The sequence below is a fragment of the Cheilinus undulatus genome, linkage group 21, assembly GCF_018320785.1.
Source record: "Cheilinus undulatus linkage group 21, ASM1832078v1, whole genome shotgun sequence".
Taxonomy (NCBI): domain Eukaryota; kingdom Metazoa; phylum Chordata; class Actinopteri; order Labriformes; family Labridae; genus Cheilinus; species Cheilinus undulatus.
The window spans coordinates 12998626-13127176 of NC_054885.1; the positions used below are offsets into that span (position 1 = coordinate 12998626).

The 128551-nt window shown below is 39.9% G+C and overlaps 2 protein-coding genes and 1 long non-coding RNA gene across 4 annotated transcripts; 1 reads left to right on the forward strand and 2 right to left on the reverse strand.

Annotated features, from left to right (window-relative positions):
* Positions 1 to 14822: 14822 nt before the first annotated feature.
* On the reverse strand, positions 14823 to 40050 carry LOC121503461. Its single transcript, XM_041777885.1, has 5 exons — positions 39598 to 40050; positions 35945 to 36112; positions 23873 to 23997; positions 18830 to 22067; positions 14823 to 16028 (listed from the first exon to the last, which is right to left on the reverse strand). Exons 1-5 carry the CDS (start codon positions 40048 to 40050, stop codon positions 15483 to 15485), a joined length of 4530 nt encoding a protein of 1509 aa, XP_041633819.1. The 3' UTR covers positions 14823 to 15482.
* On the forward strand, positions 40011 to 71819 carry LOC121503464. The gene is made up of 5 exons (XR_005991371.1): positions 40011 to 40147; positions 40318 to 40415; positions 45509 to 45542; positions 49867 to 50083; positions 71610 to 71819. It is a non-coding gene; the product is annotated as an uncharacterized LOC121503464 (long non-coding RNA).
* On the reverse strand, positions 50077 to 110966 carry grapa (GRB2 related adaptor protein a). 2 transcript variants are annotated; one of them, XM_041777886.1, is made up of 5 exons: positions 110603 to 110966; positions 96641 to 96738; positions 92746 to 92865; positions 68810 to 68978; positions 50077 to 50672 (listed from the first exon to the last, which is right to left on the reverse strand). In XM_041777886.1, exons 1-5 carry the CDS (start codon positions 110678 to 110680, stop codon positions 50487 to 50489), a joined length of 651 nt encoding a protein of 216 aa, XP_041633820.1. In that variant the 5' UTR covers positions 110681 to 110966; the 3' UTR covers positions 50077 to 50486. The 2 variants fall into 2 exon arrangements, with proteins under 2 accessions (XP_041633820.1, XP_041633821.1); XM_041777887.1 differs by lacking the exon at positions 92746 to 92865 and having other exon boundaries at positions 50469 to 50672.
* Positions 110967 to 128551: the final 17585 nt, after the last annotated feature.

Below are 128551 nucleotides of genomic sequence, written 5' to 3' on the forward strand. Positions count from 1 at the left end.
ATTACTGGGTTAATATATAAATATTGTTACCACTGTTCAACTTTACAATGGACTATAATTTCACTGACTCCATGGGCCCCTCATATTGCCAGGCCCCAGAAAGCTCTCCCCTTTACCCCTGCTTATGGATGGCCTTGAGTCTGAGGATAATAATGTAAAAATCAGTTAAAACTGTCCTTATGTCTGTGATTTCCCATAGGTTTGCTTTAAAATAAATTGCTTCAGATTTGGAAACCATCCCTTGTTGATACAGCGTGATGTTTTTGATCACCCTGTGTGACACCTAAGCCCATGCAGTCAAAGCAGGCATTAAAAATAATCAGACTGAAACAGTCATGTCAATAATGGTCGTTAGCCTCTGTAGGCCATGAAGATGCATCAGTGTGTTTCATATCCAGCTAAAAAGGCCTCACTGGAGCCCTAAAATTCAGCAGTACAAGCTTTTAAAATGTTTTTTTCTTAAGTTGTGTTTTTAAATAAACCAGAAATGCGTGAAGACAAAGCCGAACATCATCCACTTCCATCATCGCCCCATGCCATATAATAAATAGATAAATAAATAAGTCAGTCTTTAATCAAGTCCTTACAGGCTAATCGGACACTTCACACTACCCGGAGGACCAAGTGAGCTCAAATTACAACATGACTAACATTATGTGTTTCAGACAGAGCTGGAATTATTGGCCAAAAATCCACATCCACCACTAACTAACTAACGCTAAAACACCTTCAATCTGTTCATCTTCCTCCTTATTTTCATGTTCAGTCTGTGCAAGTGCAAATCATCTGCTCATCAGTTGACCCAAAGGGCCGACCACAAAGCAGAGTGACCTTAAAGAGGGCTGACTCATCGCTGTATGACTGTGTCCATTGTGTCATCCCAGTCTATACTGTGACCCCCCCGAGACTGACTGGAAGTCTGGCATTATCATTTATGATGAGCTTGGAGAGCTCAGCTAAATGGGGGATGTTATGATTAGCGGATTGCACTCTTCTGAGAGTGTGTGTGAGAGTGTGTGTGCTTCTGGTTTCCAAAAGTCTCTCATCTCCATATAAATGACCTGTGGGAAAAGGGATGCTTTCTATTTAAATGTGAATGTTTATGGATGTGCATTGTTCTATTCTTGGACTGAGCCAACACCATCACTCCCAATTATCCACAAAAACCAAACTCTCATCAAAGACTTCCATGTATGCCTCTTCCTTCTCTTTTTCTGCAACCATGTGGGGTCAAATATTTTAGTAGTAAGGACCATACCACCACCAGAATGCAATTTGACACTTTGACCCAACTATATATAATTTTTTTAAAGGTTTATTTTTGGGCTTTTCATGCCTTTATTACATAGAGGAGGACAGTGGATAGAGTCGGAAATGGGAGAGAGAATGGGGAGAGACATGACGTAAAGGGCCACAGGCTGGATCTGAACCCAGGCCACCCACATACATGGGTAGCACCTTAGACCACGAGGCCATCGGTGCGCCCTTAGTAATGATACTTTAATGATGATTCTGAATTAGTCAATGTTTAGTGCCAGCTGCACGTTTTGAGGCTCAAGCTCCCACTTCATATGCAAAACTGTGGCCCCAGTAGACATTTCTTAACCTTGCAAAAGACATGGATGGCCAGATTCCATGTCCGTCATCAGGCAAATCCATCCCGCAAAGCCCCTGTCTGAAACAGACCAGACCAATCAGTGCCATCTGGAGAGAAAGAGGCAGTAGCTACATGTTGGTTTTTGTTGGCTGCTGTCGGTGTAGCATTTCGCTCTGATGTAGCTATGGTATAGTGGCAGTTTTATCGAACTAGGGGACATTTCTTCATTAAAACAAGAGTAATGAGCCAGACTGAGCTTCAGAGAAGATGGTTTTGCACTTCTCCTAACTGGCCTCAGCATGAGTTTGATCCACCAACAAGCTCCATTGTTCATAAACTAAGGCAGCGCCAGCCTGTAGAGCTCAGGTAACTACCAGACTACCTGTACATGCCCGCTACCTCATTTTGTCCTGTTAATGATTGGCCCGTAATACATGTCATGACAGGACGTTCCTCCAATCGCCTTCTGAGAATTTTTTCAAAGGTTCTGCTCTTCCCAAGCACTTATTATGGGAGATTTATCAGATGAATGTGAAATATATCCACACAATGAATATAAAAGACAGTCTATCTGGTGTGTCAGGTTACACATTTCTTGTGCCAGAGAGCCATGCTGCTCACTTCCATCCAACCACCCAACTTACTCTTTTTTTATATGTATAAATTAAGGATTCTTTTTAACAGAAAAGTATTTTGTGGTGTAAATATTCAAGGTCACCATCAACAGCTTTTCTGACTCATTTTGTTAAATTCTATAATGAAACAAACTGACTTCTCAACTAAAGCTCTAAAATGCAGAACTTTTGCAATAAAATATCATTGTTTAAAAATCAGTACTCATATATTACATCCATTAAGCTGAGTTTTTGTAATATGTGGTTCAGCATTGTCTTGCTAAAATATGCAAGGGTTTCCCTTAAAGAGACATTGTCTAGATAGGAGCATATGTTCCTCTTCATCCTCTCTATACTTTTCAGCATTTATAGTACCTTTCCAGATGTGTAAGCAGCCCATGCCATAGGCACTAATATAGCCCCATACCATCAGAGATGCAGGCTGAATGGTCCTCTTCTCTTTGGTCTGCAGGACACAGTGCCCATGGTTTCCAAAAAAAGAAATCAAATTTTGATTCATCTGACCACAGAACAGTTTTCCAGGCCAAGACAAGATAATGTTGTTTCTGGATTGTGTTCACATATGCATCCTCTTCCATAAGAAAGCATTACATGCTGCTGGAAGCTGCCAATTGCTGTTTGGAGTGCTATTTTTGTCCTAAATTCATAACATGGACTAAGCAGCAGAGACAGGCGTGTAACTGGTCCTTTGTTTTTATTTTGACATATAGAGCCCCCTGGTGGTGTAGTTGACATATACTTTGTGTCTTGAAGGGGAAAATCTCTCCATCTCTACACATGATCTTTTGTCACTGTTTCAACTGAGAGCTACATGGTGGTTGAGAACCTTACATTCAATCCAACTAAGTTTAACAGATTTTTAAAACTTTTGATTTTAATGTTATTAGATTCAGTAGAATTGTGATTCTAGGACAAATTGAAAAAAACTACAAAAATACAGTTAAAATGCATGTGCTTGTCCTAATTTCAGTAAGGAAAAAGCATAATATTTTAACAGTCCCCACACCTGGGGCCAAATATGTTTTCATTTTTAGCTCCCGTGTAAATCATTTTGCATATTTTTCTGAAAGGTGCTATACAAATAAAGTTGAGCTGAGTCAACAAAGCCTGCTGACTACAAGTTTGACAGAACAGGTTACTGATGTCTGGCGCAGATTTGCTCTGCAGATGTCTTCGTTTTTTTCCCCCTTTGGGTTGCTACTTGTCTATCCAACCTACATACCAACCAGGCCTCCACCCTCCTTGATTTTACTGACAAGGAAAAAGCAGAAGAGAGAACTTTAGAAAAAAAGCACGGCAAGGCGATAAACCAGATATAGAAAGAATCTTTCTTAAAACTAAAGCATGAGATTTTTGCTGAAATCTGAAAGAGAAGTAAAAGATGATTGCAGAAGTCATGCCTTTAGAATTACGGTCAAATCTGCTTTAAAGCCATTATAAAGTAACCTGACATGCCAGATGGATGTGTTTCACACATCTGGGAAAGCTTCAATAGGAAACAGTTGGGAAAAGGCAGAGGCTTTGAAAAAAACTCAGAGTATGATTGGATGAACATTCTGTCTGTCACGTGACATAGCCGCTATTGAGCTGCAAGTGCGCAGCTACTGAGGAATAACATAAAACATGGCGACTGTAGAAATGTGAGTACTTCACTTTTGTCGTTTTTGAAAAGAAAACAACTCACTGCTGTTCTTTGTCCTTTATCAAAGAAATGTCATCAAGTTCTGATAAAACTGGCACTTTAGCAGCATCCATGCTAAGCTCTTCCACCATAATTGCACCGGCCTCTTGTTGCTGCTTGTTTAGGTCACGACTCTGCCGCACCTGAAAGCACTGCCCCTCGTCACCGATTGGTCCTGTCACTTTCTAACTGGGCCCACACGGTTTAGATGGGAGCTTTGCAAGATGGATTCGCCAGTGAAAAACAAGGAAGTGGGCGTATCCATCTGCTTTGCAAGGTTAATTGTATAGGTGTTTTTAATTGATTTCTACACCAGCTTTAAATATTTACAAGAGGTCTGGTTGCAGGCCCCAGCTCTCAGATGTCCTGCCTTGCTGGTTCAACGTATTTGCTCTTTTAGTTTTTTTTGTTTTTAATTTAGCTTTATTCATAAACAAAGTTTGGTTGAATCCATGAAATAACCACATTGCAAACATTACTAATGTTTGCTAATGCTAACATAGCTACATAGCTAACATAGCTTCGTTGACTTCAGCAGACAAAGCATAAGCTAACAACACTAAAGTTGCTTTTCTAGCTTTTACTTCAGCTGGGTTAGCTACATAGCTATTTTACTTGAATAAAAAATGGTTTATAAGATTTGCAAAACAGTAAAATTTTATTGTCTCTTAGCTACATAACTTCTGTAGCTTACATAGCTTTTTTTAAGCTATGTTAGCTTTAGCCTTAGCTACATTAGCTTTATCCTTAGCTACGTTAGCTGCATTGGCATTTTCATGGAGAACAAGCTTTTTCCTGTGAGCAGACTGTTAAGTCGGCATTATTAAATGTTTTGTAATAATGTTTTGCAGGTCAGCTTTTTAATTTTGAACTTTTGTATCCTAACTCTTACCTTGCTTTACCTTACCTCAACCAGAAGTTTATCAGATTACATCTTGAAAGTTCAGGGTGTACTTCCTTGCTGACAGAGGCGGCGTCTCACAGCAGTGGTATGCAAGAAGGGTGGTCTGCAGCAAGACTGTCTTTTTGAAATATATATAGACCCTTCTGAACGACCAACCAAAGGTAGGAAACACATCAGCAATGAGACTTGAAAAATTATATACAGTTGTTTAGAATTCTTTTAACCAAAACAATGTTTTTGTTGTCAAAAAAGTACACAAGCATAGTACAACATCAACAAAATGAGGTACCACTTTGTCCACAGGAGGCGCTGACATTAACAAACCTAAAATTTCTCCCAAACATTTTATAAATCCATGCTGGCGATAGCTGAGGCCAGAGGCATATCATACATGTCAGGTACATCCATCCGTCTCAGCAATTCTTGTGATACCAACATCTCAAAGATACTTTAAGTGATTTACGTCAAACTTCACAAATGTTCAGCCTGACTCAAGAATGAACAGATTACATTTTGGAAGTTGTAGGTAAAAACGTCAAGTCCCTGGGAGTCAAGTCATGTTTATACTTTGCTTTCCAGGCCATTCTGGTAAATAAGATACATTAAGACTGCTTTGAAGGATTTACTGGCATCAGTGTCCACTATGACTCAAAGATGAACTGGTTAGATTTTGGAGGTTGTGGGTCAAAGTCCCTTGGCCTCATGTTCATCCTATGTTTGTGAGCTGAATGTCTGAAGCGTGTTTTTTAAACCTTACAAAAATATCCACTCCGACTTCTGGATGAACTTGTTAGATTTTAAGGTCAAAGGTCAGGGTCAGTGGGCCTCATGTTCACGCGACATCTCATGATTGGTTCTAGGGATTTTTGTCAAACTAGTTAATCATTTAATCTGCATGTTTTTCTTCTTAGCAATGCTGTTTTCTCCTGTGACAAATTGTTACTGACTGTCACTTTGACAATATTATTTTCATCCCCACAAACAGTTAGTGGCCTTTCAAACCTTTGTTTCTTTTTAAGGTTGAATTTTGATGTAGGAGCAGCTGTGCAGAAACAGACAGGTTAGGTCAGTATTTTTAGTGTTTTACTTCAGAGATTTTACTCTCCCGTGTCTCTCACTGTATATCTGTCTCTCAATCTCTCCCTGCCTCTGGCTTTGTTCACAGTTTTTCTCTCCCTCCACATTTTCTCTCCGTCACTCCAGATAAGCGGGGATTTTCAGTTCCTCTCGCCATCTCTATCTCTCCACTTTCTGCATCTCAATCACTGCTTCTCTCTCCCTGAATACTCCTTGTGTGATTTGAGCGTGTGATATGAGCGTGTATGCGAGTTTGACAAGTGTCTGACTGATTCTAAATCGGGACGTGTGACCCAGAAAACTTTGCATATGGCATATTTCATCTCCTGTCGATATATGAATATATGAATAATGCTTCGTTCAGCTCTCACTCGGGTCTTACTGGGGAGATAATCACAATCAAATTAACACTGCTTATTTTTTCCCATGCTTATACAATATTGTAATTATTGGCACATCTATAAACAGCTTCTGCTGGATCTTATGTCTGTGCTCGTTTCCTCCTCAAATTAAAAATCTTACTGCAAATGCTGCTATGGTTTTAAAGAAGTATTGGAACATTTTTTAAAAAGTTACTAGCTCTTTCTGAGGGCAAAATTGACAAAAAAGATCAACTGTTTCATATATCCATTGCATATGAGATACTTCACATTCATCTAGGAAACCTCCCATACAAAGTGTGTGAGAAGGGCACAAAATTATTAAAGGGTGACTGGACGAACATTCTGTCTGTCACACTCATAAAGAGCCAATCAGAGTGACAAGACAAAATGAGGTTGAAGACAAGCGAATCTCTGGTAGTAACCTGAGCTGGACAGACAGAGGCTGCCATAGTTTGTGAATGGTGGAGCTTGTAGGTGGATAAAACTCACGTTGAGGTCAGTCAGAAGACACGCAAAAAAAATATTTCAAGAGAAGCTTTCAGTTCTCTTTGCTCTTGTTTTGATAAAGAAATGTGTTCCAGTTCTAATACAACTGCTGCTGTATTATAGCCTAATCCGAGCTAATTGCTACACTTGCAGCCGATATTATATATACCAGCTTCCAGCTTATCACAAACATGCTGAAGCCAATTGGGAGAAGAGCAAAGATGGATTTCCTTGATGACAGGCATGGAGTCTGGCCAATCCATTTGCTTTACAAGGTTAGACAATCACATCCTTAACACCAACAAGTTTGCAATGAACTCTCTGAGTCCAAACAGAAAGTCTGCACTAGTAGACTCACAGAAATTGCGTGATTTGCAGTCAAGAAGTCCGCACCAGAGACCTCACACACTTAATGATTCCACAACTGCTGGGCACACAGAACCCAAACATTTACAGGGAACATGCCTCAAAGCCTGTGAATGTGGAGTTTGGGACTCTACCATAGGGCACCGTATAACAATGTTCACTCAGAATTTGGACATCACTACAAAAAGGGAGTGAAATACCAGTATCTCTAAATTCATTTTACCCAATACCAGTATTGATATTGATATATAAATCTAGTTTAGACCTAAAACTATGGTCCTTAAAACCCACTTGAAGTTTAAGGAATGAGGATTAACAAAGTTAAAGACCACAGGTAATGTATAGCTGTTGGTTTTGGCTAAAACTTCACAAACTTATTTGAGCATATAGACTGTAATTACAGACTATACATTGAGAAGGATCTGGCTGCTGACCACAGCTCTCAGATGCCTCCTCTTGCAGACCACTATGGTGAGACACTACCTCTGTCTGGACAGAAATGGTGTAATTTGCCACTACATTTTTTTTGCCATTTTAGATAAAAAAAAATACAATAAAATAGAAAAAAGTTCAGAGGTCTGATTCAGTATTGAATCATGCAAAGACCCATTTTTAAAGTAGGTGCCCGTACAGCGGCGTCCTTTAGCTTCCTTAACTTCAGCTTAAGCTGATGAGGCTAAACCAGCAGACATAGTTGAATGTTACTACATAAGCCAATGTAGCTACATTAGCTTTAACTTTACGTGAACTTTTGCCAGCGTAGTTAATGCTAACATGGCTACATTAGCTAACATGAGCTAAGTTAGCTTTATCAAAACTAGTATAATCTGACATCTGACATCGCTAAGAGATCTTAGATCAATCATGTTAGCTACATAACTTTAACTTGAGTAAATTTGGATTTATGAGATTTGCAAAACAGTAAAAGGTATTCAGTTTTAGTTTAAGCTACATTAGCTATGTAACTTTAACTTGAATAAAATTTTGGTTTATGAGAGTTGAGAAACATTAAAATATGTTCAGTCTTAGTTTTAGCTACGTTGTCTACGTAACTTTAACTTGAGTGAAATTTTGGTTTATGAGATTTAAGAAACATTAAAAGGTGTACCGTCTTAGTTTTAGCTACGTTAGCTACGTAACTTTAACTTGAGTGAAATTTTGGTTTATGAGAGTTGAGAAACATTAAAAGATGTTCAGTCTTAGTTTTAGCTATGTTAGCTACGTAACTTTAACTTGAGTGAAATTTTGGTTTATGAGATTTGAGAAACATTAAAAGGTGTACAATCTTCAGCTTCATTCCCTTCTTAGCTTGTGTAGCTTTTGCCTTAGCTAGGTTAGCTGTGTTAGCATGTTTTCATGCAGGACAAGCTTTTCAAAACGTTTTAAAATCAGGTTTTGCAGGTAAGGTTTTTGACTTTTAACATTTGGTGTCTTAACCCCAAACCCTCATTGGAAGTTCAATCAGATTTTGTGTTGAACCTTTTAGTGAGTATTGCCATCCTGACAGGGAAGACGTCTCACAGAAGTGGTCTGCTACGGGGGCATCTAAGAGCTGAGGTTTGCAGCCAGTCTTAGGATATACTGGTTGTTAGTTTTGGCAGAAATTATGCCCATATCCCTAGTTAACATTTTAAGCCAAAATCTATTGTGCATCCCTTGTGTATTAACTATGTAGTTAACAGGGTGTGATTTCAGACACATTTTTAAAACAAAAAGTCTTGTTATTTTGAGATATTCACACAAATTGAAAAAGAGAAAATCTGATAAAGAAAACAGGGGAAAAGAATCTCATGGGACTCAGCACATTTCTGTTGGAATCAAAACATGGATTTAAAATTATGGATGCATGCCCTACATTCTCAAAAAGTTGGGTTTCAGATTTTATTGTTTATTTTAATTGTAAAAGGTTAAAACAGTAACTAGTTCTAAAGTAAAGTAAATAGTAAAAAGTTATCCTGAAACACCCGGATGCTCTAACAGCTGATAAAACAGGATATGAAGTGTTAGGTGTGCCTTTGTGGAGTGTTTAAACAGCACACCGTACCTGCTATAAAAAGATCTCTACTTCCTTTCTCTCCCTTTTGTTATCTAAAAATGCAAATTCAGCTGAGTCAGTCATCAGTCACTGGATGTGTTGCTCGTCTCTGCTGGAACTACATCAGCTTTTATGGCATGCTGTCACAACTCTGAGCGAACGAGTGAAAGCGACATGTAAGGAAACTGGAAACACCTCAGCCGCAGATTATCAGGAAACTTACACCGTGTCTTTTTTCAGGGTGAATCTGTGCTGAATATGAAAATATTCAGCAGCATCCCTGACAAACAAAAAGTCTCCCTGGATCATCTAGATTGTAATATTTACAATTGGAAATTTGTCCACAACTCATATTCAGGTCTGATATGGATTATAGCTGATATTTGCAGAGCTGCAACGTGCAGCGACTGAAGCCTCCAAACCCACAGAGGCATTGTGGGAGTGTGGAGTACCTCTGCTCGTTTCTCTGTAACTGTTCTGACAGACCTGGAGCTGAAGACATGCACTGAGATAAATTCTGTTTAGCACATCGTTGTAGATGTCATTTTAAAGTGTCTCAGTCAGCACGCAGGGGGGCCTTTCACAGCTCCAAAGAGCAGCCATCCATGATTCCTGATATATATTTTATAAAGAAAAAATTTAACTCGATCCGGGTTTCCTTTTTTATCTGAATAGCTCCATTAGGACGAGATTTGGAAACTCATCCGAACAAAATGAGCACTCACAGAGCCGAAGGGTAATGTGTGGATTCACTCCAGTGATACAAAGTAGGTTTAGAAGCAGAGACAGACACTTGGCAAGAGCATAAACTCCTGTTTTTTCAAACAATATGGGAACTATTTGTACTAAAGCATTTCTTTGATGTCAGCAATCACATTATTTGTCCTTAAAACAGCAACTCTGCACATATTTCTCCTTCCTTCAGACAGACTCAAGGGCATCGCTTCGTATACGGTTGTTATGAACTCCAGGGCTCATGCATCCGTCGTCGGAATAATAAGTCTGTCCCATGTGGTGTTTATTGTGTTCGTCTCTGCAGATAACGCATGTTTGGTGTGAGCACAGTCGCTCTGACTTTGTCTTCCAGGCAAAAAGCATTTTGAATGTAAATGGGGTTTGGTGTAAACAAACAATAAATCAATAAACTGTCTGCTTTCAATGTAAATCACACTAAAGGAAAACACAAAACAACCAAAAATAAAGGTTATAAAAACTCGACAAAAGTTTCAAGAGCACTTTTTGAGCACACAAAATAGAAAATGTGTTATAATAAATGGGGATACAAGTCTTTCCTGTTCCATAGAAACACAATATATAAAGTCATGTATCTGTCATTTGTATTGCGAGTTATATATTGGATCACATTTAGCTATAGAAAATTAAATCTCTGCAACACAAAAATGTAGCAAACTGTAAACCTTTTTGTTTTTGGATAGATGTTTATAAATCCTGAAGGATATTCAAAAAATCTGTTTCTTCCTCGCTTGTGGGACTTACCAGTTGCTTAACTGACTGAGCCAATTGAACGTTTTTAGAATCATGTGGTGTCTGATAAAATGCAGTACAGCTTTAAATGGATCCATTTTCTTCCCCTTGTCTGGGATGGCTTCATAGTGACAGCAGAGTAAGGCTGGCCATGCACTGGCTGATCTTCAGTGTGTAGCCAGCCAATGATTTTAAAAACGTGGGAGACCACAGACATGGATTGCTCCAAATGATTTTTTTAAAATATTACAATCTCGAGGTGTTCCCAGACTAGAAAGTCATCTCAGTCATCCTGATCAGATGACTTTCTAGCCTCAAATGGCTCAAACTCTGTCAGGTTGCACTGGGATTGGGCATGAACAGTCCTTTTAAAGTCCAGCCTCAAACACACTATTGGCTTTGACTTGGCCACTCCAGAATTCAACTTGCCTTTAAATCATTTCTGTGCAGCTTTTGCTGTATGCTGGGAAGCAAATTTTCTCCCAAGCCGCAGTTCTGTTGCAGACTGAATAAGATTGTCCTCCAGGATTTTCCTTTATTTTGCTGTTGCCATTGTACCCTCTACCTTTACAGGCCTTCCAGGGCCAACTGCTGAGAAGCATCCCCACAGCATGATGCTGCCACCAGCATACTTCACAGTGGAGATGCTGTGTTTGTGGTGATGTGCAGTGCTTGGTGTCCGCCAAACAAAGCGTCTTGTCTAATGTCTAAAAAGAATCAATTTGGTCTCATCAGACAAAATCAATTTCTTCTGCTTGACCACGGAGACTTCCACATGCCTTTTGGCAAACTTTACTGTAGTCAAGATTTAGCTGGTTTTCTTCAACAGTGGCTTTCTCTTTGCCACCCTGACCTGAAGCTTGGACTGGTGAAGAACCCAGCAGTTGTTGTATGCAGAGTCTCTGAAGCTTGTAACTCTTTCAGAACAGTCATAGGCTTCTTGGTGGCTTCTCACGCTAGTTTGAAAGGACGGCCTGATCTGGGCAGATTTACACATGTGCCATATTCCTTCCATTTCTTGATGACTGATTTAACTGTACTGAACTGACTTATACTTTTCATTAACCTTTTCTCTAAATTGCTCGGAGTGTTCTTTTGTCTTCATGGTGTAATGGTAGCCAGGAATACTGATTGACCAATGACTGGACCTTCCACACACAGGTGTCTCTATACTACAATCCCTTGAGACACACTCACTGCACTCATTTAATCCCTATTTCACTAACTATGAGACTAGTCGCACCAACTGGCTGGACCTCTGTTGAATTAAGTAAGTCACTTTAAAGAGGGTGAATAATTATGCAGTCACTTATTTGACCTTAAATATTTTGTTTAATTGACATTACTTTGTAGAAATCTGTTTTCACTTTGACACTGAAAAGGTATTTAAAAAAAATAAAAATAAAAATAAAAACGAAGTCTCACGTTTGAGCCTCATGATCAGCTGGTTAAAATTGAGCTCAGTTTGTCCTTGAATCTTTTGACCTGAGTAAAAACCCATCAGAGGCCCTTGTGGTTTACATTTCCTGAAGAAGTAATGAACAGGATGTAGACCTAAGACAGATGCACAGAGACCTTTAGTGACATACACGAGTACAAAACCTCAAACTTCTTTCTCTAGCAATGGCACAATGGTTTAGGGAGTTGTGGGAGTTGGGTTGTAGGAGTGAGAGCAAAATGGAAGGAGAGGGTTAGAATTGCTTTGGGTTGAATTAGGGGATTTTTTTTTTTTCATAGTGTTTACGTGTCCTTCCGGATGAAAAGTGAAAACTCGGTGAAAGTCAAACAGCAACATCAGGTGTAGAAAAATGGAGTCAAAGTAAAAGCGCCACTTGAAGTTGGCTGTAAAAGCAAAAAGATCCACATTGGGCCTTATATTTAAGTGTCCAGTAGAAATAAACATGTTTGTAGTGTGGTACATAAACATGTTAAACACTGTTATTAAGCCTAGGAGTAATTTACAAATTTAGAAAATTGGATGAATAACAAGTTGGTGCACTGTAGTTGTCAACCAGAAGGCTTAAGGCCTGCCTCAACCTTCCCACCTAGGTTAATTATGGCCTAAGATGAGATAGCATTTCCATTACAGTGATTGACATTGTTAAATTCATTAAAATGGCTTTTTAAAAGCACAATTGTGATGTCACTGAGACGACATTCACGTGCAATACAGTCTCCACCATTTACCTGGTCGGCTTTAGTGGTTCTAGATGAAATGCTAATTAGATTAACTAACTCTTGGTGCCCTTGGTGGCCCTCTTTTACATTTTAACACATATTGTTTAAAATTTCCAGTATCCTTACAAACAATAAGGCTGTATGGTAGTATCAGCATATAGATTACCATGCAATTAGGATACATCACATAAGAAATGCTACCAATTTGATCAAAGTTACATATTTTTGTCCATTAATTCATTTCACCCAAGAAAGAAGAACATGAGAACAATCATGCTTGAGTTACCTTAAATTATTTTTATTACATAATTAACTTTAAATCTAATATTACAAAGAAAACATTATTTACAAACCTTTCATAAGTTACAAAAACTGAAGATATACCCAGAAATATTTTGTTTTCCTTAACCAAACCAAAAGTTTTATGACTTAACATTCCCAAACTGCAAACACAAACAGTATGTACAGTGCCCTTTATATCGTCTTGAGATTCATTGATAATCCATCTTCTGTTGTGCAGAATGTAATAAAAAGTTCAATACACGAGGCCAAGTTGATCAAAAAACACTGTAGACAAACCATTTCTTTAAGGCCATGTAATTATTTAGGAGAGAAACCTACAAAATAAAAATGTCCCGGGGTCTCATTCTTAAACCAGTATAGAAATCTGTACTAGAGACTTCCTTATAGAAGTGTCCCTTCAGTGTTTACCACAGGCATACGTACTTACTATTACTGCTAATTCTTCACGTACTGTTACCGTCATCACTGACATTAAAGCCATATCCAAGAAAATAAGTTTAAGATGGATTTATGGCCAGAACAGACATACTTTTATCGGATCTGTTGTTCTTCTGCTCCTCTCTTCTCTCTCTTTCTGCACATCCCCCTCTTTCCTATTTCTGCTCATCACCTACTTATTCTCTCTTTCTATATCAACAACTTTCCTATTTCTGCATTTTCCTTTTCAACCTCAACAGCTGATGGCTGTTCAACTTGAGTCTGGTTCTCTTCAAGATTGGGACACTTTCCTTGCCACTGAAACTATGCTAAATTTACTTAGTGCTGTGTCCATGGTGGATTCATGTTTGGTCTTCATATCAAAGGGTACAGTCTAGACCTGCCCTCTTTGTAAAGTGTCTTGAGATAACTTTGGTTATGAATTGGCGCAACGCAAATAAAGATTGCTGGATAGATAACTCGTTATATTGCAAGACTACTACCATTTAAAGCACAGGTTTGAAACTCAAGGCCCAGGGGCCAAATCCGACACATGGAACAGTTAAATCGGCCGCAAGATGATCTCATATTTCTGTTATAACTGGCTCATCAGTATGAGGTCTGCAGATTTCCTAACGCATAAAAATGTGAACTTATCCTTGATGATTTAAGATATCCTTGTTAAGTCACAAAATCTAAAAAATTAAGGAGTAAAAATATTTAGATAAGAAGTCAAGAATGTGGGAAAGAAATTAATTTGTGTTTTAATTTCATAATTTTCAATTTAGCATCTCAAAATAAGGACTCAAACTAGGGATTTTGACTTTTAATTTCATACTTTGAGCATTTCAAACACAGTTTTGACATCTCATATAATATTTTGATCTTTAAGATTCATAATTCTAATTTTTAAGTGATATTTTGACCTTTTTAACCAATTTTTTTGTATTTTACGTCATATTTTCAGCTCCAGACTTTGACTTCATAATCCCATAGTTTGACCTTTTAGACTAACAATTGAAAATTTTGAATCACATTTTGTATTAAATTTCATGATTACAAATTTTATTTCATATTTTGACCTTTTAAACTAATGATTTTGACTTTTTTTTTTTTTTACATATTTGCCATTAAAAAACATTATTATTCAATTTCACTTTCATTTTTTGAGCTTTTTGAACTAAAAAATTTACTTTTCTCAGATTGTGAGACTTTAAACTTATCTTTTTAACTTTACAAATGTCAAAATCATTTATCATCAGTGCTAATTTTTTTTTTCCCACATTTTATTATCTGTGAAACAAGGTTGACAGTTCATGGTTAAAAAGGTGACCCTGTTAGGCCCACAGGTTAGTCAAGTCATTCCCCTTGCTCTCATCCCTGTATCTATCGACTGTCCTAGCTCTGCAGTAAAGGCAAAAAAGCCCCCCCTCCCCCAAAAAAAGGAAAGTGGCGTACACCAAATTCAGACCCTCTTCTGTGTGCAATGTTTATAAATGAGACCCCAGGCCACTGATAGCACCAGACAGCATGAACTGTTGAAGGCAGCAACATTTTGAATAAAATGTAGATTTAAAAAGATGATACACGTGTCTAATCCCACTTACTTTGGCCCAGTAATGAGCAACACTATATGCAAGAGCAGTTTCATACTTAAAAAAACACACACAAACTTTCATGTAGGAATACAGTCCAACTAATGAGACAGGCAAGACATGGGTCAATTCACAAGTCAAAGTTAAGCTTCTTTCTGAAACTCAGCCGGAGCTAAATGCAGGGTTTCATGTGATTGGATCAGAGGCTATAAAAAGGGCCTTTTTCAGTATTTGTTCTTGTTACATTTACCATGCCAGAGCTATTTTTTCTGTTCTTTCTTGCTTAACCATCTATTCTTTTGCTTTGTTTAGATGTAACCCAATTGTTTTGCAGAGATGACTAACTTGTGCTCTTGCGTCCCTGTGATGGAGAATCAGTGCTGCTTCTTTTGCTCTGCACTGGCAGCTTGCTCATCTTGTCCTTCAGGTCCTTGAGGCTGTACAGCCTGCTGAAAGTGAAGCTAAACGGGGACATTCCTTCCACTTTTCGGTTTGTCAAAAGCGCCTGATTGTGGGAATGAGAGCTGAGATGTGTCTGTGAGTTTGTCAGGAAAATGGAAGCCTTTGGTTTACGTCCATCCGCTGAAGACTGTTGAGAAAGGAGGCTCTGCTGGCTGCGGGAGACTTCTGTGTGCCTTCGCCCAGTTGACCCAAGGGCACCTGCTGTACCTGGAGGAGGTGGTCTCATTGGTTTGTTAGCGTTATCCAGAACTTGAAAACTACCATGGTACACCAAGCCTTCTGTCTTGTTCAGCAGAGAGCCTCCCCAGGGACGAGGCCCCACATACTGGCCTGAAAGGGGTCGAGCAGGTCTGGTGGGACGGAAAGCGGAGGAAGCTACATTGTCTTGCTGCTTGTCTTCGGGTTTGGAGGACATATTCAAAAGCTAAGGAAAAGAAAAGAAGAGATGAAATGTATAATAAGGTATTAATACATGAGGAGAGGATCTATTATTCACACTAAAGCAGATACCACTCTCTCATATCACATTCTGTTAGTGTGCTTGCAACTTATCTGCAATGCAGTGTAAAATGTTAACACTCTGAGGGCCGGTGCCAGTGCCATAAAAGCTTTGTGTGGTACTTTTGTGTAAAATCTGCTCTTTTGTCTCTTTTATTAATAATACATGAAAGAACTGGATTAAAACATGAGAACAACACCTCACCAACTTCATCAGACTGCTGTTAGATAAAAAGCGAAGACTCGGGTTGACGGTGAGCGAGTTAAACTACGCCAATAGATGTGACGCTATCAATCTTTTACTGATTCATTAATATTCAATCGGTTTGGACGGGAGGGGGGCGCTTCATTAAAAGAATGTCACTTTAATTCGCCAACAGTCTCCTTGTTCAATAATGAACGTATGTCGTGTGTTTCGACTTAGTGATGCTCAGCTGGTGCACACTCCACACACACATAAGGAGGGAAATGGAGACTCGAATTGCAGACTGAATACACAATAAATTATGCACAATAAAAATGAATAAAACACATAGAAAGACAGACAGACAGATATAAATTGTAGTTGATTAAATGCTTGATACATTGATCAACTGATTGATTTGATCACTGATTGATTGATTGTTAGGATACACTCCTTAAAAAATAAAGGAACATAATTTTAAAATGGCACAGTCTGACTGATTAGAAAAAAACTGAGTGCAATGAAAAATTGAGACTTAAATCAAATAACTATGCAGTACATTTAATAATGCCAAAGTGCTAAATAATAAATATTTGTCCCATCTCTGTTCCTTTATTTTTTTGGAGAAGTAGAATTTACAACGACAAACACACCCTGACCTTGTTAAATACAGTGCCAATGAAAAGTGTACACATGATCAAAATAATTTGGCTTTTATGACAAAAAAGACAAAAACCTATTTTAATGTCAAAGTGAAACAGATTTCTACAAAGTAATGTCAACTACACGAAAATATATAAGATAAAATAAGTGCAAATATTCACCCACTTTACGGTGACTTAGCTAATTAAACAGAGGCCCAGCCAATTGGTGCTAGTAGTCTCACCATGAACAAATTGGGTCTCACCTGAGTGCACTGATTGTGTCTTAAGTGCATGTAGTACAAAGACACCTGTGTGTGGAGGGTCCAGTCACTGGTTAATCAGTATTCCTGGCTACCATTACACCATAAAGCAAAAAGAACACTCCAAGCAACTCAGAGAAAAGGTTAATTAAAAGTATAAGTCAGCGGATGGATTAAAAAAAACAACCTTCCAAGGCACTGAACATCCCCTGGAGTTCAGTTAAATCAGTAATTATAAATGGAAGAAATATGGCACATGTGTAAATCTGCCCAGATCAGACCAGTCTCCTAAATGAGTCACAGAGTAAGAAGGATTCTAGTGAGAGAGCCCCCGCAAGACATCTATGACCACTCTGAAGGAGTTACAAGCTTCAGCAGCTGATATAGGAGACTCTGCATATAACAACTCTTGCCTGGGGTCAACACAAATCAAGCGTTATGGAAGCTTGGCAAAGAGAAAGCTGCTGTTGAAGAAAACTCTTATCAAATGACCAGAATTGAAGGAGGTGAGTATTACCTCCTTATCACCTATTTTACATTACATATGTTTATGTAATTGACATTCCTTTGTTGAAATCTGTTTTCACTGTGACATTAAAGAGGTTTTTTGCTAATTTGTGAAATGAGACAAATTACATTGACCTTGATTGATTAATAAAATCAATGAAAGGGTAAAACATCCAAGGGGGTGAATCCTTTTATAAGCACTGTACTGACATGGCACAAGAGGATCACCACTTGACATGATAACATGGTTGTAAAAGTGCCCTAAAGAGACTGTGAAAAAACTAGTGCAAAAAAGCTGAGCCACTGTGAAGCTCTAAAACCCTTACTATAATTATAAAATTTCACTCTGAGAAATTTTAAGCTTTATTCTCTGTCTCAACTCTTTGAAAAAAAATCAGCTTCCTAGATTTTTATCCAAAATACTGTCAACATAGTGCTTTTTATTGCTAGGCAGTCTCCGTAGTTCAGACAATGAATTCCGCTGAAAAAAGCAAGGAAAAAACAAGAGCAAAACTTGAAAGAAAGACCTGATAATCAGCAAGATGCCAATGTGCACTTACATTACAGGAAGTCTGACAATTTGCTCTGGATGTCAACTTTTCAAAGAAAATGCGAATAAACTGGCACAGAAGAATTAAAACAAAATATCAGAGGTTCACATGTAAAATGAGCAGTATTAGTACTATTAAAGTAATTAGTCAAATATTACATACAGAAGTGAAAGACAATTGAAAAACCACAAAAAATACCCACTCCTCGGTGCCCTGATTTTTGCTCTGTATTTTTGTATGTTAGCATTGTAATTAGATTACAATACTACATCTGTATATCAAAGAAACACCAACAGCAGGGGAGAACCCGTTCTCTTCATTGAACTCAGTTTAACCTCTTTAACTTCCACATTTTAGTTGTTAAAATGAGCCTCGTGCCCTCAGAAAGTGCATAAACTTTGCTTACCCTTCATTTCACTTGTGTACGCTGAACAGAAAACTGTGAAGTGGTTTAAAATTAAACAATAAAAAGGATTTTGGTTAGGTTCACCTGCATTGTCACATTAATGAAATGCTTGGGGATGAGAACTTACTGTACACATACAGTAGATGTAAACACGGGCTGCTTTTATTTATCATACCTTCTGCCCTTCAGTCTCTCGAGTCGTCTGCGGCTTTTCTCGCCTCATCACAACGCTGGAACCTAATGGCGCCTTCTCCTTGTTTGATCCCTCTTTCTCCTTGCAGACCGGCTTTGTTTTAATGTCACTTGTGGACAACCGCCTCGTCTCCACTTTATCTTTCGTTCCTAGAGTCCCTCCTCCTTCGACCTGTTTCTCTGCTGCTGACTGGTTCACCACCTTTTTCTTCTTAGGAGCCTCCTTGTTATTTTCTACCACCTCTTTTGACTCTTTAACTTTCTTGTCTGTCCTCATCGCTCCCTGAGAATTCCCTTCAGCTTGCTTGGACACTTTATTTTCATCTCTTTCCCTCCCATTGTCCTTGTTCACACATTCCTCCTCTTTGTTCTCTTCTTTTTCAAGTTTAGAAGACGATGTGGCTTTCGCTGGTAAATTCTGAATTTCGCTGCTAGAGGTCTTTGTGGTACAATTTTTGTCTTTGTTGGCAGCATTTGGAGAATTCGTGTTTGTGAGGCTAACATGATCCTCAGTTGTCCCACCATTGGGATTAACTTCCTGGTAAAAATTAGGTTCAACAAGAGGAGAGCCGACACAGTCGTAAAACTCCTCTGAGGTGGTGGAGAGATTGGAGTCCTCTATTGCAGAAACATACCCGTCACTAACGTCTGGGGTTGGGGTACGAAAGTCTGGAGTGTACGACCGTGGATCTGGGGTGTGTGTTCGGGACTCTGAAGAAGGTGAAGGTAATCCGTCTGGAGTTGGGGTGCGCGCGAGAGCCGTTAGCCATCGTGATTCTCTTTCAGGTGAAAGCAAGTCTGGCGTGTTTGTCTCGCAAAGCGGTAAGCGCAGGGTTTTTTCTGGCGTGTGCTTGCCTTCACGGGATTTTGGATTTATTTCTTGTGAGGTGCTGTGCGTGTTATTGGTTGGCTTTCTTGAGTCTAATCTTTCTGTATCCTTTGGCTTTGCCTCCTTGTTTGAAGTGTCCTCTACTGCAGGTAATTTTTCACTGCTTCTTTTGAAATTTGGTGCATTTTTACTGGTTTGATTCGGTGCTTTGGCTATCTCTTTGCATGTTGCTACTTTCCCTGAAGCATTCGTCTCTGTCAATTTTACATCTGTCATAGGGTTTCTTTTGCTATTAGTTGATGTTAAACCACTGGGTTCAAGGACAGTATCTGGGACTGCTTCCTTAGTGTCCTTCAAAGTCCTGTCCTCTTTTTGCTTTTGACTGTCTTCAGTATTAACTGCACTTTGGACATCATTCTGTGTTCCTGATGTGCTTCCACTGTTTTGTGACTCTGTGACAATGTTGGGCTGTTTTTCTTGCGTTACTTTTAAGATGTTTCCTGAGACTGCTACCTTATCGTTCTGCGAAGCCCTGGCATCATTGTTCTGAGAATTTACTGTGTTTTGTGCAACTTTCTGTGTTCCTTTTATATTATCAGGCTGTATTTCTGGTTTTACTGCTGAGATATTACCTGAGATCGCTACCTTATTGTCTCGTGAAGCCCTGGCCTCTTTTTCCTGAGGATCATTTTCAGCATTTACAGTGTTTTGAGCATTTGTCTGTGTTCCCGTTGTGCTCCCGGGGAGTTTTTCTGGCATTACTTCTAGGGTAGTTCCCAAGACTGCTTTCTCAAACCCTTGTGAAGTCCTGGCCTCTTTTTCTTGAGGAGCTCCTGAAATATTTACCATGTTTTCCAGATCTTTTCCTGTTTCTGTTGTGTCCCCACTGTTTTGCAGTCGTGGGACAATCTCAGCTTGTTTTTCTGGGGCCATTTCAGCATTGGACTCATTTTGGATCACTACCGGCTTTGTAATGGTCTCAGACTTCTTGGAAACGCTGAACTGCTGCAGCCTCTTGCCATCACTAGTGACGCTATCTTTTATGAGTAGTTGGAAAGTCCGAGGTTTTGGGATGGGAGGTGTTGGAGGCGAAGAAGAGGAAGAAGGGAGGGGCAGATTCGGAGTTGCAGAAGAGGAAGAGGTAAGAGGAGGAACAGAGGATGAGAGAGAAACATTGGTGTTATTTTCAGAGGCAGAGGAGGTGGAAACATGGTTGTTGGTGGTGGGAGTCTTGATGGGAGTTATTTCGGAGGAGTTTTGTGACTGTGTGTGAACAGCCTGTGTTTGTGACACTGGTTGTGGCAGCACAGTCTGTTTTTGTGAGTACTGTTCTTTGTTTGAGTCTGTGTGTGCGCTGTTCGCCTTGGAGCTTTGTGTACTAGTTTCTTTTGTAGTGTTTGATCCTTGGAGGAAGTCAGGCTCAGGACTTTTATCGGCAACAGTCTGAAGGGCGTGTGCAGGCCTCCGAGGGATGAGAGTGGATTTTTTAGCACTGGATTGGAGGGGTGTGTGTGCACTGAGGTTAGGTGCAGGGTTGTGGGATGCTTCTTGGTTGGTTGTTGTGTTTGAACTGAGGTTTTTCTCAGTTTTGAGATGCTCTGTTGTGTCTTTGTTTGCTTGACACTTTGCTGATGTTGTAGATGAGTTCTTCTCTGCTGTCTCTACTTTACTTCTGAGTTCACCAGGCCTTGTGTTAAGGGCAGCTTTATCCACATGTGACTCCTTAACCTTGGCTTTATCATTTGTTGGTTGGAGTGTATTCATCTCAAGTTTTTCAGAAATTTGGCGAGGCATGGCGACATCTGGAAGGGTTTCCTTTGGCATGCTGAAAGGACTACTGAACCTAATGGCTTGGCTAGTTTCAAACAACTCAGATCGCTGTAGATGGACTTGACTTGATTTTTTGGCATCTACAATGTTTATGAACCCAATCACATCTTTTGGGGGGTCCGGCTCAGGCCAGGTGGGCAGGTATGATATCAAGCATACTTTCTCTAGATTGACAAGTCCAGGGTGGATCTGAGGATCTTGTATATCTTCTTTACTTGCCCCTCTTCTCTTTTTTTTGTCAGTTTCCTCTAGGTTTTTAGAGTTCTCTGAATTTTGGGTCTCTTTAGGGTTGTTTTCAGCAGGCGGGTTGGGGTTGCCAAGGTTAACCAGGGCATATTTCGGGTTGTGCAGTTTCCTTGCAATAGCTGCGCTAGGAAGGGGTGCTGGGACTGGCTGTGAGATGGGTTCTGGCTGAGGTTCTGGTTCTGTAGCAACCTGTCGGAGGTCAACAGCGCTGGAGGTTGAGTAAAGGGTACGAAACAGCCTATCAAAGGTGTCTGCTGCCTGGCCTGTAACCACAGTGATGAGGTTTTTGTTCAGCCGTGCTGACATCCAAGTGAAACTGCAAAAGACACAAAAAAATTTATAACTTTGAAGTACATCAAGGCATAACATAACAAACACCTCTACTATAATAAACAGTATGTTCCAGCTGCAATTTAATCCTTTGGGGTAATTACAAGAAGGTGAGTTGAATCAACTTTTAAATCTTTTTGGCATCTGACCGGCTTAGGTTATTTTTCTCAGTATCTGACTACATTACAGAAAGGCTCTCTAACGTATTTGACCAGAAAGTGAACTCTCACTCCAGGGGAAGTCTCTCTCTGAAATATGTTGTGAGAAGACTAGGCTAAGGAAGTGGACAGCACAAAGGTAGAGAGCTGGAGAACAAAGTTTTGAGACTGCATGGAAAAGCTGCTATCACTTTTACTTGAACAGTCATGGCTGCATATTTAGTCGTCTGAAAATGTATCTGATGAAAGTGGATGATTAAAACCTCTTGAATGGTTGTGTAGTATCTTATTGATGCAGTTTAACGATGCACAAATAAAATGGAGACCAACAGGCAACTCGATCTGTGCAACAACACAGAACTCTTCCTGCTGTTTGAGCAAAGCTTGGGCCGAATAATGATATGGCAGTATTGTATATGTTTTGCCGTTGAAACAATTATCAAATCATTGACCCTGAATAACAATATTTTCAATGTATTATATAGTTCAAATCAGTTCCAAAAGAGGTCTGAAGATACAGTATATATGGTGACCACTTAACAGTCACAGAGTCAATCTGAAGAACACTAAATGGTCATAGAGTCACTCTGTTGAGTATTTGACTCACAGCATCCATACTTTGTGACTCCTCATGTCAAAGTTTAAAAGGAGGGTAACCTGATGGGTAATCAACCAAAGAAGACAGTTCAACGGTGCCTTGAAAAGAAGTTTAAGATGAAGCATACTGAGAGCTGACACTGACACCAACTTAAGTGAAAGAATACATTAACACTTAACTTAACCTTTGTAAGAACATCTTTTATACTTCAGTCAATCAGATACCATCATGGGTGAGACCATAATTGTCTGACAATGTGTCATTAGTTTTGGAATCACTGTAACATGAGATCACTGGTATCATGAGTCAATCATCAAGTATCACATTGGTATCGTATTGTGCATCTTATAACTTATTGTATTCCATATCGTATTGCGCATCGTATCATTGTTTTTTAAACTTCTGTAAAGTTCTATCCCATGTTCTCCACCCCTGTTTCTGACTCATATCAGAACCATGCTCTTCCTGCAACACGCCATCTCAATGAGATTACTGGGCGCAATTTAATGTTCAGTTAAAAACAGGGTATTTTCAACCAAATATTGAGATTGTTTTGTGTGGTTTAGTGAGACAGTTTCAATATCTACTTGAGCCTGTCTATGGCATTAACAAGCACTTATAGTCTACTTAAGATGTTCCCCTGTAATTGCTGCAAAGGGTTACACTGCCTCAGCTGAGGCCCTGTCACAGCTGAGGATATCTACTGATTTACAACTGTTAGAACAGACTAGTCATTTACACACCTAAAATGGCCCCAGGTTAAAAAACTGGTATTCCCCTTGAATCACAGAGTCAAAAGTAAAAGTAATTGCACAGACACCTGGGGACTGTACTGTTCCTGTTTCTATCTCTTGTCAATGGATACATTTGTGATAACCTGTTAGTCTAGTACGTAGCTACCAACACGAAGAGACACCGTGCATTCTTTATTTGCATCAAAGACAGGTGGAGCACCCAAAGATTATCCGTTTCTTTCTTTACTACTTTCTTACACTCACAACAAAACAAAAAATAAGAAAAGGTTTGTTCTCTGACCTGTACGACCCAGACACGGCTTTGTCTCCATCAATGAACATGAATCTGTGTCCCATTTGCCCTTGGACCTTTCTGCATGACCGAGAATAGAACTCTGCTCCATTTGTGCAGCGTACACGCAGGTGCTGAAACACACAAAAAACACAGATTCTAGAAATCAAATGTTTCACAGACATCATTTTTTATTTGTAAACTGCTTTAAACTTTTGTTGATTTTCATATTGTACTTTAAATCAAGAAAAATGGTGCATAACCCACAAATTACTGCCCTAAAGATAAAGCATACAAAGACCTAAATATATTTTCAGCAAATAATAAAAATGATCCTCTCTTTCTCTTTTAATTTTTAGCTGTTTGATAGTCAGCTACAAAAATGTGAGAATGGGAAATACAGGCAGTAGTGTTGCACAGTACACCAAAATCTCTGTACTTTTGGGACTTTTTTGGCACAGTATGGTACAGTACTAGAATTTCTGGACATTTGGCACACTCTGTAGGTCAAATACGGCTAACTGGTGCAAGTGAGGGAAACAGAATGAACTTGAACTTGTGTAGGGTCAGGAAACAGGCAGGTAACATTGCTGCAGGAACCACACACTCCAGACACAAACTGTTTAAACTCCTCCCTTCTGGTAGGTATTACAAGGAATTGCATACCGAAAACAACCAGATGCAGAAACAGTTTCTTCCCCACTCTGATGGCCACTTAACATAGGTAGGGTTTAACAGTATCAGTGTTGTAATTATCTCGAACAAGCATGTATGGAACCTGGTTTAAAAGTTAAAAATTCTGACTTTGTGACCTCCCTACAACTTACTAACAAGATTTGACAAAAAAGATCTTTAAATTTAACCGCAAATTGCTTCTGGCTACAAAAGCATATTAATTTGAAACTCCTCGGCCACAAATAGGCAGCTGTTCCCACTTTAATTTCTACACATTGCTTCATATTTTAATTCTACAGAGCTATTACTCACACCACAGCTAATTTAAGCCAAATGATTACATCTTGCCAAACAAACATATTGACTGCTGGATTCTGATTAAATCCCTGTCTTGCCTTTACTTGACTTAAGTACCTTAGCCAACTTTGTTGGGACATGCCTGTTTTCCTCCTCTCTGCTTAACCTGTTAGCCTGAGCCTCTTTTATTAGGCTACTGCTTGAAATTTCCAGCCCATCTTTAAATGAGTATAACTCTGTAACTACAAGGCCAGTTTGAATGAACTAGACAATACCTCTTTCAAATTTCATGCCACTAGAGGGTTATCAGGACAAAATAAGAGAGATTTTAGTAAAACATATCCCGACGAAATCCCTTCTTGTGCCATTTGGGCACAATTTGGTACAATCTCTGCCACTTGAAAAATCTCAGGTATCAAACTTTTGTTTACTCATATTCCATTATAGATGGTCACTGTATCATGGGATTCTGTTTTCCCCCCTCAAATCACCCAGACCTCCATACAGTTCACTTTCAAAGAAAGTCTTACAAAGGAACTAAAGTTTGTCACCAAGAGGAGCAGATTTATTTTCAATGGCACAAAAAACAACACAAAATAAAGTGCATGACTAGAATTTTCAGTAGAGGCTGGGCTTTCAATGGAGTCCATGTTTGTGTCTATAGTACCAGGCACCATCCCATGTGGGGTCTGGGTACATAGCTCTACGGCCACTTTAATATGTGGTCATTGATTTGAGTCCTTTTCGAGTTGGATAGGTAAAAAATGTTTATTTTGGCTTGTAGCTGAGCTTCTTCTGTTTAATTTGATGTGTAACATGACTATTTTTGTGCAAAACTAGAGTGCACAGAGCAAGTTTGTTTGGATAAAGGCGAACAGGACCAAATTTGGTCCTGCTAGGGCTTAACACAGCTTGAACACTATCAAAGGTTATGCTTTCCATGGATTAAAATCTGGTGTGCCACAGGGATCTATTCTCTTTCTACTAGAGATGTTTATTTTGATTGAGTGAAGAAAGGCATTGATTTGTTTTCTTTTCTTTTTTTGTTTTTTTGCAGCAAGAAAAGGAGGCTTTGTAAAAATGTTGACCTTGACAGCATTACAATTCCAGTAAGACTCTTTTTATTGCATCATGCTTGTGTAACCACTGTCACTGTAATAGGCAAATAGGTGTGACTTTACAGTGGTGGAGCAATTTATTTAATGATAAATGGTGCAGACTTTAATTTACGGTTATACAGGGAGGTACAGTTTATGGTGGTATAGTAATAAAAGACTAACCACATTTCTGATATGAGATAAAACACACAAGGACCCTCAGGCTAAAGTTTTCCCTGTCAAGACACATATATGACAATTTGTACTTAATAAAAACACCAAAATGAGAGATTAAGAAGTAAACTTTCACATAGGCTTTTATTATCTTACTTTTTTAAAATTTTGATGGCTATGTAGGTCAAATAACAGTCAATATATCAGGGCAAATAAAAGCCATAAATATTACTGTAACTTTCCCAACAAACCACTAAATCAGACATCTCATGAGCTGATAAACCAACAACAGCTTGTGCAAGGTGCTTGGCTATTTTATTAGCAGTCCAATAGGGGGAAAACTTCCTACTGAATATTTGAATAGATGAATTTGGAGGATGTCAGGTCATCAGGCCATGAATTTTTCTGGACATTTTAAGGATTGCATTTGTGAAAACAGCCCTAAATTGCTGGGGAATCTTTACCATTTTGATAAAAGCACTTCTACAGAGTATATACACTCACCGGCCACCTCATTAGGTACACCCTGCTAGTACTGAGCCCCTTTGCCTTTAGAACTGCCTTAACTCTTTGTGGCATAGTTTCAAGAAAGTGTTGGAAACATTCCTCAGAGATTTTGGTCCATATTGACATGATAGCATCACGCAGTTCCTGCAGACCTGTCAGCTGCACATCCATGATGCAAATCTCTCATTCCACCACATCCCAAAGGTGCTCTGTTGGATTGAGATCTGGTGACTGTGGAGGCCACTTGAGTAAAGTCATGGTCACGTTCAAGAATCTAGTTTGAGAAAATCTGAGCTTTGTGACATGGTGCATTATCCTGCTGGAAGTAGCCATCAGAGGATGGGTACACTCTGGTCATAAAGACAGGACATGATCAGCAGCGACACTCAGTCTGTGGCATTTTAAAAATGTTCAGTTGGTACTAAGGGGCCCAAAGCGTGCCAGAAAAAATACCCCAAACCATTACGCTGCCACCAGCCTGAACCGTTGATACCAGGCAGGAGGGGTCCATGCTTTCATGTCGTTTACACCAAATTCTGACCCTTCCATCTGAATGTCGCTGCTGAAACAGAGACTCATCAGATTAGGCGACATTTTCCAATCTTCTATTGTCTAATTATAGCGAGACCATGCGAATAGCCTCAGTTTCATGTTCTAAGCTGACAGGAGTAGCCCCTGGTGTGGTCTTTTGCAGCTGTAGCCCATCTGCTCAAGGTTTGACATGTTGTGGACAGAGATGGTACTCTGCATATGTTAACAAGAGGTTGTTAAAGTTACTGTACCCTTTCTATCATCTCCAACCAGTCCGTCCATTCTTCTCTGACATCAACAAGGCATTTTTTTGTTACACAACTGCCACTCACTGGATATTTTCCTTTTCTCTGTAAACCCTAGAGATGGTTATGTATGAAAATCCCAGTAGATCAGCAGTTTCTGAAAGACTCTGGGCAGCCCGTCTGGCACCAACAACTATGCCACATTGATGGTCGCTTAAACCTACTTTCTTCTCCATTTTGAGCCTTGGTTTGAACTTTAGCAAGCTGTCTTGACCACGCCTACATGGCTAAATGCGTTTTCTGCCATGTAATTGGCTGATTAGCTATTTGTGTTAACAAGCAATTCAACAGGTGTACCCAATAAAGTGGCTGATGAGTGTAACTATGTTATAGGTAGTTTCCACCAAGCGGTCTGGCTCAGTTCGGTGTGGTACAGCACGCATTTTTTTGCGTTTCCATAGAGCAAAAGTTGGAAAGGGTCCCAAAAACCGACCCGTACCATCCTACTTTTCGGCACCCTTCCGTAGGGGTTCAAATCTTACCTAACCGTACCAAAAAGGAGGAGCTACACACACAACAATAGGGGCTGCACTGACGTCACGTCAGCGCGCGACTCAGCTGCTCGCCTCCGGGCTTCAAACACGGACGTCTGCGCTGTGAGAAGTGGGCAAAAACAGGAGAAAAATGGACTGATATCTGCCTAAATGGGAAATATTTGGATTCGACGGAGATCCAAACTGTTTCTTAGTCTATGGATATTGGTATCCACACAAAGCAGAGCCCAAAGGCTCACATCAGCCTGATCCATCCGCGATGAATGAGAAACAAAATTAATGCTTAAGTTTTGTGAATATGAGGCCTTAGAACAGTTCATTCTCTTCTGTAACTAGTTATTAATCTACTTCTTACGTTAGGTAACCTGTGAAAACATCGCTCTGTGGTTGTTGAAGGGGCTTGTAAAACTTCAGGCTGCAGACTATTTTAAAACAAGATCAGCACTCCCTGGATTTCTGACTTAATCTAGCTTGATTTTAACACCAGCTGAACTTTTACTTTTTTTGCGGCGAATTCTCACAGTACAGCTCTAAACTTTCATATTTTGTCATATAAACTGTTCTAGACTAGATATATTCATATATAAATGTAGCATTACGACTCAAACCGTCTCTGTACACGTATTCCATCAGCTGAGAATCTGTACTGACAGTAGTTAACATCATTAAAATTTAGTTATTTTTTAAAAAAGCACTTTCAGCTGAAATAAAGCTGTTTACTGCTTATTCCCTACTGACTTCTGTCACTCATCCTTTCTATAACTCTGCGGCTGGACCAGCAGACTTGCGCTGTCTGTGACTTCACATGCATGCTTTTACAGTCCCGCCCACCCAAGTGTGAGCACGGGTGTCTGTGGAAACGCAAACTATTTTGGGGTTTAGCGTACCAGACCATACCAAACCGAACTGAATCAAACTGGACCCCTGATGGAAACACGGCTTTAGGCACAGGTAAAACTTGTTCTTGGAAGGTCCTCAGGGTGCAATCACACTAGGCACTCCATTCCAAGTCCAGTTTGTTTGACCAGTATGAGTGTGCCATACTGGCTCAGGCACTGTACACTTCCTGGCCTTGGCATGAAGGGAAGAGAAAGGCTTTGTTCAATTGCTCATGCATGTGTATAAGTACAGGTGTGCAAAGATTATTCTTCTCACAATCATTTCAAACAAGGGCCAAGTGTTATTGAGCTTATCAGACCAAAAAACTCAAAATAAGCCACAAAGTGAGTAAAGTAAATGTGTTGTTGCCTGTGGATTTCTCCATTGTGCTGACTCTGTAAATCTGTAAATCTTACCCATGACCCAGCCCGGTTGGGCATGGTACAGGGACAACTGGACCTAGTGTGAGTGCACTCTTCCCATCACCACACCCTAAAACAGCTTTGTTTACTTCATTCAAAACATGTGAAGTGTCTGTCTTTCAATGCTTTCAAAAACTCTAATTCTTTTTGACACATGGCTTAAAGCTTGTTTTAACAGGAACTATGAATACAAAACAAGACAAAAGTTCCTCAAAGCTGCCTTGATAGAAAGGGGGAGGCTTGGATAGAGGCAGAAAATGGTTTAACCAGTTGTGTTGATTCAGATGATTGTTCCTGGTGTGGCTAGTTTCACAGTAGAAACACTTGTTTTCCTTCCTGCGTCGGTCCCACCCTTAACTTTCTCTGTCTCTACATTCCTTTGGTTAACTGATTAGATAAAATCAGCAAATTGCATTTCTGTGGACGCTGCATACTTCAGCAGTCCTACAAAGAAATTTATGAGAGATTTCAACCCTCCAACATGCAGAGGCACTGTGGAGAAATCCCCCAAGAGAACTGTAGTGAGGGAGAAATCTGTCATCTTTATGCCCACGCACTTATCACACAGCTCATCTGCAACTCCTCCTCCTATCTTTTCTTACCTCCACCTACCTCTTCCCTTTTGTCACTTACAGTAAAAATTCAAACTGTCACACCTATCTTACAGCCTGTCATCCCCATTTTCAGCAACCTGAACTACTCATCACTTTGGAAGAATTTGCGTTCGCCGCTCGTTGCATTTCCTGGTTGTAGATGCCACTTTTACAGCTGTTCCCCCCAGGCTGTTGGATTTTCTGGGGTAGTATGTGACAACCACTCTGATGGGCTGCTGTTAAAATTTGTGTTCAGCGATTTAAAACCATATAAAGGCTGGTTTTACAACTTCCCTTGGTAGAATATGTGACATTTGGGTTTAAATAACAATGCTTTCAGGTGTATTTTGGTAGTTTCTCCATGCTGATAGAACCACACGGAGCATCACTACAAATCTAACACACAAAAATGGAAAACCCTGCAAGGAATGCATGAAACAGACTCAGTTTCCTTGATGCATTGCCATTCTCCTATCAAATATTTGATGAATTTAAAGGACAACTTGAGGCTAAGTCTGCACTGTTTAGTTGTAATACTGTTGGCAGATTTGCACTGGGATTTAGGGCCAGAAAACTGGATTGAGACATCCACAAAAACAACAAAAATGCCAGATATTCAAAGAGCAAGCAGTTGTCTTGTGAATACACCAGGTCGGAACAGAAACAGCCATTCAGCTGAGCTCAGACATCCCCCTCAGTCATCCCTTATGTGTAACAGTCATATGTCTTTGTTTATAAAGCATAAACTGCCACATAAGACTGTGACATTTTCTGCTATTTTGCATATAATCCAGATACAGATGGTACTGGAAGTCTGTCAAGCTGCTGCCGCCTTTCAGTGTCACTTTAGACCCTCCAAGGCAGAAAATCTAGCAGAGAGGAGATTGGCATGCGTGTTTATTTGCCTGTTTTCTGTAGCTGCATGCTCTGTGTTATTATGCCTACCCATCTCTTAAAAACAGCTTAAAATCTCTATCTGACCCATTGTATATGTTAACATTGTATATGGTACGTTTAAGTGACCTGTCTAATTCAACAGAGGTTTAGCCAATTGGTGCCAGTAGTCTCAAAATTAGTGAAATGGGGATCACCTGAGTGCAGTGAATGTGCCTCAAGTGATTGTAGTATAAAGACACCTGTGTGTGGAAGGTCCAGTCACTGGTTAATCAGTATTCATGTCTACCATTACACCATGAAGACAAAAGAACACTCCATGCAACTCAGGTAAAAGGTTATTGAAAAGTAGGAGTCAGGGATGGATACAAAAACATAACCAAGGTACTGAAAATCCCCTGCAGTTCAGTTAAATCCATCATCAAGAAATGGAAGGAATATGTGTAAATCTGCCCAAGTCAAGCCATCCTAACAAACTGAGTGGTCTTATGATACTAAAACGATTCTTTTTTAGCCATCAGGCAAGATGCTTGAGGGACAGCAACACTGCACATCACCAAAAACACACTATCCCCACTGTGAAGCATGGTGGTGTCAGCATCATGCTGTGGGGATGCTTCTCGGCAGCCAGCCCTGGAAGGTTTGTAAAGGTAGTTGGTAAAATGAATGCAGAAAAATATATGAAAATCCTTGAGGACATATCCTCTCTGCAAGCCACTGTTTCTCAAGTGATTGTAGTATAAAGACACCTGTGTGTGGAAGGTCCAGTCACTGGTTAATCAGTATTCCTGGCTACCATTACACTATGAAGACAAAAGAACACTCCAAGCAACTCAGGTAAAATGTTATTGAAAAGTAGGAGTCAGGGGATAGGTACAACAATAATTCCAAGGCACTGAACATCCCCCAGAGTTCAGTTAAATCCATCATCAAGAAATGGAAGGAATATGACACATGTAAATCTGCCAAGATCAGGTTCTCCTATCAAACTGAGTGATGGTGCAAGGAGGAGACTAGTGAGAAAGTCCATCAAGACACCTATGACTACTCTAAACAAGTTACAAGCGTCAGCAGCTGAGATGGGAGAGACTTTGCATACGGAACTGTTGCCCGGGTTCTTCTCTAGTCAAAGCTCTATGGGAGAGCGTCAAAGAGAAAGACACTGTTAAAGAAAACTCATCAAATCTCAACTAGAGTTCACCAAAAGGCATGTGAGACTCCAGGGTCAAGTAGAAGAAAGCTATTTGGACTTAAGAGACCAAAGTGGTGCTTTTTGGCCATCAGACAAGATGCTATGTTTAGCAGTCACCAAACACTACACATCACCACACACACACACACCATGCCCACTGTGAAGCACAGTGGTGGCAGCAACATGCTGTGGGGATACTTCTTGCTGCATCTACTAAATACTGACTTGAAAAAGGTGAATATTTATTAAGTCACTTATTTTACATTCCATATTTTTCTTTAATTGACATTACTTTTAGAAATCTGTTTTCACTTTGACAATTCAGTTTTTCTTGTAATTGTTTTGTCAAAAAAAAAAAAAAAAAATTATATTGACCATGATTAATTTTAATGAAATCAATAAAAGGGTAAAACATCCAAGGGGTTAAACATTTTTTAGGCACTGTATGACCCGACACTGCGGCTGTAGGTGGACTGTAAATGGGGAAAGAGGAACAACATTGCAACTTTGACACCCTCAAAACCTGCAGCCTACCGAAGTTCCATATTTTCCAAGGATTTTCGAGTGCTGTTGTCAGGGTTTTTAATCAACCTAAAATGTTTGATTTGCTGCAGTCTGAAAAAACAGCAGCAATATGAGGCTTCTTTTATGCTAGAAATGTCTGGAGCAGTGTGATTTCCAAAAAGCTATTGTGCACAGAGCCCTAAAAAATTCCCTCTTTCCATCTTATTACAATTACTGTAAAGGAGCTAGAAAAATAAATGCAAACATTACATAAAACTACAGTTCATTATCACATGATGTATTATGTGTGTGTTTTTAGCAAGGAATAATCCACATAGTATTTACCTCTGTAATGTTTTACAAGCTGTTTTTGGTGCTGTGCCAAAGTAAAGGGGCTTCTCCGCAACTGCATTATTCCTCTGACATCAAAGCTGGAGTGGCGAAGCGTATGGCTAAAAGTAAGTTAGTACGAACACCTCTGATTGATACTGAATGCATCTAAGGATGGCTGGGCCAACAGCAAACACTTAAAAACATGCGAGTAAATAAATAACCACGAGCAAAAATCAAGTGTTGGGTTTGTTGTTTTGGATTCAGCCTACTTTATATGGAGTTCAAAAGCCTGCTGTGAGTTGAGGTTGGATTAGAAAGCTACTGAAAGAGATGATAGCAGCAGAGATATTAATGAACCGGTGAAACAGTCTGCTGAAAGAAGTTTTTAAAAAGCAAAAAAATGGCCTTGAGATGCTGCATTCAAAAAATAAAAAACTAAGAGGAATTAAATCTAGCATATCAAATAGAAACTTTGATGATGTAAATGACTGAAAGAAGGAAATATGGAAATTTGTCAAATCTGATTGAACAAATTGCAAGGCAGTGCAGTGTGCATTGGGACTGGATGAACATGCATGAGCCTTTGTGGCTGGAATGATAAATCACACATCTACCTGACATTAAAATAAGTTGATTTCTTAAAGGTTTAATTTTGCCCTTTATTTGAGAGGACAGTGGATGGAAACAGGGATATGAGAGTGGGGGAATGATATGCAATGAAAGAGCCACTGGCTGGACATTTAAATGCATGTTATTGTAAGTACGAAGCAGATGGGTTTGACTCTATGATTCTATGTCTGTCATCAGGTAAACCCATCTTAAAAAGCCAAACTGGACCATGTTTCTGTATGAAATAAAGAATTAAAAACAACACAAAACGCTTTTCATGATGTAAAAGATGTTTTCGCTCTTCTCCCGCCCTGCTTTGGCACAAGTTTGTGAGAGTTACAGGGGGAAGGGGTTAGTTGTACTGTGAGTGGGTAGATATAATGGTTGCTCGGACTTAGCCACAGTGGCGGTTTTCTCAGAACTACATATCATTTCTTTATTAAAACAAGAGCAAAGAAAAAAGATGTCAGATGATGGAAAAGCCTGCTTCGGCATGGGTTTGTGATTGTTGCAGCTGGAGTTTGCCGGTGTATCCAATGGCTGCTGCTTGGGTAGCTATTAGCTTGGATGTAGCTGCAGGAAAGTGGCAGTTATAAATCAGAACTGGCTGACATTTCTTTTTAAAACACACCCCAGAACTTGTCTTGGCAGAGAAGATATTTTTGCACGTCTCCTAACTGGCCTTGGCACCAATTTTATTCACAGAGAAGCTTATTGACCATTAGCCTGTCAGCTCAAGAGTAGCTGCTCTGATTGGCCCATCATCAATGTGACAGACAGAACTTTCCTCCAATTACCTTCAGAGAGATTTTTGTAAAGTCCTGCCCTTCCCAAATGCGTACTATGGGAGCTTTCCCAGATGTACGTGAAATATATCCATACAATGGATATATGAAACACTCAATCTGGCATGTTAGGTTATGTTTGAACAACTGTATTTGTACTTAGTCAAAATCAGATTAAGGGTTGTTTCAAATCAGTGATCCAGGCCCCTGATGTGAAACTGCATCTCGATACGCGTATACTTGAGCTCAAAGTGTTCTAGTAGGTGTTTGGGGCACAGAACAATGTTACTAATGTTAAACCAAATCCACAAGGAAGAGGGGGCTCTGGCCTCCTGATGGGCATCATCCAGGGCCATGCCCCATCTCTTCAAGCTGACCCCTCCCTGATAAACGCAGCTGCCCCCGAAGTCTGGTACCTGCCCAATGGGTCCAAGGCACCCAGTATGCGGTGAGCTGGATCAGCCCTGCTATCGAAGCATGCTAGGTGCCCGTAAAAATGCAGCTCCCATATCTAGCAGCTAACCCTTCCCATTCCCACTCTCCACATCAGCATTAGACACAACAAGATGCGCCAAAGAGAAGTCGTCACAAAGGAGTCCAGCCAGCGCCTTAGGCCATCAATCAGTGTCCAGGCCGCACTAGGTTAAAGGAAGACCAGGAGGAGCAAGGATCGAAGGACTCTGACTTTTGGCCCAGCTCAAGCATGTGTAAAAATGCTTTAACACACCTAAATAAGGCACTTGTCGATTGATTTACTCTTGCATGTATACACCTCAATGGACTAGACTATCTGAGCATGCTCTACAGTTCCCATGTTGGGCTTTGACAAGGAAGATGAACACCATAAATGCATAGATGAGACCTGGGAAGAAAATAGACGAAGTCCGTGCTAGAGAGAGAACCAAGCATTTTTGGACAGACAAGAAGATAAGGGAGAGTCAGACATACTTGTGCCAAAAAATCAATTTCCTCCTGGTGCTAGTATACTAGGTCAAGGACAGTAATCAAATTAAATGGCTAAATTTAAGCTGTAGCTCTGGCTCATCTTGTGCATGCAAACATACTGATCCAGTGAGTCATCCTGCAGGGATGGACACATACGATCTACCATAATAATCCTATCTTCTACCATTCACTTGAGATAATTCAATTGGCTTACATTAGCCAAAAATCATCATGTTTGGCAGCTGGGTCCAAACATTTACTTCTCTAGAATTTTATTCACCAAAGCTAGAACATGCATTTCCCTGTAAATCACTTTCACGTGTCCTGACATGACCAAAGGGCGTTTTATAACCCGTGTTTTCTTTGGTAACTGGCCAATTATGGAATAAAACACTGAAGGTAGACACAACGAAGTAAAAGATTCATCTGTGGTACAGGGCCAGCTGGAAGAGTTTTAGAGTGTGGGTGTGTGTGAGAGATAGTGAGATAGCGTGTGCTTTCACTTATCCATGCATAATGAAGGTCTCCTGACTTGAGTTGCATGTTTTTTTTTCATAAGGTAATTTGTACTTTTTTATTACAGCACCCTGCAGATGTTTTCATCACACAAAATGGAAAACTGGTTTTCATCACCTAAAACTGACATAAAAAGCTTGGCGTTTTTATTAATGTTTAAACCTCAGGTCACCCTTTTCCTTGTGCAAGAGAAACATGCAAAGTTATTCTGAAAAATGCTGCATGCATTACTGAGCACAATCCAACTCTCGAGATACATAATGCGAGACCCACCCTTGCTCTTTGATTGATCACGTTGCAAAATAACCTTGTGGGTGACATCTGCTCACCTTGAGATGTCCTGCATGCATGTTGGCCCTCTGACACATAGACAGGAAATGAGGTAGAGATGCGTGCTCCAACAGGATGTACACAGAAACCTTTTTCTTAAAACCCACATCTAGCAGATCTCGGAAGATGTCGACGTCAGTAAACACATCCATCACCACTGCGATAACCTGGACGGAAACACAATGTCACATACAGAAAACGCTCATGCACAAGTGCACACACACAAAGCATGCATATGAATAAGTCAACATACAGAGAGTTTATTTAAATGCAGAGGGAACACGCCTCAGGCTTCGAGCTGCTCTGAGCATACTTGAAAACATGACAATGTTCACCAAAACAAACAAGATTTAAGTTGTTTCACAGGTTTACATGAATTACTATCAAACATGATTTCATGTAAAGAAAACAACAATCAAAGAGGAGTTATGCATGTTCTCCCAGCTTTGTATCACCCATAGTTATTATCATTCTCCTGCTGCAAGCTCTTCAGGAAAAGGCCTGCAGGGCTATTCAGTCAAATAACACATCTCACAGAGAGCTATAAAACCTGCCATAAAATTATACCTTCCGATGAGTAAGCTGCATGAACAGACAGAAACGTCACCCATAATGTACCCAGTAATGCACATACTCATGCAAATGCGCAACAAAGCGGGCATTACTCGTGAGTTGCACGGTTGTATCCCTCTCTTCCTTGATAAAGCAGCTCAACCAAGCTGCACTTTACTCTTGATTGTTTCAGTTAACAGTCTGTACTCTGACCTCTAACTGTGAGAGAACAATGTCAGCATTTGAGTTTATCCTGTCAAGGGTTAAAGCAGGGAAACAGAAAGAGAAACAAGAAGCTGGTTGGTTGACATTAGCAGGGACTCTTCTACAAGAAAAATGTGTTCTTTTTAGTGGTTAAAGATCTAATTTGAAGGCAACTACTGATAAACAAGCAACTACTGGTGGAAAGTATTAGCCTAACTATACCTTTAGACCAAAGGCCTTACCGGTAAACTATGTTGTATTTACTAGGGATGCACAATTTTAGATTTTTGCTGATATTTAATATAATATTTACAAACTAATTTTAGCTGACACAAATACTGACACCATAGGGCTTGGAAATACAACCTTAAAAAATTCTCAGATTTTTCATGTTAAACCTTTACAATTCTAAATAATTTTCTTCCCTGTTTGATATTGCAATATATACACGAGAAACAGAGAGATAAATGGAAACTGACAACTAGTATTTGAATAATGAGTGGCAATATCATGTTAATAAAGACAATAAAAATACTAAAAAGGTCTGTAGATGTGGGGCTCAACAGTGTGATTCCGGACATAAAAACCCCATGCATTTTCTCCATAGCATATTTGATTAATAGCCATATTGTCGGAAGTATCCAAGTTAGGCTTACCACAAGCTACAAGAGTGTGAAACGGTGGTATCCTGTACAGGACTAAAGTTTGCAAGGTATCCCCCTCATTTTATGAAAAAAAAACAACAACTGTTTACTCGTGATTTCAGCCAATAAAACTACAATACCCACAATCCTTGAGTGTGGCAGTGTCGTCTCTGATTGGTGGGGGTTACCACTGAAATGTCAAGCGAGCTTGCGAATGAAGACTGCCACAGCGGTAAATGCTCAAACTACAACATATTAGAACATTATTGTTACAAATGTAAACACTACAATAACATCATTAATGAAAAAAATGAATCAGAGTGGATTGTGGGATATGTAGCTTCTTCCTCCTTGTAAGGAAGTATGTACACAACCTTGTTTACTTGGCTTTTTCTTAATTTTTGACTGCCTTTTTTGCACTGAATTTAATGCCTTATAGTCATGAGCTGTTCAGCTTGGTTTATGCATTTAAAAGGGTTGTAATACAGATTGTGTAAAATGTCTATGGGGGATCTGAATGGAGAATTTACACTGAAAAAGTGGGCAAGTACTGTTGAGCTCCATACAGGGCCAGCCACCCAGTTGTAGTCTTTACAGATGCTGCAAGTGGCAACTGGACTGTTTTCAATCTCACGTTTTGAAGTTTTTCAACACCGCTGACATTTTAAACACAGGAATGCTAATGTTGCTACTGCTGCTATGTTGTGTTACTGGTGCATTTACAGCCTGTCGTAAAATGCGCTCCGTTTAAAACAGCTGACGTAAATAATCGGCTGGGCTGATCTGATACATACGATCGGGATCGGGACATCCCTGATCTTAAACTAAGGGTAATTGAGTTCCTTTTTAGATAAAGACCTGCTTTTGTAGGTAGATTGAGCCTGCTAGATATGAGCTTGTTATGGACTGAAAACGAAATAAGTTAACTGTAAAAAAAGCAACAGTTTGATAACACAACGATCAGATGACTTTGGACTTGTCTGCTGAGTTTCTGTGAGTTTTTTAAAGTGAAATGAGACTTTAAGGAGCAGTGGTGAACTTATTTTGCATTGATGTAGCTGCAGGGAGACTTTAATCAAAGTTTGCTGAAAGGGACAAAGCATGCGATTAATCATTATTGTAAAAAATCATTGCACTAATTGAAGATCATAGTTAATAGCTATTAATTCATCTCAAAAACCCTTGTTTGCAGCCTGTTGTAAATACCAGCAGAAAATGTTATTTTTGCAGATAAAAAAGATGATAATAAGCTTTAGAAAATGTTGATGATGATAATTTGATATTCATTTTTTAAGTTCCTAATCTTATGTGTTTCTTCTTTTTAAAATGATTTTTTTGGGACTTCTAAGCATTTATTCAGAGTGGAGGATAGTAGACAGAGTCAGAGGGAGACACATGTCAGAAAGGAGCTGCAGGCCAGACTTGAACCCATGCCTGCTTCCATGGGGCGCAACCTTACAGCTAAGACATCTGCACCCCGTCTTATGTATTTCTCAACAAACAGGCAATAAATCTAGATATAGTAACAAATACAATATTTGGTAGATTAAACTAAGGGTGAACAATTCAGAAAAAAATATCTATTTGTAATTATTTTGGCTTATTGCAAATGCAATCTAAATTGCTTTACTGAAGGGAATGATGATTTTATATCTCTTTCATATTTAATAGATATACAAACACCAGGGAAGTAGGGTTTTTTTTTTTGCAAATTATTCTAGAAAACATTACTAATACTGTGTAACCCTAGTATTATAATCTATATTTGCATAAAGATGCAGAAATGTCTGAAAAAGGCAGCTAATTTTGATTTTGAATCTATTTTCTAATTGATCCAAACAAAAACTAGCTGTATTGAAATATAATGTTACTATAAAGTTTTTAGATATTCTAGCATGGTATTTTGTAATGTCAATCTGCTCAGATGGTTAATACTCATGAATTATTACATACCTAGTAAGTATATAAAATTTACTGTGTAAAACTTTTAATTTTACTCTGGATGTTAATTTTTGTTGTTGAAAATGTTAAAAAGTAAGCTAGCTCATTTGACACCCCGTATTTACAGACATTAAAAATAATAGCCTATATATTTGAAATATTTAGCATTCTTACTAATGGTGTTTAGGAGTAATATAGAGATATAAAGATTGTTTCAGTTTTTGTCATAATAGAATAAATAAAGTTTTCACAGGAGCTTTAATTCTGTGACAAACGCACACGCACCACCAGTAAAAAAAAAATAAACATACCTTCTGCGCCTGCGCAATCATTTTCCGAACAACTTCTTTGATGTGCGTCTGTCCTTCTAGCGGAGGTTGTGAGTAGACGGTAGTTCGTGTGACCCCCCGGTATGACACATTATCTGGCCAGCCCAGGTCCATTTGCGGGATGGTCGTGTCCGACAGCTCGGGCCAGTAGTGCTGAGACAGAGGGGGGTCATCGTCTTCGGCACTCTCCGAGAAGAGATCCGCGTCCGGGTCAAAGGGCTCCGCCGACCCCACGAGCGTATCCAGCTCTGGGTCTGAGAGAAAACCCCGTAGGCCTCGAGCCTCCAAGCACTTAATAAACGCCTCGCGACCACCTTTGAGAAGAGCTTCCAGCGCAAGCCTCTGGTCTTCACAGTAGAGGAACTCCGGTTTGGACTCGTGGGTCCGTGGGTTCACGTGGTTATCGTCCAGACACTGTATCTGGGACAGCGCCATGCCGCGAGCTCAAAACACGAAATACACAGAAACTTAAAAAAGTCGAAAAGTCTCGCGAGGCAGTTTCTCTCTTCTCCTAAACGCCTCCAGACTTTGGGTAAAGAAAGAAGCTTTTAATTCCTCCTCTGTGGCTTAAACAGCTGAGCAGTTTACTTCCGAGCATTTTACCCTTAATTTTATGCATTCCCAGTTTTCTGTTAGTTGAAATATCATTCCTGTCACCGGCCATGACGCGCTAACTCTCAGCCATTGTCATTCACGTTACAGACTGAAGGTAAATACCTGACCTGACAGAGAGAGAGAGTGAGATAGGGAGTGAGTGACATCCTTCGCGCCGCTGGCACCGCCCGACAGGTGTGACCCTGGTAGGCAAAACACACACCCACATGCATAAAGAAACTACACCTCTGTAACGTGACATGTAGGGCTTACCTTTGTGAGTGTATGTGAATGCTTATGGAGTGGATTTTACAGCAGAAATTAAGGTGTAAATAACCCCTCCCCTTTCTAAACCCCTTGCCAGCTCCACTTAATCATTAGCTTGCAGTTTTACCTGTTCAGTCATGTGTCTGCTGCAAGGAGGGTAGAGCCTCAGTCTGTGTTTATAGAAGATCAAAATTAAGCACATAATAGTTTTAAAGAAAGGCAAAAACAAGATGGAGGGATTTGCATGGGATTAATTGGATTTTAAACTCCATTAACTTCAAAAAACCATGGTTTTCATTTAGTTAAGATAACATTCAGAAGCATGTTTTCTTAGCAAAACTACATTCACACCCAGGCCTGCCCACAGCATTGGCTTGGCTCCTAAAAATCCCAGTGAATTGGCCTTCCCTAGTATTGATTTACTGATGTTACCAATGTATGTGTGTTGGATCAATAGCATTGGTGCTAACATCCTGGCTAACACTCATTTTGCTGCTGAAAAGTAAAGCTTTTGTTATGTTGATGCTGAAGTAATTGTACCTCTTTGAAACACCTTTTCATCACTTTTTCCCACCCAATCTTGTCACTTATAACCTAGTAATACCCATTTGAACCCATTTTCACCAGATAGTTCCACTTTAAACCTAATTTAAAGCATATTTTTGCCATTTAAACCCATTTTTTTGCCACTTACAAGCAACTATTAACCCAATTTCATTTTTTGCCAAACACTTTTAGCCAATCTTTGCAATTCCTGACTCATTTTCACCACTTGTTTAGCCACTTTTAACACCTTTTTGCCCATTTTACCAACTTTTGCCACTTTGAGTCCATGTTTGCCACTTTTCACCACTTTTCTGCCCCTTTTAACCCCTCGTTACCATTAGTAACTCATTTCCACCCGTCTTTCCACTTTAATATATTTTCATCACTTCATCAGCTTTTGCCAATTGCCACCTATTTTTCATCACTCTGCAACTATTGAATCATTTTTTCACTAAAGGTTTCACAGTTTCTTCTATATTTTTCTGGCATTCTGGCATTTGACATTACTTTCCAGGTGGTTCAATTTAAAATGCCCATCCATGTTGTGATCATTACCTTTGAGAAAAGGGGTTTACATCTTGAAAAAGGCTAAATTGTACTACAACATAAATAAAATAAAATAATACATAAAATGTATTTTTGCTCTGATAAGAGTGGTTATTTTTCAGGTCAAAAATAAAATATGATCATCACATCTTTGCTGGGCCCCAGAAAGCTCTCCCCTTTATCTGTACTTATGGGTAGCCATTTTTTACCTACTCTGTTACAACTGACCTTTATTCTCTGAAGTATTAGGCTGATATCCTATCTTATCAAACCAGGCAAGAGCGGAAACTTTAACATCTCATCAGTTAGATGCTTCAAAATGAAAGGCAAGCAAACATGTCTTTACTGGGACAGCATTTAAAATAAACCCATAGCCTTGAGGTTTCTAATATAATTTAATAGAAATGCTTTACTATTCTTTAGTATCATTGAATTATCAGTAGATTACAGTCACATGAAACAGCCCAGTGTAATTCTTGCACTTACGTGTGATGTAGTTATATCATTGGATCTTCTGCAAAACATCAGGAGAAAATAAGAATATATTAAATGTTTAAATGTGTTGCATGAATAATGATTAACAGATGATGATTTGTTTGGCTGAGAAAAGGGGAAATCACAAGTAAAGTGGAGGGTCCTTGTGGTAAATCATGGCACTGATGAAATAAGAATAACCAACTAATGTCAAAGTTTAACATTTCTTTGGCCTCATGGCGTAATTTCCTAAGTCATATTTTAAGGTTTAAAAAAACACACATATTTTGGCAAACACATAGGATTTTTTATTATTACTAAAACTGTAAATTCTACCAGATGTTTCTTAAAAAAGAAAAGCCCGAACATGGATTTGAGGGTATTTGAAGCTGCTGGTGCCTCTGGAGTCCCACAAACCTCAAGGTGGAGCCTCCAGAGGCTTGCAGTCGTGTAGAAACCTACTATTCGGCCGCCCCTCACCAATGCTCAAAGCAGAAATGGTTGCAGTGGGTCCTGAAATGCATGAAGACTCATTTTCAAACAGTCTTGTTTACTGATGAGTGCCGTGCAACCCCGGATGGTCCAGATGGATGGAGTAGTGGATGGTTGGTGGATGGCCACCATGTCCCAACAAGGCTGCGACGTCAGCAAGGAGGTGGTTCAGAAAGCTTGTGTACCATTCACATCCTTGTCATCAGGTAGTCGTGTATGGCCTGAGCTCCATGGTGTACCCTGCAGCGATGTCCTCTAGTACTTAAAAGAAAGTTCACGAAGCAGCTGGGCGCATACTTAAACCCAAGGTGAAACAACAAGTATATCTCCAGTCTTATTCTGGAGGAGAATAGGAGAAAACAGACCTTGAATAACACAGTAAGTGTTGTGCAGTGGCTTCTTTGGTTTGCCTTCATGATAAAATCTTAAAGCTGTGTCTATAAGAGTTCTCCAAGTAGAGAAAATTAAACACAAACCTCAAAGGGGTACCTTAAAAATGGAATAAATACAACACAGTGCCCTCCAGGTGTCCCTACTAGGAAACTTAGTGCACCGTCTGTGATAGTGCTCTAATAAAGCAGGAAACATCAAGAGAGCCATATAAACTGCCATAAAGGTTGAAATATTAGTTGGCACAGCTGTGCCTCGAAATTGCAAAAAGATAACAATACCCTTTGTAGCAGTAGCAGTTAGACCTTTAATTTCTGGGCAAGGCCTTTAAAGAATCAATCACCAGGAACATAAAACTTATGACAGACTAACCGGCCACTAGAAAAGTGGAAGGATTATTTTGGTAACAGAAGTGCATGACCAAGAAGCCTTTAACCAAAAGAAAGAATCCGGTAATGTTCCAACTAAGCCAAAGTAGAAAAAGGCAGGCCTTTGCTTTTCTAGTTTTACCGCTTAAGAGATATCAGATATTTCAAAGCAGTGCAGATTTTTGTCCTTACCCCCTGCTGATGCCGCCTCATCTCATCAGCTCTAAAGAAACCATTTTTATTTTAAAACCAGGGAGCTGTTTCACTATGAATGCATCATGACTTTGCGTGTGCTGGTACCCCTCTATACAGGCCGGCCACCCCTTTAATCTGAGTCCGACTCTGCCTCGGATTCAAAACTCAGCGCTAGAATTTACCATAAAAGGTGTGGACTTGAAAGTTTTCCTGCAAAGCTAAGAGGAGTGTGCTCGGATTGACAACTGCACTGCATCAAAAATGAAGCTGCCTCATTTCTATGGGTCACTGCACTGGCACGGCGGGGGTCCTGGCACCAACCGGTCTCTCTGTGTGTCGTCGCTGATCACACATTTAGTGAATCACTGGGTGAATCACTAGCTGGCACATTTGCTCACTGTCTGTTTCGTCTTCTGATTTACTGCCTTGCTTACCGGCAGAATGTGAATAATTATCTTATGATCTGCTGTTTTACGAGGCATATGCAGACTTATTACTTTTATTTCTCTTTTCACTTTGAGGGCCTGAACAGCCAGAGGCAGACAGTCACACAGCCAAACTGGTTCAGCTGTGTTGTGTTTGTTTTTAATGCGATGAAAATCATTGATGTCACAGCTCAAACACCTTCCCCAGCGACTTGGTCTTTCACTGACACTTGTTCAAACAGTTGCTTCCTCACCCTACCCTTCCCTCTGGCATGAATGCTCTGCTTCTTCTCCATTTTTAATTGTCACATTTTTATTCTCTATTCTATCTTAATGCACATACTATATCCTCAACAATGCATGTAATTTACTTAATTAACTGTATGACCATAAACTACAGTAAATATGTCACATTAGCTTGGTTTGGACTAGGCACAAGAACTGCCAGCTATAATAAATCTTTGACATTTTATGAAAAGGTGTAATGGCCAACTTTCAGAGTAGATGCCCAGTAGTTGTCATGGTATAGCACTCAGCCTCTGAGGCCTTGTCCACATGGAGCCAAAGTTATATTTCTGTTTCGTTTTGAAAAAGTTTTCTGTAAATGCAGGGTAATTTTAGGCAGTGTTCATTTTGTTGACTAAAACTGACTAAAAATGTTCGTTGACAGCCCTTTTTTTTTCCATGTCAAAAACTAGACTAAGACTAAAGCGGGGTACACACAAGGATTTTCTAAATCTTATGAGACTTTTTATCTGTTAGAGACCCCACACATGAAGATAATAAATCAGGCATTTAACAGTTTTGATCGTTCTGTGTGCTCCGATAATCATAATTCTGTTCCACCACCAATCTAGAATCTCGTCCTCCAAGCCAGAAATCTCGAATGATCACACGTGATCTAACAAAAACGAAGAAGACACATAGCAACAACTGGAAAACACAACATGCAACATGGAAGAGGACATACAAGAAGAGGGAATGATGGTGTTCTTGGGACTATTTTTAACAGAAAAGTCCCCAACTAAAAAAAAAAGAAAAGACTGTGGAGAAAATTCTGGAGACAGTGCGAACACGGACTTTATAGTCTACTGAGGGAGCTAGAGCTGTTGGAGGTGAGAGTTGGAGCGCCTTCTGACAGGGGGGAATCCACCAGATGTTCCTAGCAGACCCTCACCATGCGTTTGGGCCTGCCAAGTCTGATTGGCACCGACCCACCAGTGGAGCCAACCCACCACCAGGTGGTGACAGCTCCGCCCCTCTCTTTACCCGAGTGTCCAGGCAGCATTCTCTTCCTTGTGGAACATCACCTCAGAAAGATGCTTAATTTTTAAAAATGGCAGCATTCTCTTCCATTATGTCATCCGTCTGTGACTTTTGACCTCATGACAAATGTTAAGATTCTCACAGTCACATGACACCCACAAATTAAGTCCATGAAATAGCCAAAATGAGTAAAAAACAAAAATCACTGGAAGGCTTATTAGCAAAGGGGAAAAGGCTCAAAGATGAGAGAGCCTATGACTGCTTTAAAAAGAAAGCTGTATTTAAGGCAATAGGAGCCCTACTTAAAAATACGTGTTTTTGTTTTGACAGGTGATTCTCACACGCCCACTGTTTCTGCATTATGGTGAGTTGTATTTTTTTCTGCACTTTATTTTAAAGCTGTTTGCATAATTTAATTTATCCAGCACAAATTGATGGCAAAACCATGAAAATGTTGTCCTACATGAAGCCAGTCTGTGTTCAAATCTCCACTAAACCAACAGGAAAAGTAGTCTCTAGGAACATCTCTAGAGCAGATATTAGTGTATTGCATATTTACACTTTCCTCACTCCTATAGATAGGAAACTGAATGCTATAATTTCCCTGTGGGTTCAGTTTAGTCCTTGAAGTTCTGTCTGACTTTGCTGCTGTCTTACATCTGCACTTCCTGTCTTTTGCTTGTCCGTATCTTATCTTCTACCTCTTATAACAGGAGTCGGTGCTGTTTAGTATTCTTATGTGTCTCACTCCTTGAATACAATACAAATATGTCATATTAAATGGATAAGTCTGTATATTTACACCATCTTTATTTACAGAGCCACACTTCAAAGTGACTCAGCAGTTTTAAAACAGCACAGTGGTAGACAACAGAGTTACTATTTCTGGACCACCTTTAACTCCTTTCTTCTTCTTCCCGTACTGGATGTTTTGGAGGTTTATTGACTAACTGTCATTGGCGGGGCAGAGGTGGCTGTCAGGAGGCATGAAAGAAAGTGGTTTGTTAAGAGAAATAAGAGGAGACAATAGAAAGAAAGAAATGAGAACAAACGTGGTTCAGTCCAGGAGAATTAAAGATTGTAAGTGAGCTTCATAACAGACATCGCATCCCGGTGAGAGAAGCAGAGCTGCATTCCTCTCATAGCACCTGCCAACTGTCATCTATAAAGGCTTATACTGTTTGTCTGAGTGTCTGCCACCTCAGGTAAAAGGCTGCACACACACTAACACACTCGGGTTACATACTTCTTGACAAAAGGAACAACATGACCACGGCAGACAGTTAAAATCACACACTAATTACCGTAATAATATTTTAACAAGTCTGCAAATAATATTTTTGTGCGAGAGGACTGAAGCTCATAAGGCTTATAAATTACTTCAGCGATGGATGACCCAAATGACTGATTGTACATTCCTTGTCAAGTAAAAAGCTAATGAAACACTATTAATCAAGTTATTAAGCATTTTAAGTTATGTGAATGTGAAGTTTAGAGATGGAGATTACAGGAGAACTCACAATAACACACTATACCATGTGTGATATGTGAAAAGTGACCCCAATTGAAAATAGTATCAAGTGTACATTTTCTAACTTTGTAATCATTATCATCCTAAAAAGTACGCCACAATATCTGATTAACTGAATACTATAAAGTCTCATATTATCCCACCATCTTACTCTTTTATCTCACCGTCAACTTTCTCTTGGGCCGATTTACATCTGTCCTCATCACCTTAATGTAAGTGTCACCTCGAGGAGTCCTGAAGTAACCAGGTGTTGAGCCAAATTGCCAATGAAATCTGTTTAGAGGGGGTCTAAATTTGGCTCCAGAGATTCTGTAGCTGTATTACACAAATCATGACGACAGGCCTAAAAAATAACAAATTAAACTTGACTTTTGTGAGTTTGAATAACTTCCATCTATCCATCTATCCATCCATTTCTATCCCGCTTATCCTGCTGGGGGTCGTGGGGGGCTGGAGCCTATTCCAGCTGTCAGTTGGAATAACCTTTTCATTTTAGAGGCACTGTAATTAACCAACCAACTTAATATTTCTGAGTTTTAAATACTGATGCAAACTGTATTATTCAAAGTATTATATTGGTTTTTTGCTGATATCTGATATGCCAATATTTACAGATTCATTTTAGCCGTTATCTAAATCTGTTTTCAGACCTAAAACTTCAGTCCTTTAAACACACTACAGGTTTGAGGTTGAACAAATAAACTTTAATCCTTAAAACACACTTTAAAGTTTAAAGAATATGGGTGGATAAAGAAAAAGACCTCAACTGACATGGGTCTAAAATACCTCTAATATTAATATGGCCAAAAGCTACAATCAGTATATGCTGATATTCACAGCCAAAATATTGGTTGTAAATATTGGCAGAAATTTTGATGTCTGCTCACCAATATTTGCCTTTTTATGCTAATAACTGCTAATGTCGATATCAGGCTGATAGTAGAGTGCATCCCTAGTTTTAAGTGTGCTAAACTAGTTATTTCAAATTAATTATCTTCAGTGTTCAAACTGAGATTCAGATGTTAATTTCAGTTTGCAGTACTTAAGCAGAATCATCTACTTTGAGTGTGCCATATTTCTAAATCAATAAATTGGAGTGCACTGTAAACCCTGATAAGTTTAGAACTCAAAATATTATAGGTAACTGATTACCTTAATTTTTTTTTAGTAGTACTCACTGAAGAATTTTTTTTTTTTTTAAACATTTAAGGTTACCATCCCACCTAAAACAGGCTTACTTAGGCAACCATATACAATAATGGCTGTCTGGTAGCAGTAGCTTGTCCACACGGAGATGGAAATGATAAATTTCTGTTTTGTTTCGAAAAAGTTTTCCGTAAACACGGGATGGTTTTAGGAAATGTCGGTGTAAGCACGGAACCACTGATAACCTTGAAACCTGTAAGTGGCACTGTAACGCTGCCACGGAAATGGCGTAATCATCGGTTTTCCATAAGCATCTTCGTAAGAGAAAAGAGGTTGCCCTTCTGGTTGTTCCCTGCGGTGGATCTAAGAACATCTGGTGTATGTTGTTCTCGGTGGTGCCAAAAAGCCTCAGATTTTGCTGTAAAAGTCATAATAAACTCAGTAGCTTCTGCAGCACGAACACATCCCTGTAATCTGCCATAGTTGTTTTGACCCACAGTCTTTGGCTCTACTGGACCTAGAAGAAAAATGTATCTCAGTTTCCAGAGAAAAAAAATCTATTACATGATTGCCAATGGCTTTTGAGATTGTTTGCTAACTAATCATAGTTTGCCTGCTTTCTAAAGTTATTGCTAAAAAAAATACTAAGTAGCTCTCCTGTTTATTTCACTAGCAAAGCTTCCCATGGTTCCAGCTTATGTATTATGGGATAATTTGAAATTAACAGTTAATGACAGGACAGCAAAGCTCAGGTGCATAAAGAATACAATGCTCGTTAAACCTGCCATTGTCAGTTAGGTGACATCAATGTTTGGCTTTTGCTGAGTTTGCTTTCTTACGCCTACATTGTGCAGGCAACAGGTTACAACCTGCTGTACCTTAATTATCATCGCTGTCATCGGTAATTACAATATTATTGGAATTCCACCTTGTGTCTTGATGACTCGTCTTTGTCCCTTTTGTAAGCCTTCATGTGTTTCACAGTTCACTTTAACAAAGTTTTAGTCATAGATTGTGCACCCTGGATTCTTCTCGAAACATTAAAAAAATGACCTTGTATAACCATTATCAGAATTTCCTTAAAGGGGACATATTTTACCCTTTTAAGACAAGTTTAGATTGGTCTCAGAGGTCCCCAAAACATGCCTGTGAAGTTTGTTGCTGAAAAAAACACTCCACTATAGGATTTTTGTATGTCTTTAAATCCCTCAGAGCTCGCTGTTTCTGTGTCTGTCTCTGAGTTGTCTGACTCCGCCCTTGGCCACGCCCCTCTCAGGAAATGTATGTGGCATAATGGTTGTCGCTCTCCTGATCCTCCTCTCAGATGGCAGCTGAGAGGAAGATCAGGAGAGGAGGGTGGAACTTTCTTCCAAGTGGGAAGGGACAACTGCAACTGGGGGCGGTGCTAACTCCCCACATGACGTCAACGGGAAAATCTGAGAATGGCTTGTTTCAGCGGGAATGGATTTTTCTGGTACTATTCTGGACAGACCAGGGTGACATGATTTGTTACAAAAGCCTGAAAAGTGATTTTTGTATTATATATCCCCTTTAAAAACCAGTGTGCTGTGTCATAGCTGAAAGAGGTAAATGTATGACTTTATTTAAATGATTTGTCATTACAGGTTAAGGAAGACCGGTTAAAGTTCTTACTGGTAATCACATAAAATGTTTTCTGAAACAATCTGTTACAACAGAATCAAAACCTTTTTTCAATACTAAGTCTTTCTTTGATTATACATAGTAAAAGATTACCCATAATTAAGAATAAATACACTGAAACAAACAAATGGCCCATACTATATTGAGTTGAGGGTATTATACTGTATTTTAAGCTGTGTATTATTTTAAAAAAAGCATTTTATTGGGCCGGGCGGTGCTCATAAAACCTTGACTGATCCACACATTATAGGACTGTACAGTCACACTCACACCAACCAACACTACAAACTCGCATGCATCCCCTTCCCAATAAACAGACAAAAAACATAAACATGAATACATTTTGCAGGTTAAGATCCACAAACTGTTCTGCAACATTTCCAAACTCCAGCCCAGCCAGAGATGAGTCTACCGTGTCAGTTTCCACAAAGTGTTTGGCTTACAACATAAAGACTCTCCATCATATCTCCACATTGGAATGGCAGGAATACCCTGAATTCCTTCACTCAACTACAGCGGGGGAAATCTTCCTGCCCTCCACGACCTCCCAGAGTTTTTCCCATCAGGTAGGTTTGTTCTGCTTCTATTTAGTTTAAACCAAAGTTGAAAAGCTGTTAAAAATGATCATTCCCAGGGCGTATTGTGAATGGAGGTTTAGCTGTGCTTGTGTGTGAGTTCTCCACAGTGTCTAGGTCCATTTGTGATTTTTTTTTTTTTTTTAAATCTGGAGAAGTGGAGCAGTAGGATGAGGTTGAAGCGTTTGGTTAGCCTGAAGCAGCTGAGTCGGCAGGGTTTGTAATTGAGAGGTGACATCACAGGAAAATAGGAGGAGCCAGAAACAAACCAAGCCTTTCAGTTGTAGTTTTTTTCAGTTTTTCCGCTCCAAAAAAACAAAGTGTGGGTAAAGTGATAGGCGTGAGGGGGTGGGGTTAATGTTGGCTCATTGGTGAACACTGGGGATCCGTCAGGTCACTGGCATTGGTAAACGGGCTGGACGTACTCCGGAGGAAAGTAGCCCACGTGTCCGTGACATCGGCCCCTCCAGCGCAGCGAGTCGGAGCAGTCCAACAGTTCGATGACATCGCCACGCAGGAAGCGTAGCTGGGAGGGGTGGTGGGGGTTGAAGTCGAAGAGAGCGTGGGCATGATGAGGACGCTGTGAGAGAGGGAGACAGTACAAGAAATGAGCACAACAACTACTATAAAAAGGTTGTCACATCATCAAACTGATCTTTAAATGGTACCATCTGTTTGATCTAAAGTAAAAAGTAATTTCAGCAAACAGGCTTGATGTTGTATACTAAACATGTCGCTACAGCTAGCAGCTAGTAAGTTTGCCACAAAGAACCCAGGACAGTTAAAGAGCTACTGTTTCTCCTGGTGCTAAGCTAACAGTAAAGTTAGTAGCTTCATATTACTGCACGGACATGACAGCTTTATGTAATTTTCTACACAACTCTGGGAAAGAAAGTGCTGAATATGTAGATAACAGTTGTTGCAAAGATGAAACGGGATGCAATATGGTCAAATGTCTTTCTTGCCATTTCCTTTTCTGCTAACCTACGTAGTGCTGACAGCATGGAACAAGCCTGGCAGAAGTAGGAAGAGAAAGATTTCAAACTCTGGAAAGCTTGTGAGAGATGTGTCTGAAGACCCCAGAACAACTGCCAAGACACCAGTGAATGGCTTAGCCAAGTTGGGGATTGTAGTCTCAAAGAAAACAATCACCAGAGCCCTGCACAGAAATGGACTGAGAGGTTGCAGACCCAGAAAAACTTCACTTCTGTAGAAGAGACACCTACAAGTCAAACTGAAGTATGCTTAGGACAACCTGATTATGCATCCTCGAAGCATGTCCTTTGGTCAGATGAAACCAAACTAGAGCTCTTAGAGACATTGCTTATGTTTGGAGAATGCAGGGAGAGGCGTATAACCCAAAGAACATCATCCCCACAGCGAAACACAGCAGTGGGAGTATTGAGATGGGAGTGGGAGTATTGTATGTTCAATATTGTGTTACTGCTCCTATAGTTTCAGGTCTGTAATGCTGAGGTGAGTCAAGCTACAATTTATTACACCTTATTTCCTATTGGGGGCTTTCACAATAAAAGCCCTTAATAAATATCAACAGTTACAGGCTTTTATTGTGAAGGAATTGTCGGAAGTAACGTTTTCATCTTTGTTCAACAAAGTTTCTACAGCGTTACCAGCGACTTTCTGCAAAGTGCCGTGTTTACAGCTGCATCTCTATACATCTCTGTCTTGTTTAACGCCACAGCTCGCTCCCAGGACTGAACATGGACTTATTAATGAGTCAGGAGTTTAAACATATTTCAAACAAGTGGAATCACTGCAGCACTGAGCTAAAAACAAACCGAGGCAACCTAACTTGTGTTAAAGCCCCAGACAGACCGACAGTTTGCTCTGAAAAGTGAACGCAGTCCTTATTATAATAGACATTAAACTAAGAGAGGTAAAACACAGGTTTAACCTGTTTACTGTATTACAGTTTAAATGCAGCGGCACGAGTGAGTGACGTTCAGTCAGTTTCGTGGCTGCTTTTACTGTTAGAGCAAAACTTTCTGCTGACGGGACTCAGAATAAGCTGTTTCCCATCACTTTGCTACCTAGTGGTTGCGTCTTGCCTCACATGGGCTCTACAGCTAAACACACCCATTTAAAAACTGGTAAAGGCGGCGATGCAGAAATTCATTCTATGGCAGAATTTTTTACAATTGACAGTATTGATACTAGTTTACTGCCCAGTGCCCACCACTAGATTTCAGTGCTTTTTAAATGTGTGTTTGATGGATGTAGTGGTCTTGTCAATTCCGTAGTGAGACACACTTTCGCCACTCGGCTGCATGTCTTTGATTGGGATGTTGACACATGTTTGCCGTGCTGCTTCCTTTAGTTGCCACAGCTTTTGAACAAATATTGCAGCAAGCTGTGGTGTGTTCATGATCCAAAGCTGCAAACCTGAACCAGGTCTAAACAGCTGACGAAAACATACAGCTCTTATGGGACGAAACTCAGGATTTGCCCCGGTAGACGTGGTACACGGATTAATCGATAAAACCGATATATTATATTATTGGGCAAAGGCCCAACAAAGCCCTCCACTGAAAATCTGTGGGGTGAACTGATGACCAAGGTCCATGCCAGAAGACCTTGAAATCTGGAGGAGCTTGAGAGATTCATTAAAGAAGACTGGGCTAGGGTTCCTGAGAAGACATGTCTTAGACTTGATGAAAACTACTAGCATCAGGGGGGGCGAATAATTTAGACCCTAGAAGTTTCTGTGAAATAATTTAATTTCTGTGTGAATAATGTAAACATCCAAAATAAAACTAGGATGTTTGGAAAAGCTGTGTTAAAAATTCCTTGCTCTGTTTAACAGCACTTGAGAAAAACTTGAAATAATGAAATATTCATAGGAAGGCTAATAATTTGGTCTTCATCTGTAGCTACTTTATGAAAGCTGTTTAACTTTTCTTGCAATTTCCCAGCAAGTGAGTAAAAAACATTCCTTTGCCAGCTTCATTTCAAAGCTCCAGAGACATCATGTGAGCTTTTTGCCCAGCAGAATCTCAACATGTCCCACAGTGACAGCGGACAAGCTGTGACAGGCAGACGGAGTTATCGATGTGAACAGGTTGACTCAGCAGACAGACTAGACTAACAGGTAGACAGATGAAGATGTGACAGCTGGTTCACATTTTCACATGACACCTTTGAGGCTACAGCTGGTGACATGCCTTCTACCCTCGGTTGACGTAAAAAGCATTAGATGTGACGTCAATGCTCTGCTTGCATTACATTTATTTATACCATCCTGAGAAATGAGACATGACTTTAATGAGTCTTTACTTTCAGTGTGTCTTCATGTTGCATATTGGGTACATTATCATCTATTTTTTAGTATGTGCTTATTGTTTGAGAGGGTTTGTATTTAGAAAAGACTCCATGTGTATTTTTTGATCAAGTTTGCATAGGCTTTGTTCATTATTTGTCCACACCTATCAAAGTAGAGCAGCTTTTTCACTGGTATTGTGCTCGCCAAAGGAGAGAAAAAGCATGACACAGAGAAAGACAGGAGGACAAAAGCAGAGAGGCGTTTTGAGTCCAGAATAATGTGCGAGATAAGAGTGAACATCCCTACAATCCCGCTAAAACAACACTCTGCTAAATCGTGATGTTGACAGCAATTCTTGTCAAGGTGCTTTCAATTCAAGTGTCAGATGCTGCACTTTCTCTGTCTGACTCTTTGAGTACAAAAAGTAGCATTTTTCTTTCCTCCTGATAGCCAGCCCCCTCTGATGTCTGTTGACTTGGGAAAGTGAAGGCAGTTTAGGAGAAGGAGAATAAAAGCAGCTCTTTTTAAGAAAAATGGCTTGAACTTAACTAACCTTTCAGCTGTCAGTTGTTCTTCCAGCAGAGAAAAGTGGATGTGATATGAACTTGGATTGAGGTGAAAGACTGTAAGTGAAGATGTTGCAATTCTGGGTTTCAATGCCATAAGCCGAGCTTTAAATTATAGTATCCAAAAACGCCAAATACTGACCAGGATGAGGATCAAGCCACACAGACACAATTTATCAATCTTAATCTGGTAAATGCCATTGTATTACCCTTTATTGTTCCACTAATCTAGTCTAGACCTTTTGTTTTATAAGTCTTTCTGGTATATTTGGGTGTGCACCTGCATGTACATACAGGCTTCTGATTGCTCAGGATTCTTTGAGGTTTCTTGTGTAATTCTGACTTTTTTGTGCATATGTGTTTGACTGTGCAACGTAGGACCTCTTGGCGGGAAAGCCACTGGCAGTAAGAAGGAATGGGTTCAAATTAGCCATGAGCTAAGAAGCTAGCAGTGCCTCTTAAACAGCTTTTCACCTTTAACTTGTCATAAAAATGCATTCAAAGGACATGGTCTAGCAAAAAGATCTTGTGGTGTACAGGCTACATATGCATGGCAACTCAATTCAAGATGGTTATGAGGGAGTTGTGATGTTGCGATCATGGGCGAGACGGTTCTAAGATCTGGCTCTATGATGCGGAAGACAGGAGCCAGCTCCCATTTGAGAGAGGGTTTCCTTTATTTTCTTGTTGTTGTTTCAAAGACAAAAAAAGGCAAAAGGATAACAAAAGATGCCATGTTTGGGGGCCAAAAGACTAGGGATGTTCCTAAGTAGGGATGCAACAGTACATTGCAGTTGTCGACAATAATCGATGATGACTTCTGTCACTGACAACTTTTATTGTCGATGATTTGTTTGTTGCATCCACACATCTTCTCATCATGCGGCGTGTTGCTATTGTGTTTGCAAAATGCTGTTTACTCAAACCCATCAAGGGATCCCACAGCATGCACCCGAGTAGTCGACTAATTGTTTCAGTGGTCAGCTACTAGTTGACTATAGAAATAGTTGTTAGTTGCATCTCTATTCCTAAATGAATTAGTTAACATCTGATTACATGTATATCATAACCGTGCTTAGTTGACTAGTTTAAAGTCATGAAAACATCCAAAAAACAGTAAAAAAACCACCCACTATTTTCTAAAGACAGGCCACCAAAGCAGTTGGTAAACGTTACAGTGCCACTGTATACTGGCCTTCTGCCGTCGGCCATCTTCTTTGCAGGTTAACTTCATATTGCTGTGCTGAACATCATCACTCTGTGCTTTGGTTATATCTGAGCATAACCTGACACAGCCTTTCCACAACTTTATCCCCATATTCTTGGTGGCAGTAGTGCTAAACTGTGCAAGACTATCAAATAAGTGTCTCCTCACTGCTCTGTTTATTACAGTTATAGACCAGGTACGTGGAAAGTTTGGTGTGAAGTTTGTCGTCTGCTGCATGTAACCTGCTTTTAATTCTCACTCTAAAAAAATCCTGAAAGTCCAAGTTAATGAATTTTTCTTTGTTTGCAGTCTCTGAGTCAAACTTAGTCATCTAATGTGCTGACAGGTTTATTTCTCTGCATGTCTCTGCATGAACAAGTGGAAAAATTGTATTTTTATTTTTATTTTACTGATGTGCCTCCTAGTCTGTGGCAAAAAAACAAACAAACAAAAAAACACTGTGCTGGGGTGGCAATTTTCTAGGCCTTTTAAGGCCTGCAAATTCTTTAGTGGATTCTTTGCAAACTAGGATGTCTTAGCAGGCGCAAATCTCACGCTGAAGTCACAATATAAGGAAAGCGCAAATAACCTTAGTTGACTACTTCTAAATATCACTCTGTTGTGGTGTTGGTGATCTATGCACACAGCCACTAATGTGCCACTTGGTCTGTGGCAAAAGATGTGCTAAGTGCGCTGAGGTGGCAAATTTTCTTGCCATTTTAGTGCCTGCATATATTAAGGGCAAATTCTTTAGTGGATTCTTTGCAAAAGAGCTACTATTAGCTGGAGCAAATCTTACGCCAAAGTCAGCGCTATGCACACATTGCAAAGAAACGTAGTGGATCTACTCCTAAATCTTTCAAATTGTATGTTGAGTTTGGTTATAGCTGGTGTCAGACCAAGACCTTGTATCTCCATTTTTCGTGATTTTAATTTTTTTTCTTACATCATTGGTATTGGGTAACCTTGTAAAGCAGATGGATATGCCCGTTTCCGTGTTTCTCACTGGCGAATCCATCTTGCAAAGCTCCCATCTGAAGTGTTTGGGCCCGGTTAGAAAGCAACAGAACCAATCAGCATCGAGGAGCAGTAGTTTTGGGTGCAGCAAGGTCGTGACATAAGCAAAAAGCGACTAAAGGCCAGTGAAGATATGGCAGAAGAGATTAGCATAGATGCTGCTATGGCGTCAGTTTATCAGAACTTGACATTTCTTTGTTAAAAGAACAAAGAAGAGCATTGAGTTTTTTTTTCTTTTCAAAGACGACAAAAGTCGTGTACTGACATGTCTACAGTTACCATGGTTTGCTTTATGCAGTTCTCTATGGAGGTTACTTCTTGGTAGGGGCACACCTTGGGGCACGCCTACATCATGTGTTTTGTTGCTCTGATTGGCCCGTAAAGATGTGACAGAAAGAACGTTCATCCAATCACCCTCTGAGTTTTTTTTTCATCCCTTTCCAAACACAGTCTATGGGAGGTTTACCAGATGGATGTGTGAAACACATCTATCTGGCGTGTCAGGTTAGGTACGGGGTAGGTTTTGACCCATTTTAAAACAACAAAAAGTGTCAAAAAAAGGCCAACTGACCACTCAGTGTTAAATTAATTGAAAATACAACATCTCTTTTCATTCCCTGAAATGTGGTGGGTTTGGAGATAAGAGGTTTTGGCCTAAAGCCAGTGTTATGTTGGTTATGTTAGCTAGTGTCACTGTGGTTGCTACATGCAGTGAGTAGTGCACAGTGACAATGGTTTTTGAAGAATGCTACCTCTGCACTGAGACACAACTTTAGACTTAATGATAGACACCACTATCAGATGGGACCAGGGTCAGACTTTAAAACTGAAATACATGCCAAATAACTTTCTGACAAACATGGTGTCTGTCTTTAAAGTTACTTCTTATCATGCTGATTTATGTCCAAGCAGTTTTGATTGACAGCTTTGTTGACAGAGGCGGCTCCTGTGTCGCTGTACACTGAATTAGAAGAGTAAGAGAGGGAAAGCTTAAAGAAGGCTGCAAGAGTCTAAAATGTTTTGTAATGTTGAGTTTTTGCTTCAGACTGTCACAAGAATCTTGTCAGCATCTTTGCTGTTTTATCTGGTATTGTTTTGATAAGCTGAAAGGGCAGGATATCAAAATGCGGCTCTATTGACTCTGACTGTAATCGTCACCAGTGCAATATGTCAGCCCCCATCATGGGTGGTATTTTATTCACTTTTGTACAACAGGGGGAGGTGGAAACGCAGTGGTGTGTGACAGCAAAGAGAATTGCTGTTCATTTTTCCATGCCAGCTTGTAAGGAGCAACGGCTCGGATGAGAAATATGCCCGCCTGCATCCACTGCACTCCACTGCCTTGTGATCATCGCCCTCTTCAGCGCCTGCTCCGATCCAGAGCGAGCACTGACAGGAGAACAAATTACTGTGTAACATCAATAGACTACAGCTTTGCACTAGATTTGTCTCAGCACACACACAGACACGGGGCATTTCAAGGCACAAAGTGCCTCTGACACCGCCTCTGTTTGGACTAAAAAAATGACAGGATGTCAGAAAAGAGGTCAAAGTTCTGCACAAACAGGCTTTGTGTTTGATGAGAAAGCTATAAGACAAGAAGACCTTAGGGATTTATTAAGGAGAGAAATACAAAAAAAAGTGACAGAATTATTTCCCATCCTGCCATGGTGTGATAAGAAGTGATCTGAGGCCATGTAATGAGCTGCTGTGGAATTAGTTTAGATTGACTTACTGCACGATATGGGAGGGATAACACACAAAGCACAGCAACAAGATGAACAAATCAGATTTTGCCAGTCCTCGAAAGATTTTAAGTCTGTGAAACTGACCCAAAAACAAAACTATGACGGTGTTGGGAGTCTGAACCAGTGAGGGAGAGATCGACAAATAGCGGAACAGTATGCAATCAGCTTAGGGGGATGTGTTCGTTTCTCTATAAAACTGTTTTCATGCAGTCATTACAAGCCTAAAGGGAGCATTGGAAGAACTAGTTAGGGCAGAGTGCAAAGCTGAGCAAGCACACTCATGTATCTCACAAGTTTAGTACTGGAGCCTTGGCCAAATAAGGGGAGCCTCAAGATTTTAATGAGGCTGTATTGAGGAAAAATATTGTGGTAGTAGTCTAAGTTTTGGTAAATGTCACAAGACATAACGAGACATGATAACCCTGTTTTTTCAAGGGTTAGCTGATGTGAATTAAACAAAAATATGTAAGGTCAATAAGTGACTGCATAAATATTCACCCCCTTTAAAGTTAGTGGCCTAATTCAACACAGGTCCAGCCAATTAGGGCTGGTAGTCTAGAAGGTCCAGTCACTGGTTAATCAGTATTCCTGGCTACCATTACACTGTGAAGACAAAGGAACATTCCAAGCAACTTCGAGCAAAGGTTATTAAAAAGTTTAAATCAGGGGATGGATACAAAAAAAATCCAAGGCACTGAACATCCCCTGGAGTTCAGTTAAAACAACACACTACTGGCAGACACCAGACACTGCACAGCACCACAAACACACCATTGTGGAGCACTGTGGTGGCAGCATCATGCTGTAGGGATGCTTCTTGGTGCCTGGCCCTGGAAGGCTAGTAAAATTAGAGGGTAAGATGAAAAATTCTGGTGATCAATCTTATTCAGTCTGCAAGAGAACTACAGCTTGGGTGAAGAGTTGTTTTCTAGCAAGAGAGTGAAAGCTACACAGCAATAGTTTAAATTCAACAAGGTGAATGTTCTGGAGTGGCCGAGTCAAAGCTCAGACCTCAATCAAACAGGGAGTTAGTGGCTGGACTTGAAAGGGGATGTTCACGCCCGATCCCTGTGCCACCTGACAGAGCTTGAGCAGTTTTGCAAAGAAGAATTGAGTAAGATTGCAGTGTCCAAAAATGCGAGCCTAACTGAGACCTATTCAGACAGACTCAGTGCTGTGATTGCAGCCAAAGGTGCATCTACTAAATACTGACTTGAAGGTTGTGAGTATTTATTCAGTCACTTATTTTACATAACATATTTTCATCTAATTTACATTACTTTGTAGAAATCTGTTTTCAATTGCATCAAAGAGTTTTTCAGGTTTTTTTTTGTAATCAAAAATGCCACATTGCATTGACTGTGACTGACTTATAAAATCGATCAAAGGTTAAAACATCCAAGAAGGTGGCTGTTTTTATTGGCACTGACGCTCAGCTGCTAGAGCGGGCGCTAGTATATTGCACAGGGGCTACAGCCCTTGATGCATTGGTTGCAGATTCAACCATCTATACTTGATGGTACACTTTAATATCTGAATGTTGCTTAAAGTCTATAAACGATGTACATTGCTGAGAAGTGGAACCCTGATAAAGAAGGAACCATGTTTTACTGTAGATTATGTACAGGCGGTGTTCAGTGAGACACAATCACTGGCATATAAGCTTTCTTGAAGCCCTGCGGATATGAGACCAGCTGTCTGTGAATTCATTTAAAATGACAGTTGAAATCAGGCTAAATTTAGCATCCCATGCATTTGAGGCATGGTGGAGTTTTTTATAACCTCCTCTTTATGCTCTTTATTCTGCTGCCTGAGTAATAGTAACACTGAAGAACATTTAGGAGAGAAAAGCGCCCTAGATTTTCCATTTGATCCATTTTTTAGATCTGTTTTGACAAACATAAATCTTTAAATCATGGAAAAAGTGATGTTTAAGAAAACTGATACGGCTTAAATGTTTTTATGAGCTATAATGAGTAGCACAAGTTGTCCATTTTGAGTTGTGTAACAGTTAAAAACAGCTGCTTAAACATGACGAGCAGGTTTCCAGTTTTGGCAGACATTGTGCTTGCTAAATATTTGAGATGCTTGCACGTTCCTGAAGCGTCATCTGTTTGTTTGGTGAAAAGAGACAATAGAATCTTTATAATTCAACCAATTGAAATTATCATTAAAACACCTGCAGATTAAATAGGCTGCAGACATTAAGATATGACTAAGCCACAGTGATCTGATGTGTCATGACAAATGTTATTTTAAGGCTAGATAGTCATGTAGGTAAACACAGCACCTTTGGCATGCATGACTTCCTCGCTGTCGACCATGTTGTGGAGAAAACAGCGGTATTTTAAAAAACGAAAATGTTGTGAAAAAGTTTATTTTTGTCCTCAGATTTTACTTGACATTCTGTTTTTTTGAGATGCACCTGTATCTATGGGACCTAAAGACTATGACAGACTAACATTTTTACCTTAGACATAAGATTACATGTAACAAACAGCAAAAAAGCCACTTCTTCAATCCCAAAAATGTTTGGATGCAGAGTAAAACAAAACAGAAAGGATGGGATGATTTTCAAAATAGCAAAACCCCAAATTCTTATATGGACAAAACATACTATTTAGCGGATCTAAATCTGTTCTTTTTGGAAAATTGAAGGCCCATTTTGAAATTAACCCATTTTTTATTCACATTTTGTATCACCTGACCTTACTGTCTGAAGAACTTGTAAAACATCAACCCTGTGGTCAGCTCTAGACCGCCTTTTTTCAGGACAACCTGCGCTTTTAGAAAATGTGTGCTGCAGTAATAGTACTTGAATTATAAAATAGTTATGGGACTATAAAGACGAAAGAAAAGATTAAACAGAAATTAGAACTCAAATGTCACACACATTAATGACTCTACTATAAAGACTTTTTAAAAATAGACTTTTTCTCTCATCTCCTGGGGACTAAAGAGTGATAAAATAAACACTCTGTTACAAAAATCTGCAAAATATTGACATATTCACAAAAAAAGTCATGCACTTCTTTGTATTGACTCTATTTGTGCCATTATTCAAAGCAGTTCCTGTCTGCAGTGACACAGAGGGTGACATCACGGGCTCTCTGTCTCTCTCTCTATTCTGACTTATTCAGGCCGTCTCTAGCATTATATGCCCAGTTAGACTTGTGTATTTTGACAGCATAATGAGAACAGCCTGATGCTCATTGACAAAGCATTATGGGAAAACAATGTGGCGTTTAGCATTAGCTACTAGCAGCAGAAATGATCAAAAATGGATTAAAAAATGAATAAAAAGACATTTAAAATTAGATTTGCTGGTGTGGATTTAATCTTTAAAGTCCCTGAATAGTCACCCAAGTTCCAGGCTCACTAGAAAAGCTCCCATAAGGAATTCAAAGGCATGGGTAGCCATAGTCATCTGAATGGTGCAACGGCTAGTTCAAGAGGAAGAAAATAAAAATCTTAGAGTTAATGACAGCAAGATGCTTTAAAAATGTGGAGATGGGGTGCAGATGGCCTAGTGGTTAATGGCGCCAGGTTCGAATCCAGCCTGTGCCCCTTTTCCCCACTCTCGTTCCTGTTTCTGACTCTATCCACTGTACTCCACTATCAAATAAAGGCCCCAAAAGCCCCCAATATATCTTTAAAAAATTAATGTGGAGATAGTAGCAACAAAAAAAAAAAAAAAAAAAAAAAAAAAAAAAAAACAATAAAGAAGGGAAAAACTTCAACAGACTGTACATAAAGTAAGTGCTACAGCAGGAACGCCCCTATCTCAAAGAGGGCTTTTTGTTCTGAGCTTGCATGTTCTCCCTGTGCATGCACGGGATCTCTCCGGGTACTCCGCCTTCCTCCCATTGACCAAAAACTTGCTCGTTAGGTTAATTAGGTGACTCTTAATTACTCATAGGTGTGACATGCCACCTCAGCCTTGTGACTGACTGGTGACCAGTCTGGGGTGTACCCCGGCTCTCACTGTGTGACAGCTGGGATTGGCTCCTGCCCTCTTTGAATGGGATTGACAGTGTAGATATTGGATGGATGGACTGAGTGTACAAATGTGGGCATTTCAGTGCAAAATTTAGACTTCAAATCAAACATCTGTATTGACCTAAATTTTAAAGGTTGTATGTAAGCTGTAGTTGACTAATGGATGTCATGACAAAAGCAGAGAGGATGATTGGACAGAGTGACAGTCATGGCTTTATTTTAATGAGGTCATTACAACATAATTACTGTGATTAGGCCACTATTAAGCAGAGCACATGGCAACAGCTCCTCTGTCAAGAATAGAGGATAGACCAGTATATGAGATTCATATTATAAGCTCAAAGAGACCTGCTTTTGTTTCAAATATAAGGTAAAATTTAGATTGTCAGTATTTAGGCCATACCATTCTTCATTCTCCTTTGGGACGCCTGTCGTCATCTCCAGTTTAACTACCATCAGAACACCCTGAAGCTAAATTCCTCACTTACACCTGCTCCTGCTGCACTGGCTCAGATGTCGAATACACGCTGCAACATCCCAAGTGATTTTCAACAAGCACGAAACTGAATTTGTTAGGAGATGCTTTGTGAAACAAAAAAACCTATATTTAGGCCCAAAAGCTGTCATCTTCATCCGAAAGTCTTCTGCTTAACAAGGCGAAAAAACACTGCAGCAGTCAAACGGTCTCTGAATAAATGAAGATCGTGAGATGAATCATCTCTGTTTTACAGCAAGTTTTAGAAATGAAAGTTGGAAAAAATGAATAAATCTCTCTGACTTGAACGCAACTTGAATCCATCATAAATCAGCAATGTAGAAAGTGAGGGGTAATCTAAAGGAGTGGGTATATAGAGGTAAGACTCACGTCATAAAGATCAATAAATGTCAATAATCTTCAAAGAAAAAACGCTTTAGACAGTATTCTGTGCTTAACACATTTTCACCTATTAGTATTCATCAGAAGAAGAAAAAAACCCTCTTCTTGATAGAGTCAAAGGAAAGAATATGTATGTGTAAATTGTGTCACTTTCTCTCTTATTTTAGTTCTTTTAACACCAATGACTCATAGTTGCTAAACCTCAAACAAAACCACACAAAGTACACACTGATTGAATCATATATAGACTACTATGAAGGCTTGATGCCATGTCTTATATGCAAGCAACAGCAAAGACCAGAAGCATTATGTTTGTGGGTTACGTGCCCATACATCTTTCCATCTGACCATCCTGGCTATTCTTGTGAGCAAATCTCAAAAAAGCTTCAAGGGATTTTATCAAACTTTAATCAAACAGTCCAACATTTTTATTCCTCGCTGAGTCATGTAACTGCCAGGCAGAAGTTCTAGTTAGTTATGTTTTTATTGTCTTGCATGCAGTGTAGTGAGTCAATGATAAACTAAGGATTGGTTTACACAAAAAGAACCAGGGCGTTAAAAATCTTGTTGGAAAAAATCATATTTGCAGGAGCAAGGATTGCTCTGGACTGCTGTCCACTTAATTTAGATAAAAGAGGCTTCTATATATATTGTTATGTCTCCACAATTTGCTGATCCGTCAGGTTTTTGCATAATTAGAATTTGTTTAATTCCTATTGCCTGGCTTGCTCTTGTGGGCCATAAAGAGGCCCGAGTTGTATTTTTAGTCTGTGTCATAACCATCTATATATCTCCTGATAGTTAAATGCCACACAGTTTGACAAGACAATATCGACACACAAAAAATGAAGCAAGAGCAGATATGAAAATAGCTGCAGTTCCTCAACAGTCCACTTGAGGGTAGCTCCAAAACTGAGCCAATCCCCATTAAACCCCATGTAATAAAAGTCCAATTTTTCAACAAAAATAAAGATATGTACAGTACAGTTGTAAAGCACTTGCTTCATTATATGATACAATGTTGACATTTTGCACTACGTTAGGATATTTTTTTGATTGACACACTGAGCAGCGGTTTTTCTAGAGGTATAAGGTCTGTCACAGTTCTAACTTTTTGCCTGTAACCCAACAGATTGAAACTTAGACAAGATAGCCCTTCCAATATGGCACCCACCATCTTTGAGCTCTTCAGAAACAAATGGGTGACACCACAGAGACAATGCCCATGTTTTATACAGTCGACACCTGTGTAATTCTTGGTAGATTTAAAATCTAGTGTAATTCATATTGTATCCATGTGCAGCTCTGCTTTCAAAATGTTTTATTTTTCTGCCTTTTCTCCAAGTCTTAAACTGGATAGATCTTCGGTTTTGCATTATTCTAGTCATGACATGATCCAAATGAAATCCAACAGGTAAATAAGGGGACGGTTGAAGCATAAAGGTGATTCACATGTCGAAACATGGATGATGATGTGTCTCTGATGAGTAATGTGACCTTAATGTGACATGTCACATCCTGTTAATTGTGGTTGAAGTACACCTGGGGCTAGAAAATGATCTAAGTGCAATACACTTCCGAGAATAACATGAGAGCAAATATAGAATTCCCCTCCATCATTAGTGGGGAAATTTAAAAAATTCATTGGTCGAAAGAATTGCAGGGAATTCATTTAACTGATGTTGTTACAGCTTGCTAGTGGGAATGTATAAAATGTTAAAAATGTATGACGCAGAGCCTACCAACCCTTTGCCTTTAAAACTTTTTTTTAGCACTTGCACCTTTTCAATAATCAAGAAAACTTTTAAAAGACTGCTATCTAAAGACAAAGCGTCAGTAGTTCACAAAGTGATTTTTCACAGACCAGATTTGTGCAGAAACTGGTGATCTTGCAGGGATAACAAACTGCTGCCTACATTCATTGGAGATTATTTTTTAACAGAAAACGGAAAAATAAATAACGAGTGGGATTCGAGGAGAGCAAGAATGCACCTTTGCAATCCTTTTGTCATCATCTTTTGTACGGCGATAAAGTGGAAATAAGCTGGAGAGAAACTACTGCAGGCCTCAAACCAGAGATTAATGAGTCATTTTATATCTGTGGTGAGAACTAGGGTTTTTCCTCAATGCTGTATCTTTAGACAACTAAGTATAGCATACAATGAGGATCTTGAGTGCCAATGCCCTGGTGGGTTTGATATAGCTAGTTAGTATAAAAGCTATAGCATACTTGCATTATCAGTGTCAATCTCTACGGTTAGTTCCCCCGGAGTATGAAAGGAAAAGGCCTACATATGCAGATTGTGGAGTAGAAGTAAAACAGCCAGGATTGAAAGTTAGGGTTCATCTGGTAGAAGTGGGATGTAAGGGATTCATAGCAAGGTCAGCAGTTTCATTACTTAGAGAACTGGGCGTAACGTGACATTATAGCAATATCCTACAAAATGGAAGATAAGTTTATGGCCACAACAGCCATAAATCTTTCTACCATTAGTTGTTTTGTTGTTTCTCTTTTCCCTCTCTCTGCTTCTCCCCCACCGTCTACCTCACTACTCCTTTCAAACGTCAGCATGCCTTCGGCAGAAGATGTCAACATGAGTCTGGTTCTGCTTGAGGTTCCTGCCTGTTAAAGGGAAGGTTTTCCTTTCTTCTGTAACGATGCTAAATGTTGCTAGTGCTAAGCTCATGGTGATTAATGTTGGGTCTTTAAAATAATAATTTATCAGTGAGATCTGTCTAGACCACCCTCTTTGTAAAGTGTCTTGAGAAAACCAAAGGTATGAATTGGTGCTATACAAACAGTAATAATAATACAAATATTGATTGACACAGATTTTGTGGAAGACGTTTAAGGTGATGTCAGATGAAGCAGTTCATTCCAGGTCAGTACGTAATATCAGAGTGGAAAATTTACATCGTTCAGTTTGTCATTCTGGTTCCTGCTTGGGTAATGTGCATGACTTCTAGCCCCACAGTCGAGGTCACCCCATTGTAGAGGTCTACAGCTGAACACCCCACCAAGAAGTCTGAAGTCAGATCCTTTTGGCGCCTCCGTTTCACTTACTCACTGCCGAAATTAGACTCACGAGAAACAGATGAGTAGGTTTTATCCTAAGGAGTGTAATGGACCAAGTAATTAACGTTGCAGAAAGGAAAACTTTCCATGAAGACTTTGGATGCTTATCAATGTCTTCACCAGAATTACCAAGGAATTGGCATCCGTTCCCAGGGGTGTATTCTGTTATCGGGCAATAGGTTATGTTTGCAGATGGGTTCAGAGATTAAAAGTTCCCTCAGATTCTGAGACATAATGATGTTGGAAGGTGCCATGGAGGGTTTTAATGTTAAAAGAGATGTTCTCAGTATCCCAAACAATGGCTTTCTTATCACTTGAATATGGCATATAAAACATGCTCTCCATGTTGCAGATTTTCTCATCTTACTTTCACTTCAAGTGCTCTCAATGATTGATGCGTGTTAGCTCCCATTAGACTGGTGGTATTTACTGTAAGGTGCTAGGCTGTAGATATAACTATGATGTGGTGGCTATATGCACTCTCCTGGTGTTAACAGTATTGATGTGAACATGCTGTCATGTCAGGATGACTGTAGATCATATCGCTCCGTGGACGACCGCTTTCGCCTGCAGGCTCAGCTTGCCTGCCACTCCCAGGAATAGTTAACATGCTATGTGATCCTGCTGGCATAATGGCTCCACAAAAGCAAGAACAGCAGCTTCTCCCTTGGTGACACCATCATGGGAATAACCTTTTATTCATGACTAAGTTGGGTTGAAGTTTCTGAGAAGACGCTGAAAGTTGAGAAACACCAACTGACAAAAGCTGTCCTGCCATAACATTATCCTTTACCTGCCTTGTTTTTAAAAGATAACTTCTTAACTCAATTGTGCTTTAAGATGCTGATTTAACCATCAAAACAGGAAATTCAATCAGGCGTATTAGGTGATTGAGAAAAATGGACTTGTTACAACAAACAGAAATGTTCTGTTCAAGCTTGACATATAAAACCTAATCATGACTGATGTAAATAATTGCATTTTAAATCAGTTTTCCCTGCCTCTGCGGTGCGCCCTCCCTCTGGCTCCCTGCCTGAGATGACTGATTTGGTTCAGCTCCAAACCAGCAGCGGTCCTCTGATCTTTCATTACAAGCCGCACCTCAACGTCAAACAGTCGCTGCAGTCACAGCGCCGACATTTTCGCCAACATATGGAATGTTCTCAAAGCAGTCAGCTCCATTAACAAACAATGGTTGTACCTCCAAGTCACAGAGGAATGAAATATGAACACCTGGATGGCTGATTACTCTATGAAAAATCACTGCTTCCAGTAAAATCTAATCTGATACTGTACTTATTCTGGCACGGCGTAACAAGAAGACAACAGAGATGCAAAATGACTGATGACAATAAGAACAGATGTGCTGCTTAAACCATTTTGACAATGCTTTGGGTTTTGGTAAGTTCTTGCAAAGTCACACAGAAAAACACAGAGACAAAAGTGTTAATTGAAACTGGAGAACATTAATGTTTTTAAAAGTTAAAGCCCATTTTCTCAGAAGGTTATGAACAATTTTTCAGTCTTCCCGTTGGACCGTTTATGCCCATTCTAGATCTCCAAGAAAGGAGATTATGTCTCAAAGTCTGTGTCAATTTCAATCTTCAGCTCATGGCTCAATTCAAGATTGATTTTTTAATCCATAACACATTTGCTATTTGTCACGAAGGGATGCTTATTTCAGGATTACTTCTCCACACCAGTTTGCTGCTGTGTTTGAGATAATACAGCATTCATACTTGGAACTGCTTTATCACATGAATGCAATAATATAAGTACACAAGGGAAAACCCAGCAGAAATATAAAATTACATTGCGCTTAACTTGTAGAATACTTACATATGAATAAAATTTGTGAGCTTAATGCAAGTGGAAAAATGACCATAAAACTAAAGTCGTCTTTCCAAACGTACATTGGGTCAGACTTCCTCTTATCTGGGGGGTTGAAGAACCCATAATGGGTCCTAAGGCCCAGTTGAAAAAAGGTGGCCATTGTGAGCACTACATATTTTGGTGTATCCATGTCACTCTGCAGTCCTCCTCTTAAATGCTACTCCACAGTACAAATTTTATGCCATTTTCCTGTCCTGGTACCACATCTCCTGCTTTTTTTTGTGTAAAGGAAACCATGGCACCTGAAACAAAGCATATGTTGTTGCTATTGGAGCTGATAAATATTGATCAGATGTATATTATACTGCGGTTATATGGCTTTATACTGCTGAGAGGAAAAAGAGTGGTGACATCGGAGGAGGTGGAAAGTACCGCTGCTGAAAAAGTTGAAGTGTATTTTTTCACTTGTTCAGCCACTAAGAGACATGAATGAGGAAGAGCTTGCTGATATTTTTTAGATGTTGGCAGGTAGATTTGACATGTTTTATCATCATCTGCAGCCATTTATCCTGCACTAGAGTGCTCACAATATGCATTTAGAAATTTAAGCTAGTTTTGAGCAGGTGCATGCTGGCTGTGTCTTTAAGTCTCTGTATATGGTTCAGGATGACATAGACCTGTGGTGTTGGATACAGTGGTGTCGGCTTAAATGCAGACGTATAAATCAGGCAATGAAAACATGACAAGCTAAATGTAGGCTGACACACCCCCTGCTTCACTTTTGTAACAGGAATGTGGAGAAGGAGCACAAAAGAGCGCTGGATTTGCTGCACTCAAACCCTAGCTGTATATTTTTATATGCACATAGATACATACATATATTAGGGTGTCAAGAAGTTAAAATTTTTAATCTCGATTAATCTCACGACTTTCATAGTCAACTTGTGATTAATTCCAAATTAACTGCGTCATTTTTAACTGTTCTAAATATACCATACAAGAATATTTCTCAAGTTTTAATAACAAAAGTTCATGGTTTAGTTAAGTAAGGCGGGGCACACAGAATGCATACAAGAAATAAGGAGAGACATTAATAAATAAGGGGTATCCTCACCCTGGCGAAGTGCTCTGGGTCCCTCAGAAAGACGGTTCTCTCCTTGGCGATGCTGCTGCTGTGGTAAAACTCCACAAGCTCGTTCAGAGAGGAGAAGCGTTCGTCCCACACGTAGTACTGACCGCAGCGATCCTGCAGCACCTTAAAATGCTGAACGTGGTCCCCGTAACTGCAAAAAAAAAAAAAAAAAAAGAGGAAGACCATTAAAAAACTTTTTTCATTTTGGGAAAGACTATCTATTTATTTCTTTAGATGTGATATAAGGCTGCGAATATATACCAAAAGCTTATGCAACACTGAGACAGACAGAATGACATAATTAGGTCCTTCATGAGTCCTGTCATACAGACTTTGTGTCTTCACATCACAAATTGCCTTTTTGTGGAGCAGCTTTGGGTTGAGACCAACAGTCTTGGCCTTTAGTCCTCTGAGCCGCCCCTTTAACTCAACAGCTGTCAGCTGTTGGAGCTGGCATGCAGTCAGTGTCGTTAGGTTCATTTGTCTCCTTAAAGAGTCACCACAATTTATTTCAACATTTATAGGACTTTTATTTTTAAACAAAGGCCATCATGAAAAGGCCAAACACTGGGGATGAGAAGAAACTTAAAAGCAGATAAGAAAGCTGAAAAAAATCTATGATTTATGAAAAGAAAATTGTATTTATATGAAATATAAGTCAATATTATTGATAGGGATTGGAGTAAAAAGATGTGAAAATGATACTGTATGGGCCGCTTTTTGGGTGAAAAAATTAAAATGAAAAGTTTATTATTGGTTCATTCTCAAAGTCCAGTTCGTTTTGGTAGTGTGGATGCAAACGAACCGCATCTGGGCACAGGCCCAGGGCCCACTTGGGGAGGTGGTGGCGCGATTCAAGCGGACTCTGGCTCGGTTCGGATGAGATGTGAATGCAACCGTGCCCGGATATGGGACAGAGCGCCGTATCACCTGTTAAGTCATCGTAAAAGCTAAACTTCTTTCCACAGCGCAGCAGTTTGTTCACATTTTTCCTAAAGAAAGTGCGGAAAAAATCAGAATCCAGTCAATAAATGGCCTGTTATGACTCACTTTACAGATGAACACAAGTTGGAGTCAGTGAGGGGCAAAGGCAATGAAAGTCTCCTGTCACCTCAATAACTGCTGTATCTTCCCATTTAATCCTCTGAGCTGCATGTAGATGTGCAGATATGAAAAGCAAAGTTGCTGGCATCCTAAAAAGTGATTTTAAATCATCCATGGCTGCAGGATGGACTTTTTTCCAGGTCAAAAAAGAAAAAAAAAAAATCTTCGCTCAGGTCATGACCCGAGTGGTAGCTTCTTCTTCTTTCTCCTCCTGGGCGAGGTTGTAAACCAGCTACGTGGATACCGCCACCTGCTGTTTCAAACCAAGTAAATACGCAAGTGGGCCTGAGCACAGTTTGATGTTGCTCGTATGAAAGCAAGCCAGCGGGGGAGGAATTGCGTTCCTGTGAAACTAGCGGGCCTAATGTGAAAGCGCACTAAGGGAGCATGAGAGCGATTAACCAATAGCGTGCTTGCAAAAGAGCAGGCCGTCAACTGAGATCGTGTGAGATCAGCTGATCTCAATTGTGACTCCGGGGCCTGCCTCAACTAACGCTATACGGTTGACTACGTTGAAATTAGCACTGATGGATCTATTTGACCCACAAAGCCTTTTTACTTAACCATGCTGGTGAAACCATCTGTATGCTAGCTCATTGTTAGCACAGGGATGATCTTTTGACATTAGAAAACAAAGGTTAAAGGTCAAGGTAATTAGTCCTTATGTTCAGCACCTGTTTTTTTCCCCTGTGAAATCTTGAGAGACATTTTCATACCCCTCAAGAGTTTTTTTTTTTAGATTATGTTGGTCAAAGGTCAAGGTCATTGGGCCTCAGAATTCCTTGATTGTGGATGTAATTTCTCAATAACACGAAAGGATTTACTTCAAACTTTGCATAAATGTCCACTCTGACTCAAGATTGAATTTATTCGAATATGTCAAAGGTCAAGGTATCTGGGTTTTATGTTTATTCCTTGCCTGTAAGAATAAAATCTCAAAAATATCTTAGGGGATTTTCTTAAAATGTCCAACATGTTTTCAACCTATTCTGAAAAATTCATCTTTTATAACTCATGTTTTGGTTTGTAAATAAGATGTAGCTGTTTGTTAGGAAGCCTAAGATCCTCTCAGTGACATTTGTATTGTCTGTTTTTATGAGTGTGGGTGAATGTACATGTTAAAACAAAACAGAGTTTAACTCGTTAATGTTAGCATCTCCACAGTGTGATTCATTATTGTTACACAACTTTTTGCTATCTGTGACACTTTTAGTCACACATTTTGATGAAAACAAGGCTGACAGAAGCACAAAAATAACCAAGAGTAGCTTGGAAATATTAAATATGGCCAATGGCACAAACGAAAATAGCCCCAGTGTTGGAGAGTGTGCCTTGTTGTGATGATTAAACGAGTTTTGGCCAGAATTTATTGGCAATCATACCTGCTCTTCTTGTCCAGCTCTGTGCTTGTTGCTAAGAAACTTGCCAGCTTTATCTTTAGAAATCTGGACATCTCGCCGTGATTGTAGTGTTATATAACTGCATGTAAAATGCAGGAAAGTCAATGCAGCACCTCCATGCTTTTTAACACACACAAGTCAGTGTTTTTTCAGCTTATTTCAATGACTTATAGCACCAAACTCCTCCTTTATTCTCCTCAGACTGGCACTTCTCCAAACTCTGAAAGTAAATGAGCATCAGCTTGTTTGAGCCACAGTGTTTTTTTTCTTCCTTTCAGACACACGGCTCTCTGAACAAGCCGGGCTGACTCCCTGATGACAGCATGGCATTCAGCTACACCTCCACCCTGCCCTTGTTTCTCTGCTGTTTCACCCCGTGTGTCCTCGTTTCTCCTTTCTCACCCTGAATGTGCTCCCAAATATGATGAAACTGAAGTGTAAAAAAACAGCATGCTTTACGATGAAATATTAAATAAGTGCGATTTCGAGTTTTTGACTTAATTTTTAAGATAATCACTGTTCTGGCCTTTGAAGATCTCAATATTAATGGTTCTGTTATCTGCTGGATTGATCAAACTTCTAAGTAACTTCTCCCAATTGCATCACCTTTTTTTTTTAATCTGCTCCACATTGTTTCTTTTGATTCAACCCTTTACTTTCCCCGTCTAACACTCATATGCATATAAAAGTGATTGTCTGACAGTGATCAGCTCCAGCATCTTCCCAGTTGTCAGATGCCGTCTGCTACTCCCTACTGGAGGGGGAGAGGAACAGCAGCCTATGGTGCAGTTGTTTGAGAAGCAACAAGCATCTTCAGCACAGCCAATAGCACTGACCGGTAAATATTGTTGTTGACAAAGAGTATACTGAAAAAAACAGATTCTCTGAAAAGTAATTTGCCTCTCAAAGAGAAGATATAAAAAGGTTACGACCACATTATCAGTAGAAAAGATTAAGACACTTTTAGTAGTAAAAGTCATTTGTAAATCAGTATTCCTGGCTACCATTACACCATGAAGACAACAGAACACCCCAAGCAACTTAAAGAAAAGCTTTTGAAAAGTATATGTCAGGAGATGGATACTAAAAAAATCCAAGACAGTGAACATCCCTGTTCGGTTAAATCCATTATTAAGAAATGGAAGGAATAAGTCACATAAGTCTGAGTGAACGTGCGAGAACGAGACTAGAGAGAGAGGCCACCAAGACACCTATGACTACTCTGAAGGAGTTACAAGCTTCAGCGGCTGAGAGATGGGTTACAACAACTGTTGCCCAGGCTCTTCACCAGTCAAAGCTTTATGGGAGAGTGGCAAAGAGAAAGGCACAATTGAAGAAAACTCATTAAATTTTGACTGGAGTTCACCAAAAGGTATGTGGGAGAGTCTATGGTCAAGTGGAAGAAAGCTCTTTGGTCTGATGAGACAAAAATGGTGTCTGTTGGCCTGTTTGGCAGACACCAAACACTGCACAACACCACAAACCCGCCATTGCCACTGTGAAGCATGGAGGTAGCAGCATCATGCTGTGGGGATGCTTCTTGGCAGCCAATAATTTGTGGCTGGACACGCCTGATCCCTGTGCAACCTAATTTTATATTCTGTACTCATGCACTTTATACTGATACACTTTTATTCTCATGGACTTTGCCGTGATTTCAGCGTATTTCTGAGTGTGTAGTTCGAGTGTCCATTGTAGTTTTTTGCTGGAAGGGGCATGTGCAATTTTGTTGTATTTATGCAATGTCAATAAAGGCTTCTATCTACCTGACAGAGCTTGAGAAGTTCTGCAAAGAAGAATGGAGTAGAATTGCAGTGTCTAGATGTGCAAGCCTGATTTAGACCTATCCAAAGACTCAGTGCTGTGATTGGCCAAAGGTGTAAAAAATGGTTTACTTGTTATTACTGCAAGCAGTCCCAGAATACTTTGTGTGAAGCTTCTATTTTGTATATGCACCTTTTCGAGTGCAGTGTCTACTGAGAATACCCCTCAGTTGAAATCAAGAAGTCAGCAACTGACGGGTAGAGCTGAATTTCATGTTGTTTAATAAAAGCAACATCAATTTGTCGACTCATATTCAATTTCAGCATATTAAACGCAAAAACTGAGGTCTGGATTGCTTGTAATAAGTGAAAGTATCTGTCAGTGCAGCAAGCAAATATTACTTATAGGGATGACATGTAGATAAAGTTTGATTCTTATCATCCTATTCCTAGAGCATGGTTTGAGACTTGAGGGAAACTGGTGTGAAATAAGACATCTCAAGTTTTGGAGATCACTTCTATGACTTCTATCTGCAGAGGCGCCTCCAGCTGTGGCAGTCAGAACAATCCAAACCAAAAATACTCCTGCTGTGTCTTTGTACAGCTGACCAGAATCCCTTCAAATATTTATACAGCAACACTTAAACCATAACAGCACATCTTCACACTCAGTTTGTTCTCTGGAGCAAAACTGTGCTCCTCATTTGAAGTGGTAGTGCAAAAAAAAAACCACACACACACAGACAAAACACTCAAACTTTGAGACCATATTAAATACAAGCTTCAGGAGTACAAGAAGCTGGTAAAATGAAAGTCGCCTAGAAACTACATTGCTATCTCAGCTGCAACACACTGAAAAATATTACAGGCAAATATAAACAAGGACCCGGCCTCACTGTCTAATATGCATCTCTTTCAATCCTGTGCAAAAGGTGCACACAAAGCTTTATAATAACCACAAACAATCTCATTCACATTCATTTATTCAGACCTGACATTTACCTTAACTTACAAAGCACTAAACCTGCAGAGATAAGCAGACACAAGTACTGCATGAGCTATAGTTTAATACCTCATGGTAAAGCAGATTCATCAAATGCTACTATGGAAATAGCAATTCCCTGCACCAGCTAGTTAGCATCTGCCTGCTGTAGCAAATGTAAGCCTGAGGCACACAGCACGCTAGAAACAACTTAATTTCAGCTAACAAGGCTATTTTAAAATATTAATGCAGCCCCTGTTCAGACACTCTTCTTCTTCTCTGTTCTTCATGCAGTCCTGTATTAGTGGCACCACACTGGCCCTGTTCAGGGTGCCAGTAGATCCTAAAATGAATGTCTACAACTTAAATCAAAAACAGGAAAAAACGGTGGAAGTCCAAAGTAGGACAATGATGTGTAAAAATCAAAGTGTAAACTGTGCCCTGGCCTGAGACTAATGGGGAACTCTGCATCAAATATTTTAAAACACCTGCAAAGACAGCATATTAACACAAAGCTAGAAGCTAGAGACCCCCAGAGCCTGAGTGAGGCTGAAGATGACTGCATGATGCTGACACCTACCAAGCAACTAAACTTGATTTTCAGAAACAAGTAACCATAAAAGCTGAGATAAACAGGCCTGTGGCAATATATGGTGGAGGAAATGTTATCTACTATAGCCTTCTAGTTGGCTGGTTTTTCTGTAATTGTGTAATTATCAGGCAGCAGTGACTATCTTTTGACTTTATTAACACGAACTGACTTAACAAAGCACATGACGGACATACTCGACTGCTGGCTCACTTCTTTACTGGTCTTAGGCTGGTTTTACTGGCAGATGTCTGGCAGATAAAAATATTAACTTCCAAAATGTTGAGCTGAAAAACATGCCAATTACCAAATAAGTAAAGAGCGAGAAACTATACATTATATATTTTTTTACCAAGAATATATTTTGCAAGAATCTTTTAATATAAACTCAAAGTAATATAATCAAAATCAGTGGTATGGAAGGTCATTGAATTTGTAATCGCTGTTAGTAATAAGGAAGCCAGAACAAAGGGAACTGCAGCTGAGCAGCATAAACACCGATCCCACAGCTGAGGGCCTAGAAGAGAGTTCCAGTGTGCTTCGATGAGTGGATAACTCGACCTATGACAAATTCTCAGATGAAGTGGAACTGTAATAAACACAGAATCATACCATGCAGAACGGCACTGACCACTTGGGGCCGATGGCGAGAGCACTGTCTCACTGCTCCATTGCAGGGTGCTCATGCTTGGGGCATCCTGGCTAATCAGCAGCAGCAATGTGGGAGCAGCCATATTAGAGGACTGTACTGAACTATCCTCAGTGAACGCATCTTTGTTTTTGTTTGGGATGTATCCAAATAAACCATGATGGTTGGATTTACTGTTCTAGCAGAGGTTACAATTGAGATCATCAGTTTATGAGGACTTAAATGGAACAATTGAAGGTAAAACTCAATTTTCAGTTGTAATGCGGAGTTTTAACGTGGTGTCTAGCAGGGCTGGGCAATTAATCGAAAACTAGATTAAATCTCAATATGGCCTTTGCGATTTTCAAACTGCAGACGGTGCAATATTTCTTTAACCTGAAATCTGTGTTATAATAACAGTTTAAAACTTTTTGCACCAGCAGAGATGTTATATGCAATCATTCAAGTGCCATTTTTTAAAGAATAGTCTAAAAAATCCTACTTCATTGTTTTACTTTTTTCTTATTAAGTATGAGAATGACATAAAAATTATCACTCCCTTCAATACAACAATTCATGTCTGATTTGTAATATGACTCAAAATCATCACAATTAGATATTTTATTCAAAATTGTTCAGTCCTTGTTTAATCTTATATTGTATTGGTTGTAATATAGAATAATTTATTGTTTGTGTTTGTTGGAAATTACATAAGATGAGAAACTTAAGGAATAATTGCTTCTCAGATCTAGGGATGGGGATCAAAACCCGGGTCCATAAGGGCCCAGTTCTGTTTTTCTAATACCTGAAATCAATAACATTTTAGCTTATCGATACTGCTATCGAATCTCCCAGGCTCTGTGACGTAACATCAATTTAAGATATAACTGTTGTAAAAACATTCACCAGTTCTTTCAAGGGGAGCATAAACTAGAGGTATTGTGCATCACATTAGACCAAAATGTACCTTCAACTGTCAGCTTGAGGAAAAAAGACGCCGCCTGTGAGAGGCATGCACTCATCTCTGCCTGCGCTGGGAGTAACCATAGACTGTAGAAAGAATTGGACAAACCCCGTGTGACGTCAGTAGTCTGCTTACAATAGGCGGACTCACACGGCTCTTGAAGCCAATCCGTGGAAGCTTCCAAATTGAAATCGTGGTCTCAACCGTACTTTGAATCAACCTAACGGCCCGCCCACTAAGCGCGACTTCCTGCCAGCCTGCTAGCCAGCATTCTGGTTGACAGAAATGGAGCATCTGCCTGCTGAGCTATCTGTCAATCAAATGAGACGCGCCAATCAGCTTTCATCCTAAATAATATCCAAAGATCGTGGTACAAAAAAATTCACCCCCCGTACGGTGGGAGCACAATAAGACACTAGCTAACGAGACACATTTGGTGTTTTGACCCAGGCTGTAAACAGTTTATTTCTAGTGTCAAAACCAGCTGTTTAACATGTGTCCAGACAGGACTTCCGGTGTTCCTGCAGCCAGCCTCAAGTGGACACTCATGGTATAGCGATTTTTTGCACTTCCGCATTGGCTTCATTTTTCAGGACCGGAGGTTGCTGCTTGGGAGTAACAGGCTCTCATATCCCTCACTTCAGCTGCTTCAGGACAGTTTTCTTCCTCAGCTGCTCAGATAAATGCTGAATAGTGCTCCAAAACTTTGAGACAGTCCTGTTTGTCAACAATATTAATCCAGTGTAGAAGTCAGCGGTGAAATCGGCAGAATAAAAGTTAATTAGCAAACTTTATGAGCTAAAAACGGAAAATATGATGCGTTCAGGTAACCTCAGTAAATTAGATGACTGTGGTTGAAATGTTATGATGTGTTCAAATGCCATATAAAAATGGGAAAATTCAGTTTTGGATGAGAAACCTTAATAAATACAGTTGTGAATATGAAGAATGTGTTTATATTTAAGGGATGTAAAATAGATCTGATAGACTGAATTATAGCTTTTTAACTAAAGCACTACCCAGCTAAGACCACTCAAGTGTAAATATCCGTCTCCATTTTGTTTTTCCACCAAACTATAGAAAAGTATCGATAAGGACTCGGATCAATAAGCAGTATCAATAAGGGTATCAGTATCGATAAAAATTGGCGATCCCCATCCCTACTCAGATCACAATATTGGGGGGAAAAAAATCACAATTACAGTAGGTTATTTTCCAAATCATTTAGCCTTAGTGTCTAGGTGACAGAGCACTGGATAATCATTTGTTTTGTTGGTATTTTCAATGGGGGATGTTATTTGGCTGTTGTAAGCTGCTAAGTTATGCTAATTTGCCAATGGGCTAACATAGACCTAACTATGCCAACAGTGATTTCATATGTTCCCCTATCTTTATTTATTTATTGTCTATTTGTTGTGCAGCACTTAAGTCATCTTCTGTTGTTTTTAAATTTGCTTTATAAATAAACTTGGACTTAATTTGACTTGACTTTGGGAGGCACTGATTTTAATCATTATAATTACTACACAGAGGAAAACAAATGTATTTAATAAAAACAACCTTCTTTAAATAATTACCAGAAGTAAATGAGAACAAAAGCTATCTTTCAGAGATGGAGAGAGAGCAGATATAATGTCCTAACATTGTTGATGTCATGTCAACATCTTTATTAATTATTACCCAGAGACATTAGTGTGCACAGCACATACAGCATCTGTCCTAACACACACTCACACATAAAGCGTGCTCTCTGAATGCCCTCTCATCTCCCTGATCCAGTGTAATTAAGGCCCAAAGCGATACTGAGAGATTATTTCCTTTTTCAAGGTAAAAGGAAACCAGAGAGGGAGGGAGAGATTATGGGAGAATGAGAGTGAAAAAGACTGAAAGAGAGAAAATGAAATAGATGTAGAGATAGAGCGCAGAGAGAGAGAGAGATATACTGTAGATGAGGAGGGGGAGTTATTTTTAGAACTTTTACTCCGCGCCAGCACAATTCAACTAGCGTGAAGGTCATCCGTCCATCTTTCACTCGACTTTCTCCATCAATCTATTCTCACTTCCTTGTTCTCTCCGTCTCTCATTCTGCCAACCGCCCCTTCTCTAATCTGCTGCTCACTTTCCAAAATGCTGCAGATGTCTGGAGCACTTCACCCAGCCACACCGACACCTCGAGCTGTCAATTTGACTCAGTATCTGTGTGCGTGTCAAAGAGTTATCAGAATGTGTGTCGGCCCATGTGCATGCTGCAAGTGACAGATTACATCAGACTCTGCACATGCAGAATTATGTGCATCTGTTGGTGTGTTCGACTGCTCTTATGGGTCGTTTCTCGTGAGCGTTGTGGCCACGAGTGTGTGATTTTGTGTCAACCAAGCATGACGGGGAGGAAATGAGTGAGTGAGAAGTTCAGCACCTCCTGCAGCATCAATCAAGCATCTCCATCGCCTGTAATGACAGATGGATGAGGAGGCAGAAAATCAGTGAGTATGTTTAAATGTATTTGTTAGGGGAAGGTGGGATGGAGCTAATACAGTCAGGATGATAATGGATGTTTCAGGTCAGGTATGGGAGCATATGCCTGTTTGGCACTTCATCACGTCAACCTTGGTCCTGTACTGCTCTGGCCTCCTGATGGCCATCGTTTAGGCCGAAAGGACCAAGGCTGAAAGGACCGTAAGGCTGAAAGGACCGTAAGGCTGAAAGGACCAAGGGCTAAAAGACTAGCTTTCATCTCCATGCTACAGGGAACGCCACACTGTCTGAATTAGTGAAACCATTGCCCCATGCACAAGTCCAAGTCAAGTTGGTTGATCTAGCCTCACAGTTAGCACATCAATTGGTTGTGCTGCCAAGGTAGGTGAACTGCTCTACAACTTCCACCCTTTCACCATTCACAGACAAAGATTCAATGGCAGCATCCAAGGTGGTTTTGGCCCAAGAGATGTGAAGTCCCAAAATTTCAGCCCCCTCACTCAGCAGGTTCGGAGCCCCCACAAGGACATCTACAGTCTCCACAAGGATCCTAGCATCATCAGGAAAGTCCAGAACAGTTATATGGACATCGCCAAATGACACTCCAAAGTTTGATGCTCCTGTTACCCACCCAAATATCCAGTCCATACAGGTACTGAAGAGTGTAAGAGGAAGATGCACCCCTGCCTCACCCCAGAATCAACTGGGAAGAAGTCAGAGCTGGATCCAGCACACTTCATGGTGTTCTCTGTACTAGAATATAGGGCAGACAAAAGCTGAGATCCAGAATCTTCCAGAGGGTATCTCTACTCCTTCCAGAGGGTATCTCTACCTTTGAGAAATCAGCATAGGCTGCAAGCAACCCTCTATTGAAAAAGCAGTCAGTGAGGACCCAAAGTGTCAGGATGTGGTCTACCTTAGACCTCCTATGTGTAAAGCCCAACTGTTTAGGCTGCTGGTGTTGAAGCAGAAGGTCACAGATCCTGCAGTATCAGTCCAAGGACCTTGTCTGGCACTTAGAGAAGTGTAATACCACTGTAGTTGTTACACTCTGTCCCTCTGTTTAGCAGGGGGTATTTAGTCATAGGTTCATTCATGGTCCAATGAGTCCTTCAGTCAGAAATAATGAGAAAGTAAACTAGAACTAACACCTGGTATATGCCTCCATGAGGTCTACAATTGATGGACAAGAAAAAGGGTAGGAGGTCTTTGTAGCAGAGTGATTGGTAGAAATCTTTTTAGCAGTGGTAACATCAGGCCCAGTACTCTCAACCTTTGATTTACCAAATCTTATCAATTCATTGTTGAGTCAGACAGGACATTTGTGCAAAGTTTGAAGAAAAGCCCTCATAATACTTTTGATGTATCCAGCATAAAAGCAGGGGATGAACATCAGGCCCACTGACATTGGACCTCCAGATGCTCACTAGTTCACCCTCAGTTCAGAGTGGACATTTATGTGAAGTTCAAAGAAAATACTCCTAATCATTCTAGAGATATTTATGTTTAGAAGGAAGGTATGCAACAAGAGAAAACTTGAAAACTTATGCCTCAGGCTGAAACTAGTGTGGAGGAATAACTTTGTATCTATATAAAACACTATGAATCAGAAAAAGCATTAATGAGATTATGGTTTCACCCTGAAGAAGTTATGCCATCCTCCGCTTTAATACTCAGAAAGTTGTAAGACTATTGTCGCATGTATCAGCCACAAAAATAGGACAAACTTGTTGAAGTCATATCTGCAAATTTGGCCTGCAAGAAAAGGAAATCCTGCAGTATAGATTTGAGTGGTTACATAAGAGTTTCTCCAAGCCACAGATGCCTCAAGGAAAGAAAAAAAGTCTAATCCATTTAGTTGAATCTCAACAGACAGAGCCAAAAAGCCTACGGTAATCTAGTTTTGTAATGTCAAACTAAAAAACCCTTAAGCTAGTTGGAAGCAACAGAGCTAACTGAGAAGTGTTGCAAAGAGTAACTGTGATATAAAGCACTTTTTAATATTTGTTTCATGGACAACCAAATTATTGATTATGAAATTTGCTGCCTACTTAGCCTGTCATTCATGACATTTTCATTTAGGTTAGCTAAACCTATCTATAGCGCAGTCAGCTACCTGGCTAATTTGAGCTTTATGGGTTTTTATATTGTTTGATTAATCTGCATATACAGTATATATATGTGTACATATGTGTGTGTGTATGTGTGTATATATATGTAGGTGTGGATGTATGTATGTATATATACATATATACACTCTGTTTTTGTTTTTGATTTGTTTTATTACTATTATTTTTCTACTCTTATTATATTTATTTTACAGATTTACCATTGCTTGTATATTTACTTGTTTTTCTGGTAGGTCACATGGGTGATGGGATGGTGATTTCAGGTGCTGTGGGTGTTCTTGTGTGAGTTAATTTGTTTGATATGTTTGTATATTGGCTAATACAGCACCAAACTTCTTATATAAGTTTGGTCAATAAACATATCTAAACAGATTAATCTGCATATAGTAAGCTAGTTGGCTAATTCAAGCATGTGTGTATGTTTTTACCCATCAGCCATTGGCTGCCTGCAGTTAGCCTACGTTAGCTTATCTTCATGCAACAGCTGGAAACAATGGTGAAAATCTGGCTTGACTGTGTTCAGACGGGACAAATTTAAGTCTCCAAAGCTCCCAGTTTTAACTAAATTTAGCACAAAAAGTAAGGATGTGTGTTTAGTAGATTATTTCTTTGTTGTAACAATGCTTCTCGGCAATAAATCTTATACCGTTGGAAAGCCTGTTTATTTCCTTTTTAAATGGTGCCACATTTGTAAAGAACATGCATTTGTGAGATGAGCAGCAGAGCTGAGTATGTGGGTTGCGCCTGTGAAAAATTTGCCAAATGTTCTCGCTGTTTTAATCCCACTCAGGGGAAGAAGTTTGGTTTTACAAGGCAAAAACCTCTGGATGCCTTTATAGACTAATTTAAACTCATATCCATATCTCTGACCCTTCCTGCCACATCAGTGAGCTGTGAACGCAGTTTCTCAAGTCTGCGTCGTTTAAAGAATGAGTTGAGGAACAGCAGCGGAGAGTCTCAGACCAGCAACCCGAGCCCTGGACCAAGCAAAAATTATTGATGCCTTCACTTTCAACCATAACAACTGGAAGATTGTTTTCTTATGTAAACATCAAAAGAGCGTATTTTTTTAGCTGCAGTGTGTTAATTAAATGCATTTGGGGATTAAGGCAACTATTTTGAATTCTTGTTTTTATCTCTTAATGCTTATTCATATTATGGATATAATAAGAGTTGAGCCTTTCGTTGGCTTCAAAGCTACAGTGTTGTTAATTGGCAGCAGAAACTGGTTGAATTTTGTAACTGAGTCTGTAGTGTGCATGCGTAAAACCTGCGGGCCGCACTAACACTACACTTTGATGTCGAGTGGGGGGCCACAAAATGTCTTCCCACGGGCTGCAATTGGCCCGCCGCCCTTGAGTTGGAGACCCATGACCTTAAAAGACTCTGACTGTTAGAGACAAGATTCCCTAATCTGGTGAAACTAAGACTCAACTGTTTGGCCTCATTTCTAAACGTTATGTCTGGAGGAAATCAGGGGCACCGCTCAACACCCGCACGATACCATCCCAACAGTGAAGCATGGTAGTGGCAGCATCATGCTGTTGGGGTGTATTTCAGCAGCAGGGACTGGATGACTGGTCAGCTTTGAGGGAAAGCTGAATAAAACAAAGTACAGAGATATCTTCAATGAAAACTTTTTGCGCAGCCCTTAGGACCTGAGACTGGTCCGAAAGCTCACCTTCCAACATGACAATGACCCTAAGCACACAGAATGTCTTAAAGTTGTCCAGCCAGAGCCCTGACTTAAACGCTATCGAGCATCTCTGGAGAGACCTGAAGATGACTGTCCATAGACAGTCCCCATCCAACCTGAGTGACTTTGAAAGGATTTGAAAGAAAGGATGGCAGAAAATCCCCCAATCCAGGTGTGCAAGGCTCATTGTGTCATATTCAAAGACTTGAGGCTATAATTGCTGCCAAAGGTGCTTCAACTAAGTACTAAGTAAATGGTCTGAATACTAATGTCAATGCAAACATTTCTTTCTAGTTTTGATAGTTCAATACATCAAGAATTAAAACTAAAATCACATTTTAAGCTTTAGGGCAACACTATTACCACACCTTTTCCTCATACGAGCCAGCCAGCCCTCTCAGTTTCCTTTCCTGCTACTGGATATTGTGGTAATGAGTTAAGTTTAATTTCTCATCCAATTCATGAGAAAATTAAAAAATAAATACAAGAATTTCCCAGCATAAACTAGAATTCATTTTGTTGTAGTCTGTGCCATGTTAACTATTCTCAAACTGAAGACGGCCCCTTAGGCGACACAACACAACGCATTTATGATTTAATGACAGGCAATTGCTCTTTGTTTATACTGAAACTGTGTGCAAAACCAGAGAAATACAGAGGAAAATGGTGGAGTAAGACTAGAATAAAGTCATAAAAATGTATAAAAAAATACCGGGAAAAGAAAGGAGGAGATTCTCTGGAGGGTTTGCCCCCAAGAGGACTGGCTGGTCTTATTTAAGCTTCACTGTCAAAAGAAGAAAACAGAAAAATAAAGTTAAATCATGCAACCCCTCTACACGCCATAAGCTCTTCTTTTAAAGCTCTGCTTATCTTTATTTTGTTGCTTGCTTCTAGTCTCTCTGTATTCGTCTTTTTAGTATATTTTCCGGCTTCTCTCCTACTTTTTATCTCTGTCTCTTTCAAGTCTCTCTATTGACTCTTGGTCACTCCAGTAAATTATGCATTTATATGATATTTACTGCTGTGCTGAGCTGCAAGCAGAGACCTAGCTGGAATATAAGAATGTGATAGCTGTAGCTGTTGTTTTAAGAGGGATAACCCCTTGCAATACTTTAAACATATGTATTTAATTCTCTAGAATAATCTCCTAATCACACACAGTTTGTTATTTTAATCTAAAATAAGAGATCATGCTGCTGACAAATCTGCATATATCTAAAAGTGACACTTCCCTCTACATTTCCTCTTTGGAGGTACGACACAGATTTGAGACTGATGACAAGGAAGCTCCAATAAAACCCTGATTCAACACTCCCTGTTTAAGTCTTTTGACACTGCAAGAATGAGTCAGTGATGTCTATAGCCATGTTGGTTCCGAAAATGAACAGGCACAATAGACGTCGACTCAGCCTGTTAGAGTGGGCCATGAAAGCTAGTCAATTCAGATTTACTGCATGACACCATAAGATATTACTCCCTGTTTTTAGTAGGTCTTGTTCACAGTGCAAACAACACAGCTAAATAGGATAGAGGAGACAGGGCATGTTTAATCATTCTGTGTTTAAAAGTGCATTACATTACATAAGTGGATTACTGGCTGAAAATGTTGACACAAGTAGCCACAAGTATGGTGGCAAGCCTGCTGCCACAACACAACAGATTTCCATCATGAGAAACACCTTGAAATAATCATGAGCACTGCAAGTTTAAAACACATGAAAATAATATAAAGCAGACCAGATGAAACCCTTGACTGTATAAAGATAGATGCATCTCACTGATGTCAACGTTTGGTTTTCTGAAGAGGCATTTTGAAGCCAAATGATGGTGGTGGCCATATTGGAAATGCTATCTTAACCTAACTTTATATTACTCCAGACACAGACAAAGTGGTGGAGTAAAAACAGGCCTTAAGCCTCCTGGCAAATACAGCTACAACGTGCCCACCTGTCAGTCACATTAGCCACAACCATTTATGTATGCCTATGCTCGACAGCCAAGGTCAAGCTCAATGGCATCTCTTTCCCTGGTCCTTTTTCACCCCTGACAATATACCAGTAGACCGCCAGCTGTTTTCAGGATAACCAGGGGCTTGTGACAACCCTACTACCTGCCTGGAAGGTACCCTAGGCCATGGGAACACACCACATCCATCACTTTCTCTGCCCTAAAGGTGTGAACTTGCTCTTTTTTAACATATTATTTTCTCATGTCCTTGGTAATATGCGAAGACATCCAGAACAACATCAGGGTTGTGCCAATCCTTAGTCCTCAAAGTTCTGCAAAGTACTGTATTTCTAGTCCACATTTTGTCGCTAAGCTAGCAACGAGCTAGTGTGACCGTAAGCAATTTGTTTTAGTTGGATTACGTTTAATTTTACACTGCGTGTTGGCTAGCCAGCAAGCTCAGAGAGGTGCAATGCATTGTGGAGCTAGTATATTAGTGTGCTGCTGTTTCACACTTAAAAGTTTTGGTTGGTCTATTGAACATCCAAGGATTTTTTTTGCAACAGCATTCATTAAGTTCTGATTACATTTCGATGTCAATGTGGTGACACATTTAGCAATAATAGTGTGCAGGGATGCACACGGGTAATCGCTAAAAAGGTTAAATTCATTTATCAAATCAGCTGGCGCAGGATTTACGATTCGATTAATTGAATCACCCATCATTTTTATAAACATAGGCTTGAAATCCCGGTCTATATTAATCTTTAAAACTGTAATGAACCTCCTGCTAGAGACCGCTGTAGCTTCAGTTAAAAGATGCCACCTTCCTGTCTGGCACTTCACGGATGTAAACATGAGAAGCTCAGCATTGGCTTAGCGGTTAGTGTGTGGTATGAAATTGCGGTATGGCATTTTTTTTAAGTAGTAAATGGAAATAAAGTGGTATTTAGGCTGTCAAGTGTTGAACTCACATATACCTTTCTCCACAAGTCAAAAGAGGCCACATACCAAAACACGAAATTATTAATGTGCAAAGAGGAACAAAGGCTGGTGGTGCTAGCTTGTAATATTAGCCTTGCTGTAGAGAGTAGATCAGGCTAATGTCATACCCGCTGACACAATGACCCTGTGAGGAATATAACTGTTTTCTAGGGATATTCTCCTCTTTAGACCAGTCAGTTAAACGAAATTTAAATGAGCATTTAGCAGAATACGGAAATAGACACTTAGGAACATCCTTAGTTTTGGGTAGACCTTTAGCCCTGATACAATCACCATGAATGGACTGCAAATTGTACCCCCTGTACAGTATAGAAAAGTAAAGAAATTTTATATTATATAATTATATATTCTCTGAACCAGACTGTAAACATGTGTTATTAGGCTGTAAAAATGGAGATTTTAATATGAAGCTTAAAGGTGATTGACTAGCTTTTGGAGCCAGCCTCTAGTGGACACATAAGGAACTGCATTTTGCAGTTTTTCTGACTTGGTGTCAGTTTTCATCACTTGAGGTTGGATTAAGTGGGTCTTGCTAAAAAAAAAAAAAAAAAAAAATGGTGAGGCCCTGGACAGTACTACTAACATCTGCTTTTCACTTTGAATCATTTGTGCATCTTTTGCATCTCTTGGCTGCTGTTTAGGGTTTTTTATATGGCTTCTGAAATTTTGTACACTGTTTATTTAAGGAGATCTTTTTAAATACAGTTGGCATGTGTTTGCCCTTGTTAACCACCTTACATAGGGCAAAGAAGGGGCACAAATTTTAAAAGCTCTCAGGAGGTAGTCTCAGTGACGTCACCCACTGGATATGGCAAGAGAAGCGGAGATACTATGAATAACACTTAGAGTTAAAGTAAGGGGCTCCTTAATAATTAACAACAATAATCTCAGTGAAAATCACCAGAGGACAGAGAAAACAACCACTTTCTTATTGCTCACACTGATATTACTTCATCAAGGGTAAGAAGCCTGCTGTAAATAGTCACTGCTCTCTGCTTTCTTGTCCTTTACCGAGCACACACATGAACGAGGTCAAACTGAAACTACCACACAGAAACTCAGAAACTAAACTCTTAAATCAGACTTTAAAGCACAGAAAATTATTTTTGTCCCACACAACCTCCACCCGATCGTACCTAGACTCACTTTTAGTAAAATAAATGTGCAAGTGTTCATGTGAACATTTGTGTTTATCAATGACCATGCTGTTATAAATGTTTCTATATTCAAAGAGGACAACACTGTGGAGAAACAACGTTGAGCTCCATCACACAGCAGGACTTCATCCAACAGAAAGTGATGAAAATAGTGCATACCACATACACTATCTGTTTTTAGCACCGGTTAAAGGATTGAAGGTGACTTCTCTAAGGTGAGTAACACCTTCAGATAGTGCTATGGAAATATTGTAATTCTCCAGTGTATCCATTTGCCCCTCATTTACATCTTGTACTTCCGCTTCAGTGGCTGATTTACCACCGTGTTGGTGGATGACTCACAATCAGAGACGGTGAACAGCTGTTACAGTCTGCTGTCAGTCTTACGTATAGGTGGGGTGGTTGTCAGAATTTTCAAGACTTTGACATTTATTTGAGATAATGTGATTTAAAACAGTTATTTACATTATTTTAATAATCAAAATCAAAAAGTCAAAGCTTAAAAAACTTCACATTGAGTCATTCTTTTACATAAAGTTTTAGAGAATGAAAGAGAAAGCACTGAATTTCAACATTTTACTGACTCAAGATTTTACCTAGCGTCATACTGAAGTTAAAGTTCTGGTATCTTGACAGCACCAGATGGTAGATGTCCTGATTTTGCAGGAGACTTTGGGATCAAATGTTCAAGGAAGTGAGATTTTCTATTTAAGAAATAGTGAGAGTCTGCTTCTTCTCAGCCAAAAAATAGCTCAACATAATAATAACATCAGGCCAGGAAAACAACATGCTACCTGTTTCATCCTCAAACTGGATCAACACACAGCAGACTCTTCTCCTGTGGGTGAATCCGCTGCTGCTGAGTCAAAGAAGACTGCAAAAGCCGAGCTAAGCAAAATGGATTCCTCATCTGCCTCTATAAAAAGTCTGTGTTGGCATCACTTTGCTCCACTTTCCAAAAATAAGCTACTAAATAACCCATCGGGACAGTTTCCCTGGCATCATCTAAGGCTCGTCCCCTGCCACCTATTCTTTCATAACCACCTTTCTGAAGTTACATGAACTGTGCTGAAAGAAAAGGCTCCTGCCATTACAGCAGAGTGAAAGAAATGTCGAACTTTGCCAAAGAAAAGCTTGACTGATTTTCAAACGAAGATCAATCACATTTAAAGGCCTCCGTCAGATCTAAAATTGAGGGCACTGAGGTCAAGTCCTTGTTATTTTCCCTCTGAAGGTTTAGGAAGGTTTAGGAAGCTTATACACTACAGCAGTGGTTCTTAAATGCTTTGGCAGAGCATAATGTTGTGCCTTGAGGCAAGTCTTGGTGCCACAGGACTTTTTTCATCTATACATTATTTTTACAACCTTACAAGAACTTAGGTTAGTGTAGTATGTTTTAAAGAGGCTATTTTGTGTGAGTATGGATATGGTGCCTCAAGATTCTGGCCTGATCTTGGGTGTGCCATGGGCAAAAAAAAGGTTGTAAACCACGGTAACACCTGCAAACGTAATAATTTCCCACAAACATAGAACAAATTTGCAGCTTTTAATTCAACAATCTCATAATCATGATACATTTCCCACAAGTATAATAGTTGTTAACACTATTACATTTGCAGGAATTTATAACAGTTATGGGAAGGTAAAAAAAAAAAAAAAATCACTCAAATCTCAAATTTCGAAGAACTTCCCACAAATGTTTTTGTTCGCCATGAAAGAGGAATTTTTTTCTGGAGCCTTAAAACACTGGAAGAGCCATGAAATACAAATACAAGTCATTCTATAGTTCATTGAGGGCTGACATGAACAAACTCACAGGATAAGACTGTGCTGGTTTGTCAAAGTCTGACATCTCGCCACATACTGTGTCTTAAACAAACATGGTACAAACTTCCTGGACAAAAACAAATCTGAGAGGACAGGAAATTCAACTTATTATAAACAGTAAAACTGGCTGGATGAACAGTGTTTCTGTACTTTATTTATAATTTCCTCAGCGCACTGATTTGACCTATTCATGACCTTAACAGTGTTTTATAACCACCTCCTGTTTCATGGCGAACAAAAAAATTGCTACAACTATGTTTTTTCATGTAACTTGAGCTTAAAGTTGGCCTTACACCTAACGACTTTTCCTCCAATTTCAAAGTTGCTGACAAAATTCCAAAGTCAGAGTAAAATCATGGGAGTCTTGCTAAAGTTGCAGCTCACTCTCGTCGTCTCGGTCATTAGGTGTAAACTGGTCATAAGACTCAATTTTTCCCTGTTTTAAGGCTGTCTTTCTTCAGTCTTGGCATCATGATAAAATCAAACATCTTTGCTATTTTTGTCAGTCTGGTCCATGACGTGATCGACGTCCACGACCAATGGGAGCCGGTGTTGTGCGTAAGCTCATTAATTAACTTCATTCTTAAAAACATGAACATCAGCGTAGATCAATCTAGAGTCGCTGAATGTCCGCTCATAACTCAAGAGACTGAAAAGCTTTTCTGCTCAGAGCTGCAGTCAGATCTCTGCACCTGTGTGTTTCTGTGCCTTGTCAATCAATTTATTTCAGACTAAAATGACAGGTACGGTAAACCGCCACTGGGATTTTCAAAGTAAACGCCTGATCAGTTTGTTTCTGAGTTGAGACAACTCATGTTTTCATATGGTACTCTTTTTCTTTTTCTGTTTCCAGGATAGTTCCTCGGTTGCTGCAGTAACATGCAAAGTTGCTTCGGTGTTTAGCTTTCCCTTAATTTCTGCTCAATGTAGATTATTTAAAAACAACGGATCATAAGAGATATTAACTCAAATGTAATCTCCATCTCTATCTATATCCTGCTCTATGCTTTAACACGGTTGTTGTGAATTTCCACCAGATGCATGATGGGATCATCTCAGAAGGAATTGTATTCTAGTCTTGTAGTTAGTGACCCACACTCTTTTCTAAATCTCAAAGTCTGAGACTAAAAACTCAACGGCTTGCCAAAAATTGTCTTTGGATGTGAGAGGGTCTCAGATGTCAGTCATTTTAGAGTCTTATAAGAGTTATAGCACAGTCCTCTGGTGTAAGGCCAGCATTAACTGACTCAAAACTGACTGGTAGTTGTTAAAAGGCTGCAATAACTAGCAATAACCACAAAAATTGAGTTTCCATTTTCGTGTTACCTTTGTTGGAAATTAGAAATTTTTAATAGGAGGAGATTTTTACATTCCCACAATTAATAATCACTGCAAATGGAACAATTACATTTGTGGGGAAATTATGACTTTTGCAGTAGGCAGCTGCTATTACATTTGTGGGATTATAATGTTACAAACTGCAGATTTTTATTACGTTTGTGGTTCATTATGTTGGTGGACAGTTATATTGTCTGCAGGTGCAGCAAACCTCTGCGCTACAGCATTTATACCTTACAGGAAAGTCTTCCATAGAATATCATAGTTTTACTCAAATTTACTGGTTTGAATGATTTTCAACTTCATGTAGTTTTCAAGTAATTTAACAAGAAGAAAAGTTTCCTTTTGGGCTCCACTCATTGAAATAAAGCAGACCAGATTTTCACAGCCTGACAATCAAAGCCAGACCGAGCTGAGTTGAGCTGAGAAATGACTCGAGTTTTCACAGTTACTGCTGTCAGGACGTCTCTGCTGACAGGGGAAATGTTGCCGCATGTGTTCACACAGACAGACGCACACAGCTACCTGACCCATTTTTTTAAAGCTGCAAACCGTCCAGCAACAGCAGCCAGAGAGGTATTATCAGACAGGCAAGAAAAACAAAGAGCATCAAAATCTGCCTTGTCCCCAAACCCGTTTTACAGAAAGAACCTTCCTTCTCCATTATGGCGGTGCCGACCAAAAAACGGACAGACACCAGTACTTTTATTTGGTCTCTGAACTGACCTCAATATGACCTGACTTTACAAAGCATTGGGCTTTTTTGGATAAAACTTAACCAGACGAATATCTGTTAAAAATTGAAGGCAGTCCTGATGGATCTTTAAACTATCATGCAAGTTTCTTCTCTTTTTCTTGCCTGTATGAGTCCGATTTATCCATCCATCTATGCAGTATCTACACACCAAGCAGCCACACCATTGTCATTTATTTATCTTTGAGGAATTAACGCAAACCAGTATCAATTAATACAGAGCATTCAGAAAGTAATCTGACCATACACCTCTCTATAGAAGGCTTTACAGCTCACAATGCATACAATGCAAAACCAAGCCATGAGGTCAAAGGAACTTGCTGCAGAGCTCATAGACAGGATTGTCTCAAGGCACAGATCTGAGGAAGGCTACAAAAAAGTTCTGCTATGCCGAAAGTTCCCAAGAGCACAGTGGCCTCCATGATTCTTAAATGGAAGAAGTTCGGCACAACCAGGATTCTTCCAAAAACTGGTTGCCAGGCCAAACTGAGCAATCCAGGGAGACAGGCCTTAGTGAGAGAGGTGATCAAGAGCCTGATGGTCACTCTGACTGAGTTTCAGAGATCCTGTGAGGAGATGGGGGAAAAAAAGGAACAACCATCACTACTGAGTTTGCAGAAAATTCCACATGAAAGCCACCTCGCCACGTCAACCTTGGCCCTGTACTGCTCTGGCCTCCTGTTGGACATCTGTGCCTGGCCCATGCCTCATCTCTTCAGGCATCCTCCCAGCTGACCCTTCCACGATGCACATGGCTGTCCCAAAGGCCTGGGCCAACCTGATGGGTTCTGGGACCAAGTATGCAGTGAGCTGGATCATGCCAAGGAAAGAGCATCCGGTGCCTCGCTTGTATCCTACAGCTGACCCTTCCCATCCCACGCTGTCAAGATTGGTGTACTGCTTCACAACTTTAAGCTCTCAACATTCACCGACACAGATTTAATGGAAGCATTTTAGATATCCCTGAATGCCTGGATCTCTGTCTTGGCCCAGGAGATGCACAGTTAAGCTTTGTCACTCAGCAAGATAAGAGCCCCCACAAGGACCTTAGCATCATCAGCAAACGACACAGCAAAGTTTGCTGCACCTCTTACCTGCCCCAATATCCAGTCCATATACATCCTGAGAAGCGCAGAGACTAGGGCACACCCCTGCCTCACCCCAGGATCAACTGGGAAGAAGTCAGAGATGGAGCAAACACACTTCTAAGCAATCTCTGTGCCAGAATATAGGGCAGACATCAACTGGACGAGTGCACATGGTGAGTGCACGTTCTGATGGTGAACTTAGTGCAAGCTAAAACTTGCTTGTGTACAATACTTGTCTCTGCACTATTAGACTTTCAAGCAGAAATCAAACAGCGAAACATTATAGCACTAAGTTTCTACCCAAAAGTTTGAGTTGAAAGGAAATTGGACACCATGTTAATAACTTATATTCCTCTCCTGCTTCCTAAGGGCCTCTCAGCCACCTGGAGAGAGATATGATGCCCAGACACTGTCACATCCAACCACAGCGACCAACAAATCCGACTCCTAACCCCCTCAGCCAACCCTCAGTTCCAGGTCTGACTCCCATCTCCCTCCGTCTCATACCCCAACCCTCCACCTTCAAGATCCTCACAACGCCCCTCTGGAGCTCAACACCAAGCCTCAGCTGCATCCCTGACCGTCATCCCAACCGATCCGGCCCCTTGGCGGCTCCAGATGCGGTGGCGTGCCAGACAGGATTAGCTCACATCGAGCCAACGGGGCTGCAGATCCTTCCTCTGCCCCACACCTTATCCTCTAACCCTCCTCCTCCTCCTTCTCGTCTGCCTGCTCCTCTGATCGCCTGCCACCCACATGAAAACACACTCAAGATTATAAAGAAGCAAACAAGGAACAAAACTGCTGCATGTAAAGGGAGGTGTGCATTTATACATACAGTATGTTTACATAGGGCTGCTAATTGAATTAGACTGCGTTGGGAGAGATGTAATGAAACTTTAATGATCCCAGTGGGGAAACGAGGCTCTAGCACTGATTAAAGGGTACTTCAAGAACGGGGAATGAATAAGAAAGACGACATAGATTAAAGTGTTATGTAGTAATTATGACTCTGTGTAAAATGAACCAAAATGTGCACTTTATCTTGTGTCTTGAGTGGTTCATCTCCTACCTGACGGACATCGAAAACTCCCCAGGGGCGCTCTCGCTCTCTCTGACCAGAAAAGCCCCACACTCCCTGTGTCTGAGTCGACTCTCTGCCACACTGCGAGAAATTCGCCCTGCGAACCAGCTGGAGGCAAGATAAGAAGAGAGAAGAAAAAAGAAAAGAGTGTGATCATTGCTGTTACTATTTTATGCAGCTGCGCTCCTCCAGGGTCCGTGAACTTGAGAAAACAGTCTGTTCCGATATCCAACAACTTTTGATGTTTTATTTTTAGTGTAAATGATGAAAATATGAAAGTACAGATCAATGCTGACAAAGAGATAAAAAACAGGTTGAGGGTGAGGAGAAGCGGGGTAAATTTAGCACGTTTGAGGTGTTATTTTTATAAATGCTGCTAAATATGCATGAGCAAAAAACAGTCCCTGGGTGTTAGATTTCACTTGTCAGCTGTGGAGTGGAAGCAGTGGTGACATTTTTCAGACATATTCTGTTTATTTGGGGCTCATTAGTTTTGCTTGGTAGAGCAGTTGACATCCAAATTCAGCACAATAAATTAACTTCTCATGAACTGTGTTCTACAGGAAACAAGCTGCAAATTAGGACATGATGCAATAGTAGCACTATTAGTGGGCGCTAGATAACCTTGTAGTTCTGTAGTCATTTCTCAGGAATAAGGTGGTGATTGCCTTGTAATGAGATGGCATTTTATCAAGTAATAGCTTAGTAATATTGATGAAATATTTATCCAGTAATAATGTATTAATGATCAAGGAATTACTTGTAATATTGTGTCAACTCTCTGGTAATTAGGTGGTACTTTACCATAACCCTAACCCTCATAATAGCGTGGCACTTCTCTCGTAATTAGACGGTATTTTACCCTAACCCTAACCTTCTTATATTGTGGCAATTCTCTGGTAATTAAGTGGTATGTTACCAAGTATTTTCTAATAAATAAGATTATTATTTTCTATTTAAACTGTGAGATAATTCCCAGGCAATTTCTTTGTCTTGGGTTTCTAGAATAAAGTAAGTCCATCCTGAATTAATTTCAATAAATCTCAGGGTTAGGTAAGGGTAAAAGTGCAGTACTCTGATAAGAGCTGCAAGGGGCAAGGGCTCTCAGGGACTGCGAGTATTAAAAAATATTAAAAGTTTTAGATTTCTTTTTCAACATTATTCAGAAGTAAATCCTGGCATTAAAATTAAGGAAATCACCACCTTGCAAACATTACAGATTAAGCAACACTTCATAAATAAAACAGAGAAAAAGATCAGCTGCCTGTTGCACCAGCTATGCGTAAGTTCTGCCTTAAGTTCTGGTGTAAAGTTCACACTAAACCCTACGTTGAAACCAGTTAAGTTCTACCTTAAGTTGTGTCATTGTTCAGTTGCACCACAGAAATGTAAGGTTGATCTTGACTAGAAGTGATTTACCTCCAAACTAACTAAATTATTGTCACAGATATGATGTATTCTCTTACTTTAGACAATCACTGAAAAGCATTTTTTAACCCAGTGCTACAGATACTGATGGCTAAAAATAACGTTTGCCAACTGCTATTAATCATCAAATAGCATCCAGTGTGGATGAAAAATATGACAAGACATTTTGCCTATGTAAGTATTGTGAAGCCTACAGCCTAAACCTAGAGCCAATAAAAGAACAGCACTGATAACGAGTGGTGAAATAGCTAATAACACGAGATAATTGAACAGTGGACGGCAGAAATTATCTCTGCTCATTGAAAACAACACTGATCATGGAGCACGCAGTGCTGACTCAAAATTTTCGGTTAAATTCTCATCTCCTCATCACCCTCTGGGTTATCATGTCTTTTGGAGCTATCACTATGACAGCAATATTCTACGAAGGACTTTACACCTAGTAGGGGGTAGGTGTAAGATTTAAGTTATAACTTACGCCTACGTTGAAACTATCACAGCTGGTGCAACACCTTAAATGTTAGGAGAGTGTAAACTCAAACTAGGCTAAGTTTGAACTTACGCACAGCTGGTACAACCCACAGCTGGTTTTAGAAACAGTTATGCAAATGGTGGCTCGCTTTAGCTTTATTAACTGCAGCTAAAGCTAAAAGCGAGCCACCATAACTACTTGGAATTGGGTCTAGGTTTAAACATAGCATGATCTAATGTAGATAAAGTAGCTATGCTTGTATTAGATTTCACTGAGCAGCTAATGTACAGTGCTTAACAAATTTATTAGACCACCCTAACCCTAACCAAAGTAAGGTTTATGCCACAGCTGCCCTAAATTAACAGCACTGGTAATTACCAAAATCATTTTTTATATTTCTGCAATGGTTAATACACCAATATGTAAAAGCTCTTTAACCCAAATGATATTTTTAATGCTAAAATATATTTATTATTATCCGTGAAATTTCAAAATTACTGATTTGCAAAAAAACTTTATTAATCTTTATTAATGTGTCAAATTACAGTTATTTACTTGCATTCCTGAACAGAAAAATGAGTTTTAGTGGTTAAATGTTATGCTTGATTAATTTCTCACTTCTCAGAGAAGCCCAGTGAGCCGGCTCAAATTTGGGTAAATTCAGTTTGAAATTCCTCATTCTTGTTCAAAATGGTAAAACGTGGAGAGCTCACTGAAAATGAAAGAGTCCGCATTAAAGCACTTCATGGTGCTGGATGGTCTCTGAGACAGATATAACAGGTGGGCTTATAAATTTGTTAAGCACTGTAGCTTTATTAACTTTGCATTTAGCTACATTAGCTAGGTAGTTACCTCATCTATGCACCTTAGGTAGCTTTGCTAACTTTAGCCTTAGCTACATTAGCAGCATTAGAATGTTTTCATTTGGAGTAAGCTTTTTTTCCCATTAGCAGACAGTTTAGTTGGCTTTATTAAACGTTTAATAATCAGTCAGTGTAGGCTTTAAGCTTCATATCAAACCCTTACCTTAATCTTTTCCCTAACCCTAACCGGAAGGTCAATCCGATTTAACGTTTTAGCATGAATTTCCATGCTGATAGTTGTGGCGTCAAATGGTCTGCAAGTTCTTAGATCTTCGGTCTGCAGCCAGGCTGTCTTGCAGCTATTTGCAACTGTCTTTTCTGTTAAAGCAAAGCATTGTAAATATGCATTAGGGTGAGCCTTCCTGGCCACTGTAGAAAACTCACTGGTAGTCATTTGAAAGGCACATTTGTTGACAGAAAATGTGCTGCCAACAACAAAAAGAAAAAGCATCACGGTGAGTTAAAATAAATGCATATACCAAAAACAAGGTGCAAGTAAAAAACACAGTTCTGCAGTGAGCAAAAAACATGCTAACAGAAATTGCGCTGTATTTACATATTGCATTGCTCAAAGCCAAAATAAATAGGTCAAAGAAAATGCTATGTGCTCGATAAAAGTGTTGCACACAGCCGAAAACCAAGAAGTTAACCGATGATGCAGTGCAAATGAAACAAACAGTAACATACATGCTAAAGAGGCTCCAACCAGAAGGAGCATCGCATTCATTAATGAACCAGAACGCCTGTAATGGCCGTGTTGTTAGTTTAGTGTTTGTCACAAGAAAAAAGTAACAATCCAGCTGGTGCATGACCATCTGATGGAGACACAGGGTGTACCAGCAGCTTCACTACAAAGCACATACACATCTACACACATACACGGCAGTATCATGGGTGATTACGTAAGGCAGCGAGTGAGTGTGTGTCCCTTTGGGTAAGGCAGCCTTATGCCGGAGTGCAGATGTCCAAAGCGGAGCAGAAAACGCCCCCAAGCTGCCCACGCTCACTGATGAGCTGTTTAGATAGACCAGCGCTGGATGTGTGAAATGTATTCATCTGCTTTACAGATGAGCTGAAGACGTATGCGTGTGTGTCTCTGTGTTTTTGTGTGTTAACTCACGCGTGCGGCCTCAGGTTGATGTAGTTTTTTGGCACAAAGCCTTTCCGGTTGTGGAGCTCAGCTGTGTACCAGTTTGGATCATCCTCCATGTTGGTGATCTAGGAGTGAACAAACACACACACACATAAATGAAATATTGCCCATAATGATGTTGACGCAGGCTATTACTATCGGGTGAAAGGCCACCATCATTTCTCTCTGGCTCGCTGTATATCAATCTTCCCGCCTGGACTCTCTTCTTCTTCTATTATCCGCTACACTGGCTCTCATTCATCTTTGTGTGAACCGGGGCCCTCGACTCACACAAACCTCCATCGGCAAGTTCAAAATGCCACACAAAACCTCTCATGATTACACGCACACATACCAAAGGCCAGCAAAGTGCTCATGCATTGCTTCTTCAAAATTCTCCTCTTATTTCACCTCATATTTTCCCTTCTGTAGCCATTATTCAGTCTGTTTCTTCGTCTCTTATGGGCATCATTTTTATATTTCAGCTGTTGTTTTAAGGTGCTTTTTCTGTCGTCTTGTTTTATTATTAAACACAAAATAAATCATGTACATCTGCAATACATACTGCCAAAGACTGATGTAAAAGTTCCAGCGGCGATGTTGCCCATCTGCCAAAAAGTTGTCCTGCACCCTCTTTGCCTTTAGGAACTTCATTTCATGCACCATCTGTTTTAATGGTTACACTGTGCACATTTGTACAAGCATTGCAAAACGTGTCGCAGGCTATGCAGTGATTTACTGTCAGAGAATCAGTCACAGAGCTGAATTATTGACCTTCAAATAAGATGGCAGTTTCAATGTCAGACGAAACTTTCCTTAAAGAAAGAAAGTTCTTGTCTTAAACTAAACCCCAGCTATTTTTAAGCAGTTTAACCCATGATGACTAGTTTAATGGATGAATCTCTTGGCTGAGTAATTTACTACTTAGCAGCGGCCCTGCTGGAGTTCACCAACATGATAGTATGTTGCTTTCGTACGAAAACAAACTCTTTCTGCAAACTCAATGAAAAAGAGAAGATGATCAATATCTTGCTATAGCATGAAAATAAGTATGTCAGGTTAGGTTTTATACATTAAAACAAAACCTTTTTATGTTATTTCATCATGTCTTGATGCTATTAAAGCATGCAAACTCATGAAGTAAAGAAAACCCAAAGAAGGTTAGGGTTAGGCACCCATAACCCCAAGGTTAGGATTAGGGTAAGGGTGATAAAATTAAAATAATACAGCAGAAACTAAGAAAAACCCAACAAGGCTTAGAACGTCACTTCCCGGCCCATTGTAGAAGGATCCTGGAATTTCCTTCAAATTTTTCCCGATGTTACATGTATATTTTAGGGAATTTCTTTATATGTTTTTTAGGGAGTATGTTTAGAAATTTTCCATGGATTTGAGGAAAATTATTCAGAAATTTCGGAGAATTTGATTGTAAATTTTTTGTGGAATTTGCTTTTAAATTTTGGGGAACTTGTTGAAAATTTTCAGGAATTTTCAAAGAATTTTTGAGCATTTATTTGAACTTAACTCTTTTGACTTTTCAGAGCATTTCAACTTGAAAAAGGTTTAAGGAATTTTGTTTTTGTGATAGTTTTGAAAAGATGTTTACAATTTTCCACAGAAATTTTTGGTCATGTCTTGGAAACTTTAGAGAATTTGAGGGATTTTTTCGTGTGTAGGAAATCTATGATAATTTTAAGGAAGTTCTCCAAGGCCTAAGGAACTTTTAGTGGAAAAAAATCTTTGTCAATACATCTTTCTAGCATTAAAGACATATCATTTTATATTGTGCAGTCAGACAGGTCTATTGTCCTAATATGTGGACATTATTTTTTTTGGTGAAAATGACTTCCTGTTCAAAGACAGGGATTAGGTTTTGTACTCATCCCACTTGTCCCAAATAAATGGGAGAAAATAAAATGCATTCTGACGAAAACATGGGCCTCAGGAAGTTAAAATCATGCCACCGCATCTCAAGTGTCCAAACTTTGACTAGACCAATCCAAAACCTTCACTTTGTTCTTATTTTAAGCCATTCAGAGTTGGACCTGCTGGTGTGTTTTGGATAACTGTCCTGCTGCATAACTCAAGTTTTCCTACGCCATTTTTGCCCAGTCTCTTTCTTATTGTTGAATCATGAACACTGACCTTAACTGAGTCAAGTGCGGCCTTCAGGTCTTTACATGTTCTGGGTTCTTTTGTAGCCTTCCTGATGAGTCATCAATGTGCTCTTAAAGTATTTTTGGTTGGCTTGCCACCACTCGGAGGGTTCATCACTGTTCCAAGTTTTCCCCTTTTGTGGATAATGGCTCTACCTGAACTTGGCTGGAGTCCTAAACCCTTAGAAATGGCTTTGTAAACCTTTCTAGACTGATAGATATCTGTGACTTTTCGTTTCTCATCTGTTTTTGAATTTCTTTAGGTGGCACCATGATGTGTTGCTTTTTGAGATCTTTCAGCCTACTTCACTGTCAGACAGGTTCTATTTAAGGGATTTCTTGATTCAACAGGTCTGGCAGTAATCAGGCTTGGGTGTAGTTGTCTCTACTGTTTGTCAGTTACCATAAATTAAAGATGAACGAGATCTTCATATGTTAGTTAAAGGTTCCATCTTGGAAAAACATCTTTATTTTGATGCTAATGCATCTTTGGAAATAACACACGTTAATGTCATTTGACTGGGTAAATAATTTCTTTTTCCCCCCTCAACTTGTGCACTGACAACTTGTAAATTTAGCATGTCTCTTCACAGGCATCCCCACTGATTCAGCTGTGACTGACTCAGCTCCTTAACAATTACATAATGACTCTTAAATTAATAATGCTGTAAGCCTGGATCCCAAAATGGGAAATCAAGGAAGACACAAAATTCCCAACATCTGCATTGCTCTGCCTCTCTGCACCTCGTTGCCCTGGAAAGAAGATGACACCAGAGGCACTTTTCAAATGTGAAGTTTAGCCTAAACTACGCAGAAACATTGCAATATTTCCCAACAGCAGAGATGCTAACGTGATTGGAAGGACTTAACGCTTCAGAGATTGCTGATTGTGACCCAAAAATAGCCTGATTATCATTTCAGTTGCCACAGAGGATGGAGGACTCTGTCACACAAGCCAAAATCCAATTTGAATTCAGAAGTGTCACATTTATGAGTTTGTTTTTAGGGAACAAAAGACTTGTGTGTTTCCCTACTCCCGTTTCAGAGTCCCTCGTGTCAGACTTGGCTGCATGTCTAAAAGCTTTGCACAGAAAGTCCGAGCTGCTTTTTTTAAACCATGAAGCTAAGTTTATCACTTCATTATGGGTCTACTCTCTGCTTAGCCTTATTGATGCTTTTCCACATGGCTACTGCTCAACGGGGACAGAAAATAAACTATGCCTCCCAAAATAATGGTGCTAAAATATCCTTCTGCTTTTATACAGCAACAAGGATGGGAATAGAAGCAGTAAAGCTAGAAAAGACTACAAACAAGCACCAGCATAGTAGTTGTAGTAGTAGTAAGAAGATATATCTAGCAGTGAATTTAGAATTTATGTTCTGCCACCACTCAATCAAAGCGGTAACAAAATATGATGAGTAGAGAAGCTCTGCCTGCCTTTGCAGCTTACTTTTTCTTTTAAATTTTAGAGTCTACTCAATCAGATCGGCTCAAAATAAAGTGTATTTACTGAACAGTAAACTCTGTTTTTTGGCTTCATGGATGACTTTCAAGTAATGAGGGGGAAAAGCTGTTAAAAGTGGCCTTCCTGGTTCATGACACAAGCTACTCAAAGTTTTTAAAATAAGCAGGAAGTGGAGAACAACCATAAGAATGAATAGGAACAGAGGAAAGTTAGTACTTTATAGCTCTAAATGGACCTGAGCACTGAAACTATCATTAAAATATTCCTACATACATTAAGTACAGCCCCTACACTTTACAAAAAGCTGCTTTTTTCAGTTTTTTCTGATGTACCAGTGATCAATATTGCATATTACTGTCCTGTAGACCTCCTAGAGTCTAGCGTTGTCTACTCAGATAAAGGTAGACATGAGTCTTGAGGAGTCTTGTACTAAGCTGAGAGACTAACAGAGCACCTTTAACATATAAAAACCCTCATTTTGTCGTAAACATGCTTTGAATTGAAACGGTGATGTACTACAAACAAAATAAACCTTTTGGGGTAAGCAACTGAGTAATGATATGCCATTCACAAACAAGCCTGTTCTACGAAACGGCTCTTTAACATGAGCAAGCTCCCATTAAAGTACCTGTTTTCTTTCCACATTTAAAAAAACAAACTGTTACCAAATGGGGAGCCAATTGAGTTCTCTGAACTGGATCTTTTAAAAAAAGATACGGATTTCTCCTCACGAATGAGACAGGGCAGAATCAGTTAAGGCAACGGGTAAGATCAGAGTATCATGTGCTAAACCATGGCTAAACTGTACTGAACCAACCCGGCCCATCCAGGCTTTAGATAGAGGGTTTTATTTTTTAATCTTGCCTGCTGACATTTTTCCGTCAATTTTTACCCACGCTGATGAAATCGGCAGGGGGTTACGTAAAGGGTTCTGTATCTTTGTTCGTTTGTTTGTTTCTTTGTTTGTATGTGTACAAGATAACTCGAGAACGGAAAGTCGGAACTTCACCAAACTTTCAGGGAATACTGGGATAGTGACAGGGAAGAATCGATTAGATTTTGGTGATGATCCGCGCAACTGTTCGGTTTTTCTCTGACTTTGAAATTTTGAACACCATAGTAATCAATGGGAGTGTAAGTTCCTCGGTGGCGCTGCTTAAGCATAGGTCTGCCGCCTCAGACGGCCATTCTAGTTCAAAATGTTTTTTACCTCAGTATTGTACTACTTTCGGGACACAGAAGTAGCTTAAGAATTAAAAATGTTTTATTTTTGCACTTTGAATGCTTGTCATAGTTGGAAACAGCACAAGAATGTGCCTTTTGGTAGCGTTTCTCAATGCAGAAATCACTTTCCGCCCCCCACTGGGATCTCTCCACTGCTGCATGATGTAACCTGCAAAGAACCTATTGCTTGTAGCACAAGCCAAGGAGGGCACTTTTAACAGGTTTTCTCCCAATTATACGAAAACAAAAAAAGCTGGTTTACTATTTACGAAATACACCTTTAGACTAATTCATGCTCCCTGTGAAAATAGAACTGTATGTTTTAAACGCCACATCCATCATTGCTGATTGTTAATCCCTGAAAATATATAGTCTTCACCCCTATGAGTCAGCATCAAGTGTTTTTACAGCAATGAAAAATGTGTATTGACAACTATTAAGGATTTCTCAGGCTTTGAAAACAGCTGGGGACATTTGAGGTAATGTTAGTTGTCAACTACAAAATATATCTAACATAGGAGTATTCATTTTTTAAATTTAGGTATTTCAATGTGAACATTTCACTGGTGTACCTTTAAATGATGGACATTTTGCATGATGCTTTAAGAAATGCTCTGACTTTTTGAAGCTCAAGCCATCTGGTGCTGCAAGCTGTCATAAACAAATGTAAAGAGTTATTTAAGAGTCAGAGAAAGTCTGAAGCTGCTTAGATGAGAAACAGCAGTTAATCCCAGTGGGAGAAAAGAAAAAGTGTCACGTAAACTGGCAATATTCGCCACTCTGACCATGATGCATGAGTTTATTTTGGTCAATTTACTGTCAACATAAGCTTAGTACTTCTTTCTTTATGACTACTTATAGCTCCTGTGAAAAGTTTGAGACTGGCTATGAAACATAGTAAAACTCATGGTAATGCCCCTTTCTGACCTGAAAAAGGAAATGAGACTATTTCCACGAAGAATTAACATTTCAATACGGTTATTTTCTATGTGCCTGAATCTGCTGCCAGGATGAAGGTTTTTCAACAGTGAGAAACAGCACAATGTCAAAACGGCATCCTCTGACAGTCTCTAAGGCAAAGGTTGAAAAGAGTTTTCTTTTCTTTATTTATTTTTTTTTTTTGAGACAAAGAAAAAAAGCACCTTATCAATAGAGGCCAACATTTTCCGCCAACAAGTCAAATTCTCCATTCAAATCTCCTGTAGACATTTTGCAAAATCTGTATTAGAACATTTTCAATCTATGAACCAAGCTAAACAGATACCTGAGTACTCAACTATAAAACATGATTGAATGCAACAATGGCGATCGAAAACAGATTAAAAAAGCAAAGGTACAGGACTGTGTATAGATTTCTGTACAAGACGGAAGGAACTATGTTTCCCGCGATCTATCTTGTTTGTTCATGGCAAGCGGCAACCTCTGGTCCAGAAAATGAAGCCAATGCAGAAGTGCAAAAAATTGCTATACCGTGGGTGTCCACTTGAGGCTGGCTGCAGGAACACTGGAAGTCCCGTCTGGACACATGTTAAACAGCCCATTTTGACACTAGAAATAAACTGGTTTACAGCCTGGTTCAAAACACCAAACATGTCTCATTAGCTAGTGCCTTATTGTGCTCCCACTGTACGGGGAGTACACTTTTTTGTACCAGGATCGTTTGGATTATATTTAGGATGAAAGCTGATTGGTGCGTCTCATTTGATTGACATATAGCTCAGCAGACACAGGCTCCGTTTCTGTCAAACAGAATGCTAGCTAGCAGGCTGACAGGAAGTCGAGTTTTGTGGGCGGGCCGTTAGGTTGATTCAAAGTTCGGTTGAGACCACGATTTCAATATGGAAGTCTCCACTTCCACACCGGCTTCAAGAACCATTTGAGTCCGCCTATTGTAAACAGAAGACTGACGTCACACAGGGTGTGTCCAATTCTTTCTACAGTCTATGGTTCGCGGCACAGCAGACTTTTCAGTGGTAATAGGGATCCCACCAATCAGTGACGTTGCTGTGAAACTCAATGATTGTGGGTATTGCAGTGTTTTTTTGAGATCATGACTAAACAGTTTTTCTTGACTAGAGGTTGATATCTTAAGAAATTTTTTTCTTCTACAGGAGTATTTATTATCTTTCACTCTCAGGTAGCTTAAGGAGAATTGAACTTGGAAACTTCTGAAAAAAATTCCTAATAACCAAATCCACTACGGAGAGAATGAATGGGACTTGTACTTCTGGAACCACTCTGTTGAGCCCTATATTCAGGGACAACAAGCAATCAAAGAAAGGTGCTGTTTTAGTAGCGTTTTCACCAAGCGGTGTGGCACGGTTTAGCCTGGTACAGCAACTATTTTCATTTCAACTGTCAAAAGTTTGGAGAGGTACCAGATCAACCGATCCGTATCCGAAGCTGATTTTTGGAGGGTTTTGAAGAATACAGAACTGGGTCTTTACAGACCTGCGCTCAATCCCCCTATGTTTACTAGTCAGTCTTTTGAGTGTAAAATACTGCCAAATTATTTAGCTTGCTCCGTCACACATCTCATAGGAGTTTTTCTTCACTGGTCTAAAAAGAAGAGTCGATGTCCAGGTTGTAACGCTAACATATAGCATGGCACAAAACTGTATCGGAATTATGCATAAACACATGTACGCGCCAATACCAATACCTGCATTTTCACCGGCTATTAAAGTTGGCGGTTATATGCTATTTAGAAAATAAGTCTTGTTGGGTACTGGTTAGACTGGAAGGACAACTTCAACTTAAAAAATTACAAGCCTCAGGGATGTGTCAGTCGTGAACATGCTGGTTCCAACAATGAGCCAGTTTCCTTTCTTACCATTTTCATTTTTTCAAAGATGGAAAAAAAAAAAAGCCAAAGCGGTACCTCATGAAGAGTGTTTGGGAACTGAAATACTAACTCTTTTACTCAGCTAAGTCAAATGTTTCTGAGCTCTAAAAACAGGCGTAATCCCCATCACTCTGACTGAGACACAAGCAAATTCAGGGTTTACTCCACCAAACTGTGCCAGAATTTACTGAATAAAACAGGACTGCTTGGTGGAAATGGATCATTTGTCCACATGAGGTGCCTAAATCAAGAAAAACCAAAGAGTCCTTTCAGGAGAAACTATATTTATTGTTATTTTCAGTTCACCTAAACTGCCCATAATGCTCTCAAGTTGATTCCTGCACAAACTTATTGCAGAGAAAATGAAATATTTATTTATTGTCACAATGTGCTAACACAGCATGATTCACAACTAAGTGGCACCTCATTTTGTCTGCGTCACACAGACACTCTGCTCCAGTTAAATTTCTTTACAGACAGCAAAAATGAGACGCTGCTTTATTCATGTGTCATCTAATATTGGAACAGAGTCCGTCTGAGATGAATAATAAAGCAGCCTACAGCCAAAATTAAAGGTAAATTCCACCTTCAGACATTATTATCTCCCAGGCACCATCAAATGTCACAGGTTATTTTGTAATGAGGTCTTGCCCTCAGACTAACCCTTCTACTTCTTCCACCTGATTTTCTGACATTTCACGGGATGCCTGTGCAGAAGCAAAAGAATAGGTTCAAAGGAAAGCGCCTAAAGCAGTATCAAAATGATGGCAAGAACAAAGTTTAGTTCAGATCAAGAAAAAAAGGTCTGAGCTGCCCTTCGCTTAAAAACTGCTTTCCAGACGCTTTGACGTACTGAAGCAAGAAAATTGATCTCACTGTTTCTTACCCCGTGATTTTGGTCTGTGAACTGTTTTAACAGCCCAGCTGGAGAGCTAGTGTAAGTAAGGAGAGAAGCTCTTTCTCTTCATTTCTGAGGTTTTTCTGCAGATTTCCTTCAGTACAATTTTCTGCTACAATAATCTCCAGCTGTGCAGGATGTCTTCATACTCCATTTGGCCTGTTAGCAAAAAATAGCAGTCGCCCAAAAATGTTTTGCATTCTATGGCAGATCACAATATAAATGTATTTTTGTTTAGGAAACTTTACTTGCAAGCTTCTATTTGGAAAGTCCGATGAATGAAAATGATACTAAATCAAGAAGGTGGTTAGCCTAGCATTGTGTAGAGACTGGTGCTTCAGAGTGAAGCAAATCTATTGATCTATCAAAGAAGTTAGCAGGTACTTTGACATACATTTTAACAATTTTGAATGTACTTGTTGGGCTTCTTTTAGCCGATTATTGTGGCTAAATATGATGCTAAATCCAGCATATGTTAGCTTAGCATTTTACGAAGCCTTGTGTTGTATTAGCATAGTAGTGTTGTATTAGGAGTGGGAAAAAAATGAGGAGTGTAAAAAGAAGAGAGTAATTTGTACACTTACACAACAGTTTCCTGCTACTTGAAGAATAATTTTCAGCTGTAGTAATATCCAGTAAATTGCAGTCATTTCTGTACAGGAAGTGTCTTTAATTTTTTATTTGGCTTGTTAGCTAAAAATAGCTGAGTCCTAAAACATGTTTGGTATCCTATAGTAGACTACCATCAAAAAATTACATTTAAAGTGTAAGTGAACCCCCAGTTTAGAGCTAACTCCGCCCACTTCAAGTACAACAGGTATTGCATTCAATATTTAAAGAATTGCTCAGCATTTAGGAAAATACACTGGTTAGATTTCTTTTGCCGAGTCATGTGGCTACATACTATGCTACACCCAGCACATGGTTAGCATTGTAATGCGTCTAATTAGATCAAAAGATGTCCCACATTGCCCACAGTCATTCTGTGCCAATGGGGATCGGCACGTCTAGCTTTTCCTGCTGCCTGTACACGCTGCACCCACGCACCACGCCCATCCCACAGAGGGAAGCTCTATGTTACCTCTTTGGGTTCAACCCGCCAGGCCCCATGGCGAAAAGCCCGGCCACCAGATGCTTGCTGGCGAGTGCAAGGTCTGGTGGTCTGGGGCCTAACCCAGGACCAATAACCCTACCAGGGTAGTGATTCTAGGGGTGGATTGCTTGGTGGGGAGTGAGTCTTTGCCCCAGCTGAAGGAGGTTAAGTATCTTGGGGTCTTGTTCAAGAGTGAGGGTAAAAGGGAGCGTGAGTTTTGATTGGTGCAGCATCAGCAGTAATGTGGGTGTTGTCCCGGGCCGTTGTGGTGAAGAATGAGCGGAGCCACAAAGCAAAGCTTTCATTTTACTGGTAGATCTACCTCCCAACCCTCACCTTTGGTCATTTGGTAATAACTGAAAGAATAAGATTGCAGTTACAAGTTGCCCAATGAGTTTTCTCTTTAGGTTGGCAGGACTCAGCCTTAGCGATGAGGATTGAAGAGTTAAGACATCCAGAGGGAGCCAAGAGGAGAGCCGCTGCTCCTTCGCATTGAACGGAGCCAGTTGTGGTGGTTCGGGTATCTGATCAGGATGCCTCCTTTGCACCTCTTTTTGTAGGTCTTCCAGGCACGTCCAACTGGAAGAAGACCTTGGGGTAGACCCAAATGCAACTTGTCTGGTCTGGGGATGCTTTGGGATCCCCCAAAAGAAATTGGAAAGTGTCACTTTGGAGAGGGATGTATGGGTTGACTCGCTCAGCCTGCTGCCACCACAACCTGACCCCGGATAAGTGGAAGAGGGTGGATGGATGGGTGGATTTAAAGACCTGCTGTTAGGAAATTATTATGGTTGTAACTATGTGCAGGGTAGGTTTTTTTTTTTTTTTTTTTTTTAACGACTTGTCCATTTTCATTTTAAGAAAATGAGTCATTCATAAGTGTGGGCATGGCTGATATGATTATGTGCCAGCATGGGGTATCTGTTCGTCGGAAGGCTTAACGCCTACTCAGCTCCATCTTCTCGTCAGTTACAAGCTGACCGAAGGTTAGTTATAGACAGTGTTTGTTTAATAAAAGTTGTTTTCTTCTCCTCTTAAGGAGAGACCTGACAAGGAAATAGTTCTTTTTCAAGCTTACACTGATGTAGTGACCCTAATTAAGCTGTTATCTTCTGTGCATTCGTCAGTGGACTCATCAGATGAACGGCACTTCTGTCTTTGTAACTATAGACCCACAGTTTCTACCAGACAGTGGTTTCTAGAAAATGCCAACGGGCTTGGAGATTGGTCGTCATTCACCTGTATCTTAAGATTTTTCTAAATTTATTCTTAAGAAAGTTTTTAAGAGAAAACTGCCTCTGATTCAAGATTTGCTCTTAGACTGTTGAATTGTTCTCAGCTGTGTTAAATTGATGAATCCCATGTGCTCATAAGCTTGAACCTTTTTCATATTTTTCCTAATTAGCATAGAGACATGCCCCTTTAATGCCCCACATATAAGGTCATGAGACTGCAGGGCAAACACAGAAGGTTTTGCAGGGTTTGCAAAAACAGAAGGTACACAAGAGTGAGAAGAGCCATTAGTCGTATATGCATGTCGATCTACTATCAAAAACCTCTGTCACACTGGTAGGCTGTAAAGTTAGAATTTAACTTTTTTGTCTACCTGCCACTGTGGCTGGTGGATTAAAAAATGAACTGGCCACAAACATTTTTTTAACCGCTCTATTTTAATAAGCATTATTATTAAATTAGGTACAATATTACAATCAAAGCTTATAGTGTTCAAGTTAAAGGCTACTTGATAAGAAAGAGGTGGTGTACAAATTATCTCATTAAAAAACCCTGTTTTTCAACCATGCAAATGTTTGCTGTGCTTATTGGGGCACGGTAAATTCATTGGCATTTTCCTGTGTTATGTGTGTCAGACTTGCTAGAATTTAATTTTTGCTGCACAATGTCTTCATTGTCACGCCAAAATTCAGGCTTTGTTTGACTACCTTGGAGTTGGGTCAAGACATCGGTTCAACCTTCAGCGAATCACCGGTCTCAGTGGAGGACTGCTCTCATATGATACTGAGCCAAACCATCCCAGCACAAACATCTGACAGCAGCTCTGACACAGGGAGGAAGACGCAGGATTTTTGGGGTCAGTGACAGTTTAGGTCCCCTCGGCTTTGCTCATAAAAGTCAGTGGGAACAAGGAGGAAAAGAGGGGGTTTCATTTATGCCAGTTACTGTAGCAAAATCACTCTGTTAGGTTAGACTACTTTTATTTACTTGCCATAGTGGCAAAAAAAACACAATACATTGAGCAATAAATTACTCAAAAATTCCTGCACTTGGCTGGTGGTGGGTGCTAATTTCCCACCCTGGTAGGATGTGGTAAAAAGATGAAGTGCGGCTCTCTGTTTAATAACTATGGACATACAGGGGAAGTCCATAATGATATATGACTCATCATATTTTCTTGTCTTTGTGTTAGTTGCTCTGATACCTGCTCTAGCTTCAATAATAGCCCTATATTTACCTGGAAGCAATCTCATAAAATAACCTCTTTAATGTCAAGAAAACAGATTTCTACAACGTAATGTCAATTACATTAAAACATGAAATGTAAAATAAGGGACTGCATCAGGTCATCCTTACAAACAGAGTGACTGTGCAAGAAGGAGACTGGTGAGAGAAAACACCAAGACACCTATGACTACTCTGAAGGAGTTACAAGCTCCAGCAGCAGGGATATTCGAGAGTCCGTGTACAACAACTGTTGCCCGAGTTCTTCACCAGTAAAATCTTTATGGGAGAGTGGCAAAGAGAAAGCCATTGCTGAAGAAAACTCATTATATCTTGATTAAAAGGCATGTTGGAGACCCCATGATCAAGTGGAAGAAAGGCCTTTGGTCTGATGAGACCAAAATGGTGCTTTTTGGCCTTCAGACAAGACGTTTCGTTTGGCGAACACCAACTCTGCACATCACCACAAACACACCACCCCCACTGTGAAGCATGGTGGTGGCAGCGTCATACTGTGGGGATGCTTCTCAGCAGTCAGCCCTGGAAGGCTTGTAAAGGTAGAAGGTAAAATGAATTCGGCAAATATAGGAAAATTCTTGAGCATCATCTTGTTCAGTCTGGAAGAGAACTACAGCTTAGGAGATTTCTTTTCCGGGGAAGGCAACGGCCCATAGCATACAACAAAAGCTACAATGAAATGGTTTAAGGACAACAAGGTGAACGTTCTAGAGTGGCCAAGTCAAAGCCCAAACCTCAGTCCAATAGAGAAAGGAGCTGTTTATGCCCCATCCTGGTGCAACCTGACAGAGCTTGAGCAGTTTTGCAAAGCAGAATGGAGCAAATTGCAGTGTCCAGATGTGCAAGCCTGATACTGCCTACATACTGACCCGAAGGGGTTGAATATTTATGTGGTCATTTATTTTACATTACATGTTTTTATCTACATGGCATTAGTTTGTAGAAATCTGTTTACACTCCTACTTTAAAGACATTTTTCTGCAATGTTTTTGTGAAAAAAAAGCCACATTATATTGACTATAATTGATTATTAAAAGCAATAAAAGGGTAAAACATCCAAGGAGGAGAATACATTATGCAGTTTAAACACAGTTACAAAGCTGCGTGTGCAGCAAGGTTTTTATATTTTTTAATAAGTGTTTACAATTACCAATAAAGCGCTAAGTTTATATTCATAATTTAACATTTTTAAATAAGCTCAAACATTGCCTGACTGAGGATAAAGTTGGCCACATTTATGTGGTATAACTGTGCATACATTTAATAATACAAAAGTGACAAATAGATAAAAATGCAGCCAAATATAACAGTAAATCATACCTTTCTGTGTCTTTCTTAATCTATCAAATCTGAGTGCTGATGAGTGAAAATTAATATTTCACTCTGTCATATCAGCACTCGAATGTACTCCGGAGTGTTCTTAGATTATGTTTATAGCTAAGAACAAATCAAAGATAGGAATACTTTGGCAAATTTCATCTGTAGAATAGTTGGTGAAGGAGGCCATTAGTCAGAAAGCAGGTGGTCCCAGGTCGCAACCAGCCTGTGGCTCCTTTCCCGCATGTCATTCTCTGCTCTCCTTCTTCCTCATGGTTCCAGCTCTGTCTATTGTTCAATCCACAATGTAGGCATAAAAGCCCAAAATTCAGAAGATAAATGAGAGCTGTGACACCAAAGTTAAAATTGCTGTAATTATCACAGTGGAAGCTGAGAGAGAAGCACAGTTCACGAGTGACAGACACATGTTTGATAGAGACGTACATAGAAAACAACAGAAAAAATATTTTTCTTACCTTAAGCATGTCTCCCTTGTTAAAACTGAGTTCATCGCCCTCCGTGGCACGAAACGTATAAAGTGCCAATGCCTCCATGCCGAAACCTCCACCACACTCTCACTTGCACGCACACATACACTCTGGGACCCCCTTCTAATGCCCCGAGTACAGGGGGCTTGGGGGATAAGAAGAGGAAGAAATTGAAAAAGAAGACAGGAAAAGAAACAGGTAAAGTAGTTGTATGTAATGAATGACAGAGAAGAGAGAAGAAGAAGGGGAGCACGAGAGGAGAGGTCTCGTCTGCCTGCCGAGCTCGAGAGCGCACAAGAGAGTCAGAGCAGAGGATGAGAGAGAGAGAGCTCAGTGAGGGGAATAACACGACTGGCTGCTGCTCAGCAACACACTGCCATGAGTAACGCTCAGAGAAAGAGAGAGAGCGAGCGAGGGGCTGAGGAGTGGGAGGCACTTCCTGTGTATATATTTGTCTCACACAGCTTGTGTGGCTTCTGTGGATTCTGCCTTCCTCTTTGTTCACGTGTGTCTTCAGTCACTTGTCTGTACGTGTGTGTATCTCTGTGTGGTTTGTCGATACACCTCTTACAGTTCTCAGACCAGCTTTTGTTTCCATCGGCCGAGTCAGAGCTGAGCTTGTGCTTGCTGTCCGTCAAACAAGAACATTTAAAAGCTTTAAAGAAAAAGGTCAGAGCGAGGTAAGAACTAAAGGGTTAATTCACCCAGAAGTGAACAGTTTAATTATTTATCGACTCCACTGAAGACTTCAAGTTCATATTGCATGCAGCAAGATCTATATTTCAATTCTAGTTTCAGGGTAAAGATGTTGGGCCAGCAGCTTTGGCCAAGGCTTGATTTCCCCTTTTGGTTCAAAGCTCAAACTTCCTTATAAGAAGGCAGAAGCCTCGAGCAGAACCAGACACTGGTGGCCAGCAACTGGACACAACCTGCAGAACAAAGACGAGAGAAAGCAGGTAGGGAAACATGCAACATCAAAATAACAATATAGACTAGGAAATTTCCTGCTCTGGCTGCTCTGATATATTTTCTAGCCTTCCCCTTTCACACATGACCCTCGTCATTGGACATCCCCTGTGAACAGAAGGACAGAGGGGACCCGTGAGCAGGGACAAGATGAGAAAAAGACACTGTGGAATTATTATTCACTGGTGTACGTGGTTGGACTCCACGTACGCCAGTGGCCTGAGTTGAAGCCCAGCCTGTCGCTCCTTTCTCACATGATTCCCCGCGCTATCATCCCTGTTTCTGACTCTAAACAATAAAGTCAGGGACTTTCCCCGTCAGAGAGGAGACATGGAGTGCATCAAAGTAATAACATACATGATATCGTACTTTAATATTGAGGTGGTTCCACTTTTGCAGCTGTAACAGCCTTCACTCTCTCTGGAAAGCTTTCCGCAAGATTTTGGAGTGTTTCTGTGGGAATTTGACCCAGTAGGTCATTTATGAGGTCAAGCGCTGATGTTGGACTAAAAGGCCTGGCTCATAATCTCTGTTCCAGTTCACCCTAATGGTTCTCGATGGGGGTTGAGGTCAGGGCTCTGTGCAGACCAGTCAAGGTCTTCCACACCAATCTTATCAAACCATGTCATTGTAGTCCTTGCTTTGTGCACTAGAGCACAGTCATGTTGAAATAGAGAAGGTCCTTCCCCAAACTGTTGCCACAAAGTTAGAAGCATTGCATCGTCCAAAATGTCTTGGTATGCTGAAGCGTTAAGATTGCCCTTCAGTTGAGATAAGGGGCCTAGCCTAAGCCCTGAAAAACAGCCCCCTACCCTGCCAGATCTGGAAAACCTTCAATACTAAGCGTTTGGGAAAGGGCAGAGGCTTTGAAAAAAAACTCAGAGGGTGATTGGATGAACGTTCTGTCACATCTTTACGGCCAATCAGAGCAACAAAACACATGACGTAGCTGAGGTGCGCGTGCGCAGCTACCAAGGAATAGCGCGAGCCATGGCGACTATAGAAAAAACTCACTGCTGTTCTTTGTTCTTCTTTATTAAAGAAATGTCGTTAAGCTTTGGCGCTTTAGCAGCACCCACGCTAAGCTCTTCCGTCATAATTGCAGCGTCCTCCTGTTGCTGCTTGCTTACGCCACAACTCCGCTGTGCCTGAAAGTACTGCCCCTCGTCGCTGATTGGTCCTGTCACTTTCTAACCAGGCCCTAACGGTTCAGACGGGAGCTTTGCAAGATGGATTCACCAGTGAGAAACAAGGAAACGGGCATATCCATCTGCTTTGCAAGGTTACCAAACCTCACAGCTGGCAGGGAAAGTTCTCCCAGTGTAGATACCAGATGTGTCTGGGCTGACTGATCTGCCAGGGGGCCTGCACCCCCATCCTGCACCTTCTGACATTGCACACAAAGCTTGCTATGATAACTCCATGTGGACAAACCACAATGCGGCAGATTTGATAAATAAATATTTTAATCATTCATTTAAAGATTCATATTTCTGTTTTTTACTTAAAGTGAAAGATTTTAGGTTAAGTTCGTACTACTTTTTACTATAAATACAGCAATTTTGTCCCTTTCTTTTGTAGGTAAAACTAAAATGTTGTTAATGACATCAATCACTGCTCATTTTTCTAATATACAGCATGAGCAACTGGGGAGATGGCCATTTCTGGCACTGTAAATGTCACAGAATTAAAATATATAACAGAGCGTCAAAGTATGAATAACATTAAAACATTAAAGTTAGCTTTCAAAGTTAGCTTTGTAGAAAGCTAACAGGTTCACTGTCCCACGGCGTGAGCTTTCAGCCAATAAAAAATGTGATACATCATTACAGTCAATCACAATGTGCTATGTCATCAGAAGGCGTGGGCTCTGTCAGCCCAGACACATGTGGTACCTACACTGGCGTCAGCAATCATGCGCTTTGGCAGTCGCACTGCTTTCACTCTGTTGTTGGATAAAAATGATGCAACCCCAAGCAACTAGCTTTCAGGGAAAAACCTAAATGTTTTCAGCAGTGTTCACACATCAGTTTATGCCAACTTACTGTTGAAATTTTTCTGTCAGGAAAAATTGCAGGTACAGCTGGTGTGAAAAACTGGTCATATTGGTTCTCTCAAGTATTTCGGGACATTTTCAGCAGTTTAGCCATGTATGTAGTGGGCTTTACATTAACAATGTAACTGGAAGAAATATTCCTACTATCCATCCATCCATTATTCATACCGCTTGTCCCATTTGGTGTTGCAGGACTGGAGTCAATCCCAGCGGTCACTGGACAAGAGGCAGGTACACTCTGGACTGGTCGCCATCCAAACATAGAGCTGGCCTGTAGAGACAAAATACCAGGCAAACTCTGCTGTCCATTTATAGTCTCCACTCAACATAACAAGCATGTCTGGATTGTTGGAGGAAAGTAGAGTACCCAGGAGAACCCACGAAAGCACAGGGAAAACATGCTAACGCCACACAGAAAGGCCTTGTCCGACGAGGCTGAACCAGGAACCACCTTCTTGTAAGGAAACAGCACTGACAACTATATCACTGTGCAGCCCTTGTCCTAGTTTAAGCAATCAAAACCAATGAAAATATCATTAACATTATATTGATGTAAAGATGCGCAGGAAAAAAACACAAGTGTATCTAGATGCATGGTTACACCTTGAGCAGGGGTTTACTAAGCTTTGGTTAGTTCGCCGCATTATCATTTTTCCTGCATGTGGATGTGAGCCTTGCAGAAACAGAGGACGAGCAGATCAACCATACAGTTATGTAACTCCTTTAGTGAAATGTACTGTTGTAAAACGCCCCTGGAGTAAAGATGGAGACTGTGGGCAGAAGAAAACGTTTTCCAGGGAAATCACTTATTTTAAAACTGAAAGGACACACTCAGGTTTCAGACACAATTAAATGGAAAGGGTGATGATCATTCTATACTTCTCTTTTCTCACACCTGAGCAGAATTCAGCCAAACTAGAATGTAAGTTTGAACTTTTGCCTCCTAAACAAACTCTTGGTTTCTATGTTCGTGCCTTAAGGGTCTACACTTGTACCTCAGGCAACTACCAGGCTAAGTTCTCAGCAAAGCTGTTTGAAGTGTTCCTCTTCAAAAATATAACAGCCCAAATGAAGACGAATCAGGATGTAAATTATGAAAAGATACAAAATCAGAATCCATTAAACAGGTTGGCAAGAAATCTCGCCTCAAGTTGAAGTTAGTGCCCCTTGAAGACGTAGAAGCCTTCTTTTGTTGTTGTGATGACATGGTTGTTGTGTGTTTTTGACTTTAAATCAGTATTATTTTTCACAAATGCTGCTGATACCTTTATTTTTACTTTCTGTTGAGATTTGTGAGTATTGTTTTGTTTTGCAGCCTGTTTTCTGTCATGTATTATTCTTATAGCAGCATGTTTCCTGCTAACCACTTGTTTTTTCTTTTGGTATCCATCCACACTTTCAGTTTCAGTGTAATCTCTGTAAACAGGTGTTTCTGGCCTTTTGCAGCGGGTTTTTTAATTATAATATTTATTTCATTTTTTCATTAAGTTTTTCTGTTGATGGATTTGTTTGACTTTTTGCTATAAATGTGTTTTATTTGCAGTACTTAAAGTCACGGGGCCTCATGGTCATCCCTTAGTTCTGAACACTATTTCAAAAATGTTTAAAGGGATTTTCTTTGAACTTTGAGCAAATGTCCACTCTGACATAAGAAAGAACTGATGAGATTTTGTTGGTCATAGGTCAAATGTTAGGCTCATTGGGCCTTATGTTCATCCTTGACCATGATTCCAATATCTTAAAGGGGACATATTTTACCCTTTAAAGACAAGTTTATATTGGTCTCAGAAGTCCCCAAAACATGTTGCTGAAAAAACACTCCACTATTGGATCAGCCCTGCTCAGAACAAGCTGTTTCTGTGTCTGTAGCTTTAAATGTAAGTGAGCTGTCTGACTCCGCCTCCACCACGCCCCTCTCAAGAAATGTATGTGTGTTAATGGATGTAGCTCTCCTGATCCTCCTTTCAGCTGGCGGTGCTAACTCCCCAGATGACATCATGAGGGAGAAAATCTGAGAATGGCTTGTTTTAGCACACACACATTTCTGAAAGGTGGTGGTGGGGGGGTTTTCTGGTACTTGAGGGGATGTGGACCGACCAGGGTGACATATTCTTGTAAGAAAAACAATAAAAAGGGATTTTTGCAATTTGTCCCCTTTAAAAACCCTTACATGGAGTTTCTTTGAACTTTGCACAAACATCCATTCTAGATTTTGGAGGTCATAGGTCATCGGGCTGCATGTTCATTCACTGAATTGATTTGACTTTTCAGATCTTGATTAAATTAGGCCTTATCTTCCTCCCTTGCTTCTCAAAATTATATCTCAAGAAAACGAGTGATTTTCTTCAAACTTTGCTCAAATTTCCGCTCTGACTCAAGTGTGAACTGAATGCATATTGCAGGTATATTTCTCCTTTGCCCTCCGCTGAATGTTAATTGTCCTGCGGCTGTTGACCTGGCAGAATCATATAGTATAATCACCAGGCACTGCTTCTAGTTTTCATTTGTAGCAAATGCACTGTCATCAAATTTGTTTTGGTTTAGCCGTTTAAACGTCTTTTTATGGTTTTTGTTTGTTTTTCTGCTGCTCGTGCATTTATTTAAGCTTCTTCAGCTTGTGTTTTCATGTGCAGGGTGTTTTCTGTCAATGCATTTGCCAAAGCTCTCTGATGTGCATGCAGTTTTTTTTTCATTTGCACATTTATTGCAGTACTCTCCTCAATGCAAACCCATTGTTTCTTAGTTTGCAGACAGATTTCTAAATGGAAATCATTTGAGCTGTTGCAATGAATCTTCCAATGTTGGCTGCAGTAAGCTTAGTGTGAAAAACAATGAAGGAAGCTGGCAAAATATTTCATTCATGTTTGTGTTTTCATTCCAATCCTTGTGCTGGCTGCAACATGCCTAATAGAAGAGCATGGCATAAATCAAAATTCAGACTGCAGAGTGAGACTTCTTTTTACCCCTTGTTTCATCTATAAATCAAATCAGATCACAAATTAGGAGCCTTGCAAACTTCAGCTCTTATTTATGAGGTCTAAATTCTCCAAACTGCTCATTGAGGCGACAATCTGTCACAGAATGACGAAGCACTCGCCCTCTTGGCTTGTCAAAATCTGTCATGAGAAACGTTGCAGCTGTCTGTAGCTGTCTTGAATCCTGAGTTATGTGTTTTTATGAATTCATCTTGAAATGACCCTGCAGAAACTATAAAAAATTGACATTTTCTGGGACCTCTTTGATTCATTTAAAATCTGAGGTATGTAAAAGAAGGAACAAAAAGAAGGGGGAACAGCAGGAAAAGCATGCAGGGACTGTGGTCTCAACTGCATAACCTGTCCAGGAAATCCCCGGTCAGCTGGTCACTTGACTCAGCCGGGAGAAGCGAGACGAAGGCCTGTAGGAGGAAAAGAGGAGGGCTGGACATGGGCTGATGAATAGAAGAGGAAGAGGAGGAGAGGAAGTGGAACTGCGTTTAAGCACAAAGGCCAAACACACCACGTCCTTTAATAATCACCCTGACTGGAACAATAATGTGTTTCTTTAGAGATGTAACAATACCTCGCAATGTGATTAAAACTTTGCAAACTTTTATTCAATTTTATCCATTTTCACCTGCAAGTGATATCAACTTAAGGCTTCTCTAGTCTGTTGAGAGTAGCTGAATAAAAAGAAGGTCAACGAGAGGTGAGAAGACAACAAACAAGGCAAAAACTGTGCAGAACAGCTGAACAGATTGAGACACCAAAATGCTTATGTGCACTTTGGTGCTCGCCAAAGTTGTTTTAGTGCAACTTCAATATCAAAACACACAGACACGATATGGTCAAGTGTTTGGTTGCCTAACCATTCCACCAACAGGGACAGTAATGACATGTACTGGAGTTGGTCCCCGTTTTGCAGCAATTACAGCCTCCACTCTTCAAGAGTTTGTTGTGTTTCTGTGTGAATTTGTGCCCATTCATTTCATAGAGCATTTATGAGGCCAGGCACTGATGTTGAATGAGAAGGCCTAGCTTGCAATCTCTGTTCTTCCACATGGAACTCGTCAAACCATGTCTTTATGGTTCTTGCTTTGTGCACTAGGGCTCTGTCATGGGTCTTCCCCAAACTGTTCCCACAAAGTTAAAAGCATAGCATTGTCCAAAATGTCTTACAAGTAATGTGCTCCAGCATCCACCAAACCCGGACTCGCCCATCTGACTGCCGAACAGAGAAGTGTGATTCGTCACTCCATGAAACCCACTCCCACTGCTCCACAGTCCAGTGTCGGTGTGCTTTACACCACTACATCCAGTGCTTGGTATTGGACTTGGTGATGTGAGGCTTTCATGCAGCTGTTCGATCACTGAAACCCATTTCATGAAGCTCCTGCCACACAGTTTGTGTGTTTACATTAATATCAGCAAAAGTTCAGCGCTCTTAAGCTATGGAATCAGCAGAGCATTGGCGACTGTTACGCACCATACACCTTAGCAGTCGCTGACCCCACTTTGTGATTTTAAATCATCTTCAACTTTGTGGCCAAGTTGCTGTTGTTCCTAAATGCTTCCACTCTCTAATAATATCACTCTGGAATATCTAGCAGGGATGAAATTTCACAAACCTATTTATTGCAAAGGTGGCATCAGAGTACCACGCTTGAAGTCAGTGAGCTCTTCAGAACCTCCTGTTTAATATCACAAATGTTTGCAAATGTAGACTGTGTGTCTAGGTGCTCGATTTTAAACACCTGTGGCAACAGGTCTGGCTGAAATTCATTAAATTACAGGCGCAAAGACCATAAGCCTCAGCCATCAAAGAGTGCCGAGACACACTACCTGGCTTCTTTTTAGCTGGTGTGTGGAGTTGTACTGAAAGCTGAACACAATTTTCTCAAGAGCATCACAGCTTACTGCTGAAGTAGCACTGTTCTGAAAGCAGGTGAGTCTCAAAAAAAGATCGCTTTGTAAGATCTGCAGTATAAAGTGTCACTTTTATAACGAAGGGGTTTTACCATTAACTACAATATGTTACCTCAAAATTAAGTATTCCTGTTATTTTTAAATAAACATAAGGAAAACGAATATTTAGCATAAATGATTGAATGTGCATAAGAATTAAAGCTGTGGGGTGCTAACGATTCACCATGTGTCACTTGGAAGCCAAGGTCAAGTTCAACAGCATCTCTTTTGTCTAGTTTGGCTTCAGGACCCACCAGTTTGTCTTACGACAAATCCCGACCCAAGTTTCCAAACAATTTGCAACAACCCATGTTTAGTTATTCGAATATGTTGCCATCTGGAGCATGACTGGACCAAAATACATGATATGAAAAAGAAACGGCACAAAACTGACAAATTTTATACCGTCTTTTCCCATTTTTATGTGTCAATTGTTGCCACATTTACATAGAACTTTTGAAATTACTTAAGTATCATGGGAAAAGTAACCATTTATTGCAAGAAGAGGAGACCAATTAGTTGAAATATTGATCAAATGTTTAAATTAACCCAATTTTACAGTAAAACAGGGTAAAATAAAAGTTATTGATGCATGTCCAATGAGGACTTCAGGACTTTTGCCACCATTTTCCTTTGGGTCTCGACCCACCAGTTGAGAACCGCCCTAGGCCACGCTTACTCGCCACATCTATCCTAACTCTGTCCTAAAGGTGTGGACATGTTTTATTTTTCAACAGATTTTCCCATGCCCCCCGATAACATGCAAGACATCCAGAGCACGACTGGGGTTGTGTCAATCCTTCTTTCCTGATGATGTCCTCAGGTGGTTTACTTGCTATTACTCACCCTGCTTCAGCCTCAATTTTTGGTCCAAACAAGCCTTAAAGTTCTGCACAGTACTGTATATTTTACAATTTTTTTATCCAACCATTGTAATAAATCATTTAAATAAATGAAAATAGTTTATTATGAGCACAATATTGTAATAAGTTACTTGAATTATTTCCCAAAGTTTTATAAGTGATTGCCTCATAGTAGATGTAAAGATTAACCTCCTCCACCCCAGCCTCCTCCTTCTTAGCCTAAAGCTTATTGCACCCTCATATTTGGATTCATGCTACTATGGATTACTTGCTTTTGAAATAATTTTATCGTATTCAGTACGCATTGTCATTAATGTACTGCATCTATCTGGTTTCTAGCCATGTGCTCCCTGGGAAGTCAAAGCTTGACTAACCCAAAGAGCATCATTTGGGCAGAGCCTTCTCCACCAAATTTAACCGGGTATTCATTTTGCGATAAAATGGTTAAATGTATGACGAGTGTTCCTGACTGAAATGTAACTATAAGCCTCTGAGGAGATAAAGAGATCAATGTAATCTTTACAGATTGCAGCATGCACCCAAATTCTGGAATTAATTTGCTTCATAGCTTTATGCAGATTTGAGCTAATTGGTTGTTTCTGTTGCATTTCTCTGCAGTGAATCCAGGTCTTTTCTGCACCTCTAACAGTGTGGGCGATTCTTTCTTTGGGCCTTCTTATTGTTAAGTTGAATTTTCTGTAGGTGGTTCTGTTCTTTGTCTCCCCAGCAGCGATAGTGTTCACTCTTCATACCCTTTCTCCTGCTGATCTCACCCAGCTGGTGCACTTACATCACATCCTGTGTCCATTTTTGGCAAAGACGGTAGTGGATGTTTCGAAGCTGCAAGTTTTTCACATTCTAAGTTTTGAGAACTTTTTTTGTACATTTTTAATTGGTAACCCATTTTCAAGATACAAAAGTCAGTGGTCTAACATTGTGGTCCATATGTGTCACACACAACACACAGTTACATCTAGTATGCAAGCTTTTCCGCCTGACTGAAGCCAACATTTCATGCTGTCAGAGGCACTGATGCAGAGGCCATGAAATAGTTAGAGAACAAGTTTGAGAGTGAGTGTGTGTACATGTGTGTGTCGGCGGAAGCAAGTGGGCAAGTGCGGAAAAAGCAGGTGGGCACGGCGTCTTTAAACTTCCTCTCAAAGAAAATGACAACACTGTCGTTCTCCATCTGTTTACTCTGACGGCCTACTTTCTCATTAGTCTGTTCTCACACTGTCGGCTCGGCTCGTTTTTTTCTGCTGCCGAGCTCTGAAGATGTCTGTCATCTCTGTCCGCTGGCTCTTTTTTCTCCTGATGTCGAATGACACATTTTTCTCTCTGTTTCTTTGACTTTGACTCTCCTTCTCTTCTAATTTTAGTGAGGAATTTAGACTTTGAACATCCACGACTTCTTCCTCTCCACTCTCATGTAGTAATGAAACAGAAGGAAATAAATTGTCAGTACTTGTGTCAATATTACTTCTTGTTATAATATATGTAGAATTTTCGTTCTAGAACGTCTGCATCAATTAAAAAAATGGCTTATGTGCCATATATTTTTAGTTCAGTACTTATGTTACCTTATCAATTCTTGATTTTTACAGTTGACTTTCAGTCGGATCGGGTGTCGTTTGTCATGCTGTGCACAGGGGGTATGACAGCTGACCACGGCCTGACGACCTGATCCCGACTAGTCGGAAGGATTTCTGACATGTTTGAGATTTTGGTCGTATGAATCCAGACACTTCTCAGAGAGAGCAGAAACACAAGCAGAATAAACAACTTTAGGGGATTGTTTTCTCTTGCAAACTGTCAGACAATATCTTAAATTACAATGACAACAGCTGGAATGACTTTCTGATGCCCCTCCACCCCCGCTATGATAAAGGAAAAAAAACTAGCAGGAAATATTCCTGACCGCAGACCTGCAGCTGACACGGATGTTGATGCTGTTTGGGATAGAGAGAGATAGCAGGAGAGAGATGGGGGGGGGACTGGAAACACTTCACCCTTAGTGTGTGAGACTTTTTTAAAAGGCAACTCAGCGGATTTCTGTCACAGTCTATCCCAACTTCACTAGTACGATGTGAGCACTCAGATCATGCACGATGGTCGTGCATCGCTAGCGATTCAGTCACACAGTACGAGTTGACTTTCTGCCATGACTGTCATATGGTCAACTTGAAATCGCACATCGTATGTCCCGCTTTGGGTTGTCCTTCAGGATTTTCCTACATTTTGCCACATTCATGATACCCTCTGCCTTTATAAGCCTTCCAGGGCCGACTACTGAGAGGCATCCTCACAGCATGATGCTGCCAGCACTGTGCTGCACAGTGGGGATGGTGTGTTTGTGGTGACGTGCAGTGTTTGGTGTCTGTCAAACATAGCGTCATGTCTGTTGGCCAAAAAGCAGCATTTTGGTCGCATCACGTCAAAGGAACTTTCTTCCACTTGAACATGGAGTCTCCAACATGCCTTTTGGCAAACTTTAGTCAAGATTTAATAGTTTTCTTCAACAGTGCTGCTCTCTCATAAAGCTTTGACTGGTGAAGAACCTGGGCAACAGTTGTTGAAGAGTGTCTCCATCTCAGCTGCTGCAGATTTACATGTGTGCCGTATTCTTTCCATTTTTTGAAGATGGTTTTAACTAAACTCCAGTGGATGTTCAATGCCTTGGAAATTCATTTCTATCCCCTGACTTATACTTTTCAGTTACCTTGTCTCTGAGTTGCTTGGAGTGTTCTGTTGTCTTCATGGTGTAATGGTAGCCAGGGATACTGATTAACCATTGATTGAACCTTCCAGATACAGTCGTCTTTATACTACAACCATTTGAGACACATTCAAACACAGACGTCAAGGGGTGACTCACGATACTTATACCATGCAAATAGCATTTAAGGCTTTTGTGCAGAGGACACCTACCCAGCATTTGTGTAAATAGGCATCTAAAAAAACTCAAAAGTAAACAAGCAATCTCCAAGCCGATGGTCTTTTTTTTTGCTTTTGTAGGTCATAATGAAGCATCAGTATCCATTTCAGTCTGTTTTATAACCAGCTAAAAATTCCCCCATAGGAGCTTTAAGCAATTAAAATGCTTCTATTGTTGTGGTATGAGCACAAACACCCTAAAGCAGTGCATGAAGACCTGAAGCAGAAATATGTAGGGGTGAGTTCAAAGGTCTATATGAGCTAGGCGAACTTAGTTTTTCTTGGGTTTTATTAAATTATTAGACATATGTGTAGGCCTTTTTTAAATTAAATACACACAATTCTATTAAGTTTCTTCTCTAACTCTTGGATCCAGTCACATCAGTTAGAATTGCATGCAAACAGAGTCAGACCTGTCCCAAGTGTCCCTGAATTATAGATTTCAAACTGAAATTTTATCTTTTTTTTTCCTTACTCAATTACAAGAACAAGAATGTTTGTGGTAACTAAAAGCTCTCTCCAATATTATTTCTTCAGTTCGGCTTAGTGAGCTTAAAAAAGAGTGAATGAAAACTTTAACTCTCCTCCAGGTACTTTACATCATCCCCGAGCAAGCATAATTATATTAGCACGTATGAAAGGATTTATCCAGTAATCCTGCAGGAGTGGCAGATATTATTCTGATCCTGTTTCATGCTTCCTGTCCTCTTCTGTTGTCCTGCTGATTTCATCTGGAGCCACATGTTTTTCTGCAGGCCAAAGTCTGAATCCTGCCACTCTTTCCCTCTTTTAAATCACATTATATAACTCTGTGATCCATAGCGTGCTCACACATCGACTATCAGGCCTCTATACATCTGTAATTCTCCTCGTCTCAACCTTGTTTTTTACACATCGCTAAAATATATTCAAATGATTGTGACTCACATGGGCTGCTGCCTTTGTAAGTGTGATTCACTGTAGTAGGTGCCAGATTTGCCGGCTTGTGACAATTATTATATAATGTGGATAGGAATTTGTGATGGAGATTGCACAGTATGAGCATTTAGTCAACGGATTGTGCATTATCCAACACTCTGACGGAAACTGGGAAAAACAAAAGCATTTTAGATGTCATACTGCAGTGGCAGACTCCGGATGTTTGAGGGGCAGGGGCCAAAAATATTTTAAAAAGGCACCGCAACTCAATGCACAGAAAGTTATTATATTTTTTCAGCTATAAAAGCTATTAATACAGAATCTGTAAAAATGATAAGTGAAGCATGGGCTATAATTTGTAAGTTTACACATATGTATGATTAAAACATAAAACACAACAGTTAAACAACAGAGCAGCACTTGAGCTTCCCACTTCTAAATAACACATACATAACTTACATATAAACATAGGTGGTTGTATACTATCTTTTGTTTTAATGCAAATGGGGCCATACGGTGGACTATGCTGCTCAACTCCTGCACTAAACCGGGACCAGAAATAACCCCGTCATTGTATGACATAAGGGTCCAGGGTAAGCCAACAGCCTCAAGAGTGTCTGACAGAGTACGAGCACTGTGAGTGGGGTCAATCACAGAAAGCAGTCATCAAGAGGTGCTTAATGTTAATTACCTCTAATGACATTTTAAATGAAGGGTCATCAGAGCTAATCAAGTATTAAAGGGCACTCGTGACTGCAGGGGCCCAGTTTGAATGACTACTGATTAGAATAAAGCCGTCTGAGAACAAGCAAGAAAAAGTGGAGCGACACTGATATCTGGTGGTGAGAAGAGGAACTGCACGGGGGAAATAAAACTGCAAAAAGTGTTCTGCGGCGCTTTTGCTGAAATTAGAAAAACAAATGCATTCATTATTATTTGCAGGCAAGGTTTACAATAAACAGAATGGACTAGATGATGCATCAGAGCAAGTATGAGACAGGCAACTGTATAAGAAAGCAATATGAAGAAATGTAGAGTAATATATTGTGTTTTATTGTGGTTTTATCAATTTCACCTTTTACTGCACAACATTGGTTAACTTTTTGTTGTTCTTAAATGTACTATTAATAAATGTGGATTAGCCTGGATTGGAAATTGGTCTTAATTGGGATGCAATAATACATCATGTTACGATTAAGTATTACTTTTCCAAATGAGGCTTTATCGGGTTAATAATGCCATTAAAGTAGTATTTATCTACTCTGTTTGTTATAGCCTAGTCTTATTTATCCTGTTGTGGGAACCGTTCTCACAAAGATGCTTCATGTTTTTTTGTGTTTCTTTTGTACTTAATGCTCTTTGGTGTTACTCTTTGCGCTGTCATGCTGAAGCAACCTGGCACAAGAATCCCCCTCAGGATTTATAAAGTTCTGTCTCATCTTATGTTAATATGCAGAAGCCTATGAGTGCTGTGTTGTGGCGGGATAAGGTGCTGAGGTAAATATGATAAAAATCAGTTCAAATGTAGCAGTTAGATTAAAGGTGAAGGGTTTTTCTAATTCAGTTCCATAGTTTTCCAGTACTTATTTTACAAACACAGTCATAGATTCCAGAGGCTTCTATCCTATCTTGGTAATGATCACTGCACAAAGCTGTAAGACTTTCCAGCACTCACCTGTGGCGTTATTGAATAAACCAGCTTTTGTTCGTAATCCTCTTATGGAGTGGATCATATCAGAGTGAAATATTTACTGTTCCACTGATTTGCTGGATTTATGTTTTTACTGAGAACATCTCATCTGATAAGTCTAATTCTGTGACACCGCCACCTGAATGCAAATTAGAGGGGAAAAAGCTCCATGATGGAAATAGGTAGATGTTATTTAAGGGACTGAATAACCACAAGGATTTTTTTTTAAACTCCATTGTCATGAGTATTTAGCTGGCTATGACATCGACTGAAATTAATAACAATGACAGCAACAAGACTGAATTTTAATGTTAATTTTTAATGCATCTAACTGCTACCACAGGGTTCATGTCAACGTGGTTCAAGCACGCTGCACAGATTATCTGTTTACATTCACAGTGAGTGGTGTGTTTTACTGTTTAAAGACAGCAGGAGGAGTTTTATGCCTCCAAGGCAGCAACAGTCGAGGCAACAGTGTTCGTCCGACTGCACATGTAAAAGTTGTATGGATGGACATCTGGGCCATACTTGTGAATATGATCTCTCAAGAACACTTTGATTAATTTTCTTTAAACTTTGCATATGTTCGCCCTGACACAAGTATGTTCACACCATGGGTAGACCCAGAGGGTGGCCAGGGGCCCTAATGTTTCCAAAATAAATAAATAAATAAAAATTCACGCTTACATAGTAGCCTTATGGTAGATAAACATGACAAAGTGGGTACCTTTGGGTGCCTTTCAGTGGCTAAAGCATGATAAAGTGCCCTGTAACATTAGATCTCTCTCTCTTGGGTCCTTGGGGGGCTCTGCTTTTCTTAGGTACATGTAGGGGGGGCTCCAAGGAAAAATGGTTGGGGAACTCTGCCCTGTAAGATGCCCTACCAGTTGATAAAACCTGATAAAGTGCCTTCCAGGGTGCCCTATCAATGAACAAAACATGATAGAGTGCCCTCTGGGAATTTGTTGCAGTGGATAAAACCTGATGAAGTGACCTTTTGGGTTCCTTATCAGTGGATTTATCTGATAGGTTGCCCTAGAAGAACCCCTATCAGAGGATAAATAATGATAAAGTCTCCTTTACAATACAATACAGTAACTTTATTTATCCCCGAAGGGAAATTCATTTGTCTGGAGTGTCATCTGTTTATGGTAGAATTATATAGTCTTATTGTTGATGGTATGAAAGATCTTCTATATCTTTCTGTCCTGCAGCGTAGAGAGAGGAGCCGTCCACCACTGTTGTTTCTTTGGTCATTTAGGGAGATATGAAGTGGATGATCCATGTTCCACAGAATGGCCTCCACCTTCTTCACTGTACATCTCTCCACCTCATCCTCCAATGAGTTCAACTTGATTCCAACCACAGAGCCAGCTTATTTCACCAGTTTGTTCAGACGCCTTGCATCCTTGTGTTTTACACTGCCTCCCCAGCAGACTGTAGTATAAAAAGGGCACCCTCTCAGTGGGAAAAACCTGATAAAGTGCCCCCTTGGGTGTGGGTTCCCAACATGGGGTCTGGGAACCTCATGGGCACAAGTAGGGGGGGCTCTGAAGACAAACCCTGATAAAGTGCCCTCTAGTGGATAAAACCTGATAAAGTCTCCCTTACAGGGTAAGGATCCATAAGTAGACAAAATGCACTGAAGGGTCCTAAACATCTCAGTTTTAAGTCAATTCTTAGAGACATCTTCCTGTTTCTTTGTGAACTAAATGGTCAAATTGTTCATAATTCCTAATCTGATTTCTTACAGAAGTGTAGCAGGTGCAATCACAATAAAAAATGAAATCTTAACTCAGGTTTCCAACTATTTCACTTTAATTTTATGAAGACTTTATGTGCACTGGTGCCCCACCTCACCCTCAAACATCCTTTCTATCTTTCCTTCCAGGCCATTCTTGTGAACATGATATCTTCAGAATGCTTTGAGTTTTTTTTTCAGATGTTACATGAATGTCTACAATGAAGCAAGGATGAACACATTTGATTTTAGAGGTCAAAGGTCCAGGCCATTAGGCCTCATGTTCAGCGCTTGCTTATAACATTTATATGAATAACAGATCACAGAAACCACCACCACTGTCTTCTTTTTGACCCTACACTGTACTTTTGCTGTCTGACAAATGGATACCTTGCAGAAGCATATACCATGAGAAGGTAGGTGTAGTTAATCATTAGGTACAGCTTACACATGCGCAGATCAAAAGGAAAGGGATACGAGGTTGAGATTGTCCACAAAATCAAGTAAAGAAAAAAATCATAGGCAATCCCATGGCATATTCTTTCCTCACTAGTCACAAAAAGTAATCTAGCTTTGGTGATAGACACTTAAAATTATTGTGGCTCCTCAAAGCCTTGTGGTTACAAGCTCACCACATGTGTAGAGGCTTTGGCCCTCAAACAAGGCTGAATTTCTGCATGTCATTCCCCACTCTTACTTCCAAGTTTCCTACTCTAACTACTATAAAATAAAAAGACATAGAAGCCCATTAATAAATACCAAAAAAAAAAAAAATAATATTTTACCATATAATATAAAGATGTGTTGAAATCCCAACCTATAAATCCATCTCCTTCTCACTCTCTTTAATAAGGATGGACCAACACCTAGATCCGCTTGCCGTGGGCTTTCCTTGGCTTATCCTTTCCTCCAAAACAACGCCAAGTGCATAACGCTCTGCTGGGACAAAGACCAAAATAAAATGTCATTGCACGCCAGGAGGCTCGGCACATTAATTGTAAGCCTGTGCTAAAGTTTACTAACAACATATTTGCCATCTGCAAACTGTAGTTTGGGTGTTTCTGTCTGTGCTGGCAATGAAATAACTGTGACATGGCATCCTAACTTCTATTTTTAAGCACAATACTTATCATGCAAACATTTAAAAGTCTATTCTTAGGTCCTTGTACACTTTTGTCTATTCATAGAAGCTGCTCTGAATAAATGACTGTTATGCATGAGTGTCTAGATGTCCTTCCTTCTTTTAAAGGCCTGCTCATGAGACAGTCAGAGTCTGACAGTGGAAAAGTGATGGAATGTTGTCCTGCAATGTTTTGTGGCTTGTTCTGACACACCTGTAACACACACATACACACAATAGGCTATGCTCCTTACATTGACAAATCATGACATGCACAGGGTGGTGTAATAGGAAAAACAAGTACTCAGGTTGCTTCCTTTAAAGAAACGAAAGTTTAGAAAGAGGTCAGAAAATATAGTTAAATTGGAGAGAGAAATACTCATCCTCTGTGTTTACGTTTGAATCAGACATAACCTGAATTTTATAAAGAACCAGGGATTTTGGAGAGTGGTGTGTTTTGAACCAGTGTCTACATAAAGTCACATTTAAAGCTCCTGTGAAAAACTTTTGGTTGTGTTGATTTTGGCGCCCCTTGTGGACACAGTGATACTTTTAAGCTTATTTGTCTTATTCGAGTAGAGGTAGATTTTTTTAAACAGAAGTATCACCTACAATGAATCTTTTCTGCAGAAAAAGTCGGTCGACTACTCTAACAGTTTACTGTAACTGTAAACTGTAAGTTTAAGGCATTCAACATAATCACGAA

Bases quoted from the DNA above. Each gene is read 5' to 3' on its own strand.
- grapa (XM_041777886.1), bottom strand. From the start codon at position 110,680: ATGGAGGCATTGGCACTTTATACGTTTCGTGCCACGGAGGGCGATGAA. The intron at 96,739-110,602 runs GTAAGAAAAATA...GTTCACTCCTAG, and splicing joins ACAAGGGAGACATGCTTAAG to ATCACCAACATGGAGGATGA. The intron at 92,866-96,640 runs GTGAGTTAACAC...TCTTGCCTCCAG, and splicing joins ATCAACCTGAGGCCGCACGC to CTGGTTCGCAGGGCGAATTT.
- LOC121503461 (XM_041777885.1), bottom strand. From the start codon at position 40,050: ATGGCGCTGTCCCAGATACAGTGTCTGGACGATAACCACGTGAACCCA. The intron at 36,113-39,597 runs GTATGTTTATTT...GTTTCCGTCCAG, and splicing joins TGATTGCGCAGGCGCAGAAG to GTTATCGCAGTGGTGATGGA. The intron at 22,068-23,872 runs GTCAGAGAACAA...TGTCTTTTGCAG, and splicing joins GCCGTGTCTGGGTCGTACAG to TTTCACTTGGATGTCAGCAC.